Genomic DNA, 138265 nt, shown 5'->3' with positions numbered 1-138265 from the left:
TCCGTAATGTCCGTGACCCATTTGACTGTACTGAAATGAAAAATAAAACACACTGTTATAGTTTTACTTGAACTTTATGTGCATGCGCACTTAATTATTGCCAATACAACCATACAGTACAAAGTTTACGAACGTAATGCAATTCTGAAATTGAATGACGAACACACGGATATTCCATTTGAATTAAATTAGAAACAAGAGCTGTCACGGTATGTGACGAATGCCCCCGAATGTGACATTGAACTATGAACAAGGTCAGTACATAAAAAGTTTAAGATCAAACAAATACATATGGCAAGTTATTTTAAATTGTCTCTGAACATAAAAAAATACCACCCATACTTGACAACCTACATTCTTATGTCCTTATATTCAGCATTCCATTGTGAATAAACACTAAGTGTATCTTTCACCTTAGAAGTAGGGACATGGGTCTTGCACGTGACACGTCGTCTTGGTATGTCGAACACATATGGCAAGTTATTTTCAAATCTGTCCATACAAAAAAAAGTTACAGCCCGGACATAACAACCAATACTCTGTATCCTTATATGCAGCACCCCATTGTGAATAAACACCTAAGTGTGACCTTGACCTTAGATGTAGGGACACTGTTCTTGCACGCGACACCTCGTCTTGGTATGTCGAACACATGTGGCAAGCTATTTTAAATTCTGTCCATACAAGGGAAAGTTTCAGCCCGGACACGACAACCTATACTCTATGTCCTTATATGCAGCATTCCATTGTGAATAAACACTAAGTGTGACCTTGACCTAAGAGGTAGGGACACGGGTCTTGCACCCGACACGTCGTCTTGGTATGTCAAACACATGTGCCAAGTTATTTTATTATCTGTCCATACAAGGGAGAGTTACAGCCCAGACACGACAGCCTATACTCTATGTCCTTATATGCAGCATTCCATTGTGAATAAACACTAAGTGTGACCTTGACCTAAGAAATAGGGACACGGGTCTTGCATGCGACACGTCGTCTTGGTATGCCGAACACATGTGGCAAGTTATTTTCAAATCTGTCCATACAATGGAAAGTTACAGCCCGGACACGATAATCTATACTCTATGTCATTATATATGCAGCACTCCATTGTGAATAAACACCTAAGGGTGACCTTGACCTTAGAGGTAGGGACACGAGTCTTGAACGCGACACGTCGTCTTGGTATGCCGAACACATGTGGCAAGTTATTTTCAAATCTGTCCATACAAGGGAAAGTAACAGCCCGGACACGACAATCTATACTCTATGTCCTTATATGCAGTATTCCATTGTGAATAAACACTAAGTGTGACCTTGACCTAAGAGGTAGGGACACGGGTTTTGCAAGCGACACGTCGTCTTGGTATGCCGAACACATGTGGCAAGTTATTTTCAAATCTGTCCATACAAGCGAAAGCTAGTACAGCCCGGACACGACAACCTATACTCTATGTCATTACATGCAACACTCCATTGTGAATAAACACCTAAGTGTGACCTTGACCTTAGAGGTGGGGACAAGGTTCTTGCACGCGACACGTCGTCTTGGTATGCCGAACACATGTGGCAAGTTATTTTAAAATCTGTCCATACAAGGGAAAGTTACAGCCCGGACACGAGTTATTGAGCCGGACACACGGACGAACGGAAGGACGGACGGACGGACAGACGGACGGTGCGATTTTAATATGCCCACCTTCAGGGGCATAAAAAATAGAATAATAAAGTTGATGGAGTTAACATGGAATATTGCATAACTCAGACTGCTCAAAACGCTGTGTTTTATACCGACCCTAACAGAGATTTCAGTGTTTCGTTGTACCTGTATACTTTTTTTAAAAGAAGAAAGAAGAACCAGTCTAATCATTTGGACATTGTCCTTAATCTTCCACCGTTGTGATGCAAATGTTTTAAAACTTCCCGGTCGAAATCTGGGACTTTTTCTGTCGATGTATGATGACATATTATAGTTCCATAGAAGAGACGGTTTCCCCTTCAAACATGGACACAAAGAATCTGTTTAAAGAGCATTTTTCGGTAAGTTGGACTATGTGTAAAACTAGAAAAAACAAAAACAAGTTGGAGCTGTCAAAACAGATACAGTACAGTAGCATTTCAGTATCGATTCGTTCTGTCCTGAGGTTAAAAATATAAATATTTGAAAATACCTACATGATTAAAATGCCAATTTATGTAACATTTGTCAAAGAATAAATAACGATCTTCAAAGAATAACGATTCACCACAGTTGTATCCTGGTATCTTATGTTTACAGCAGTGTATCTTCATTTGCCATCAAATATAAGTTTATAATGATAGTATTTCAATACTATAAACAACTGCAGAGGTGTCCTGTTGCAAAATTATCTACAACACATACATGATACAAGTGTAACATGCGCCGGTAGTAGTCCAAATAATTGTACGTTGACAGATTTTTTTTAGATTTTTGATATGGCAAATCCTTCACCTACAAATTGTTTAGTATCAAAAGTGGGTAGTTGTTCCGATCAGGATTTCGGGTTAAAGCATATAGCGTCTATAAAATATCATAAAAACAAGAAATATTACCAGATAATGTTATTTTATATTAGTTCCGTATACAAAAAATAAATATCCAACTTCTAATCATGAGTTTGACGGCTTTTCTTCATTTCATTCTGTCAAAACATAACGATATATATACATGAAGGGCACCTGCAAGGCTTCAGGGCACAGTTTTAAATCGCTCGGAACATTTCGGCCATGGCCGAGTTGTTACAATTGTATAACGAGGTCTATCTCGAAGCTTTGTCGGAGGAGGCCGAGTTATTACGATTGTATCGAGTTGTTCCCCTTCGCATAATTGTTGTTTGTGTTAGTCAACTTTCGTTTTATTGGAAAGGTAAACAATTTGTTTTTATGCATTAAATGCTTGTTTAGTGCAAAATAACATTTCACTTACATGGTAAAATATAAATATTACTCTTTATGATCAATTTTAACAATAAAATACTTAACTTAAAACAATTTCAATATTTTTAAAACACCCCCGTTTTTCCCCGTTTAGACGTTAGGGATTGGAAGAATCCCGTATAACACGTCTATTATTTTAGACTAGCACTGCTAACAAACAAAAAAACACCAGATAGCCGAGCTATCTGGCATAATGAAACAAACACCAACAGATCCCTTCAGGGAAAAGCATGCTCGACCCTGAAGGGGTCCACTGGTCTTTATATACACTAACTTCTCTATTCTTACAGATCCCAGGCTTTGCTAATTTGCATATTACCAAGTTAACATAAATACTACGAACATGCTTCCGTTTTATACGGAATATTCACAAGAATCTTTATTTAATGTTAGGTATAATATTATGATTACAAGAAAAATGAGCTATTTTTCGATATGATTAAAAAACCGTACATTCCCTGTCACCTGTTGGGGGAATTCCAACCAATCCCCCGGTCCCCCAGATGGGGATCAATATCCCCTAGAGTTAAACAAAAAAACAAAGACCATGTTGACTAGTCCAAATATTTTTGTACAATAAGAGTGTAGCTGGAATTATTTCATGAATGCTAATTTGCATAATGAATGCCATCCGGAAATCTTTAAGTGAAGAGACAACACACACGCAAAGTACAGCGCTAAAAGAAAGACATGAATACATCGCCAGGATCATCGGTATTCAACATGTTTTTGTGTTTTTTATTGTATTTATGCAGTTTATGTAAAGAAGCAAGAATTTGCATTGTTTTTTCAAAAAATTACACAGTCTTATGTGGATATTCGGGGGAGTCAAAGTGAATCGCATTCGAACGTGTCCGAAAGAGTCACCAATTCATGTTCTCACTGTCTTGCGGATTGTCAGTAAAGCGATATGCTTAAATGCTGAACTTGAACTTCTTCTAACTTTTTTTACTACAAAAATATACCAGATGAGGCAACCAATCAGAATTCATACAATATTAATTACTACTGGAAGCGACTACCTGTAAACTTTGACATATTCAAGGTCAGTAATTAGATATTATTTAGTTAACATAAAACAATTTATATTTTTCATAAATGCATTATTTAGTAAGTAGTTAGAAGTTTATCACTTAAAATTTATGTTTGTTATTTTGACTATAAATAAGAGTATCGCTTAAAATATTAATAAACTATTTACAAAGATTGTTTCTTATTATATTTATGCAAACAATTACAAAAAGTAAGATGGATTAGAGCACTGTATACAATGTGGCTGTAAGGCAAGTCCACACACGCACAGTTCCTCTAGTAGTCAAATCACTGTAAAATTGTTCTTTCAAGAGTTTAAATTAAAGATAGCTATAGTATGCATTTAAAACCGCAGAGATTTTAAGTAGCATTATGTACATGAAAAATACAGCATGGTATAGTAGTGTACGTGGTAAAAAAATGCTTTAAATTACATTTTTGTTTTTTACCTTAATTTGCTAGAAAAAAATCTTAAGACAAAGATTATTTACTCATTGAGTATTTACAAGAGAGACCTATCCAGGTTATATAGCGGATCAGCCTTCTAAATTCTAGGTAGTTTTGAGAGCATCTTATTTCCTTGGGAGGCTGTTCCATGCCTGACTGGCCTCAAAGCGAGAAGAGTTCTTCCAATATTTAGTTGTTCTGACTGATGGCACATGTACACAGTTTTCATATCTGAGATTATAATTACATGTTTTAAATGCAGCAAGGTTTTGAAGGTTTCTTCAATAGAGATGCATCTAACTCTGCTCAGATGAATTGTTTAAAGCAATGAAGATTTCCTATGTTGAGGTGTAAACTTTTAAGACAATTTTTAAAGCTCTGTATTGAATATTTTCTATTCTCTGTGTTGGTCTTGCTACAAAAAATCTGATAAAAGATTTAAAAATAATAAGCTTAGTATTGATTGTCAAAAATTATTTAATCTTTTGAAGGTTTTACAGTTCTAGCTGCCTTTTTTGCATATTTTAGAAATCATGGGCATCAAACTGTAATAAACTATCGCCTTCAACTCCTAAAACTTGCTCTTCACAAACAATAATATGATTAAGTATTGCTTAAACAGACTCAGCTGGAATTGCTTGAACTGGATCAGGGTTAGTCTGCATTTGATTGGACTGGAAGTGAACCCGTTTATCAAAAAGTTAAGTACTTTCTTCTTCAAGACTGGTCTTAACTCTTAACAACATCAAGATTTTATCACACACAGAAAGTGTATTGTCATCTGCATAATTATGCAAGGCTGCCTTTAAGTAGAAGATGTCATTGAGAAAGATGTTGAAGACACAACAAATGCTGAAAGACCTTAGGACCAAGATTTACCGATCTGGGCAGTATGGTCCATTGGACTTGACGTATTGAATCCACTGTAGCATGTATAGCTGTATAGTCTTAAAAACAATATGCTATTTCAGTCATTGAAATTAGACTTTTAGATGAACAAGCCCGAATTCATATACTGGCACCAAATTTTTAAACAATCCCTGCTATATAAAATTCAGAATTTGAGCAAGCCCAGAAGATATTTTACTAGTGCAGGGCTTGCGGGCTCTTGTTAATTCCGACCACTGCTTTTTGCGTGGTTAAAGTTCAAAACCCAATCAAAGTTTGTTTAACAGTAAACTAGGCCAATCTGGCTCCTGAATCTTTTGAAACCCTAATTTCAACCCTCCTTAACCTAATGCCCGGATTTGGTAGCCAACGGCAATGGTTGAAGCAGGGGTTAACAAGTGGGCTGCAGTCATTTCATTGACTTTGTTAACTATGGTACATGTTACTGTTTTCTTATTGAATGAAATGTATGTTTAAGAGTTTGATTTTTACATTTATACACAGTGTGATTATTCTCTAGTTCTTGTGTAAGTTTTAAATCAAATCAAATTCAATCTCTTGTCAACAATTTGACCTGTTAACATAATTATATTGATGAATGAAGTGAATGTTGCTTTCATATCAATGTTTGATTATCATGCCCAAGGGTAATTAGTTTATCTTGAATAAGATACTCGCTATCACTTAATTTGTTAATTTAGAGAAATTAGTTGATATTTGTGAATATTTTAGGTCACATCTTATACAAATGATGACATTTTTGTAGTATTTGGTGATTACAGTGTTGTGCAGTGGATTATGTAATGAAAAATTGTCAGAGAAATAGTTGATTGATGTAGTAATGTTTGATTGCATTATTTAATGTGCTGTGACATTGTGAAAGTTGAAGCAGATTTCATAGGGAAAGTAAAGTTTTGTTGAAAATCAAAATACTGTCGTTGGATCAAAATAGCTTATGGTGTAATTGCTAAAAAGAATCTCACAGCTGCATTTTACCTTCCTTTTCGAAGAGAATTGTTTTTCCTCCCAACTATCAAAATGTTTTCACCTCAAGTTTCCTTATAGATACAGTATACCTAGGCATAACAATGATTTACTGTGTTAGGTATTTATAATAATTGTCAAACATATATCAGGGCTTCCGTTACAGGAATTTTGGAAGTAATTTACTTCCTAAATATGGGCTATAACTTAGAAATTAAAACATTCCTACTATTGATGAAAACTTCTTAAAGCTGCACTCTCACAGATTTATGGTTTTGACAACTTTTTTTTTTTTGTCTTGGAATAAGCCAATTTTTGCGTAAATATCTGCAAACCCTTGATAAAAAGACTGCTGACAAAAGATCAGATCGCAGGTTTTCATATTTCTGTAAACTTGAAAGTTAATGTTTAATGGCTCAAAGCGTTACTAACAGTTTAAGTAAAATGCATAAAACATCATTTTTGTGTCGCCTGAAAAGACGACATATAGGGGTTACTTTTGTCGGCGGCGGTGGTGGCGGCGGCGGTGGCAGCGTCCGCGTCCCATTTTCGCTTGTCTGGGGTATATCTCCTAAACTATTAGTGGTATCAACTTGAAACTTCATATGTAGATAGATCAAATTGAGGGCAAGTGCAGTGCACAAGAACTGTTACTCTTGCTTCCATATTTTTAAAGTTATTGCCCTTTGTTATTTTTCATGCTTAAAGTTTTGTCCGGGGCATATCTTGTAGAATATAAGAGTTGTCAACTTGAAACGTCATGTAGATAGATCTCATGGAGGGCAAGTGCAGTGCACAATAACAGTAACTCTTGCTTTCTTAGTTTTAAAATTATTGCCCTTTGTTAATTTTCATGCTTAAAGTTTTGTCCAGGGCATATCTTGAAGAATATAAGAGGTATCAACTTGAAACTTCATAGCTAGATAGATCTCATTGAGGGCAAGTGCAGTGCACAATAACAGTAACTCTTGCTTTCTTAGTTTTAAAGTTATTGCCCTTTGTTAATTTTCATGCTTAAAGTTTTGTCCGGGGCATATCTTGAAGAATATAAGAGGTATCAACTTGAAACTTCATAGCTAGATAGATCTCATTGAGGGCAAGTGCAGTGCACAATAACAGTAACTCTTGCTTTCTTAGTTTTAAAGTTATTGCCCTTTGTTAATTTTCATGCTTAAAGTTTTGTCCGGGGCATATCTTGAAGAATATAAGAGGTATCAACTTGAAACTTCATAGCTAGATAGATCTCATTGAGGGCAAGTGCAGTGCACAAGAACCGTTACTCTTGCTGCCATATTTTTAGAGTTATTGCCCTTTGTTAATTTTCTTGCTTAGGTTTTGTCCGTGGCATATCTCGTAAACTATAGGAGGTTTCAACCTGAAACTTATTCCGTAGGTATATCTGATTGAGGGTTCAAATGCCACCTACAATTGAAAGTTAAATGGCAACATCATTGTCTATAAATGAATAAAATGCCAATCTAACAGCTATATTGTCGACAGTAAATAATTCGTCAGGCGACACATCCGACTCGCGGAGTTCTAGTATGAACTTAAATATGAAAACATTTTTGGAACTTAAATATGAAAATCTGCAATCTGATTTTTTGTCAGCAGTCTTATATCACTGGTTTCCATGCACTTTCGTTCACTCTGTGAGAGTGCCGCTTAAGGTGGAAACTTGAAATATCAAAACCTGCTGTCATGTTACTTTTATGGTTACATTTTCAATAAGTCATGAAGTAAAATGCAATATTTTAATAACATTTGTGAAATTGGCAGGTTATAGTTGTATGGAGTTGTTATTTTTTTATACAAGAGTTGGACAATAGTGGACCAATTCTTAGTGTTTAGAAATATAAACTTATACATTACAGAGAAAAACAACTCAAAATTCATAGCAAGGAAATTCATACTTCCAGTTTCATACTTTTAAGGGAAACATGTGTACCTTATATTTTCAGTGTTTCATAAATATAGTTTACCCGTTAATCAGACCATCATTTATATTGTTAGAATTCAGAATGGCATACAGTATCACAATTATATTTAAGTGAAACCAAGATACCTCTCCAGATATCTGGCAATATCCTGTAATTATTAAGGAAGTACTTAAGGATTGGTCAATTTTATTTTACATTTATGAACACAGTAGGGCACACCAGCAAATTCCATAAAGCACTCTAGCATTTGCTGTTTGCCCAACTGCATTCTTAAAGCTTTAATGCAAGAAAAAAAATCAATTTTTATTTTTGCATTTTAATGAATTATAGATTATGATTCAAAATTAGCAGTATCTTCTGCAATTAAGTATTTGTTCTTAAAGAAGTGTAACTGACAAAATCAGTTTGTATAGATGAATAGCTGATATTTATAACATTTTTTATCATTGGTTAAACACTCTTATTCAAAATCAATACATACACAATGTATAACAAACATAAATTTTTACTGATAAACCTTTAATTAACTACTTTCTAAACAATGCATTGAAGGAAAATATTAATAATACTGATAACAAGATTGTAACCATGTATTTAATAGCAGAAAGCGCAAAATATTAAATGATTGGTGAATGCTTAAAGATTTACTGTGGTTTGCTTTAATCTCATAAGGTAGAAATACTGTGTTTTATGCTTATTTCTTTCAAATTAAACTTGGTACCCTTCATAAGAACCACTGATTTCGACATTTATTCATTCTTTCTGGAATATTAAAACAATATTATTAATTGTGGTAAATCTTATTTGGGAGTAAGAGTGCATCTTTAAATGACGTAGTGCTAATCCAATTGGAGCGCAATATTAAAGAAACAACATAGAAGTCTTAACTCCTTGCATGTTATGCAATGTGAATGTTAGGTTTTATCCATACAAACAAATAGGGGAATTTTAATATTCAAATTTATATTTCTAAAAACAGAACAGAAAATTATGTAATTAGAGTCAACAATATTGTTTTTATGTTCCTTGTTGAGGGTATTTTTAGTGGTCATGTCACAACCCTTTCTGTTTGAACCCATGATATAGGATAAACAACCTGCTCTATAACTTATCTATGGTATTCACTCCCCATTTACCTCATGCCATTAATTTTGTGACCTGAAGTGAAGGAAGTAAAGGCACCAAAGTGTACAAATAATCTCAATAATCTGTCATTTCATTGGTGATTATGATGACCTTTTATGTCTGGTGACCTAATATATAATTTTGGTAGCTTTTGAAATGGAATTGCTTGCTGATGACTAAATTGACCAATAAGCATTATAGATAAGCATTATAGATAAAAAATTTGCAGTTTGTAAATTTGTTCGTATTTCTTTGGAATCAGGCATGAAAGGATTTTTTTAATCTTTCAAGGCCTTAAAAGCTTGGATGTAAGAGATATTTGCGTTAAGTTAACAAGGCATCCAAAATTCACAAATTTGTACATGTATTCAATACAAATGCAATAATATTAATCTTAATCATTATGTTCACTAGATACCTTAAATATTGCAAATTCAGTATATGAATCATTATCATTTTACATCAGATAAATCAAATATGGTAAATCCAGTATAAGAATTGTTATTTATGTACACTAGATACCTTAAATACGGTAAATCCAGTATATATGAATCATAATCATTATCAGCATTTTGGTGACATTTTAATGTCTTCTTCAAGTTCCCATTTAATGGTACTTTTCTATGGTCGAAGAACAAAATATTGCTATCTACCAAAACAGTTAGAGTTCTGTTCATATGTGCATGTATTACACAAGATATATTCCTGTTTGAAGAAAACAAAGTAGCAGGAATATTTGATTAAATTGAAAAATAAAGAGTAATATATATACTCCAGATAAAAGAAAATCCTTCCTGTTCCTATTGCATTATGTCACTATGTTTAATTAGCTTGATGCTATGTATATCTACTAGAATTGTACATAAAAGAACTATGAAAGCAATGCTAGTATCAGTGATAGAATATTATTTTAAAGGGAATGAAATTAATGTTATATATCACATTGTACATAAGCACAAACAGAAAACCGCAATATGCCCAGAATGACCAGAACAGTTTTGTTTGGACTGAAATTTTGGAAACTTAAACATTTTTATGTCCGTTTTGAGTAATTATTCATGATAAATGATACCTTTCAACGTCATCTTGCTGCGTAAGTGCACAAACAATGCAAGAAGCATCTTTTCTGTTTACATTTCTGTTGGGATGGATAGTAGCAACGGAGACATGTAAATCTAACATCCCACTTGGGGCACGGCGCGATTAGAAAGTCCCTTCTTTTTTCAAATGATGTGGTTAATTAAAGGATGAAATTTGTATTGACTTTATTAGGATGGAGCTATAGACAGGGTTAATACCAAGCCTATTTTGTTCTACATTTCATAGTATATATGTATAACTTTGATAATAAAATCAGCTTTATTAATTGATGTAAAATGTTCTGTTTAGGTTCATATTTTGTAATTAAACTTTAATTAAATGATATTACTTACTTGTTTAAAAGAAGCATTGGAATGTAAGATTTAAATATTTATTGCTTGGCAAATTTTTTAGCATCAAAAATGAAAATTACTCTCTCTGTAGACATGTATACAAAACTTGAAGAGGATGAGATGTGGAAAGTCGGAAATTTCAATAGGGTAGGTGTTGTTTGTGATTTTCAGTTCATGCATTTTACAAAGGAAAAAGTGTAAGTCTTATCAAAACCTTGGCGTCATTGTTTATGTTGTCGGTAGGCTAAACATAAATATTGGCCATATATTTAAAAATAAAATAAATGAATCAAGATGTTCACTTGAAATGTGTATGAATCACATGTTGCCCGTGAGGCATAGAGCACATTTAGAGCAAAGAACATACAGGGCTTCCATTAAGAATTTGAAACTGGAAGTATGAACTTCCTGTCCATCTATTTTGGAAGTTTTTTCACTGAAATGTGAAAGTTTAGTGTCTCGAATACATTATCTTTTTCACTGTTTTTCAACTAGTATGTTAAAATCAAGTAGTTTGCAACTTTAACTTGCCAAATTTAAAGACTTATATTGTAATAATTCATTTTATTTAAAGACTGATTGTGACCATAAAAGTAATTTGACACAAGGTTTTGATATTTTGAACTTTCAAGCTTTCTGAAGTTTTCTTCAAAATTGTGGAAGTTTTTGTACTTCAAAGGAAACCATTTTGGAAGTTACAACCCATTTCTAGGGAGTAAAATAATTTCAGACTTGCTCTTATGGAAGTCTGACCATAACTCTGTCTTTAATAATTATTGAGTCATTTCCCTTTCTTGACTGAAAAAAAGCAATCACAGACGAGTGATCGTGTTCGCTCTGCGGGACTTTTTTCTCAAAGTTTAGTTTGTTGGGTATTCTTTTTATAATAACCAAACCTAGTTCATTTATTTGAAAGTAATTTATTGTAATTATTTCGTCTTTGTCAATGGCCATTATGTATTATATTCATGATGATCAAGAAATACAAATAATGCTTACCCATAATACAAAGTGGTGAACAAAATCATTTTAAAGATTTTAATATTGAACTGTATTTATATGGTAACTAAAATAGTATAAGGACATAGAAACAAAAAGAAAGGAAATTGTTTAACATTGCATACTGGTATTTTGTGTGAATCATTTTAGTAACACTGCCTGGATGTGAACCTGCATTCTAATGATTATGATGTTACCGTGTTGTTTGACTGCTAATGAATTAAAATTTATCATCATCAGCCTGCTGGAGATGTAAGAGTGAATATGTCATAGCTGGAAGGTTTATATCTGCATTTGACCACATGTTGTCACATACAGATGTGCTGATATCGCTACAAGCATACAATTGTGTATGTACCGGTACATGGTTCAAATTTGCTGTTAGGCTGTAAAGATAGGTCTGAAGCGTAGAGGTTCAGCAAATACAAACAAAACTCTTCAGCACATTTGCCCTGTAACTGAGGGTTTGAGAAAAACAGTTATGGAATGGGGCTGCACCCTGCCTGTTGTTGGTAGCACCCTTGATCTGTCTTTTAGACCAGCATGCTGGGCATCCTTCTGCTTTCCCTAGAATTAAATGCTTAAGATAATCAAATATTTATTCATTGTGAATAAAATTTATGATAGGAAAATAAATTCATCCAAACTCTGCAGTATTGGCAAGTGAAGCATATATTTAGTAATTGAAATACAATTCTTGACATTTTCTGTCAAATTCTTTTTAGCCTGATACAATATGCATATTTCTCCACAAGCAGCCTGCCCCTTTTTGGCAGCACCCAGTTCTTTTCAAAACCTGGCTTAAACCCTATAAACAAGATAATTATAATGGATAATAAAAAATGGCTATAAACTTTCTCCTAGAGATACAGTATCTTAATGTGATCTAAGTCATGATTGATTGCTGGGAATCAACAGGTGTATTCTGACATGGTTTGTTTACATTTTGAGATCTGTAGGCTGCAGATATTTCCAGGATTTCTCAGACTGGAAATTCCAGACACTCTGGATATATTGGAAATGTCCAAGATGAACTGTTTCCTTGCAATTTTGAGGAGGGCAAAGATTACATTTTGTTTGGTAAATCATTCTTAAGGTTTAATTTTTGGTCCCTGTTACCATCATGACATGATGTCATTCCCAGTTTGGAATGATCACAAAATTGTTATAGTGTGTTGACAAAATGCATGCACACGGATATCTGGCAGTGTTGTTATATGGTCATCCTTGTGTGTTTGACCTCTGCATTGAGCATTACTTGTACAAACTCTTCCAAACTTGGTACCAATGCTTATAGGCATTATCCGCATGATATCATGACCAAGTTCAATAACCTGTCAACAATTGCACATTCCATGATGCATTTATGTCCCTTGATTATGAGGTATTACGAGCAGGCATTCAACGATAAGTAGATGATACCAACAGCCTTCACAACAAACTATGAAAAAGAATTGTGTAAACACTTCCTGCTGGTTTAAAAAAAGAGGTTTTATTGTTATATATAATTTCCTGCCTATTTTACTTTACGTATTCTTTGGTGTAACATTTTACTTGGTGTTGCTCGAAAGATGAAAATGTCTGCATTATATGTTGTCTGATATTTGGCCGTTTGTCATTCACAAAGCTGGCACATTGTCTTCCTTGATGGTGTAATAAGGGTTCAGCATTCTGAGTTGTTGTTATTGTATTTTGTCTGGGATATAAGATTGGAAAATTCGATACTTATTGGTGTTACTTGGTTGAAAAGACAAGGAAAATAATAACTATAGAACTTATTTATGTTGTCGTGATTATTTGGAATTTTCTAGCTCGTTATAGTGTTTAAAATGTTAAATTTTGGATATAAACTTGTCACTAAACTGTTTTAACTGAGTGTGTTAGGCAACGTTAGCCAAAAAATGTCTGACAACCGTTGATGGATTCATGCTCTACGGAAACATCTTCATTGTTTTCAAACCTAAAAAATCTAATATAAAATTGGTTTATAGATGGTATAAAAAATTCACTGATTATAATTAGTTTTAGTGACTTTTCAGATATTTATGGTAGTACATTTAAACACTGTCTGTCGATACCCAGATAAAAAAATTCGGAATAACGATATTTTGATCAACAATTTTTAGAAAAAGAAAGCGTTTGCTCATAATTTTTGCTGTAAAGTATTAAGTCGTGAAGATTGCAATGTAGGCTATAAGTTACCAACATGTTGCATTTTGTTTGAGTGATCGTTCAGTATACATATTTATTGAATCGAATTATTGTTTAATAAATGACAAATGATTTGTTATTATATTTTTTTATAAAAAAAAACATTATGCATGTAAAACAAAATGACAGCACATGTATGCAATTGTAACAGTATAAACAAGTAACTGGTCCTTTCTCCGGATTGCTCGGTAACTGGTCGAGTGAGTAATGTGGTGATCAGATTTGATGATTTCAAGTGATATTCAGATTGGGTAAACCAGCCGTTATATACTCACTTCACCTCCGATGTTTGTTACATACGCGTGCTAAATGTCATTCATTAACAAGCTCTAACTATGCGTCATTAGTACCTCAAGCCGATGCCCGAGTGCTATCGCAGGATGGTGTGAATACTATAAATTCATAAATAGGTATGAAATGACAAATCAGGACTTTAATTTTTACTTCGAAATAGCAATTTCTAATTATTCAAAAGTTAATTAAACATTACAAAGATGGAATAAAATCGGAAACAGAAAAATAAATTTGAAATAGCGATAATTAAGGATAAATGGTGTTCAGAGTGGTATTTAAATGTATATAAAATCTTGTTCACAAAGTTTTGTATTGATTTGAAGTTTAAATCTCAATTCCAGAATATATTTCTTAGTTTGAAACAAGTTTCTTGGAAATAATTCTTGGCAACATGGTCTTAGGAATATCCATCTAATTGCGTTTTCCTTGAAGAAATTCTCAGGTTTGCACTTTTGTCTGAAAGGTTGAAGAAATGTTGCATCATTAACTTCATGCATTTGATGTCAGTGGTTTTGCTTGCAATGTTATTTAAAGCAGTTCTAACTGCTTGGCACTATCATAACATTGGGATTATAACTGTGTCAAGTGTATGAAACCACTGCTATTGTTCAAGAAAGCTAAATATTTCCTTGTGGGTTAAAGAAGTGTTTTAGAATTTAACATCCATAATCAAAAAGATTGAAAAGATTGATAAATAGTTAGTTTATCAGATATTAGAATTAGACCACATTGTATGAGTCATGGTTTAATTGAGATATATATATATGCATTTGTGTTACTGGATTTCAATATTATAAGGGAGAGATTTTATTCGTGGATGTTAAAATTGAAAATAACGATAGTGAAATGCATATCAGTATATGCATATCAGTATCAGTTTGTATATTTATTTTTAATCACACCATGAAGTTCATACTGATAAATTGATTGCCTGGAATTACTCAGATGCCAGATAGGCTAACCTGTGGCAGCATTATGTACAAGGCTATCCAGGAATATAGAAATACTAGATAGGAAAGGGAAACTAGTGCTGCAGTTGACAGGACAGTGAAGCATCTTTGTGTGATATTGTGGATGTATACAATTTATGAAAAGTGTTATTTAAGTTCAAAGACAATACATTTACATGTAAAAAAGGTGCCTTTAAAGACTCCTTAATTCAAAGATCAGATGATACACATGAAATGAAAGAAAAAGTAGTAATAACATTTCATTACAATACAAGATAATGTGAGAATAAATTGTATTGAATTCTGTGATGGTACATTAAAAAAATGTAAGAAAAAAACTCTATTTGAAGATTTATGAATAATGTAAGAAGTGGTGTTTAAGTTCAAACATTTTATATGAAACACCTGAAGGATGAATTCTCCAGCCCACCATCACAAGCATGAAGGACACTGTCAAACATGTCGAGAACAGCGCAAAAGTCACATGTTTGGCCCAATTGGAGTTGTTATTCCCAATAATTTGCAGACATGGATTAACTCACAGTTACTCCCCTTTGATAACATAGAGGCCATTGCTCAGGTGTGTAATTGAGTGGGGGCAGGATGTTTGTTTTTGTTGTTGGGGCTTGAACCATTATGACCTTGATGATCTCTTGGTGGAGGGCTGTACACCTTATCACCAGTCCAATCTCACCCTATGGTATTGGTTCGGGTGTATGTAGAATTTTGCAGCAGATAACCACCATAAATGGCACTTTACAGAAGTATTCATACTTAAATCTATATGTCTAGAACTGAATGCTGGCCAATTGACAGCATGCCAAACCTCTCTTTTATAAATAATCATTACTTTTAAACCAAGAGGGATTCACTTGGCACATGATTACCCTGGACAATCAAATGTAAGTGGAATTAGATTCAATTTTTTATCCAATTAAAGATTTTGCATGTAATTACTGAGGGCTGTGATAATCACATTGAAGTGTCGTATTATATTGTATACTGAAGTTGCATACTGGTACATTTATCTTGAAACTCCAATATTAATCTTAAATAATACTTTTTTTGTATTTTCAGGGAGTGACGGGCTTTGATGAGCTGAAAAAGTACATGAAACAGGGCAGCGAGTTCTGCAAGGAAGTGGCATTTATTATACAGGAAAGGTAAATGGGAAATCCCTCTCTCATTATGTCAAATGTTGAAGTATGGTCATAGCCTTGGTGTTGATGTCATTGGTGTCTTTGTGCAAAATTTCTAACCTGGGCGTAACTCATGAATCATTCTAGATAATCACATCAAACTTGGTACACTTCTTGCCAGAAACGGTACGCACATGTACAGCTTGGATAATGTATAGCTTGACTGTGGGTTTAATAATTGAGTTATGTCTCTTCTTACAGATTGGCTCTTGTTTTTATTTTGTGCTTAAATCAAATGTTTGGCCATATATGAAAATATGAAAGTCAAATTGTAGTTTGTCAGAACTAAACTTGTTTCATTTAAGGCCTACTAGAATTAAGACAGTACTAATTTGAAATCTTATGGTGGAAATACATACTCTGACCAAGGTAGCTTGTAGAAAAAAAATGGTTATTTATTCTAAAGGGTAAGGCTAAACAATTTGAGCTTTTTAACAAGGTCATTTAGAGCTCGAACTGGGAGTCCCTGACCTGCAAATTGTGTCACAGACTCTGATTTTCCGCATCAGGGAAATACAGATTTTCAATGTGTTTTTTTCATGTTGTGTACATTACAGGGCGGAGCTGGAGACCAAATATCACAAGGGACTCACTAATGTTGCGACCAAATTGTCGAGAGCAGCTAACAATTGTCTTGGGTAAGAGTGTTGTTATACTTCAGGATTGATTACACTTGTCAGTGCATTCATACTGTATGTATGAAGGAGGGTAGGTAGCCAAATCAATGAAGCACTCTAGCGCTTCTTCGGAAATTTGAAGGCATGCGCTTCCCTGTACATACAGCATGAATGCACCCAAAAAGTGATAAATCTTTGTTTACATTTGGAATCATTATTAATCATGATTGAAGATTAGTACAATCTTCTTCAGCCGAGGATTTATTGTAAAAAAAAAGGTTATCGCAAACATGTTCATATAAAAGAGGAGCAGATAATCGTAATGTCGTATACCATTGGTTAAATGCAATCAGGAGCAACAATGAGTAAAACAATAATGTCATATTATACAACTTTTTTTATATATAAAAGACTGGGCAGATGTATTTTAGCTTGGATAATCAAATGTTATTGAAACAAAATATGGAAAAGCTTGTTTTATAACATATAGATTGTTAAAACTAGCAGAGATAATAAAATAGTAGTAAAAATGATATACGTACATGTATAAATACAACAATGATTTCATTGACTGAGAAAGTGAACACAAGATGGTTGGGCATCACCCACACACCAAGCAATTTGTAAAAAAAAAACCTTGTGTTTTATATTTAGTAATATGTTACTCTTTTTGAAATATAATACTTCTGTATATTGTTAAGTGTATTTATATACATATACACATGTTGCATATTCCCAGGTCATTGGGTGAAGGCTGGAAGGCAGTTGCCTCAAGTGTAGAAACAGAGGCAGAACTACACAAGTAAGTTACAGGATTCCAGATTTATTAAGTGTTGCTTTTTGTGTGCATAAGTTTGTTAATATGGTTTGTTATAAAATAGGTTAAGTATCACTGTATGAATCACAATTGAAATTGTTTCCTGATACTTCTAAAACAATAGGCTTTGATGAAATCAAGACAGTCATACAATACCAGTTGATATTAATTATGTCTGCCATAAATGCATAATATGGAAGACAGAATTGTCTGGCATGATTATGGTCCCGACAAAATATTAAGATAGAAAAATATCCAATGTGTACTCTATTTTATTCATTTTTGCACTGTCAGCGTTAAATTTGGATTATTACAGAAATACTCCCAGATAAGATTTACCACAATTGATAAATATTCCAAAAAGGGGGAATAAATGTTGAAATGAAGGATACCGCGATTAATTTGAAAGAAAAGAGCATAAAACACAGTATTTCTACCTTATGAGACTATAGTAGAACACAGAAAATCTTTAAGCATTCACCAATCTAATATTAATATTTTTGCGCTTTCTGCTATTAAATACATTATTAGCTCGTCTGTTTTTCGAAGAAAAAAAGTCGAGTTATTGTGATAGCCTTGGCGTCGTCGGCGTCGTCTGCGTCTGCGTCTGCGTCGTCGTCGTCGTCCAAAAACTTTAACCTTACCTCATAACTCAAAAACCGTTCAACATTTTCACATTAAACTTGCTACACGTGTTCCTATTAACACTATGCATGTTTATAGCAGGTCATATAATTTTGCCTTTAATTAATATTGAGTTATCCCCCCTTTTCGACTTGGAATTTCATCAGACGAGCGTTGGCACCCACTCCGCGGTGCTCTTGTTACAATCTTGTTATCAGTAAATTATTTTTTTCCATAAATGCATTATTTAGTAAGTTGTTAAAAGTTTATCAGTCAAAATTGATATTTGTTATACATGTGAATGTATTAATTTTGATTAATAGCATGACTTTAACTTAATTGTATGCACAAGCTTATCACAACAGGTGATTGGTTACATTGTAAAAAATGGTTTGTGAATATTGTTAGAGCTGTAAATGTCCTGCAAATGTCTAGTAAAAAACAACCACTTAAGTCTGAAGTTGAAAGTCTTAATTCCTGATTTCAGGATTGGTCTTGGATTTAACACCCCTAGGGCTCTATTGCAAAAACATTTTAGGTTCAAATTGTACCTTTTTTGTTACATTCAACAATAATGTTTTATTCCACTGTTAGAAATTGTTCTGCTTAATAAGTATTCTGCAATCAATATAATGAAACCTTCATTTTTAACAATGAAAATCCACTTTAAAGCACTTGTTTCTTTATTAAGAAATATAACGATGCAAAATTGTACATGTAAGTATATATATATATATATTAAATAAAGTCCTTAAGACTATTTTGATATGGTCCCTGGTTGTTATTACATTCTAGAAGATTTGTAGCAGAAAAAGCATATTGAAAACTGGAAATCTATAGATTATAAGGGCTTAATAGTAAGACTTCTTGGATAGTATAATATCAAAAAATGAAATACTTAACAATTTGTTTATTTTCTTTTCAGAAATTTATCCACAGCTTTACTAGAAGATATTGCAAAGCCATTAAAACATTTGGTTGAAGGTCAGAACAAGGCTAGAAGACCAGTAAGTACTTCACGTCTGACACATTGTTTGCTCCCCATTTTTCTTTTGAAGAAACGGACATTGAAGTATTGTCATAGCCTTTGTGTCAACATTCTTGTAGCCATTCTGCATCTTGGATGAAATATATAGGTTTCAATAATTCAGAAGTCATTTATATAAAGACAAACGCATGAAATTTGGTATAAATGTAAGCAATGACTATGCAAGTTTGTGTAGCAAGTTACCTTACTGCAGCTAAAATATGTTTTGAGTTTACACCCTTGGTTAGAAAATAAAAATCTAATCTTCATTGGTATCAGTTTTTGGGTGTTCTTTGTTTATTTTAACCTCATGTGATGTAACTGGTAATAGTTGAGAACAGAGAGGTCTGTTTTCTTGATTGAAATACTGGTAAATAAAATAATGCAGTTTGACATCTAATTTTTTCTTCAACTGTTTTATTGATGTGTTATGTATGGACCCTCATTGTATTACTTTTTTAGTGATTTAAATATAGACAATGCTAACAATATGTCAAGTAAAAAGATACATTTGTAAGTTAGTGATGCTGAATAACTGGCAAGTTGAGTGTGGTCTAGTGGTTAAGGTGTCTGCCTCTCACCCAAGAAGTTAACTAAATGACTTCGTGGCTCATGTATCTTGCCCATTTTCAAAACTCCACCCCGCCCTTTTCAAATCCTGGCTCTGAGCACTGTAAAGTTATTTTGAAAAATAAAAAAATATAGTGAGAAATTTAGTCTGAAGATAATCAACAAAATATATAAGACCTCTTTCAAATGTTTGAATTTTGTTTGCAGATTGAAAGTACAGTGGAAAAGTCCCTCAAATCTTTAACAGAGAAGAGAAGTGAAGAAAACAAGGTAATATGATACAAGGATAGATCCGGGTAGAATTGTGTATCTATGTGCTAGGTTATGACAAGGAAGTGGGATGTTTATCTCTTTGTTTACATTATGTCAATAAACCAAACCAACCTGGGAATATAAGTCAAACTTGTGCTACTTTGTATAACCAAAGAAATGAGCTTCATATGAAAGTTTTGCTCTTTGGACATCATTCTTTCAATATGAACAACTTAAATATGCATACATCACAGTTTAACAATGATATGACTGGTATGCATACATCACAGTTTAACAATGATATGACTGGTATGCATACATCACAGTTTAACAATGATATGACTGGTATGCATACATCACAGTTTAACAATGATATGACTGGTATGCATACATCACAGTTTAACAATGATATGACTGGTATGCATACATCACAGTTTAACAATGATATGACTGGTATGCATACATCACAGTTTAACAATGATATGACTGGTATGCATACATCACAGTTTAACAATGATATGACTGGTATGCATACATCACAGTTTAACAATGATATGACTGGTATGCATACATCACAGTTTAACAATGATATGACTGGTATGCATACATCACAGTTTAACAATGCTATGACTGGTATGCATACATCACAGTTTAACAATGCTATGACTGGTATGCATACATCACAGTTTAACAATGCTATGACTGTTGAAAAACTTGTTACTTCTATGATGTTTTTAAGAAATAGCCAAACAAACGTGTACATGTAGTCTTATTTTCCTACCTTAATTTATCTCCTGTTTATATCACTTGTTTCAGGCCAAAAAGGCAGCATACGACTCAGCCAAATCCCATGAAAAAGCTGAAGAACCAAAGTCAGGGAAGGTGAAAACAGAAAAAGATTTCACCAAAGTATGTGAAGTGCTTAAAAATAATTTTACTATTCTTACTTTGTCTGTTCAAAGAAAAGTCAGTTTCGTTGTTGCTGTCGGCGTAGAGAAACTAACCATGGCTTTCATTTTTTTTTTCAAGATATTCACATGAAACTTGGGACACATGTTGCCAGGGCTTATAGACACATAACTTGTGTAGCAAGGTTTTAGTAATTGTTCAGTTATGTCCTTTGGAACCTTAAGAAAAACAACCAGATCCAGAGCTCTTGTCATAATAATAGTATAATTCAATGTAAGATATAATGACCCTTGACACAGGATGTTTGTCACCTTGAAACCTTGCGCTTCTTGAAAGATCAGTACATGTACTCTGTCTGAAAAAAATAAATATTTACTCACTAAAGATATGACATAGTTTCTCATTGCTAAAAATACAAATACAGCTCCCATGGTTGTATGTATGTCAAACGTCATGGGTATATTTTAGATTATTTGCAAACTTTTTTGTGAATAACATGTCTGATATGATGACAGAAACCCAATATACCCATATCTACTTGTGTTGGTTCACATATACACTGTTTCATGTCACTGAGTTTCCGTTACAGACTGAGAAAAAGCAGAAACAGGCAATGGAAGCTTTACGGAAGGCAGACAAACACTACTGTGAATGTTGTGAAAAGGCTGAAGTTGCGAGGCAGGAGTGGGACTTTTGTGTTAATAAGGTATGAAAAGGAGTGAGCTTGTTTGGTTGCGTGATGGAATATTTATCACTCCTGTGACAGCTCTAGTTTATCAATGATCCCAATGCCAAAAAGAATACTATTTTTCCCATTTTAATTTTTTTACATTTTGAAAATAAAATTTAACCAGTCAAAGCAATCGCACTACTACTAAATCATTGTTTGGGCACTCCAGACTGGACCATTATCTATAACCCTTTTTTCAATGAACAAATATGTGTAAGTTTCAAACCAGAAGATTTATGTGTGGTACACATAATAAATATCTGTACAATTTCTGGCAGCCAATGTATAGATGGTTGTGTTTAAATGCAAAAAAAAATCACTAACCCGTCATGGCTTCTGACTTGGTTGGTCATGTTTCCAGTTACTGCCATGTAAATGAATACGGAAGGCAGGCACATTTTATTTTTAATGTTTGTTTGAATTGTTATGAATTGAAGAGATAAATTATATCAACAGGTAAATTTAACGAAAGAAATCCTTTATTAGTATTTAACATATGTGAAAAAGAACAGCAGGTATTTGGAATTTTAAACACTGTTTCACTCGTCTAGAGAGCTTCTATGAAATAAAACAATGTCGTCATAATACTAAGTATTCATGCAAAATGAACGTCAGTAAATTCTCTATAGAAAAATCTGGAGCATTGTGTATATCTGGTCTTGTCCCTGTAATTGCTTAGAATGAAATTTATAATATGTTTAAGCAATTAGTTATCCTTATTTATGGGATTTTAATGAGTTGCCATTTAATAAAAACATAAATGAAACAAGTTTAGGAAAACAAAATTATTACAAAAGAGTATTGTGAGCCAACATGTCAACCATGAAAAAACAAGGTCTTCATTGTTTCACGTGTTTCAGGCAAATGTGCAATTACAAGATCTGGAGGAGGACCGAATTACCAAGATGAATGATTTCCTCAACCAGTACAGTAGTCACCTCTCCACACTGGGGCCAAGACTAACAGAGGTACACTGCTCTGGTCATTTAAGTAGCTTGTCAGTTTAATGAAGAAAAACTGTGATGTTGTTGGCGTCTGTTGTTGTGTCGTCTGCATACAAAAACTTCAACGTTGGCCATAACTCAAAAAATGTTTAAGATATTGAAATGAAACTTTTACCTATGTAACCAGTAATAAAGATTACAATCATTATATTGTGCAAGATCAATATCTTTGGCTTTAATAACTGATTGAGCCCTTTGTGATTGCATTTAATTGACTCAAACAGTCTGAATTTTGAATATTAATAGCACTTGTCTAATGCAATGCATTCACTTCAAAACCTGGGACAAATTTCCGTACATGATTAGTGCCGTCTCACAGGATGTTTGAAGTGTCATTTTGAGGGAAAAAATCAAAGCTAGACAAACTGTTGAATTCAGAATAAATTGTACTCTAATAATATTTAAATCCTTGCCTTCATGAAGTAACATCATGATATAATTTGATATATATAACTAATGTAATTACTGTACTTTTGACATCATAAATGAATGCTGTGCACATATTATAGCGACATTTTATGTTTGTAATGGTTTAAAACATCGAAGTAGTATTTACATTTTAAAGAAAATATCATGTTCGCGTTCATTCAATATGAATTTTAGTAAATAGAGGACAATTGTATGTATCACTGTAAGATTGCTGTTCTTGAGGTGAAATATGTTGCGCTCTTGTACTGAAACCAACAATTTCTCTTTTCATTATTTATATGCCTAAAAAGCATATAAAATGACTGTTTATGGTAGTTTTTCAGAAAAGCGCGCCATAATGTATACAATGTAATGTCATTCCACATCTGATGTCCTTTCCTTAAATATTGCGTCTCAGCCCCATGTGCTCTGACATTTGATTTGAAAGTAAGAGCGGGCTAAAACTTGAAATTGTTATTTCTCTGTTTGAAACAGTGAAATATCATTTTTATTTCACTGTAATAAATCAACCACCAGACAGCATATGATAAATTTATTTACTAAAATTGATAAAAACTCAAAAAGAATAAATTCCCTATTGAATAGCCACTCATGCAATATCAGCTTTGTTGATATGTTTTTTGGCAAAAATTCCAGTGATGTGACACTGATGCTTGGCTACAGATATTTCCATGCACAATGATGACATAACATTTGTGTTTGATTGCAGAGTTGTGATAAGTTACATAAGACTGTGAGAGCGGTAGACGTAGGATCCGATTTGAAAGAAGCTGCAAGTCAGCGGGGATCAACGCAGTTTACTCCTGAACAAATACTCATTGACTGCTATGTAAGACAGATTTTCTAGTATCAGTTTTAATAGTATAATATTTGATTTATTTAGCCTGAATCTACTCATGGTTGGAACACACACTATATTATTCTGATTACTCTAAAGAATATACCTTGAAAAAATAGGCAAGGGTAACTTCATATTGCGTCAGTAATATTATTTAACCATAACTTCTCAGCTATTTCTGTTGCCTGGTTATGTCTCATGTATTCAATCACATTCGCTCCTGTTAGCTTTTAATTCCATGTTTCATGTAGATATAACATGGCCTTCCTATCATTATGGTTACTCAAGACTTTTTAGAGAAATTCTTTTTTTTTTGTCAGACTCTGAGATTATTTTCTGATGCATTAATACTTAATTTTATATTTATATATATAATACACATTCAGCCATTTATCTATCACTAGGCAGAAGACAAACAGTTCAGTATAAAGGCGGACCGTCGAAAAACAGCGTTACAAACTTACCTGTTACACATACGACAGTCTATAGAACGGGAACAGAAGGGCAGAGAAGGTATTGTGTTGGATCTTCACATGATGTTGTTTCACATTGAGCTGATTGTTCAGAACTTTGTTAAAGTTAACACGGTAATGAAAGACATCCTTGTTAAATTCTACACATGAAATATTTGATGATGTGCCAAAATTATTAAATGAAACAAGTACAGCTGACACAGTTGTCAGGAACTCTGCCGATTAAAAGTGTGTCCATCAAACATCCAGAGCAGTACAGATTTGTAATTTAACAACGATGACATTAACAATGTTGTTAACTTTAACAAAGTTCTGAATATTCGGCCCAATGTTAGCTTGTCTGTTTTCAAGTGGAGATATTGTCTTATTCTTGGTATTCTCATCATCTTGCAAAATCTTTGATGGTAGCTTCAAAACAGTTGAAATATATGGACATTAAACTTGGTACACGTGTTCAGATAAACTTATGATATTCGTTAAGTTATTCCCCTTTATAGTCTTAGAGATACAGTCAATATGAAATGTATGATTTACTGTTAATTTTCAGGAGTTGAGAAGCTGGTTGGTGTGTACAAGGAGCGGCCAAACTTTGCAGATGCAGACGCCCAGGAAGAGACCAGACAACGACTCACTCAGGTACCTGCAGATCATGGAAGCCATTCAATTTTATGAGATTAAACCATATGGGATAAAAAGATACTTATTGATATGTTTGATGCAGAATTTGTTTAAAAGCTCATCAATTTACAAAGAACAAATATTTTTTAAACAACAAGCTAGTACTCTCAATTGGACGTGAAATGGCCTTATCCTTCATAGACAAAAACATATGTTTTAAAATCAGTTTAGGTTTTTTTTTAAAGTAGTTGTTCACTTAACAAAAAGCCTAGCAATTGATACCAAAATAATATGGCCTTACCTGGCATCAAAATTTCATATAATTGAGTATTGGGATGATATGTACCTTAATACAAAGGGGATATTATGATAGGATGTTTTTCTTACGTCGAAGTTTTGCGGGTAAACAAATGTCTATCATAATATTACTTTAATAATAACTCTCTTTGACCGTTATCCCTCTTTACGCGCGTTGCTTTTAGTTTAAACCAATGAAACTGCGCTTAGACTTTACCCTTATTTCCCAGAAGTTTCATTCCAGGAATGATGTCCTAAATCAATCGTATTAATGATTAAGTACAGCTACTTTAATATAAACACTGATCAGAAATTGAATACGTTTGAAATAATATATTTTTGAAATATAGTACAGTTCTGAAAAAATAAGGTATTAAAGTAGTAAGTTAATTATGTAAAAAACTAAAACAAAAATCAATGTGTTAATGGTAGCACTCAACACATGCTACTTTGCTGATACGTGTTTGGAAAAAAATAGTTGTTAAATTAAAAAAAAAAAGATACATATGATAAATAATTACACTGTTTAATAACAGTATGAAATGTATTTCTTCTTGCAGATGATATATATGACCAACTTCTTAGAGGCGAACCATTATAAGATTGCCTCCAACATAGCGGAGTTGGACGGGACCAATAAACCCTCACACAAGTTTGCCAAATATATCGAGGGCTCCAGAGATAAACAGGTATGTAATGTTGGATTACCACTATTCTGAGACTCAGTAAAACAAAACAGGACCTGATAAAACATGGATCATAATAGTAATTGTAATGTGACTGAAGTTGTAAATTTCACATAGGTTTGCATGCACAATATTGTTATTTAGCTTTAACCTGTACAAGACATTGGCATTTGTCTTTCAGGGAATGCTAGTGAGCACTTTAAAACTGCCCATGAACCTTGCTGTAGAGGGAAGAACGGGCTATGATGCCACCAGTGTGACACTAGGGGCCCTGGCTAGTGATGAGCCATTTAATGGTAAGTACACAGATTTTCTCTGTATATTAGAGAGGTGGCGAAACACTTCTTTTAGCGGTACAAGCATGTGAGTACTACTTTTTGTGCACTACATCATCAAGCTATATTTACACCTCAACTTCCATTCCTTAAATGAACTGCCTTTTGGCAATTGCGTTTATCAATCGATGGGTGCAACATCTTCGGATATGTTCGTATTGCAATTCATCGCATAACGATATACATGAAAACTATTGATCTTGTTATTGTTTGTATTGTGTCACCAGATCCCGTAAAATATAAATCAACATTTTAAAAAGTGTGTATTATATTTTAAATGTGTTTTTTCAATAAGTGTTTAAATTTTACATTTAAAAGTGATTTCAAGTGGTTGATCTTTTCCCACGTTATTGTGACGTCATTTGAAAAAAACATTTCCGGTTACAGTTGTGTCGTTCTATTTACAGAATGGGTAAAGAAAAGAATACTGAAAGGTTTTCTAAATGAAATGAAGTATTTTTTTAACAATTCTTGAATGAAAGTATGAACTATTGGTGTAAATATAAGGAATGAATTGCGGGGTTGTTGTCATTATCGGGGATATGAACGCTATTGGGCTGGTCAAAGTACGCATGGAGTCTTTCGGACTCCACACATTTTGACGAGCCCAATTGCGTTCATACCCTGATAATGACATAAGCCCCGCAATTTATTCCTTAAATGTGTACATTGTACAAGTTTATAACTACATGTAATTGTATAAATACATGTATGATAGCCTGGGGAAAGTATTCCATGCGAGTATGAATGAGTACTAGTTCAAGTTTAAATGAAATTCGTAAATGACCTTTAAATTTCACAGCAAATTTTACATGTACATGCTAAACATACAAGAAGCTGTACATGTTGTATTTTTGCAACTGCTCTCATGTTGAAATTAAGAGAAAATGAGCTACACTGTCTCATGTTAGGGAAATGAGCTAACATGTTTGATCAACAGCCAGATCACTGTCATTCTCTCTGGTTTTGATCAAATTCACTTTGACTCTTCAGTCATACTCAAGGATTTGTTATATCTCCATTGTTTTAATAAACTAGCAGATAGCATTATTTATTCCAAAGTTACTGCCCGTAAAATTTTCAAAACTTTTTTTAGCTTATGTTATAAAAAGGTTACAACAATGTATTGAAACTATTTAAAAATATCTTCATTCACTAGTACAAGTCAAGTAATCCTACTTTCTGTAGCAAAGCATGGTTATACTTCTGTAGTTGCAAGCTTTCTATTGTAAATGTTTTCTGCAGCAAAGCATGGCTATTCTTCAGTGGTCACAAGCTTTACACTATTAAAATGTTTCTCACAGCAAAGCATTGCTATTCTTTAGAAGTCACAATCTTTGCACTGGTAAAATGTTTCCTCTTTTCACAGATGACGATGAGTTTGACGATGATCCGGTCCCACAGGCCCAGAACAACCGTGTGATTGGTCGATGTAAGGCTCTCTTCGAATACCCTGCTCAGCAACCTGATGATCTGGGATTGCATCCGGGTGAGTCTGATATTTATTTTATTATAACTATCCAGAACTTGGCCCAGAACAATGGGGTGATTGAACAATGTCAGACCATGTTTGTCTTCTTTTACGTTTTGAAAGATGAAATCCTACCAGGCAAGTGACTCTGACCATGAGTCAGTTTGGCTTGTCCTAACCATAATGGCACACAAGTTAACAATGAGAATATATTATGATTAAAATGATATTGTATTTGTCTGTAAAATGAGTTACCATCAGATGAACATTGAGGCAGCAAGAAAGCAATATATAAGATATTTGTTACACATGTCTTATGTTTGTGTGTGAGCTTTAAACAGACTATCTAATAACCGATATAAGTTAGTGTATTCTGGACTTATTTATGCCTTAACATTTTCAGGTGATGTGGTGAATATCTATGAAAAATTACCGGACGGCTGGTGGCAGGGTGAATTAAATGGTCATGTTGGTTTGTTTCCTGCAAGCTATGTAGAAGAAATGTGATATTGTAAATACAGATTCTTATTTGACTGATTTTGATAAAGACTGTAATAGCTAGCTGAAGACACCGTTTGGTTAGCTTGGTTGATATAGCATCACTCTAACTCTAATGGAAATGTGTTCTTTCTTGCTAGCTTCCTGCAGAAACTGTGATTGTGTGTACAGGAAGTGTTCTGAGATGATTTTTATGTGATATTGAAAAAGCCAGGGCTAAATGTTCGAATTTCAGTTTGCTAAAATGCAATTGTATCTTGAACTAACTGAAGAATACTCTGTGACTAAAAGTAAACCAAACACGAGGTACAATTTGGATTAACAGATGTATCAGGATTTAGTTTGAATTGAATTTAATGCAGTTATATTCTGAACTACTTGCTAGTATAGAAAACTGTTAAAATTCATTGTGGTTTGGTGCGAAAGCATGGACAATTGGTGTGAATTGGACAAAATGTGCAGGGGGTTTTAAAATTCAGGATAAATCCTAAAGTCAGGGTTGAGGGCTTTCAATTTCAGACTATTGGACATTTGTTGGAAGTTTTTTCTTTGGTAGAATTTGCATAACAATAGTAAGGAGTAATTTGAAATGGTCATAAATGGCTTTAATAAACAATTCCAACATGGGTTGTTATACTGATATATATTTTTGTTTTTTTGTTTTTAAATGCGGGTTGCAAGATCATTGTTTCTTTTTCAAATTTAAAGTTAAAAGTGTATTTCTGAATATACACATGTTAATCATGTTTTCAGTGGAAATGTTCACCTGTTAAAAATGTAATAGAAAATAACACAGAAAACAAACGATAGTTGTAACTCTTTTAAGCTTTACTTTTTTTTCGTTAAAGTCGTGGTATTGTCCAGTTTTGGTGTCGCTGCCTCGTCATTGTGTAAAGACGGTAACCATGGCAATAATCTCAAAACCGTTCAAGCTATTTAAATGAAACTTGGCATACATGTTGGCAGAGACAATTCACACTTGTACAGCAAGGGACATAACCCTTATCTGTTGAATTATGTCCCTTCTTCAGCTGAAAAAAATCAGGCCACACTCTTGTTTATTTCCGACACAAACTTTACAAGCCATGTTCATGTAGCACCTTTTCTTAAACAACTGTTGTACAATATAATTGCTTCTTTCATAATTCTGGTTATTAGAAGACCTTAAATTAATTAGGTACATTTTTTTTTCTGTTTTGGAATAAAGGGTATTTTAAATGATTGTGTTCCTTAAAATAGATAACATTTAGTGCAGTAGAATAGATGAAATTGGATTTTAAGAAATTAAACCCTAGACATTTTTTGTTCATTTAACTATTTTTTAGCGTTATTTTTCGAAGTATTCTTTTAGTATTTGTTATTGTAAAGCATTTATAAGGTAGTAATAAATGTATGTTAGAACAGGTGGCATGTACACACTGACCACACAAGGACTACACACAGACTACACACAGACTACACACTGTCCACATACTGAACACACATACTGCCCACTGTTCACACACTGACTACACACCGTCTACACACAGACCTCACAAACTACACACATACTGCCCACTGTTCACACACTGACTACACACATACTACACACTGTTCGCACACTGACAACACACATACTACACACTGTCCACATACTGAACACACATACTGCCCACTGTTCACACACTGACTACACACCGTCTACACACAGACCTCACAAACTACACACATACTGCCCACTGTTCACACACTGACTACACACATACTACACACTGTTCGCACACTGACAACACACATACTACACACTGTCCACATACTGAACACACATACTGCCCACTGTTCACACACTGACTACACACCGTCTACACACAGACCTCACAAACTACATACATACTGCCCACTGTTCACACACTGACTACACACCGTCTACACACAGACCTCACAAACTACATACATACTGCCCACTGTTCACACACTGACTACACACATACTACACACTGTTCGCACACTGACAACACACATACTACACACTGTTCGCACACTGACAACACACATACTACACACTGTTCGCACACTGACAACACACATACTACACACTGTTCTCACACTGACAACACACATACTACACACTGTTCGCACACTGACAACACACATACTACACACTGTTCGCACACTGACAACACACATACTACACACTGTTCGCACACTGACAACACACATACTACACACTGTTCGCACACTGACAACACACATACTACACACTGTTCGCACACTGACAACACACATACTACACACTGTTCGCACACTGACAACACACATACTATACACTGTTCTCACACTATTCACACACTGGCTACACATTGATGACTCACAGACTACACACTCACTTCACAGTTATTAGCAGTACATTCTGCAGTAGGATGTATTTATCATGCTATGAAATAGCTGACACTATTGTTTGTAATGCAAAGACATATCAATAAGTATTGCCAGTTCACCTATGAAGTATAATATTGTATTCTCAAAATCATCCATTAAACATCAGTTTTACAATTTATGCACATCTTTCACAGGTATATTGGATATTGATTTTAAATCAGTTACATGCATTTCTTACATATATATATATATATATATATATATATATTCAAAACACTATACTAGTATGTATGTTTAAGTTTATTTGGGTTTTTATGCCATGTTATGTGCCATTATTTTGGCATTTCAAAAAAACAAACAAATAAGAAAGACAGCCTTGAAACAGTTGTCTTTGAATCGATTAAGATATTGTTGCAAGATTTGTTCATTTTGGCGTTATTTAGAGCATTATGGATTTATATTTGGGCAATAGTTGTTCTTTTCCTGAAGATATTTATAATATTTATGATGATTTATACAATGTATAATTTCGTGCAATACAATGTTTTTCACCACTTGTTAAAACAATTGCTTCCATGTACCGGGGTACTTGCTTGTGTAGGCCTAACCATATTATTCATATTTATGGCTTTTAACATAAATTATTTTAGATTGAAAGATGAAATCATCTGATTACATTGTAGTTCTAATTTTGTAGAATAGATATTGTAGTAACAAAATCATTGTTCAAACATATTTCCAGACTGTTACAAACTTTTAGCATAGCCTAGGCCTGTGGCACTTTTTTTAGTGTTCAGATTTAAAATTGTAGACTTAAATTTTAAAAAGCAATGTGTTCTTTTCTTGAGAGATTTTCTGTCAAATACTTTAATGTCATAGTTTAATTTCGCTTATACCTGCAATTAAACCATTTTTCAAATTAAAAATGTCACTGAATAATATATGAATAAAATATTGTATATAAAGAATCAATTTATATCATCATTGTTTTATGTATATCGAACATCACATTAATGGTCAGTACACAAAATAGCGTACAGAGAACCTCACAAATATTAATCATGTCTACTGGGACAGTTTTCCCATATGTATGACACTTACCTGCTGATTCATTATGAAATGCTCATTGGTGGCATTTATCTTTACTTATATATATATATATATGTGTGTGTGTTTATGTTTTTTTTTATTATAATACTACTTAGTTTCTTAAGATATTTTAGCTAAAACATTTGAATTATTTGTCGGGAATTATTTCTTAACTAAAACATGAATAACTGAATGTAGAACAGAAGAAGAGCCTATAGCAAAAAACACAAAACTGTTGCTTTAAAGTTTGATTCAGGGAATTTTCAGTGAGTCGGTCAGGCCATTGCCAGAAGTTTCAAGAGTGGCCTAAATAAAGTGTGACCGTTTTTATCTTTGTTTTAAAGAGAGAAAAAGATATTGGAAATTTTGACAGAAGTTTAGTTCTTATAGAACATTCATGTATATGTAAATATTTTTATATTCTAAGATCTGTAGGTTGTATAAATTGTATAAAATGGTCTTAAATTGTGCATAATATTCTATAAAATCCTAGTCTTGACTACTACTGTTTTTGAGTGTAGCCCTTAACTCCCTTGTTTAACACTGGTCATTTAACATGAACCAGTTGTCTGAATCACAAGGCCAATAAAAAATAATCTGGAGTTTCTCGGGCACAATTTTTAGAAAATATTTATAGGGATTGCAGAATATAAGTTATTTATTTCATTATTTCTACTTCCTGTTTCATTATGAATAAATCAACATGTTTATTAGATGCTAAGTTTCAACAAATTCAAATAGTCTTGTAGAAATACGTTTTGGGCTTACATTTAATTATTATCAGATTTTTTTTTTTAATTAAGTTGATGTAAAGAAACGAATCTTTGGTGCCTGAAAAACTAAACATTATTTTTTTTATTTGTTTTTGAAGAACTGCCAAGATATGCTCATTGTGTTAAACACCAGACATGGTGTCATCTTTCTACAAAACGTTTTGTCAGCCATAACTTGTAGACCTTTATTGATATTCATATCATATTTCCTCAGTATATTTAGATTTTCAATAAATGTAATAAAGGATAGGGCAATCAATGATGCATATCATCAACTTTGGGCAGAATAATGGCCCTTGCTTTATGGCATAGGCAGGAAGTTTGGGCACATGTGTCCTAGGGACTTCTGTTAAATGAAAATGAAAATTGTTTTAATGTAAATAAGATAACTCTAATTTGACTGAGTGAGCACAAAAGTTATTTTTCAGAAGAGGCAAACTAATTCACTTACTTAAATCACAGAGGTTTCAATCATTTCCGAGATATATGCATTGCTTGACTCAAGTTGAGCCTTCCCTATTCTCATTTTTCATCCAGTTTATTGTATAAACAGCACCAATAATCCATTATTGTGTAAAGTTATTTGTTAATGATTCACCAATATTTTGTATAATAATCTGTTGATGATATGTAAATGATAATTGTTGTTAAATCTTTAACAATAAAATTATAGACAATGTCGGATTCCAGTGTGTCTTGATATGTGATCCGTGCCCCAATATCGGATTCAAGTGTGTCTTGATATGTGATCCATGCCCCTAATGTCAGATTCCAGTGTGTCTTGATATGTGATCCGTGCCCCCAATGTAGGATTCCAGTGTGTCTTGATATGTGATCCGTGCCCCAATGTCAGATTCCAGTGTGTCTTCATATGTGATCCGTGCCCCAATGTCGGATTCCAGTGTGTCGTGATATGTGCCACAATGCCGGATTCCAGTGTGTCTTGATATGTGATCCGTGCCCCAATATCGGATTCCAGTGTGTCTTGATATGTGATCCGTGCCCCAATGTCCGATTCCAGTGTGTCTGAAAATGTGATCCGTGCCCAAATGTCGGATTCCAGTGTGTCTTGATATGTGATCCGTGCCCCCCAATGTCAGATTCAAGTGTGTCTTGATATGTGATCCGTGCCCCCAATGTCAGATTCCAGTGTGTCTTGATATGTGATCCGTGCCCCCAATGTCGGATTCCAGTGTGTCTTGATATGTGATCCGTGCCCCAATGTCAGATTCCAGTGTGTCTTGATATGTGATCCGTGCCCCAATGTCGGATTCCAGTGTGTCGTGATATGTGCCACAATGTCGGATTCCAGTGTGTCTTGATATGTGATCCGTGCCCCAATGTCGGATTCCAGTGTGTCTTGATATGTGATCCGTGCCCCAATGTCGGATTCCAGTGTGTCTTGATATGTGATCCGTGCCCCCCAATGTCAGATTCAAGTGTGTCTTGATATGTGATCCGTGCCCCCAATGTCAGATTCCAGTGTGTCTTGATATAACCCTTGCCTAACCCTAGAGTTCACATTCAAATAATTGCCTAACCCTAGAATTCACATTCAAAGAATTGCCTAACGCTAGAGTTCACATTCAAAGAATTGCCTAACGCTTGAGTTTACATTCAAAGAATTGCCTAACGCTATAGTTCACATTCAAAGAATTGCCTAACGCTAGAGTTCACATTCAAAGAATTGCCTAACCCTAGAGTTCACATTCAAAGAATTGCCTAACCCTAGAATTCACATTCCAAGAATTGCCTAACGCTAGAGTTCACATTCAAAGAATTGCCTAACGCTAGAGTTCACATTCAAATAATTGCCTAACCCTAGAGTTCACATTCAAAGAATTGCCTAACGCTAGAGTTCACATTCAAATAATTGCCTAACCCTAGAGTTCACATTCAAATAATTGCCTAACCCTAGAATTCACATTCCAAGAATTGCCTAACGCTAGAGTTCACATTCAAAGAATTGCCTAACGCTTGAGTTTACATTCAAAGAATTGCCTAACGCTATAGTTCACATTCAAAGAATTGCCTAACGCTAGAGTTCACATTCAAAGAATTGCCTAACCCTAGAGTTCACATTCAAAGAATTGCCTAACCCTAGAATTCACATTCCAAGAATTGCCTAACGCTAGAGTTCACATTCAAAGAATTGCCTAACGCTAGAGTTCACATTCAAATAATTGCCTAACCCTAGAGTTCACATTCAAAGAATTGCCTAACCCTAGAATTCACATTCCAAGAATTGCCTAACGCTAGAGTTCACATTCAAAGAATTGCCTAACGCTTGAGTTTACATTCAAAGAATTGCCTAACGGTATAGTTCACATTCAAAGAATTGCCTAACGCTAGATTTCACATTCAAATAATTGCCTAACCCTAGAGTTCACATTCAAAGAATTGCCTAACCCTAGAGTTCACATTCAAATAATTGCCTAACCCTAGAATTCACATTCCAAGAATTGCCTAACGCTAGAGTTCACATTCAAAGAATTGCCTAACGCTTGAGTTTACATTCAAAGAATTGCCTAACGCTAGAGTTTACATTCAAAGAATTGCCTAACGCTAGAGTTCACATTCAAAGAATTGCTTAACCCTAGAGTTCACATTCCAAGAATTGCTTAACGCTATAGTTCACATTCAAAGAATTGCCTAACGCTATAGTTCACATTCCAAGAATTGCCTAACGCTATAGTTCACATTCAAAGAATTGTCTAACGCTAGAGTTAAGATCCAAATAATTGCCTAACACTCGAATTCATATTCAAAGAATTGCCCAACGCTAGAGTTCACATTCAAATAATTGCCTAACCCTAGAATTCACATTCCAAGAATTGCCTAACGCTAGAGTTCACATTCAAAGAATTGCCTAACGCTTGAGTTCACATTCAAAGAATTGCCTAACGCTATAGTTCACATTCAAAGAATTGCCTAACGCTAGAGTTCACATTCAAAGAATTGCCTAACCCTAAAGTTCACATTCAAAGAATTGCCTAACCCTAGAATTCACATTCCAAGAATTGCCTAACGCTAGAGTTCACATTCAAAGAATTGCCTAACGCTAGAGTTCACATTCAAATAATTGCCTAACCCTAGAGTTCACATTCAAAGAATTGCCTAACCCTAGAATTCACATTCCAAGAATTGCCTAACGCTAGAGTTCACATTCAAAGAATTGCCTAACGCTTGAGTTTACATTCAAAGAATTGCCTAACGGTATAGTTCACATTCAAAGAATTGCCTAACGCTAGATTTCACATTCAAAGAATTGCCTAACCCTAGAGTTCACATTCAAAGAATTGGCTAACGCTTGAGTTTACATTCAAAGAATTGCCTAACGCTTGAGTTTACATTCAAAGAATTGCCTAACGCTAGAGTTCACATTCAAAGAATTGCTTAACCCTAGAGTTCACATTCCAAGAATTGCCTAACGCTATAGTTCACATTCAAAGAATTGCCTAACGCTAGAGTTCACATTCAAAGAATTGCCTAACCCTAGAGTTCACATTCAAATAATTGCCTAACCCTAGAGTTCACATTCAAAGAATTGCCTAACGCTAGAGTTCACATTCAAAGAATTGCCTAACCCTAGAGTTCACATTCAAATAATTGCCTAACCCTAGAATTCACATTCCAAGAATTGCCTAACGCTAGAGTTCACATTCAAAGAATTGCCTAACGCTTGAGTTTACATTCAAAGAATTGCCTAACGCTAGAGTTTACATTCAAAGAATTGCCTAACGCTAGAGTTCACATTCAAAGAATTGCTTAACCCTAGAGTTCACATTCCAAGAATTGCTTAACGCTATAGTTCACATTCAAAGAATTGCCTAACGCTATAGTTCACATTCCAAGAATTGCCTAACGCTATAGTACACATTCAAAGAATTGTCTAACGCTAGAGTTAAGATCCAAATAATTGCCTAACACTCGAATTCATATTCAAAGAATTGCCCAACGCTAGAGTTCACATTTCAAGAATTGCCTTACCCTAGAGCTCACATTCAAAGAATTGCCTAACGCTATAGTTCACATTCCAAGAATTGCCTAACGCTAGAGTTCACATTCAAGGAATTGCCTAACCCTAGAGTTCACATTCAAAGAATTGCCTAACCCTAGAGTTCACATTCAAAGAATTGCTTAACGCTATAGTTCACATTCAAAGAATTGTCTTACGCTATAGTTCACATTCAAAGAATTGCCTAACGCTAGAGTTTTTATTCAAAGAATTGCCTTACCGCTAGAGTTTACATTCAAAGAATTGCCTAACGCTAGAGTTCACATTCAAAGAATTGCTTAACCCTAGAGTTCACATTCCAAGAATTGCTTAACGCTATAGTTCACATTCAAAGAATTGCCTAACGCTATAGTTCACATTCCAAGAATTGCCTAACGCTATAGTTCACATTCAAAGAATTGTCTAACGCTAGAGTTAAGATCCAAATAATTGCCTAACACTCGAATTCATATTCAAAGAATTGCCCAACGCTAGAGTTCACATTCCAAGAATTGCCTTACCCTAGAGCTCACATTCAAAGAATTGCCTAACGCTATAGTTCACATTCCAAGAATTGCCTAACGCTAGAGTTCACATTCAAGGAATTGCCTAACCCTAGAGTTCACATTCAAAGAATTGCCTAACCCTAGAGTTCACATTCAAAGAATTGCTTAACGCTATAGTTCACATTCAAAGAATTGCTTAACGCTATAGTTCACATTCAAAGAATTGTCTAACGCTATAGTTCACATTCAAAGAATTGCCTAACGCTAGAGTTTTTATTCAAAGAATTGCCTTACCGCTAGAGTTCACATTCAAAGAATTGCCTAACGCTAGAGTTCACATTCAAAGAATTGCTTAACGCTAGAGTTCACATTCAAAGAATTGCCTAACGCTATAGTTCACATTCAAAGAATTGCCTAACGCTAGAGTTCACATTCAAAGAATTGCCTAACGCTAGAGTTTTTATTCAAAGAATTGCTTAACGCTAGGATTCACATTAAATGAATCACTCTTATGGAAGATATCACAAAGAGATTCACCCTTGTTCAATATTTTTAAAAAGTCTCCTGATTCTAGATATCACATTAAAACAAGTGCCCTTACGTCAGATTGCACAAGCACAGAAGTGCTTTTAAGCCAGTTTTCACACACAGAGGTGTGCCAGAGTTCATGTTCAAACAAGTGATGTTAAGCTAAAAGACTTACACAAAGAGTTGCCCTAATGCCAGATTTCAAATTTACAGAAGTGCCATCCCAGGATGCACAATAAAAAATAATGAACTAGTGCCAGAATTCACAAACACTAAAATGCTCTTATGCCAGCTTTTACCAACAAAAACATACACTTTTGAGTGTTTTTTTGCCAGTCTCATAGTCATTGATGTACTAAAATACCTGATTTCACACACAGATGTGCCTCAAGATTGTGCAATAAAAAGTATGTCTAAATGCTATAATTTATCGTCAAAGAAATGAAACTATGCTGAAATTGACATTCAAAGATATGCCATAATGCTTGATTTCACATTCAGAGAAGAACGTTTATATGATTGTACAAAAACATGCCTAAACTGTTAAAATCCACATGTACAATAATTTCCCTTAATACTCGACTTCATATTCAAACAAGTATCCTAAATCCAGATTTAAAACATAAAAGTGCACTAACGCTAGAATTCATACCAAAGGAGATGTCTTATGCTAGAATTCGCATGCAAATTAGTCGCTTATCCAATTCACGTTCAACGAGTGTCCAAATGCTATAATTCACATTCAAATATATGCCATTGTGCCATCTTTCATGTTTGGAGGTGGTCCCTAATATCATAGTGCAGACAGGAAAAAGTGCTCTTATGCTATAATAAACATGGAAACAAGTGCCCCGTGTTCAAAGCGGGTCCTAATACTTTCATTCACATGCAAAGTGTTCTAATTCCTTATGCTAGCCAATAGTTCACATAGAGAGATGTGCCCTAGTGCCAGATTTCACATTCAAAGAAGAAGTTCCCTATTAAATGGTAGAATTTACTTCAAATTAGATCTTATACTAAATTTCAAGAAAAGTACCGATTAGCCATAAACAACTAAAGGAAACAATGTTTGTTGTCATCAAATGTCGATGACACCGAATTAAAAGCCAGTATATGCATTTTGGTGCTAATTATTTTAACTTCCTTGAATTCAGTCGAACCCCGTTGGCTCGAACTCTCAGGGACCGGCGAAAATACCTCGAGCCTGGGAAATTTCGAGCGAAGTGGGGATGCTTACCTTTAGATTATAGAAATCGGTCCTTTACGTCGAACCAAAGAGAAGCTCAAGACAAACGAGTTCGAGGCAACGGGGTTCGACTGTATGCTTAATATCTTCCCGCTTCTTATGAGAAAACACCCATTATGATAGCCAATCAGAAAGCCAAAAATATCACCATGTGATAAAAGGCAACAAATGCATTGGGTGAATGCCTGTTTTTGCAGGCTTAGTGCAAGACATTTTCAATTCCGTTAAAAATTGATGGAGTTACATCAGTTTTGCACTAACCCTCAACTTTTTGCAAAAAAGTGCAGGTTTCGGGATTTTCACTTTTTAGTTCTTCGTCTCTACCGAAATATACTATTTTGGCATTTTCTGTTGTTTTTTTTATTCGGTGCCATCGATGTATTCTCTACATTTCTGAAAATCTCAAACAAAATGCTATGTCGATAATATCTTGGCACAATGCCCTGCACTTTGAATAAATTATAACGGAGCTAGATTAATGCAATACATGTAACCTTTACGGCTATTTAATACAGTATTAAAGGCTAATGCACCGGAGAAAAGGTTAAATAATCATTAGCATAAGGGTTTGACCTCGAATAAATAAGTATCAAAACATATTGTTTAAATATTTTACTAACATTTAAGGACATACCGTTTTTTTCATTTGCCCAATTACAGTAACACAAATCTGGCATTCGGGTGTTAAAATAAATTTGAAACCTTTTAAGAGGTATCAATAGCATAATTTAAATCTATTAAGTAGGCTCTCGAAAGTTGTGTTCATTGAATATTGTATGGCAATTTAAACAGCTGTCATGAAAAGGCAAGCCATACCAAAGGTCGCATTGAACCTTAAATGGTGTTCAAGGTCATATTTTTGAACTTACTTTGGATATACAGCATATAATATCATATCATAACATGTCAAACATCGCCAAGCATGGTGTAGCAAAACTAACATCGTATCATAACATAGCATAACACAGCGACTAATAACATTATGGAACAAGACGCCGTATATCTTAGCATAAACGTAGCATTAAATCACTGTCACATAACATAAAACATAACATTACAAAAGACAACCATTATATGACACTACATAACACGGATTAGATTAATTTAAAATAACAGTAAAACGTAACATAGAACAACATAGCGTTTAGCATAGTATAGAACCATAATACAACTCGTATCAAAACATGACATAAAATGACACAATATGATATAACAAAATGATATAACATAATATCATACAGCATTGCGAAACTTTTACTATTACATAAAATACAAAAAGGGTAGTGTCAGTAGTGACTTCTATGTCCATAAACTTGCTAGAAACCTTATAACAATTCCTCCAGTATACACTTATTTTAATTATACCCTTTATAACCGGTCGAAACGAATATACGCATTTTGGCAAAAGGTTTTGTCTAGTGATTGATCAAGCCTACAGAATGATGACAGGAAAAATACGTATTTGTCAATTTTGTTAAAATGAGAACCAACTCTCTTTGTTGATCATTGTTGGTAGTGCATCATATTTTAAGGACAACAGACGCTATTAGTAAGGGAGAACATCGATACTTCTGTTTTCAAATGAACTTAGCATTTCAAGCTTTTGAAGCATTGCATATATAGATTTGGCGTATGATTTGATCACATGGCGCTAACTAACAGATAACGCTGCCATGAACGGCGCTCTTTACAGTGCAGGCAGTACAAACTGACCGGGCGTCTGTGCAAAATGCCTTTGCGATCCCGTGCCATTGCGATCCCGCTTTGTCTTACTGCTTGGCGAGGACGTTTTTAATGTAAACAGTAGTAAATAAGAATAACTGTCAACAAGAGTGTCTAACTATTTGAAAACATTTTGTGAGTTTCTTCTTTAGTGACATTCTAAAATTACCATAAAATTTGAAACTTGACGCGTGCCTTGTACGACGTTAGGATGGTTTCCTTTAGAAATTGAAGAGAAAAGCGGAAATATTGGTTCTAATAATTGATAGAGTTGTTAGTTGAGACTTTAAATGTAATTGGCAATACGTGCGCTACAGTGATATGATTGTTTCAAAATAATACCACAATACAAAAGTGCAATTGTATTAAAGCAGATTTTATTCATTGTAAAAACCTAAGCCTCTAGGGAATACATTAATATCGTTCTTAATGGAATGACGGGTAGCGCGGGTTTATTGTTTGAAAATGGATTATTTCTAAAACTATGGAATTATTCTGAAACTCGTTTAAATCCTAAGAGAATGCGTGATCGATTTATACCAGCGCTATTAGATTATAAGATATTGATACAAAAATAGGAAGGTGTATTTCGGTGCGGTCACTGCTTTTACTTTTCAGTTTTAATGTCCGGAGTATTTGATGAACAACTCGGTAAGCTTGATTTTCTATCAAATTATTAAAGTAAAAACAATTTTGTAATTAAATGCTAGTGCAAGAACAAATAAGGCAAACACAGTTCAAAGTGGTCGTTAGTGAAAATAGTAGATATAACTATACTAGTTGGGGGGGAAAGACACTGCATTATATATACGAATTCAGTTAAAAATAGTGTCAAATGTAAGTGTGATACAGAGAGGAACTTCTTCAAAACATATGACAATTTCAGAAATAAGTTATTTAAAAAGGGCTATTTCTGGTGATATTTAAGAACCGGAATATGTTTGAATGCATAGTTTTTTTTTTTTTTTATTTCGCAAGACTTTTTTGATATGTTGTACGTCGGAAAATAAAGTAATAATACCAGTTAGGTAAAAGCATACAATCGGCAGTTTATATGTAGTTCAAGTTTTATTTATTTAATCATCGTGGCCAAAAATAATAATTTCATTATAGAAATGGCTATACATTATTTGATCAAACGGGTCGTGCTTAAAAAGGCAATTTCTTCGTTGTATAGAAAGCGAAAAACACCGTAAATGCAAAATAAACATGCTATTTGAACTATAAGAAAAGAGTGTTTATCAATCAATTGGCACCCCGCGAGTGCACATTCTTTGATTGTAACACATTTAATCAGCATTTTATTATCAAATCAACACATTTATTTATATAAATCATATATCATAAAGATTATTAAAGTTCGTTTTTATCAAAGATTGAACAAATGCGATCGAGCGTTCTAAAAGCAGGCAATAAATAAGGCGTTAATACTCATACACACTAATGTGATCATATAATGGACACCTGGATATGTTTTATACCAAATGGAACGTGAGTATTTTACTTAATTCACGAATAGTTTAAAGCTGCACTCTCACAGATTGAACGTTTTGACAACTTTTTTTGTCTTGGAAAGAGCTATTTTTTTTGCGACATTCCATGGAAACCAGTTATATAAGACTGCTGACAAAAACTTAGATCGCAGAGTTTTATATTTAAGTTCAAAATTGATGTTTTATGCATTTTTGTTAAACCGTTAGTAACGGTTTAAGACATAAAACATTAATTTCCGAACGGAAATATGAAAACATACGATCTGATTTTTGTCAAGTTTCAAGTTTTATTCATCGAGGCATATAATATGCATGTGACAGTCAGCAATCTTATATCATTGGTTTGCAGATATTTACGCAAAAAAAAATGCTCTTTCCAAGACAAAAAAAAATAAAAGTTGTAAAAATGGTATATCTGTGAGAGTGCAGCTTTAAGGGTACCCATGTACAATTATTTTGAATGAATGGCTGGGGCCATGATTACGAACAATTTCAGGTTCAAGTCTAGACTCAGAAAAGCACTTTCTTCTATTACAAAGTATCATCTATATTCCATTCTAATTGCAAAAATAATTGTGACTTATTTTACAATTTTGAATTGTCACGATATTCAGTTAATGTCATCATCAAAACTCAACAAGAAAGAACTAAAATGAAATCAAGATTTGCAGTATTGTCACCGTTGGGACTGACCTCAGACATGAGCCTGTTCGTAACCACGGCCCTTGCTGGCCGGCTCGTTTCCAATTGTTTAACGTTAAGAGGAAGAAAATGAAAAAATAGACCTACACAAATATCGAAATCAAGGTTTTTCGGCCCTCGAAACATTGCTAAATCAGTCATTTCACGTCTGATTTCAGTTGAAATAAAGAACAAACATGCAATGATTTTAAGTAATATATACAGTAAATACTCGCTGTGTCGAAATCGTTTGGACCTCGGGAAATACTGCGAGATAACGACACTTCGATACAACCGACATACAAAACATGTCTTACTAAACCCAAAATATTATTCGACATAACCAGATCATCGAGATAACAGAGTTCGCCGTAGCGAGTTTCGACTGTATCAGCAACTGAGTAAATAACCTTTCAAATGATATCAAAATGTTAAAACTTAAAACAACTGACTATGACTCGATGTTCTGACAATCTTACTAAAAATAACAACTTTTCACTTCTGCTGCAATGCCACACAGTGTACATAGGCTACCTAGACTCACGAAACGTTTAAGTTGATTGATATATGTATGTAACCCTTACGGATCTTTTTAGTAAGTGCAAATACCCGTAGAAATTCGTATCGCCCCAACGGTAAAATGCCAACCTCATGTAAGGATATAGCTTCAGTGTATTGCCAGTAATGTTTTAAACTGCATGGTCTTTTAAAATCGCTTTGTCATTTTAAAGCCGCCTTCAATCATCGTGGAAACTCAGACGGTTATTCAAACAGTTCTTAATAATGTGATCATATTCCATGCATAGTAATGGTAAAGATCAATCACAAGTTTCCGACGAAGAGTAAATACAATGTGTTTTACTAGTTTCCTGCAAAGACAAGATTTGACGTAAAGTCCATCGTATTTTTATATTGTATTTCATGTGTATAGATCAGTCAAGTCCGGGATGAGTAAACATTGTGTTTCTTAATCCCTTCAAGGAATGTCTGGATGGTGTTTTAACGTGACGTCCATGTTATTTCTATTTATTTATTTTTTCCCAGACAACAGCAAATACTTCCATGAAGTTTCCGGTTATACACATAAATGACTGGCAACGCTGATACGCATTACAAATAGATGTCCAGGGGATTTAATCTGCGTGACACTTCCTGCAAAGGAACATAAATCGGACCTGGAAATGGAAAACATTATCTAAGGCTTTACATGTCAAATACAGACAAGTAAACACAACGAATGGTCGACAATTGAAACGGTAATACTTATTCCGCTCAAGGAAAAACGTTTTAGTTTCGACAAACACATATTTCAACAGCAGAAAAAGAAAGACCATACACGGTTATCCTTAGAACGTTTGGTCGACCTCACACAGAGCATGTGTTTATGAAAACAAAATGTAATGAATGGACATATTCGGAGAAAATCTCTTTAATAAAGTGGAGTCGGGATTCTATCAAATAGAAATGTCAGGTCTTCCGCATTGATATAAAAAATGCAGTATATGTATGTGATTGAAATTGAACTTCGCCACCAATCGTCTTAGACAAGAGCCGTTATAATGCCGCCCGCCACCAGCCTCCAATTCTTCCGGAAGAAGCAGTCGGTGGATCAGTTTGGTCTGGAGCGACCACAGTCACTTCCGATCTTTCGGGACTGTGTCGCAAAGGAGCTTGTTTCGACAGAGAGACGGATAGAACTGTTGCGGCAGTCTTATTATGGACCAAGCAATGAAGTTGAACAAGATATCAAGAGATGGCTTGACCCACTTTCAAGAGTTCTTAGCGAAAACAGGATCAGTTATTTCCTGTGCAAATCTCAATTGGACGATGCTGTGTATAAATTCAGGCGCTCTGAGGGGGATCCAACTCTTGCAATAGATTTTGACAAAGAAGCTGTGAAAATTGTCATGGATATTGTGGATAGAGTGATGAATGATTTGAAAACAGGCTTTGCTGATATCATAAAAGAGCTTAAAACATTTACTGAATACATGTGGAAATATTGCCTCAGCTTTTCTAGTTCAGAAGGTGATATTTATTTAGACACTGCGCTGAATTATGAGAGACAAAGAAAAGAGTTTCTGCAAGCTATTAATTTTAATTTGAACGACATTGTCAATATGGCGGAACAATTTGAAACTAAAGGAATGCGCGTGCAGGATTTAGGATTTGTAGCACGTGATCTTGCAGAGCGTTGCAAGGCAACGCACGCTCCCTTTTTAGTTATTATTCCTCAGGCGTTTGAAAATTTGAAAAATGCGATTGCAGGAATACGTAAATGGCTAGAGGCGGACGAAGGTTATGCGGATTTTATTCATTATGATGTTAGAGAAATGGAACAAAAGAAAGATGCGCACGAGAAAGTTACAAGAGAACTGCAGACAAAATGTTCAAACAGCGAGCACAAGTTAAAAACTGCCCGAAGACATTTAGCAGACATTGCAGCAGAAGTGAAAAGTTTCGAAGCGCGGGAAGTGGTTTTGCTAAAAGAAAAGAATGAAGTGTTAAAACAGTTGAAAGACATTCAAGATAATATAGAGATCAAAACATATAGAAAAGAAGAAATGAAACAAAGGCTTGAGGAGTTGAAAGCTTATGAACTGGACAGCTTCAAGCAAGTTGAACGTGATATTACTGAGCTGAATGACAAGAAACCAGTGTTTAACAGAAGACTTGAAGATATCAATAAGAAATTGGAAACTATTAACGAAAGGAAGCAACAAATGACCCAACGGGAGCATCACGTCATAGATACCAAAGGTAAATATAATCCAAAAAGAAATTGAGACCTTTGCGATTCGGTTAATGTCGGGCTATCCTCGTAATTAAGTGACGGAGTTATTGAAATATTTCAAAATGAACTAGAACAACCAACCGATTAAAACCTTTTGGATAAATTCACTATGCTAGTCTATTTCCGAAAAGCTCGGCAAAAAAGACATGCTAGTTTTTTGTTTCTTTTTCGGAAAAGACTGTCAAAGTCGACAAACGCCAAAGCGAAAATTAGTAACTTTGTGAGAACATTTTATAAGTATATTTCCAATTAGATATCGTTCGTGTGTTTAACTTGAGTACGTAGTTCATTGCACCCTTTACGTCCACTCGATAAACAAGAAAAGCTTTGTTATTTAATTGAACCTCTTCTCACATTATTATCCAAATGTTTCTTTAAATGGATTGGGATATAAAACCAACCTATTTGTGAAGGGCTCTCCAGATCTTTCGATATCGAGTTTATCCTTTTCAAGTCCACTGTAAACATTCTTCCCAATGATTTTTGTAGTTCTTTAACAATTTAACTCTGTGGTGCACCAAAATTCAGCCCAAAGAATAAAGGTTATCAGCAGAAACTTAATCATATTAAGAAAACGCGCAAACAAGATTAAATGGGCATGACAAATCGTAAGTTATTGCTGTTTGCTGAATCGTTACCGGTCTTTTTTATTTTACTTGGCATGTTAATTAAGGAACTAAAATGTTTTCAAAGCTTTATCCTTTTATGTAAGCCACATTAGCTTTTAATATTACCCGGCTTTCAACTTACAAACATAAATTCTGACTTATATGATTTATATATAATTTTGACACCCGCTTTCCCATCATGAATAATCGGTGGTTGCGAAACAGTACTGTACGCGTAAATGCACGTGTAGGCTACTTTTTGCGCCCTGCGTCATCCAGGACTGAACTTTGTACAAGTTTAGAACCTCATGTAAAGTGATTTAAAAATCTATCCGAGCATCAGCGAGCCTATATATATACGCACACATGTTCACAGTGAACTTTTGTAAGCGACTGTTATTAGACACGTATGTATAGCTAAGCGTACAAGTAGTGTTTTGCAACCTCTTAAATAACTCATGTATGGAAGCCATGCAGAGCCATACGTGCAGCCATGACATGAGTAAAATGGCCATCCTACTCAAGGCTTTCCATAAGATCATAACACCAACATTTATATGTTTAACACCAGAAGCCTTTGCTGCAAACGAAACTTAAATAAAGCGCTAGGGGTATATCATATCAACTTTGTTGTCACAGCGGAAGTTAAGCGCTTAAAAAAGGAGTTCCGGAAGTGCGAAGTTGAACAGGAACGCATTGAAGGGAACCTGAGCCGCTTGAGGGAGATTCTACGCTACAAGACCGCACCGGAAGTGCTCAAGAAAATATTTCATGGGATGCCTCTTACCGCAAGACACGTGGTCAACAAAGGGAAACGCCCTCTTATGGGTAGGTGATCACTATTTACTTCGACAAAGAATTTTTTAGATATTATCTTAGAACGCTCGAAGGGACACTTACTCCATTAACAAAACATTACACCTTGACATCAAACAGTAGCGTTTCGACTTTTATTGTATTACGCACTGTTTACGATCAAGTTTTTAGTAGTGAAACATGAGTGACACAGACGGACAAGACAAGACTCGTCCGTTTTTGTCAGACAACCAAGGGCCGTAACTCCACACATGTTTTAGCCAGAGTTCACTGTGGTGATAGTACAAAGTTAATGATAATCCGTTTAACACCTTTCTGGGAGGGATAATGCAAAAACGTCGCCGCTACGGTTGACACTAAGATTACAATACCACGACTTTTCTACATAAACACACACAACAAAACAGACGAGTTTAAATGGAGTTTGCGAAAATCCAACGTGTCTGTAACCTTCATTTGCCGTTTATTGCAGACAAGCTGGAGCGTTCCTGTAAAATTACGGCGTCCAATATTGACCACGATTGGTGCAAGTTGTACCGAGCTTTACCGTTCCATCCACCCAGGGGAGAGGAGACGATTTCAAACGATATTGACGAGATCAATAAAGAATATATGAGGACACTGAGCGAGGAGATGTGCAGGTGAGAATATAAATTAATTGAAAATCAGTGAGGTAATGCATTGGAAGGACCTAGTGAGAAAATAAATTGATAGGACTCAGTGAGGTATTGTGTTGGTAGGGCTGAGTAAGGTAAAGTGTTAGCAGGGTTGAGTGAGGTAATGTGTTAGCTGGGCTGAGTGAGGTATTGTGGTGGCGGTGCTGAGTGGGTCAATGTAACGGTAGGACTCATTGAGGCAATACATAAGTATGACTACGTGAGATTATGTGTTAGTAAGACTCAGTGAAGTAATGTGTTACTACGACTCAATAAGGTATTGTGTTGGTAAGACACAGTGAGGTAATGTGTTGGTAAGACACTGTGAGGTAATGTGTTGGCAGGACAAAGTCAGGTTATGTGTTTGCAGGACAAAGAGAGGTAATGTGTTGGTAGAGCTCAGTGAGGTAATGTGTTGGTAAGACACAGTGAGGTAATGTGTTGGTAGGGCTCTGTGAGGTAATGTGTTGGTAAGACACAGTGAGGTTATGTGTTGGTAAGACACAGTGAGGTAATGTGTTGGTAGGGCTCAGAGAGGTACTGTGTTGGTAGGGCTCAGTGAGGTAATGTGTTGGTAAGACACAGTGAGGTACTGTGTTAGTAAGACACAGTGAGGTAATGTGTTGGTAAGACACCGTGGGGTAATGTGTTGGTAGGGCTCAGAGAGGCAATGTGTTTGTAGGGCTCAGACAGGTAATGTGTTGGTAGGACTAAGTGATGTAATGTGATGGTAAGACTCCGTGAGGTAATGTGTTGTTAGGGCTCAGTAAGGTAATGTGTTGTTAGGGCTCAGAGAGGTAATGTGTTGTTAGGGCTCAGTGAGGTAATGTGTTGGTAGGGCTCAGAGAGGTAATGTGTTGGTAGGGCTCAGTGAGGTAATGTATTGGTATGACACAGTGAGGTAATGTGTTGGTAGGGCTCAGTGAAGTAATGTGTTGGTAGGACTCAGTGAGGTAATGTGTTGGTAGGGCTCAGCGAGGTAATGTGTCGGTAGGGCTCAGTGAGGTAATGTGTTGGTATGGCTCAGTGAGGTAATGTGTCGGTAGGACTCTGTGAGGTAATGTGTTGGCAGGACTCTGTGAGGTAATGTGTCGGTAGGGCTCAGTGAGGTAATGTGTTGGCAGGACTCAGCGAGGTAATGTGTCGGTAGGGCTCAGTGAGGTAATGTGTTGGTATGGCTCAGTGAGGTAATGTGTCGGTAGGACTCTGTGAGGTAATGTGTTGGCAGGATCAGCGAGGTAATGTGTTGGCAGGACTCAGCGAGGTAATGTGTCGGTAGGGCTCAGTGAGGTAATGTGTCGGTAGGGCTCAGTGAGGTAATGTGTTGGCAGGATCAGCGAGGTAATGTGTCGGTAGGGCTCAGTGAGGTAATGTGTTGGTATGGCTCAGTGAGGTAATGTGTCGGCAGGACTCAGTGAGGTAATGTGTTGGCAGGACTCAGTGAGGTAATGTGTTGGCAGGACTCAGTGAGGTAATGTGTTGGCAGGACTCAGTGAGGTAATGTGTTGGCAGGACTCTGTGAGGTAATGTGTTGGTATGGCTCAGTGAGGTAATGTGTCGGTAGGACTCTGTGAGGTAATGTGTTGGCAGGACTTTGTGAGGTAATGTGTCGGTAGGACTCAGTGAGGTAATGTGTTGGTAGGGCTCAGTGAGGTTATGTGTCGGTAGGGCTCAGTGAGGTAATGTGTTGGTATGGCTCAGTGAGGTAATGTGTCGGTAGGACTCTGTGAGGTTATGTGTTGGCAGGACTCTGTGAGGTAATGTGTTGGTATGGCTCAGTGAGGTAATGTGTTGGTAAGGCTCAGTGAGGTAATGTGTTGGCAGGAATCAGAGAGGCAATGTGTTGGTAGGACTCAGTGAGGTAATGTGTTGTTAGGGCTCAGTGAGGTAATGTGTTGGTAGGGCTCAGAGAGGTAATGTTTGTTAGGGCTCAGTGAGGTAATGTGTTGGTAGGGCCCAGAGAGGTAATGTGTTGGTAGGGCTCAGTGAGGTAATGTATTGGTATGACACAGTGAGGTAATGTGTTGGTAGGACTCAGTGAGGTAATGTGTTGGTATGGCTCAGTGAGGTAATGCGTTGGTAGGGCATAGCGAGGTAATGTGTCGGTAGGGCTCAGTGAGGTAATGTGTTGGTATGGCTCAGTGAGGTAATGTGTCGGTAGGACTCTGTGAGGTAATGTGTTGGTAGGACTCTGTGAGGTAATGGGTTGGTAGGATTCAGTGAGATTAAGTGTTGGCAGGACTCAGTGAGGTTATGTGTTGGTATGGCTCAGTGAGGTAATGTGTTGGTAAGGCTCAGTGAGGTAATATGTTGGCAGGACTCAGTGAGGTAATGTGTTGGTATGGCTCAGTGAGGTAATGTGTTGGTAAGGCTCAGTGAGGTAATGTGTTGGTAAGGCTCTGTGAGGTAATGTGTTGGTAAGGCTCAGTGAGGTAATGTGTTGGTATGACTCTGTGAGGTAATGTGTTGGTAAGGCTCAGTGAGGTAATATGTTGGCAGGACTCGGTGAGGTAATGTGTTGGTAGGACTCAGTGACGTAATGTGTTGGCATGACTCAGTAGTGAGGTAATGTGTTGGTAAGGCTCAGTGAGGTAATATGTTGGTAAGGCTCAGTGAGGTAATGTGTTGGTATGGCTCAGTGAGGTAATGTGTTGGTAAGGCTCAGTGAGGTAATGTGTTTGTATGACTCTGTGAGGTAATGTGTTGGTAGGGCTCAGTGAGGTAATGTGTTGGGAGGGCTCAGTGAGGTAATGTGTTGGTATGACTCTGTGAGGTAATGTGTTGGTAGGGCTCAGTGAGGTAATGTGTTGGTAGGGCTCAGTGAGGTAATGTGTTGGTATGACTCTGTGAGGTAATGTGTTGGTAGGGCTCAGTGAGGTAATGTGTTGGTAGGGCTCAGTGAGGTGATGTGTTGGTATGACTCTGTGAGGTAATGTGTTGGTAGGGCTCAGTGAGGTAATGTGTTGGTAGGGCTCAGTGAGGTAATGTGTTGGTATGACTCTGTGAGGTAATGTGTTGGTATGGCTCAGTGAGGTAATGTGTTGGTAGGGCTCAGTGAGGTAATGTGTTGGTAAGGCTCAGTGAGGTAATATGTTGGCAGGACTCAGTGAGGTAATGTGTTGGTAGGACTCAGTGAGGTAATGTGTTGGCATGACTCAGTAGTGAGGTAATGTGTTGGTAGGATTCAGTGAGGTAATGTGTTGGCAGGACTCAGTGAGGTAATGAGTTGGTAGCACTCAGTGGGGTAATGTGTTGGTAAGGCTCAGTGAGGTAATGTGTTGGCAGGACTCAGTTAGGTAATGTGTTGGTAGGGCTCAGTGAGGTACTGTGTTGGCAGGGATCAGTGAGGTAATGTGTTGGTAGGGCTCAGACAGGTAATGTGTTTGTAGGGCACAGACAGTTAATGTGTTGGTAGGGATCAGTGAGGTACTGTTTTGGCAGGGCTTAGTAAGGTAATGTGTTGGTATGGCTCAGTGAGGTAATGTGTTGGCAGGACTCAGTGAGGTAATGTGTTGGTAGGGCTCAGTGAGGTAACATGTTGGTAGGACTCAGTGAGGTAATGTGTTGGTAGGGATCAGTGAGGTAATGTGTTGGTAGGGCTCAGTGAGGTAATGTGTTGGTAGGGCTCAGTGAGGTACTGTGTTGGTAGGGATCAGTGAGGTAATGTGTTGGTAGGGATCAGTGAGGTAATGTGTTGGTAGGGCTCAGTGAGGTAATGTGTTGGCAGGACTCTGTGAGGTTATGTGTTGGCAGGACTCAGTGAGGTAACATGTTGGTAGGGCTCAGTGAGGTACTGTGTTGGTAGGGCTCAGTGAGGTACTGTGTTGGTTAGGCTCAGTGAGGTAACATGTTGGTAGGACTCAGTGAGGTAACATGTTGGTATGACTCAGTGAGGTAACATGTTGGTAGGGCTCAGTGAGGTACTGTGTTGGTAGGACTCAGTGAGGTAACATGTTGGTATGACTCAGTGAGGTAACATGTTGGTAGGGCTCAGTGAGGTACTGTAATGGCAGGGATCAGTGAGGTACTGTGTTGGTAAGGCTCAGTGAGGTACTGTGTTGGTAGGGCTCAGTGAGGTACTGTGTTGGTAGGGCTCAGTGAGGTAACATGTTGGTAGGACTCAGTGAGGTAACATGTTGGTAGGGCTCAGTGAGGTAATGTGTTGGTATGGCTCAGTGAGGTACTGTGTTGGTAGGGATCAGTGAGGTAATGTGTTGGTAGGGCTCAGTGAGGTAATGTGTTGGTATGACTCAGTGAGGTACTGTGTTGGTATGGCACAGTGAGGTACTGTGTTGGTATGGCTCAGTGAGGTAATGTGTTGGTTAGGCTCAGTGAGGTACTGTGTTGGTATGACTGAGTGAGGTACTGTGTTGGTAGGGCTCAGTGAGGTACTGTGTTGGTAGGGCTCAGTGAGGTACTGTGTTGGTAGGGCTCAGTGAGGTAACATGTTGGTATGACTCAGTGAGGTAACAAGTTGGTAAGGCTCAGTGAGGTAGTGTGTTGGTAGGGATCAGTGAGGTAATGTGTTGGTAGGGCTCAGTGAGGTAACATGTTGGTAGGGCTCAGTGAGGTAACATGTTGGTATGACTCAGTGAGGTAACATGCTGGTAGGGCTCAGTGAGGTACTGTGTTGGTAGGGTCAGACAGGTAATGTGTTGGTAGGGCTCAGTGAGGTAACATGTTGGTAGGGCTCAGACAGGTAATGTATTGGTGAGGCTCAGTCAGGTAATGTATTGGTTACATGTATTGAAGCAGTAGGACTCATTAAGGCAATGCATAAGTATAGCTCATTTAGTTTAATGTTTTTGCAATATGAGGCCCCTTTTTAATAATGCATATTCAATTTCTTTCTGAATACTTTTATCAGAATTAAATGTTTGATTTCAGACAAAGTTTATGGCGCTGGCGGAGAATGCATACAAGAGCCAGTCTGGAAGACTTAAAGAAGGCACTACTTTCAATACGGCGGAAGGATATTATTGACCTCATTGAAGAAGATATAATGCGGCGAGCAAGTAAACCCAACATTCCATCACCTGCATTTAGGACTGTCAGATTTCCGAAACTTCATACATAGCTGTGACTGTTACAAGTGTATAGACTTCAGTGATGATTTATTACAAACTCTGGTTTAATAATTATAAAAACTTTAAATAGTTTGGAAATGTAGTAGCTACCATTAATGAGAATCAAATCTTTCTATAAGAAGTGTTTTGAGTAATGATAGAATTATTTTAATCATAAATTCATTCTTGTTCTTGCTTTTTATAAAAAAACTATTTTGCATTTATTTACACATCATTGCATTTGTTATTAGCTAATTATTCAGTCACTTTAAATCCGTTAGTTTGGGACCATAAGGCAGATACAAAAATTTGAGAGCATGCAAAATACACATAGATTGTAGAACTAAATAATCTTTTGACCAAATTTGTACATACAAGTGCTACCTCATAGTTTTACATTAAAAACTACATACATGTTATATTATAGAAGACATCAAATAGGTACCGTATATACATGCTGTATTTTCATTTCCATTTATATAAATATAGTTACATTCATGTCTTTCAAATAGAACTAATGAAACATACCAAGTCTGTTCCTTTTTCTTAACATCCATTGGTAGAAATGCTGTTTTGTAATGAAGGAACATGACCATGTTCCTTTTAAAAAATGAAAGTCGGCCGATTTTGATGAAACTTAGTACAACACTTCTCAATCAATGGACTCCTATGTGATACTTAAATTTTCATAATCATGACATCATTTTTTTTATTTACAGCTCCTCCTAGAAGTGCAAGTGCCTTTTGGCACTTACGTTGATAAAATACCGATTTTACAGCCGGTTTAAATACTAATTTTTCAAAATATTGCTTCTTATAAATTAAGTAAATGATTACAATGTTTCAAATTAGTGCAAGTTTTTATTATTTTATAGGTGTTTATTTTGACGCACAAAAACATCCATCGGTCGGTAAATATGATATAATAAATTGAAGATGAGCCAAGTGAGGCCTTTTTTTTTCTATTGCATGGAATAAAAAGGAATAGTAAACTGAATAAAAATATGTAAACATATCAGGTACCTTTTCCTGGCAATAATTTTGATTCCATGCAAACGTCATCTATGTTTTGCCAGAACGATCATATTATCTTTTGTATATTTTATTGCATAAAAAATCACAACATGAAGCATGAGTCAGTCTCTTCCAAATACATTTGTCAGGTGCAAACATGAGTCTGTCACAAAATGTACATCTAAGTGGGTCCCCTGCCATTTGTCAGGTACAAAACATGAGGCTGTCACAGAATATACATCTAAGTGGGTCCCCTGCCATTTGTCAGGTACAAACATGTGTCTGTCACAGAATGTACATTTAAGTGGGTCCCCTACCATTTGTCAGGTACAAACATGTGTCTGTCACAGAATGTACATCTAAGTGGGTCCCCTGTCATTTGTCAAATACAAAACACGAGGCTGTCACAGAATATACATCTAAGTGGGTTCCCTGCCATTTGTCAAGTACAAAACACGAGTCTGTCACAGAATATACATCTAAGTGGGTCCCCTGCAATTTGTCAGGTACAAAATATGAGGCTGTCACAGAATGTACATCTAAGTGGGTCCCCTGTCATTTGTCCAATACAAAACACGAGGCTGTCACAGAATATACATCTAAGTGGGTTCCCTGCCATTTGTCAGGTACAAAACATGAGGCTGTCACAGAATATACATCTAAGTGGGTCCCCTGCCATTTGTCAGGTACAAAACATGAGGCTGTCACAGAATGTACATCTGGGAGGGTCCCCAACCATTTGTCAGGTACAAAATATGAGGCTGTCACAGAATGTACATCTAAGAGGGTCCCCAACCATTTGTCAGGTACAAAACATGAGACTGTCACAGAATATACATCTAGGAGGGTCCCCAACCATTTGTCAGGTACAAAACATGAGACTGTCACAGAATGTACATCTAAGAGGGTCCCCAACCATTTGTCAGGTACAAAACATGAGGCTGTCAAAGAATGTACATCTAAGTGGGTCTCCAACCATTTGTCAAGTACAAAACATGAGGCTGTCAAAGAATGTACATCTAAGTGGGTCCCCAACCATTTGTCAGGTACAAAACATGAGACTGTCACAGAATATACATCTAAGTGGGTCCCCTGCCATTTGTCAGGTACAAAACATGAGGCTGTCACAGAATATACATCTAAGTGGGTCCCCAACCATTTGTCAAGTACAAAACATGAGACTGTCACAGAATATACATCTAAGTGGGTCCCCAACCATTTGTCAGGTACAAAACATGAGACTGTCACAGAATAACATCTAAGAGGGCCCCACGCCATTTGTCAGGTACAAAACATGAGACTGTCACAGAATATACATCTAAGAGGGTACCCAACCATTTGTCAAGTACAAAACACGAGGCTGTCACAGAATATACATCTAAGTGGGTCCCCAACCATTTGTCAGGTACAAAACATGAGACTGTCACAGAATAACATCTAAGAGGGCCCCACGCCATTTGTCAGGTACAAGACATGAGACTGTCACAGAATTACATCTAAGAGGGCCCCCTACCATTTGTCAAGTACAAAACATGAGACTGTCACAGAATATACATCTAAGATGGTCCCCAACCATTTGTCAGGTACAAAACATGAGACTGTCACAGAATGTACATCTAAGAGGGTCCCCAACCATTTGTCAGGTACAAAACATGAGACTGTCACAGAATATACATCTAAGAGGGTTCCCAACCATTTGTCAGGTACAAAACATGAGACTGTCACAGAATATACATCTAAGAGGGTCCCCAACCATTTGTCAGGTACAAACTAGAGACTGTCACAGAATGTACATCTAAGAGGGTCCCCAACCATTTGTCAGGTACAAAACATGAGGCTGTCACAGAATGTACATCTAAGAGGGTCCCCAACCATTTGTCAGGTACAAAACATGAGGCTTTCACAGAATGTACATCTAAGAGGGTCCCCGGCCAGCCATTGGACATCTGAAATAGAGTTTAGAAATATTTAATATAGAATTCTTTTTGGTCCAAACAGAATCTATACATCATTTCCATGGAATAATTTCTGATCCAAAATGATTGTATATGAGGTTTTAGCTTGGTGCCCCATGTCCTCGAGTGATCGCAGTTTTACTGTTGAATGAAATAGAAGGCCATACGTTATACAAGGTCATAGAAGGGACTAGAATTTCATATAAAGTCATAATAATATGATAAAGCTTCAAACAAGTATGCAGGCAGATGCGAACACTAGTATATGTTTTTCTTTGTCAAGGTACATGACTCAACAATAATTTTAGCTGGAGTACCCGGAGTAAAGCCACAACTAATATGTATACCAAGTTTTAGGAGAATACAAGGTATCTTTAAACAATTTTGAGTTATGGTCAAAGGTTTTAAAGACCTTGCCCAACTTAGATGAAAACCACAACAGATCCTCAAAAACAGACAATTTTTACCATACATGGCTTAAAAAAACATTTGGTGTTCAATTTTCTAAATCACATCAGATTATAACCTTCATTTCCAGTCAATGAAATCGCCTATCAGTCTCCAAAAAGTATGAAGCTTTAGTTTTACATCCAAACAGAGTGAGACAGGTTCCCAGTCTTCAGTAACATTATAAGTCAGTAAGAACATATTGTGTAAAATCTTAACAGACTAAGAAGGGCTTGCTCGTTCCACCCCTCTGAATCATTTTAAATATTTCACACAATATGTTCTAAGTATTACATTATAAGCCTAATTAACATTTTCATAATTATTACGACATTAATCCATCTGTATTTTTAAGCTTACTGAATCATAATCTTGTAGAGCACTTGACACTTGGTGAATCCGATTTAGGATTTCAAATGGATTAATCAAATAGAACTTTAATTAATAATCCTCATTAAATATTGGTAAATAACTAATTTTTATGAAATCTTTAACCCACTGATCCCAATTTGATCATCACCATACACCACAGTGACTTGAATGAATAAAAGTTTATTCATAAAACAACAGTTAACATCTTAAGGTGTTTACACACTGTTGATCAAAGTTAACTGTCCACTAGAGGGATAAATAACCCCTACCTGCACTTTCAGGTCGGCAATTGGACTTGCAGATGTTACACATCTTGTAGTCCAGGAATTCACAAGGCAGCAAAGTCTTGCTGCACATAACTGAAACAATCAATGAAACAGACCATTTTAAAGTTTACTGGAAAAAGACATAATGAAAGCCATTTGCCCTAAAAACTTGTTGCAAGAGACCACAACCTGGACAAAACAACCAACACACACATTCTCCAACCAACCAACCAACCCACACATTCTCCAACCAACCAACCCAAATTATGTTTGCATGGGTTTAAAAACCTCTATTTTTTGCAAATGAAAATACATAGACAATCATTCAAACCCAGATAATTGTTGACTTCAGAGAAATGGAAGTGCATAAGCACTATTATTTTAATCTTTGTACTTTGCTGTTTTCTGCCAAAGTTTGTCTTCACACCTACTTCATAACACAAATATCTTATTCAAAACTCCAAATGCAAACTTTCACTTCAGTGCTATTGCCAGCTTTTCTTTTGGAACGGTTTAACAATAGGAAAGACGATATACTATTTTAGCACAAGTATAAAATACTCACCATACACATGTCCATTGGGGCAGACCCAAGCCATATTCTCCAGTTTTAAATCTGAGTTGTGGTTAATGTATATACACAAAATATTTACTAATATAAGTTTTAAAACATAAGGACCGAACCACGTAAATTTGAAGGTCAGTTTGATTTGAAACTAGAATTTTTAAAGATTTGACCTAGAGACCTAGTTTTTCACCCAATGTGAACATTTAAAAGTAGTTGTGATTATATGAAGAAAGACATTCTGGTTCCAGACATAAAAAAATGTGACAGATGGATCCAAACAGAATGACGGATGAGGCCAAAACAATATCCACCACTCAAAACCTTCAATTCGGCAGGGGTGTATCAAAACAATAAATTAATACAGATTTAATTATATAAATTTGAACCCCTGACTAATACAAAGGATACTTGATGGACAAATACAACATTTGACGTCTTCTTGCGCAGCCGTATCTGTTTGTAACTGCTTGATTTTTTCTTCAATGTCTGGAAATGCCTGTTTTATTTGAGGATAATTCTGAATGTTGTCCTGTATGAATTCACACATAAGTTGCACAATATGGGAACCATCTGAAAAAAGATTAAAACAACATTATATACATATTTCTATGTAGTTATGTTCTGTGTGTTTTTTTTTTCAAGTATTATATTTACAAAATGGTGAGGTTGTTTCACAAACAGATCTCAATGAATAAGACAAACTTGAAAGTGAACATACACTTTAATAATGCTACCATATTTTGTGTAACTGGAAACTTAGTTTATTCCAATTTTAAATCAACTTAACACAGAACTATCAACATCTCAAACATTTGACACAAGTTTTGAAGAACTCCCCCTAAATTTCTTGAACAATCTTTAGTCTCACACCATATTTGTTTTTGAGACTGTTAAATGGATATATATATATTTAAGAGATAATCACTATGAACTATTTTTGATTGGTATCCGTATATAAGTTGTTATGGAGAATGAAACTAGAGCTATCACGGTAGTGCTGAAAACCATTAGATGGTGCCAGCACACAGAAATGGTTACCGTAAATGTCATGTTTTGGGATTAACCACATGAGCATGTGCATTATAAAACTCACAAACATCATGCCATTGTAATGTCAGCCTGAAGTAGTTCATCATTTACAAGTGAAGGGCCATCACTTTTGTCAGAACGAGTGAGATGTCACACAAATCACAGACAATCACATGCTGAGCTTATTCCTAACAAGTGTCATGAAAGTACATGTAGATGCAATAATTTTGGAGCTACATGCGACACAATACATTTCAGGGATGTAACGAGATGGGACTGGACGGATGCAACTTTATGAATAGCCAACAGATTATAAGTAATTTCCATGGCCGAGAGTGTGATATAGGTCATCTCCATCCGAGCGTAGGGTGTTTGTGGAAACGAGGTTTACCGAGTTTCTGCAGAGCACCTCGCACAAGGGTTGATATGAACCTATATTACACTCTCGGCCATGGTAGGTGCTTTTCCAGCCACCTCAGTTAAACAAAATTAAGTTAAAACTGTATTTTCGCTGGAACTCCTTAGTGCGTATTGAAAATAATTTGAGTATAGATATATGATAATTCGTAGTTGTCATGGATATGCGCCCAGTTATTCAGATTATGTTAATAGTCAAATCGTTCTTTAAATAGTTCTGAGGAGAGTGCAGCATTATTTCTTGAGTGCAGGCGTGAAAACATTTTTATGGTGTAATTTGAAGCAACAATTAATTAATTTTGATTTTAAATATTGCCACAAGACATGGTTTCCATGATGCAATAGACGACAGTCTTCAACAAGGGAGGTAATTGTGGCATGACAATAAAAAAGGAGTTCCATACGGGTACTTGTTTTATCTCTGCCTGTGGGCAAGAATTTCCAGCATGGCCAAATCTTTTGATCTACTTATCTGAGGTGGGAGAAATATCTATCTAGGGGTATAATAAGATGTTTAAAAAAGTTAGGCTTATCAAAACAGGATAGTCTGAGAATGGGGCAAAATATATAAATGGTTACCTGCTTGAGTTTGAGGCTGTGTTGTTTTCCATGTTAAGTAGTTATCCAGTGACAAACACAGGTTAATTATGACCACCTGGGTAGTGAACTGCTTGAAAACCTGGCCAAGTAATAGAAATACATATAAAGTAATATATAATTGATATTCAATCAATTGAGTTGAGTTTCAATCAGTAAAACAATGGGTCCTTACTTAGCACCTATATAAGGAAGGTTTTTATAGTTTCATTGTGATTGACAATTCTTTTATCTGAATTCTTCAACACATAAACATTATTATTTTCTATGGTTTGCTAAATATTTATTACCAAAAAATGGGTAAATGAATACAGTCAATCATTTCAAAATGTTTCTTTGAAAAAACTGATACATCAAATATTGAAATTTGAGAAATTCAGTAACAAAAATATATTTCATAATTTTAGGATGCTACAAAGACAGTTGTACTCTTTCTTTGACACCTTTTCAGGATTTCAGCATGAACGGTACCAAAAAAAACAACATTCAATAAGTCAATTCTATATTTTACCTTATTAAAGCATTATTGATATAACGCAACCTCTTGAAATGCGTTTTATTAAATTTATTCAAAGTAATAATTCTAGCCAGTTAGCTGTTCATTAAGGATGTATTAAATATCAGTGTCTTGCGAATGTTAAAACTATGTGATTCCAGGAATAAACTTGTTGGAGTCTCTAGGGTCCCTGATACAGTGTAATCAACAGCGATGGCAAAGTGACAATGACTTTTTGAGGTGTAACACTGACATACAATCATCATAAACAAGAGCTGTCATGCGCTCGACTATTCCGCCGCTTTTTGGGGTATGGTTTGAAAAGTTTTGGCGAAACATGCATGGATCACTGTTAGATTAGATTTCAATGCAATACATGATGTGCTGAGATATTTACATAAATTGAATTGGAAAATATTTGAGGTGGTACACAAACTTTAATGTAAATTCTAAGTCGAAAAAGGGGCATAACTCTGTCAAAATGCTCGATACAGTGACCTCCTCCTGTGTACAGGTTAGGGGCATGATGGTGAACAAGCGTGTGAAGTTTCAAAGCCAGATGTCAGTGGACTTTGAAAATGTTTGAGGTGGTACGCAAACTTTAACGTAAATTCTAGGTCGAATAGTCGAGCTAAAAAGTTGTAGTTCCACTAAAATTTTAAAGACCAAACAAAGATATAAAATAGTTAAACATCATTGTATAGGTAAACATCATCATAAAGATAAACATCGGTGTATTATGTAAGGTATATTCAAAATTTATTCCAGACTCAAATATCTGACAGAAATTTGAGCATTGGAAATAATATGATCTTAAAACGAGTTATAACAAATACAAATCTATTACTACCAGTGTGTACACGCCTTGGTAAATTTCATCACTACCAGTACTTACCTCGTCCTGCTTTTGTTCCTCATCTAGGCTCATTTGTGTTGGAAATATCTGAAATATACACAACAAAATACTTAAATAGACAGAAATGATAATAAAAAAATGTTATAAAGTTTAAAGAATACATATGAAAAAGGTTTGGGGTCCAATTTGTTTTTTTAAACAAACAAATAATAAAACAAGAGCCGTCGTAAGACAGCGCGCTCGACTAAGCCACTTTGACTTGGAAGTGAATACAATAACGATGTAATATTACCAAGTTTGGTCTCTTTATGTCAAACCTAACTAAAATTATTCGATACATAAGGTGACTTTGACGCTGCCCTCCCACCAGCCTGCCCGAACAATGACGCAAGTCATTCAAATAACTTGATTTCCCATTATGAAAATGTGGTTAAGAATATACAAAAATGCCTTTCAAAAGAAATAAAAAAAATAATAAAAAATTCAAGGGCCATAATTTGTATTTAGGGTAAAATGGAGTTATGTTTCTTGTTGTAAGATGGTCGTATAAAATTTTGAATTTTATTAAGTGCATTGAATGAATGGTATAGAAGTTTTTTTTATTAAAATTCAAACTTGCCCTTAACTTTTACTTGCCTAAAACTTTAACCTCAGTCAATCAGGGGCAATAACTTGTATTAAGGATATGGAGTTATGTAACCTCATTGGGTAACGGTCCTGATCAATTGTGTGAAGTATTAAGTCAACTGAATGAAGGGTATAGAAGTAATTAACAAGAGATGTTTGTCAAACATTATGCCCCCCCTGAGCGCCATGTTGTCAGGATTATATGGACAATTGAATGAAATATGCATAGACCAAAATGACAGCTGATTTGTCGCTAACATTGTATGCCGTTGAGGCAGTTTTAAGATTATGACCATTCAAAGTTTGAGGATAGAGTGTGTTATGACCATGACCTTTGACCTCAAAATCCATAGTAGTCATCAGCTGGTCACCAAAAATCTAAATGTTAAGTTTGAGGGCCATGGGTGCAGGCATTGACAAGTTATCACACAGACAAGCATTTTTCGTTCAAGGTCACTGTAACCTTGACTTTTGATCCAATGACCCCTTAAATCGTAAGGGGTCATCTACAGGTCAGACACAACTCCGAGTCAAGTTTGAGGGCCATGGGTGCAGGCATTGTCCAATTATCACTTGAAACATTTTCGCATTCAAGGTCACTGTGAACCTGACCTTTGACCCAATGACTCCTAAAATCAATAAGGGTCATCTCCTGGTCAGGCCCAACTTACATGTCAAGTTTGATGATTATAGATTCAGGCCTTGTTGAGATATCACTGGGAGAAGATTTGTTAACTTTTTTGCGTTAAAGGTTACTGTGACCTTGACCTTGGCCTGATGACCCCCAAAGTCAAGAGGGGTCATCTACTGGTCAGGCCCAACCTTCATGTCAAGTTTGATGACCATAGGTCCAGGAATTGTCAAATTTGCTTTCAAGGTCACTGTGACCTTGACCTCTGACCCGTTAAATCAATAGGGGTCATCTACTGGTCAGGCCCAACCTCCAAGTCAAGTTTGAGGGCCATGGGCGCAGGCATTGTTGAGTTATCACTCGGGCAACCTTTTATCGTTCAAAGTCACGGTTACCTTGACCTTTGGCCCAATGACCCCTAAAATCAATAGGGGCCATCTACTGGTCAGGCCCGACCTCCAATTCAAGTTTGATGGCCGTGGGTGCAGGTATTGTCGAGTTATCACTCAGACAACCTTTTACCATTCAAGGTCACTGTGAACTTGACCTTTGGCCCGATGACCCCCAAAAACAATTGGGGTCATCTACTGGTCAGGCCCAACCTCCAAGTCAAGTTTGAGGGCCATAGGTGCAGGCATTGTCGAGTAATGACACAGACAACCTTTTACCATTCAAGGTCACTGTGACCTTGACCTTTGGCCCGATGACCCCCAAAAACAATTGGGGTCATCTACTGGTCTGGCCCAACCTCCAAGTCAAGTTTGAGGGCCATGGGTGTAGGCATTGTCGAGTTATCACATGGACAACCTTTTACCATTCAAGGTCACTGTGACCGTCAATTGACCTTTGGCCCGATGACCCCCAAAAACAATAGGGTTCATCTACTGGTCAGGCCCAACCTCCAAGTCAAGTATGAGGGCCATGGGTGGAGGCATTGTTGAGTTATCACTCAGACAACCTTTTACCATTCAATGTCACTATGACCTTGATCTTTGACCCGATGAGCCCCAAAAACAATAGGGGTCAGCTACTGGTCAGGCCCAACCCCCAAGTCAAGAATGAGGGCCAAGGGTGCAGGCATTGTTGAGTTATCACTCAGACATCCTTTTACCATTCAAGGTCACTGTGACCTTGACTTTTGGCCCGATGACCCCCAAAAACAATAGGGGTCATCTAATGGTCAGGCCCAACTTCCATATCAAGTTTGATGACCATAGGTCTAGGCATTGTTGAGTTATCACTCGGACAAGCTTTAAAATTATTTTACCATTAAAGGTCACTGTGACCTTGACCTTTGACCTGATGAGCCCTAAAATCAATAGGGGTCATCTACTGGTCAGGCCCAACCTTCATGTCAAGTTTGATAACCATACGTCCAGGAATTGTTGAGTTATCACTCGGACATGCTTTGGTCTACCGACGGACCGACCGACCGACATGCCTGAGCAAAGCAATATACCCCTCTTCTTCGAAGGGGGGCATAATAAATATCCCAACCTGCCCTAAAACTTTAACCTTAGTTCCATAGTCAATCAGGGGCCATAATTTGTATAAAAGATAATATGGATTTATCTAACCTCATTATGTGATGGCTCTGAACAACTGTGTGAAGTATTAAGTCAATTGTTTGAATGGTATTGGAGTTTTAAGTGAAAATCCCAACTTGCCCTAAAACTTTAACCTGCCCTAAAACTTTAACCTAAGTCAATCAGGGGCCATAACTTGTATTAAGGATAATATGGGGTTATGTAACCTCATTGTGTGATGGTCCTGAACAACTGTGTGAAGTATTAAGTCAATTAAACAAAGGGTATAGAAGTTATTAATAAATATCCCAACCTGCCCTAAAACTTTAAAATTGGTTCCATAGTCAATCATGGGCCATAATCTGTGTAAAGAATAATATGGAGTTATCTAACCTCATCATGTGATGGCCCTGAACAACTGTGTGAAGTATTAAGTCAATTGAATGAAGGGTATTGGACTTATAAGTGAAAATCCCAACTTGCCCTAAAACTTTAACCGGACGCCGACGAATTTGAGTTTTACACACTCCAAACTTTGGAAAAAAAAGTAAGTATTGGGAATTAAAGCCTGAAATTCGGCCCCAAACTTGAAAGAAAAAGCACACTGGTATTATTTTGAACTAAACGCACTTGCTGTCTATAAACTAGGGTTCAGGAATCCCCGTCATTCGGTAAATTATATGTATTTGGTATTAGCTCATTTTTGTATCTTAATCTTGTGTTAAACCATATAATCACTTCTCGGCTGACACTTTTTCTCAAGGATTGAGATTCTGCTAAAGAAATGTAGCTCATTAACACAGGGCAGCTAAACCTTTTGGCTCATTTAAAAAGGGTTTTGAAACTTGATTGTCAAATCGAAATTGACAAACAAATTTAATGTTTTTGAATTTTTTTGACAATTTAATTTTTCAGGTGAATGAAAGCCCAGTTAACAATATCATCAACTTTATTATTTGGCGTATGTTCTTACCTGCCCTCTAAGTTTGTCAGACAGTTTATGTAGATGAACTGCAGCTGCATATCTGCAATAAAGCCACTTGTATTAATAATTTTTTATGACCTCAATCTCAAGGATTCTAACCTAATTGTCCAGTTAGTGCAGTGGTTAGGGCACTTGCTTCTCATCAAGCGACCCAGGTTCCATTCCCGTCCTGGGCGCATGTGAGTTTGGTTTGTGGTCACCAAGCTGTACAGGTAGGTTACTCCAGGTGGTGATTTGAAAGTACTGTATGTTTATGAAATAAGACCAAACCTTTTAAAGTTGAAAAACATGCTAGCAAATCACTAGAGTATAATTTGATGTAACCTTCTTAACTGTACACATCTTATAGTTTGTCAAAAGAACATTACTCACCGACCGCAACCACATTCTTGCTACAAACCTTTTTAGGTTAAGATACAAGCTAACAATTCACTAGGTGTATATGTTACCTTTTTAACTGTACACAGCTCAGTAATTTTTCAACTGACGAGCAATCCATACTGATGTCAACTGGATAGTTGGCTAAAACACTTCGTCGAAACAGCTCCAAAGAGTCAAGCAAGTTACCAAGTTTCTCTGAAAATATACAGGAACTATTTATTTTAAATGTTTGAATTTTACAACATCCTGAATTGAAACAATGAGCTGATTGCTCAGAACTTTGTTAAAGAAAACAAAGTCTTTTAATGTTAACTTTCAAATCTTCACTGCTCTGAAAGTTTAATGAATACACTTTAATGTGATCTGCAGTATTTCTAATAAGCTTTGAGACAGCTGTTTCAGCTATAATAGTTCTATTTGAATATATGTTACATTATCAACTATATGACGTTGAAAAGTTAACAACGATGTCGTTTATCACTTTATCTTTAACAAGGTTGTGAACAATCGGCTTAATATTTGGTTATATTGACAAAATCTTCAGGAGATTACATCTTTGTATAAGGCATGTTTGGATAAATGTAAGAAAATTTATAAACATTAAAAGTTCAGGGTACAGTCTCTTGAACAAGTATACCTAGTTTTATGTACATACTGATATCTTGTGTGAGATATGCATGAGTTCTGGCCAAGTTTTGCACAAATCCACCATCGAAAACATCAAGGCTATCACAGAACTTTAAGACAGCTTTACGTTGAAAAAAAAGATAAGCTTAGAAGTGCCAAGCATTTGAAAACTGGATCTGAAATTAAACACCCAAGAAGAGTGCTTAGCAAGCCTCATATCTTGCAGCCATTCATTCCCTGTGGATAAATTTTTCAATCATGACCGCATACACATGATGGATACATTTACTTGTAAGTTGTAATGATGTACCTGACGTGTCCTCCAGCTTACAATCAACAGACTGTTTTGGAGTAATTTCATGTGGAATATCTGCGAAACTCTGTACATGGAGGTTGGTCGCTTTCATTTTGAACTGTGCAGCGTGTATATCACTGCCAGCCTTGGGTCTGAAGCAAAAGAAAGTTATATCACAATGTGTCTTCTATATTTAGATAACACTTGACTGTAATTCTAATAAATGTTATCGGAATATTTGAGATTTTTACAAAAATGTTTAAACTGTGGGATGTGCTTGTCAGGGCATTAGTCTCCAAAGGATGATAAGATACTAACAATTCTAGTTCAACTCTTTCTTTAAAAAGAAAATAAGACAAGTTCAGATTAAACTTTTTTATTTCACCATAAACACAGATGCTCTCACATACATTGTTTTGTGAGCAACCTCTCCAACAAAAATATCCACAGAATTCTCTGCAATGTATCAGACTACTGCAAGTATCTTATTTACTCAATGCTTGGTTTACAATCACATACCCAGTGGTCAAAATTTACACAAGCCCGCAAGTCCTAGTAAAATGTCTTTCTGGCTTGCTCAAATTCTGAATTTTATATAGTAGGGCTTGTTCAAAAATCTGATGCCAAGCAATAGTAAAAGAATTCAGGCTTGTTAAGCCAAAAGTCTAATTTTGATGACTGCATACCTCAAGACATAAATTATCAATGCTTGGTTTACCATCAAATACCTTTTAAGACGTGAATTATCAATGCTTTGTTTACAATCACATACCTTAAGATGTGAATTATCAATGCTTGGTTTACAATCACATACCTTAAGACATGAATTATCAATGCTTGGTTTACAATCACATACCTTAAGACCTGAATTATCAATGCTTGGTTTACCATCACATACCTTAAGACATGAATTATCAAATGCTTGGTTTACAATCACATACCTTAAGACGTAAATTATCAATGCTTGGTTAACAATCACATACCTTAAGACATGAATTATCAATGCTTGGTTAACAATCACATACCTTAAGACATGAATTATCAATGCTTGGTTAACAATCACATACCTTAAGACATGAATTATCAATGCTTGGTTAACAATCACATACCTTAAGACATGAATTATCAATGCTTGGTTAACAATCACATACCTTAAGACGTGAATTATCAATGCTTGGCTTACAATCACATACCTTAAGACGTAAATTATCAATGCTTGGTTAACAATCACATACCTTAAGACATGAATTATCAATGCTTGGTTTACAATCACATACCTTAAGACATGAATTATCAATGCTTGGTTAACAATCACATACCTTAAGACATGAATTATCAATGCTTGGTTAACAATCACATACCTTAAGACATGAATTATCAATGCTTGGTTAACAATCACATACCTTAAGACATGAATTATCAATGCTTGGTTAACAATCACATACCTTAAGACATGAATTATCAATGCTTGGTTAACAATCACATACCTTAAGACATGAATTATCAATGCTTGGTTAACAATCACATACCTTAAGACGTGAATTATCAATGCTTGGTTTACAATCACATACCTTAAGACGTAAATTATCAATGCTTGGTTTACAATCACATACCTTATGACGTAAATCATCAATGCTTGGTTAACAATCACATACCTTAAGACATGAATTATCAATGCTTGGTTTACAATCACATACCTTAAGACATGAATTATCAATGCTTGGTTTACAATCACATACCTTAGAACCTACATTATCAATGCTTGGTTTAACATCACATACCTTAAGACATGAATTATCAATGCTTGGTTGACAGAATGGGCCACTCCTACACATATATATTCTCTTTTGCCTGCAACATTTGTGTCTACTGTTGAAATTGAGGCCTCTGAAAGTTAAAGAAAGGTTTTCAATCTTTTCTTTTTCAAAAATAATATGGTTTCTGTATAATTGTGGTTATGATATTGCAAAAAAATCTTTTGTAAAAACGCGATTCTTTTTATTTTCAAGAACATATACACTGAAAGAGAAAAGTGAATAATGTTCTATGATCTAGCACTGTATAACTTTGTTTTATAAATTACATGCACAATCATATCTGAATAAGAATTTCAACATTTATTAGAACTCCACACTTCAGTTACTTCCCTTTGCTATACTGTAGACACTGTTGTCATACATATCACATGTTGATGATCAATATCATGTGTCTGCCTTAAAAATCTTAAAATATATTTCTTATAAGAAAGATCTTTTAGATATAATTCACGCTATAATTTTAAAGATAACACAAAGTATGGCCATAAGATAAAAAAAAAAATCTTTTGTAACAAAAGGACCATAATGGCTCTAAATTGCTCACCTGAGTGAAACTATGAACGAGAAATGTCAAAAGTTGTTGTGATAAAGATCATCCAATCAACATTGATATTTGTTTTCAAAACTATACATATGGTCTTAATTTCATTTCTGCAGCTTCAAAAATTAGAAAGTAGGTTAAAGGTCAAAGTCAAGGTCATCCAAGCACAACATTGATATTTGTTTTCAAAATTGTACACATAGTCCAAATTTTATTGCTAATATTTCAAAAATAAGAAAGTAGGTCAAAATGTCATAGTCAAGGCCATCCAATCACAACATTGATATTTGTCTTCAAAATTTTACAGATGGTCCAAATTTCATTGCTGTAGCTTCAAAAATTAGAAAGTAGGTCAAAAGCAGTGGGAAAAGCTTGGACCCTAGGTGCATAATTTGAACAAACTTGATAGAGGGCCATTATATGATGCTACGTAAGAATATCTAAGGTCTTGGCCATGTGGTTTGAGAAAAAAAGATTGTCAAAGATTTCCCTACAGAACTCTAAAGGAAACTTGTGAAACTCAGAGCATTGCCAGTTTTGTCCCCAAGGGCATAATTTTAACAAACTTTGTGGAGAACAACTGTATGATGCTACATACAAAATATCAAGGGTACGGGCCAACAGTGTTCAGATAAGGTTTCTCTCATAAGTCTATAAGGATACTTATGACTTTCAAAACGGGGCCAGTTTTAAAATCAGGGTCACATTTTGAACAAACTAATAAAGGACTACTGTATAATGCTACTTACAAAATATCATTGGTCAGGCATTAAGGAGATTTGTTTGAAGCAATTGTTGATGGACATTGGATGCCAGAAGAAGGTGGGTGATGGGAAAAGCTCACCCTGAGCACTTCCTGCTCAGGCGAGCTAAAAATTGAATAGCTGATTTCTGGCATATTGTGCCAGAGATTTGCTATGCTCCTCAAGGAAGATCTCTGCATAGTTGATTGATTATTTACCTGATTTCTCCCAGTCCAGGGTGATTTTCTGTGACATTCTGTCCTGGGAAACTACTACAGCTGAACATTCATCCAGCACGTAGAACCCTGAAACATAAATATACTAAATTAACAATTTCACAATTTTTTGTTGGACTGATCAATATCATTGTCAGAGATCTTAATTCAGAAATGATATAACTATTACATAAGTTTTTAAGTATTTTTATTAAATTAATATTGTTAAACAGACACTGCTTTTTCTACAGGTAAAAGCTATACCAAGCATACATAATTTCGGAAAATGTCTGAAGACTACTACTATCTAACTAGAATTTAACAAGACCCCCAGGTTTCAACTCAGAAAATTTACCCAAGTTAATTAAATCATCAAATCAGCTTACGTAAAGCTGTCTCCACAATCAAGCAAAAAAATTTTTTTTAGCCAAAACTGTTTTTGTTACCTGTAGAAGGGAAGAGATTTTCCCCAAACACATGTGACTTGGACACCAGCTTCAACTGATGTGGGTCACAACCTGACTCCAAGATGAATACCAGCTGACAATGCTCCTTGGCTGCCAGCAGACACTGTCTGTTCATCTAGAAAACAAATCAAACATATTGTTGCAAAAGACCTTATTTCACACTTTGGTCAACTATAACACTCAACTGAAAATGGGGCAAAATTTGGCCCAAATTCACAATCCCAAAAAGTATATGTTTCAATGCGACAAAACAAGGTTTTCAATGAATGACATAAGAATTTCAGCCTTCATTGTGAGATTCAGTTTTAACTGTTTTTCTTTTTTTAGTGACATTGACCTTCAATGACCCCAGGGTCTTTTATCTTTAATTTCTAAACAACTAGCACAGATATTCAAGTGCAATCTTATTTTTTTAAAACCCGGGTGCTTAAAGGGGGCTTTGTTTTGTTTCTTCAGGGCGCTGAAGATTGTCTTTGACATCTTTATATCCTTCATTTTGCAGCACTGCCATCAGCATTAAAATATATACCAGTGACAATGATTTTAAATTATACTGTTGCATATTTTGTAAATGAGCATATCTGAGCCCACATGTATCACTCAGGTTTGAGACTTGACAGAATTGAAGCATTAGGGTAGGGCATATAATATAGTGGACGGGACATTTCCTGAGCCAGTTATCCTAAAAAACAAGTGATAACATGTCTAGCCTGTAGTACATTTTGATTTTATAGTAATGTTGCGTCAGCCACGGCTAAGTGGCCACTATCAGTATACAGTTTGAGAAAAGATGGGATATTTTGTGGCTGTGATTTATCTCCAAACTGTTTAAAAAGGTTAGCATACATGTATGTATTACACAATACCTGTTCATTGTAAATAAATGTCATGTCCGCCACAGCCAGTTGATCACTGTCAGTGTAGAGCTCTATCATGGTTGGGGCATTCTTGGGGTGTTTTACATCAAACTGAAGCAGATGGACTGGACCGTCGACATAGCCCACTGCCAGGTAGCCTGTTGGTAAACATCATGTTTAGCTAAAAATGTCACATTTCAGTTACCAAGTGATATGACCTTGCATATATGCCACATTCCTTTTATTTAAGTCATGGAAATAACTGTTTATTATCGGATGTCACATATACACCATACAGATAAACATATCAGAAAGCTATGTATGGCTTTGTACCAAAAATGTGAGTTTCAAATTGACAATTTCAAAGTACCGTAACTAGCTTTAGGCTGATAGATATTATGAACATTTAGTTTATGTTAGCATAGTGTCAAATGTCAGAGTATGTTTTGGAGAATTTTAGATTATTTTAAATTTAATGGAGCTTTTTCCTCTTTTGCTTTGCAAACTGAGAAACGTTTTATATTATAAAATTCCCTTTTTGCAATCTGAATCCATTAGCACACTGCAGTCATTGAAGATTTCTAACAAAAATAATTGCAAGAGATATTACTTCTTTAATCATCACCAATATAAAATTAAGATGATTTCATACAGATGCTTTATTCAAATTTGTCACAATACATACCTTGTTTTGACCACTTCAGAGATGACACTTTTCTCTCGCGGCCATCATGCATTCTGTATACAACACTGCAGTCGGACCTAAATGGTTTTGCAAAATCAAAATTTTAGAGTTTACCTAGGAAACTGTTGTTTTAAAACAACTGAAAACTTTGTAACAAGTGAATCATGAATATTGGGAAAATACTTTTTATTGCATTGGATAATTATTAACCCACAAATGAGTATTGCCCTTTGAATACCACAATGATTCAAATCAAGATGTTCAATATGTTAAATGTATGTGTCTTGCGATTAAAACACTGTAAATACAGTTTTGTTGAACAATGCCTTGATAATAGTTTCAAGAAGATATTTAAACAAATTTTACATTCAAAGACCATAACCATAAGTCTACACATACCATTAAAATATGTAGAGATGGAAGACTTTTACATGAGCCAGAATGTAACACCATGTACACAATACAAGGGCCTTTTTTGTACTTTATGAAGATTACCCATAACATTCAAACTGGAAGTGTGTGCGTGCAGATGTCAGAAATTGCAGAAAAGAGTAAAAAAATACAGCAAGCTTAAAAAATAAAAGTAAGGATATAGTGATCAATAAATCAACTTTTGCTATTTATAAGCTCTCTGCAAGAAGGAAGTCTCTAACTTTGTCGTTTTGGGGCCAAATTCATTTGAAACTTTCAAATTGAAAAAAACACCTTATGGCATTGTGAGTAAATCCATACCATTGCTATAAAATCAGCTGAACACTTCAAACACATAAAGCAACACACTCCTCTGCCAAATGTCAAATGCATTTTGATATTTCAAAATGACACCTCAATTTTGTTTTCCACAGTGAGCTATACATTTACTGTTCTATCACATGACTTCTGGATAAAATATGTTCATGTATTTAACAGTCATCAAAATTAAACTTGATTAACAAGTCAGAATTCACACACTAGTGCTTTTTAACAATTTTAACAAGCAAAGTTATACAAAATCCAGAATTTGATCTGGCCTTGAAAGTGTGTAGAACTATAGGGCTTGTGCTAATTTCATTTCATCAACCAATGAAGTAACATACTCATCTGTACATGGCATCCTGACCCTCCATACAATCACGCCCCCTATCCTGTTCCCCACTGCCAGCAGTGAGAAGGTTTGGCCGCTGTCTGGGTCTTGTACAGTCTCTCTATACCAGTTCATAGCTACAACAGTTAAGAATGCAATAATCAGCTGGAACAAGGCTTATCCTAAAGGGTAGTCCCTCAATACCAGTTCATAGCTACAACAGTTAACAATGCAATAATCTGCAGGAACAAGGCTTATCATAAAGGGTAGTCCCTCTATACCAGTTCATAGCTACAACAGTTAACAATGCAATAATCTGCAGGAACAAGGCTTATCATAAAGGGTAGTCCCTCAATACCAGTTCATAGCTACAACAGTTAACAATGCAATAATCTGCAGGAACAAGGCTTATCATAAAGGGTAGTCCCGCTATACCAGTTCATAGCTACAACAGTTAACAATGCAATAATCAGCTGGAACAAGGCTTATCATAAAGGGTAGTCCCTCTATACCAGTTCATAGTTACAACAGTTAACAATGCAATAATCACCTGGAACAAGGCTTATCATAAAGGGTAGTCCCTCTATACCAGTTCATAGCTACAACAGTTAACAATGCAATAATCACCTGGAACAAGGCTTATCATAAAGGGTAGTCCCTCTATACCAGTTCATAGCTACAACAGGTAACAATGCAATAATCCAAAGGAACAAGGCTTGTCGAAGCACAGAAGCCAAACATTACCTTGAGGATAATTGTTTAAGTGTGAAATTGATTATGTTTCATCCTGTGAGTACCGAAAATCATATTTTCATGTTTTGTGATGAGATGAGATTTAATCAATATTTCACTGATACTTTTTTTTTTACTTTCTTATCCGGGATAAAATTGTCCTGGAATTTGAAAGACTGGCTGAAAACATTTTGGCAAGAAGTTTGGGGACCGATCTAGGTTCCCAATAATGCATAAGGTAGTAAAACAGGATTGTTATAAGCCCATTTGAGGGGCTCCCCTGGCTTAAAATTTGAAGAAAACTTGAGCGTTAATACTTACATAAATGAAGTCACAACCAAATTAAATAAAAACATTGGATCCGCGACAAATCACACTCCTGTGAATACTCAATCCTCAAACATTATATAAACTTCAACAAATTAACAATGCACTAACCTGATAATGTAAATGAGTAGCACCATTTCTTGAATGCATGGTAGTTTTCAGGCTTCATCAAGTTGTCCGGAGGTCGGGTGTCTCTGTACTCAATACTGGACAGCTCTACTATCTGAATAAATAAAGCAAGCTCACATTTGATTCAACAGATAATTAATAAAGAAATGAAATCAAAACTTTTTTCTAACAAGAGCACTGCCAATGTTTGTCTATTGTTTTTTATTTCTGTCAAAAAGGGGATATACATGTAACTAAACATTAATGAAAGCCAGAGTTATGGGCCTTGTTATACAAGTGATTATTGTCTTTGGCGACATGACTGCGAACCAAGTTCAAATTACTATCTTTTATGTTTGAATAAGTCAAGGTCAAGTTTTTGAACACACAGAAGACAACAACACCAAGGCAATGCTAATTCTTTGACTTTTTTCTTGATAAAAAGGCGACCTAATAAATGTATAAAGAGCACTTCCATATCTTGTGTGTTGTCATTTATTGGGTCAAAAGGGCATAATTAATTAAAAAAATTAGTGAAGCAGCTTTGCTATGTGAGCACATATTATTACTGGCATCATGTGTACTATGTTTCATCTTAAAAAGTTTTAAGTCCTAGCTAAATTTAAGTTTAGAAATTGCACTGAGAATGGCTATGACAATACCTGGATTTTTTGTTCTTTAAAACCAACACTGAGGCATGTTAAGAGAGGTCAAACATTGTTTGGTCTTATATATAGATTTACCTTTGTCCAGTTGAAAAAGGAATTCTCTTGGGTGAAAAGACAAAGCCGAAAGTCATGACTCACTGTAGCAAGAATGCACCTGGAATCAAGAAAATCCTGACATTTAAAAGTATTAAATGTATGTCAAAAAAGTTAAATTAGTAATATAGCTTCGTGTCAGTGAAATACATTTTTGGTCAGATACGTCAGAAACTTGATTTTGGCATTGAAATAAATTGTACACAACAATTGGAAACAAAAAGATGAATTATTATACTCTATAGTAAATAAAAAGATATTAAAATAGTTGTCATCAGCGTTGAAAATTTAGTCCAAAATGCCACTCATTGTATTTTAAATTTAGTCAAAATTCAAATTGACAAATTGCCAGCTGTCAATCACACAATCAGCCAATTACTATGTATTGAAAAAAATGGTGACAATTTAAGACAATCTATGCAGAAGATGAAATAGTAGCGTACCCTATTTTAAACAGGGTTAAAATAAGTGGATACATGTACCTTCCAAGTTTATCCCCACCATTAGTTGACCACTCACAGAGGGCATATCCTGTCCTTGGTTGAGTGTCTTGGTTAGCCTTGAATGGGTTCATTATCTTGTCAGCAATTAGCGTTGTGTAAACATCTGCAATGAAACATGTCAACATGCTAATTTAAATTGCCGTTAAACACCTCACTAATTGCATCTTCATGGAGATGAACAAAATGTACAAATTATCATATAATCGTGAGAACTGTTTTATTAAATCATTTAGAAGCAGGCTTCTCACTTAAATGTGATGCAAGTAATGTCAGAAAAAGTGAAATTTTCTGTGTGAGTCCAGGGATTGCCAAACTGGGAGTAACTTTTAAAGAGTGAAGCATATAATTACCTCCTTTCAAATATCTATTTTGTCCTACTAAAACAAACCTTTTAAACATTAAATTTACATTTATAGTTATGTCATTGAGCAGATAGTTGCATAATCTGATATGTACAAAACATACAATGACATATCCTGAAGAGGCCAGATAATCTAATTTAAATGTAATGACGATCTTGAATTCATGTAACAAATTGCACAAATTGCTATGTGCATATGTTGGGGATCAAACACATGACCTCTCACTCTACTGCGCCCCTATAAAAGCTACCTCCACAGAGAGACAGTATAAGTGCGGCTATTTACGTATAGAATACCCCGTTAAACTTTTCCTCCATTTTGAAATTGGTTCTTCATTTCGGAGACCAAGGTCAATTTGCAATGACCTTGAGGCTTAATGTGCATTGTGATTTATTTACATTGGGTGCCATATAACAGATTGCACAAATTGGTAAGCGCTTAGATCTGTAAGGAGTAACACCGCGTTGCTCTAAAAGCTTGCTCTATAGCGAGACCTTATTAGAGCCACTATATACATATCAAATACCCTGATACATTCTAACATAGACATATGATGTTTACTTATAATGTAAAGCTTGGCTTTTGGCAGACTGGGAATCGTTCCAACATTCACTGACACAGGTGTTACGTTTTCATCATCTGGGTGGGGGGAATCACAAGGGCAGGGTGAGATGTTATACCACATACCCCTATGGCACTGATGATTTGATATTCCATAGGCTGATAATGCATTTTTAGTCTGGAAAACTGTGTACAAAGAGCAGATAGTTGGTTCATGAAATGGCATGTTTTTTGCATGTCTGGTTCAAAATGGCATTACTGTCGGTAAAGGTGTACATTTTCTTAAAAATGGGGGCTGGGGAAATAGGAACGTGGCATAATAACGCACGCTGCCCCAGCAGGGGCATTAAATGTATTTCCACTGGATCGAAAATCAAATGTCTTACAACTAGACCACTGATAAGCAACTGTGATCTACAAACATAGACATAATAACACACACACACCTCTAGAAAGGTTCAGCATCAGTTGCTTATGGTGTTTGTCAGTGTACTTTGGAATGTCCCAGACATCAGGATTCACTGGAATGTCCGTCTGTACAAAAAACGGCTTGTTTGCACTGTTGTTAACTTTGCATTGAAGAATCTGCAAATGAGCAGTGTAAATAACTTATGTCATGGATTAAAATGGCAGAAAAGCAGTTCTGATTTTTTCATAACGGTGTTGTCTGTTTACATTTGTAATTCACTATTTCACATATAAATTTGGTTTATAGTCATTTTGTACCCTGACCATTTCGTACACTCCAATTTTTTGTCATTTTGTACCCTTTAGATAGTCCTTTCATACCCTTTGGATAGTCATTTCGTACCCTAATGAAAAACAGTAATGGAGTTAATAAAGACTGAATCCGTTAACATATGAAAAGAAAGAATCTGATACGAGTCTGAAGACTTCTCTTTTCATTAGTAGATTCTTAAATGAGGTGCTGATTGAGATGCGAAACAACTTTAATTTGATCATTCGGATGAGTTTAAAATAATCAAGACATGTGAAGTTTTTTGTGGTGTTACTGTATCTTGTTTAATTTTCCTTGATACTTTTGACATGACAATTTTATTTTTTAAAGTGACAATTACAACAAACAGCTATATCAATTAGTCTAAAATAATAGACATGTTATACGGGATTCTTCCAATCCCTAACGTCTAAACGGGAATGTGCAAAAAACGGGGGTGTTTTAAAAATATTGAAATTGTTTTAAGTGAAGTATTTTATGGTTGAAATTGATCATAACGAGTTATATTCATATTTTACCATGTAAGTGAAATGTTATTTTGCACTAAACAAGCATTTAGTGCATTAAAACAAGTTGTTTACCTTTCCAATGAAACGAAAGTTGACTGACACAGACAACAATTATGCGAAGGGGAACAACTCGATACAATCGTAATAGCTCGGCCTCCTCCGACAAAGCTTCGAGATAGACCTCGTTATACAATCGTAACAACTCGGCCATGGCCGAAATGTTCCGAGCGATTTAAAACTGTGCCCTAAAGCCTTGCAGGTGCCCTTCATGTATATATCGTTATGTTTTGACAGAATGAAATGAAAAAAAGCCGTCAAACTCATTATTATAAGTTGGATATTTATTTTTTTGTGTACGAAACTAATATAAAATAACATTATCTGGTAATATTTCTTGTTTTTATGATATTTTATAGACGCTATATGCTTTAACCCGGAATCCTGATCGGAACAACTACCCACTTTTGATACTAAACAGTTTGTACGTGAAGGATTTGCCATATCAAAAATCTAAAAAAAATCCGTCAACGTACAATTATTTGGACTACTATATCAATGAGCCAATGAATAATCAAAAAAGCACACTTTATATACATAACTAGAGATTGCTTTTTTGAAAAAGCGCATGTCTCCCCCATTGTGTGGTCGTAGGTGAGAAATAATCAATGATGGACGGTCACCTTCACCTTTGACCTACTGACCTGAAAATCAATACGGGTCATCTACTAGTCATGATCAACTGGCATACCAGGTATTAAGTTCCTGGGTGGAAGCATTCTTTAGTTATTGAGCGGAAACCATTTTTTACCTCACAGTATTGTGACCTTCATCTTTGACCTTCTGATCCCAAAATCAATAGGGGCCATCAACTAGTCATGACTAACTGGCATACCAAGTATGAAGTTCCTGGGTGTAAACGTTCTTGAGTTATTGAGCAGAAACCGGTTCTTCACCTCAAGGTCAGTGACCTTGACCTTTGACCAACTGATCGCAAAATCAACTAGACATCATGACCAACCTCACTTCAAAGTTTGGTGAACCTAGATCAAAGCATTCTCCTGATATTGCACGGAAATATTTTTTTACATTAGAGGTCACAGCGACGTTGACCTTTGACCTTGTGACCCCCCAAAATATAGGAGTTTTCTAAACCTCATGATCAACCTCCCTACCAAGTTTGGTGAACCTAGGTCAAACCATTCTCAAGATATTGAGCGGAAATGTTTTTTACATTGGGGGTCGCCGCGACCATGACCTTTGACCTAGTGACCCCAAAAACAATAGGGATCTTCTACACCTCATGACCAACCTCCCTACCAAGTTTGGTGAACCTAGGTCAAACCGTTCTCAAGATTTTGAGCGGAAATGTTTTTTACATTGGGGGTCGCCGCGACCTTGACCTTTGACCTAGTGACCCCAAAAACAATAGGGATCTTCTACACCTCATGACCAACCTCCCTACCAAGTTTGGTGAACCTAGGTCAAACCGTTCTCAAGATTTTGAGCAGAAATGTTTTTTATATTTGGGGTCGCCGCGACCTTGACCTTTGACCTAGTGACCCCAAAAACAATAGGGATCCTCTACACCTCACGACCAACCTCCCTACCAAGTTTGGTGATCCTAGGTCATGCGGTTTTCCAGTTATCGATCGGAAACGAAGTGTGACGTACGGACAGACTGACGGACTACCGGACTGACGGACAGGGCAAAAACAATATGTCTCCCCCAGAGAGGGGGAGACATAATTTAACATAAGCACAATGAAAAACAATAAAATGAGGGAAAAAAGTTCCAACACCAAATCACATGCAAGTCGTACATAAAAAACAACAGCGCATTGAAAAAGGTTATACAATAAACATAATTTAACATAATAATTAAACATAATTAATGTCTTACACTCAACACAAAATCACACTATTTTCAGTACACTCCCGCCAGATCCTTCAACAACTTTTCCAATATCCCAAGTACAACTGGAAAGATCTCTTTAGTTACAAAGTTAATTCTACTTTCATTGGTATATGGCTATTTTTTTTTTTAACTAATTTTGGATCAAATTAAAACACAAAAGTCATAATTACTAGGTTTATATATGTGTTAATACAATACATCAATATTCATCTACTCATTGTATTTCAGGACTAAAACCGAAATAAAATAACGGGTACGAAATGACGATCCATCGGGTATGAAATGCCGCAAAATCGGAGGGTACGAAATAATCAGGGTGCGAAATAATCAGGGTACGAAATAAATAGTTCTCATAAATTGACAATAAATGGCAGAAAATTGCAAATACGATAAGATACATTGAGCAGTAGTTTAGATTACCAAACTTTTTATTCCTTCGTCAGTGCATATTGCTATTCTGTTATCACACGACCAGGATATTGTCCGAATTGCTGATGCTTTCTCTGAAAATGAAACAATATCGGCCATGTTGTTGCCTCAGCCGAAAGGGATGTTGTAACGACAGTATTGATTGGCAATGAAAGTCGACGGACAATACAAAGACCAATCAAAACTAAGATCACACAACAAAATAGAGAACCGGAAACACGTGCATTTGTTTACATGCTGATGTCTGTGAAAGAAGAAAATGTCATTTACATTTAATTTTCCTAACCCTGACGCAGCTGAAAATGAAAGTAAGTATCCGAGAAGGTTTAACAGCAAACATTTCGCATTATTCAGTCCGATTATACAACTGTCAAACGTTTCTGTCCAATGTTGTCTGACTTAGTGGGAGGGGAAAATCGAAAGAAAAGTTTGTATGTGAGTCATGTTCAGCCGACGTGGGTCCCGATGATAAAGCCTTACAGTGTAGTGTTTGTGAAAAATGGTCCCACATCAATTGTGAAAGAGTGTCGGTCACGGAGTACGAATTGTTGAGAAAAACGGACGACAGCATACAATGGTTCTGTAAGCTATGCAGAGGAGCGTCGCAAAAACTTTATAAAATGCTTACCCTAGTACACAAGAGACAGGATCAATTTGAAGAAGAAATCAAGGGACTTTCCACAAATGTGAAGGCGTGTAATACAAGATTAGAAGATCAGTTGAAGACTGTACAGAGCATTGAGGGCGAAGTGACTAAAATGAGGGAGGATTTTCCTAACATGATCGCAAGCAAGGTGGGTGAACTATTTGAAGACAGACGTGAGGAAGAGTTGCGAGAGAAAAATCTAGTGTTCTTCAATGTTAAAGAAAAATCTGAAGAAAATGATAAAACTGACAATGAAAGTGTTAAACAAATTTGCAGTGAGGCCCTGGGAGTGGAAATAGAGGTAGAGGAGACTACTAGGTTGGGACGATTCCAGGTCGGAAACAAAGACAGACACCTCAGGGTAACGATTCTTCAAAGAACGGAAAGGGGGAACGTCCTTAAAAATGCATACAAGTTGAAGAACAATCAGGCATTCCGCAAGATAGGGATTGGGAAAGATCTAACCCAGAAACAGAGACTGGCCGGGAAAAAGCTCAGGGAAGAACTTAATGAAAAGAAGAGGGAATTTCCAGGGAGAATTTGGGCCATCAGAAGAGACAAGATTGTTGAGGTACCAGGCCCACGGGTACCAGGCCCACGGGTGGTGATGGTCGCGTTCCTCCGGGAACGGGGGACCGGGCAATTCACTAGTTGAGAACCAGCCTCATGTAAATACGTTACAAGTTCCTACAGTTAAGTTAAATAAGTTAAATAATTCAGAAGTTAATGTTCAAGTTATTTATAACAGTTATACAGACAGTTTGAATAGTTCAGACGAAGAAGATAACGATTCGATACTAGTCGACAGCTTGTCAATTAGTAATAGTGTTGACCCAGACTATTATCTTGATAGTGTTCAGGAGGAGGTGATTGATAATTGTATGGATAAATTGAAAATATGTTTCACCAACACTGATACATTGAGTAACAAGGTTGCAGAACTAGAGTTATTTCTGGCTACAGAGAAGCCTCATGTGTTGGGATTGTGCGAAGTTTATCCCAAAGTATATCCTGATAAAATGAGTATAAATGACTTGAAATTTACTGACTATGATGTCCTGTGTCCAAAAATGACTGGAGAAAGAGGGGTGTTATTACTGGTTCATAAATCAATGAAGGTAACGCAAGTCTACAATTTTGACCATATAGAGTATAATGAAAATGTTTGGTGTGAGTTTGAATTAGTAAAAGGTTGCTGTGTACTATTGGGTATGATTTACAGAAGCCCATCATCAAGTGTTGAAAATGATCAAAAACTTATTAACTTGATAAACAGCTCTGTTTCATTTAAATATGACCAATATGTGTTATTGGGAGACTTTAATTACAAAGACATTGATTGGAAAAAATGTGAAAGTAAGTACACAGAGGGAGCATCGGGAACCAAATTTTTAGATTGTGTACAGAATAATTTTCTACACCAACATGTTTTGTCAGAGACACGATTTAGACATAACCAAGCACCCAGTTGCTTAGACTTGGTTTTTACAAAAGAAGATTCAGTTATCAACCAAGAGACAATAACTATTAATTCCCCTCTGGGATGTAGTGACCATTCTATGATAAGTTTTGAGCTGGACGCTTCATACGTGAATCATAATGTGGCGAATGAGAGATTTCAATACTATAAAGGTAATTATGAAAAAATCAGAGAAGATCTTTCTAGTGTAAACTGGGACAATTTGATGGAGGGGAAAAGTGTAAACGAAATGTGGATTGTGTTCAGAGACACTTTATGTGACAGTGTAGATAAACATGTACCAAAGAAAAAGTCCAGTATCAAGAAATGTAACAGTCCATTATGGTTAGACAGAAATACAAAACTTGCAACTATAAAGAAAAACAAAGCTTGGAAGAAATACAAATATTCTAGATCTACGACAAATTATAATAAGTATGCAGAGGCAAGAAATGAATGTTCTAGAGAAGTTAAAAGTGCCAAGAGAAATTACGAACAGAAAATTGCTTCTGAAGTGAAAACAAATGCAAAGTCATTTTGGAGATATGTAAATTCTAAAAGGAAGACAAAGGACAAAATAGGTGATCTTAACAAGAGTGACAATACCACAGCAGTGACAGATGAAGAGAAGTCTTAGGTACTAAATGATTTCTTCAGCAGTGTGTTCGTGAGAACAGACCCTATTAGTGACTCAATTGAAAGGGATATAAATGTTCAGAACCTGCTAATTGATTTACATATTACTCCTAAACATGTGGATAAAGTGCTTAAAACTCTGAAGCCAGATAAATCTCCTGGACCTGACAATATTCACCCAAAAGTTTTATGTGAAACAAGTGATTTAATCAGTTATCCATTGTACTTACTATTTAGTAAATCCTTGAGAGAAGGAGAAGTCCCAGAAGACTGGAAAAAGGCGATTGTCACACCCATTTTTAAAAAAGGAAGTAAAAAGGATCCTAGCAATTATAGGCCAGTGAGTTTAACGTGTATTATTTGCAAACTTTGTGAAAAGCTAGTTCGTGATGCATTAATGATCCACTTGAATCAAAACAAACTTTTATCCAATGACCAATACGGATTTAGAAGTGGCAGGTCCTGTGCAATTCAACTTCTTGAAATATTAGACGAATGGACTCAACTGATAGATGAAGGTAACCCAATTGATGTGATTTACTTGGATTTTAGTAAAGCTTTCGATAAGGTGGCACATGATTGTCTGTCTATGAAACTGAATAATCTTGGTATCTGTGGTACAGTACATAAATGGATAAAATCATTCTTACAACATCGTGTCCAAAGTGTTCGTATTGGATCATGCGTTTCATCTTGGTCAAACGTGGTCAGTGGGGTACCTCAGGGAAGCGTGCTGGGACCGGTGCTGTTCTTGTGCTTTATAAATGACTTGCCGCAAGTGGGGGAGGGTATAGTGAAGATTTTTGCAGACGACACTAAGATTTATTCGGCCGTAAGCGATCCTCAACAATGTGAAAAGTTGCAGCAGGATCTTGACAATTTATGTAACTGGAGCACTGAAAGTAAACTTAGCTTTAATGCAAGCAAATGCAAGGTCATGCACATTGGGTCTAGTAATGATTGTGCTAGATACACTATGCAGGACATTGATGGAAACTACGTTAAAGTCGAGCCAGTTGCTTCAGAAAAGGACTTAGGTGTGATTTTTGATTCGAGGCTAACTTTTGAAGAACACATCACAGAAATTGCTTCCAAAGCACACAGAGTTACTGGAATGATATGGAGATCCTTCGAGTTCATGAACAAAGATATGTTTCTCAACCTTTATAAGTCAATTATTAGACCAATTGTAGAATATGGCTCTTGTGTATGGTCTCCATACCTAAAGAAGGACATAAAAAGACTAGAGGATGTTCAGAGACGCGCCACCAAATTAGTTAAAGATGTATCGGACTTGTCATATGAGCAAAGACTAAAAGCCTTAGGAATTCCAACTCTGGAATATAGACGAGATAGGGCGGATATGAGCCAGATTTATAAGTCTGTGTATGGCCACGATGAGTTAAAATGGGATCATCTCTTCACTCTTTCATCTGGAGACCTAAGAGGACATCATCTCAAATTTGTCAAGAAGAAAAGCAATCACAATTCAAGACTTTATTCATTCAGTCAGAGATCGATTATGTACTGGAATTCCCTTAGTGAAGAGACTGTTTCTGCCAAGTCCATAAACCAGTTTAAATCAATGCTTAACATTGAACATTGGAATAGAAAAAAGTTTTTATGTTAACATAACCGCACTCAGTCGAGAAACCACTAAAGAAGACATTTACCAGAGGGGCCACGATAGCGAAAGCTAAATTTACGGCCTGAAGATTACAGGTATTACAGGTATTACAGGTGATTTTCAGTTCACAGATAGATGAATGACACAGATACTCATGTACTTGTTTTTTATCTTTGAGGTTTAAAATTTTGTTACATATTATACTTTCAGACTGATCTATATATATGTTGTTTTTCCTCACAGGAACAGAAGATCGCATGATCACAGAAAAATCGGATGATGATGATACTGTCGAGGATTTCAAAGAAATACATATAACATCTCGGAACCTTGTAAGCACATGATATGAAAAACAACTTCAACAATTTTACATGATAGTTACAGCTATGAGCGATTTGTTGTTGTGTGATAGGTTGATTGATGTTATCACATGATGTTACAGTTATCATTGTATTGTTAAAAGGTCAAAATACCCATCCTTTGTATAAATCCTGGTGGCTTATTAGTGGTTAAGGCATCTGCCTTCTAATTTTTTCTTGACTTGACATGGGTTTGCACCCCATTAAAACCAACTTAATATTTTTGTATTTTTTTTCTGCAATTTCAATATCATAGGGTAAAATTGTGATAATATAAGTGTTTTCAGATGCATCGGGAATAAGAGTTTTTAGTCCAAAAACATGAGTGAGTCCCTTTAAAACCGGTTTATATTCATTATTTTACTATAATTATATAATATGTGTACTAATTAATAGCATGTTTGTTCGGACATGCATACACATTTTTGACAGGCTAAAACTTAAAGCTTGTCTGTGGACAGGCAGAAATTGTACAATTTTAGGAAGACTGGTATGTGAACAGTACACTGTAACTACATGTATATTCTAAATTATATTTGAATAACTGAAATACTCTTTATAATTTTTGTATACTTTGTGTGATTTTAAACAGATCAGAAAATATATCGGTCCAACACCGGACCCGGTCCAACATTGGACCGATATATTTCTGAGTATCGGATAGATATTGAAATGATATATAGGACCCACATCTTTTATGGTTGTTGAAAATCTTTCTTCTTGAACAAATGTATTACTTCCCTTGATTTTAATTCACTTGATCTTACATTCATTTGTTGTCAAGCCCTCTTGCAATGAGTGAGACATAGTTGTCACAAGGGCGGTTTCATGTATTTGTGTGTGTGTATTTCTGTCCAAACTGAACTATCCTGGCTGTATCTTGACCATGCCTTTTAAGATTTTCAAAACACTTGTCATGAAGGTTCACCATGATGAACTGGTGTGTTGCGCACAAGACCCAGGGCTGTACCTCAAAAGTCAAGGTTAGAGGTCAAAGGTTGAAATGATCCTTATCTGTGCTATATCTTGACCATGCTTTATAGGATTTTCAAAAAACTTGCAATGAAGGTTCACCATGATGAGGTGGCATGTCACGCACAAGACCTAGGTCTGTACCTCGAACATCAAGGTCACACTTTCAAAATGAGTAGTATTGATAGGATTGGTCTGGACTGCGCCTTATCTGGGCTGTCCTTGCATCTTGTGCTTCTGGCACAGTGTGTCAAGCTCACTGTGGTTACAATGCAGAAAAAAGGTTTTAAGTAATTTGCATTGCTAAGTAGAGAAAAAGTAGATCTATGTAATACATTTAAGCCACAAGATATCTGAAAGAAGGTCGAACCGATGATGGACCAATGATGATGGACCAATGACGGAAAGATGACTTTTAAAAGTTAACCAGGCCCAATAAGTTGCGGACAGGATATCTGTCCGACATGGATCCGATGGGCAAAGCGATATTGGATAGACATCATTTACCATATCTGCCCAATCTATGAAATAAATCGAACCGATGCTGGCTTGGGTATTGCACACAACAAGAAAATATAAATATACTTTTTAAAACATTTTTTTTTTTTGTAGCCAGGTAGATATCTTTATTTCCTCCTTTAAAAAGAACAAATTTGAACAAAATATCTTCTTTTGTAGGATAATGCTGTTAGGCAGACTTACCAGATATCAGAAACTCTGCATGTTGATGTTCTCGACAGAGATGTTGTGGAAAAGCAGCTTTGTGAGAAGACAGGGTCGGTTTGTGGTGTAAAAGAGGCTGCAGGACAGCACTCAGACCTTATACCTAATGTTTATGAAGGTACAAGTATTTTGAGTGGACTTCACTGAAAAATCACAATTCCTGACAGTCATTTGAATTAAACTGAGATGGTCACATGTTGGATACTATTTGAAGACCAATGTTTATCTACCTTGGCCATATCATAATGTTCCAGTTTTATTTTTGATAATTCTAATTCAAATAGTTTGACAGTGACAGATATCAGATTTTAACAGAAATTTGAAAGGTTTTGGGATATTATTTTTAGATGTAATATCAATACTTATTAATATATTTAAAACCAAAACAAAATATTTCATTGTGTGTTTGTGCACTTCACATACCATCTACACCTACATGGGCTATACAAGTTCATTTATTTACAGGCGGATTGACAGTTTGGGAATGTTCGCTGGATCTGGCAAAATACCTTGACTCGTGCCCAGATAGTTTAGCTGGTAAAACTGTCCTTGAAGTAAGTCATTGTTATGCAGTATGATTACTTTATAAATGCTTTAAATTTGTGAGTTCTTTTATCCACAAATTTTAACATATGCTTTCTGCTTAATTTCATGAACGTAGATATTTGCTCTGCCACTATCACCTCAAAGATGCACATTGGTAAATTTATTAATTTCACTATGTTTTTACACCATCAACTGACACAACTGAGAAAATTACATGTGAACAATTACCACATAATTAACCCTTCTAAGGGCCTGTCTTATTAAAACTTCTTAAGGCTTGACCTGAAATCTATGAACACTTTGTACGAACTTGTGTACGAAGAAATCTGCGACTGTTTCATTAACGTGTTTGTATATTATTTTGTACAAAGACTTCGTACAAAGTTTACTTAATTTTACCCCAGGTGTAAGTCTAAGGATATACCCTGCAAAATATTCATTTTATTAACCTTTTTCAGCCTACCAGACAAATTTATACTTTAATATGCATCATGTTTTTTAAAATGCTTTATGTAAGAAAGAGTTATTTGGCATTTTTCAGTGAAAAGAAGTAGTAGTTGCTTATTTTTGTTTGCATTTCTTGAAAAGAGGTTACTGGTTTAATTGTAAATCCATCGAACAAAACATTAATTTGATGGGCCATAATATATAGTTCATAGTCAACTTCAAAACAGAGTATGTTCAATACGATTTTGAAATATACCTTTTGGTAGCTCAGTGGATTGAACTTGATTGATTAATTGAATTTGAAGTCTGTTTTAAAGAGTAGCATACAACGTCATTTATTAGTACTGGTTAAATTCAAGGGAAGAAATAAATGCTTCAGCAGCTAATGCATTTGCATAAGTCACCTTATTACATGACTGTTTTTGTGTTTCCAGCTTGGCTGTGGTGCCGGAATACCAGGGATCGTTGCAATAAAACATGGAGCCTCCTTGCTCCATTTTCAAGACTATGTGAGTTGACTTGAGGACATGTTTGACATTGCTCACTACATGTCTATACAGTTTTATGTAGGGGTATACTGTTACCCATGGGTCAGTAGGACACAGGTCAAGGCCACACCCAATATTGTTTGAAAAACGTTTTTAAAGCTAGTTGCTGGTTTCTTTTTCTCTGTTGTGTTTTGTGGTAGCAACATACATTTCTTATTAAAACACCCTTATTCAATCTTAATATGGTCTAACAAAGCATTGCTAAGGAATCTAATGTCTGGTTTAAAATGATAATACTTCAGAGGAGACATGTTCATATACTGCCTTATAGCATTGCTTTTCCTTTCTGTAGTTATGGTAGAACACAACACCAACATGTAAATGTATGGCTATTATAACATTGCCTTTGCTTTGCCATTTATACAGAACCCAGAGGTGATGGAACACTACACCATTCCCAGCGTACTCCTGAACAACAACGGACATTCCTGTAAATGTAGATACTTCAGTGGAGACTGGGCCAGATTTCGTTCACATATGCTAAGTGAAAATATGAAGTAAGTGACAAGATTTATAAAGGAAAAATGATCTTTTCAGTTTCTTTTTTTTCTTATTTGTCAGTTGTTTAAGAAGAGGTTTTGTTATAACCTTGGTGTTGTTGTTGGAGGTCTTGTTAGTTATGCAAAAACTTGAATCTTGACAAAAGATCTGAGATCTGATAGACAGCAGATAGCAATAAGGATTAAGATCAATACACAGAAGTTGTGTACTATACACAAATTACTGAGGGGGGGGGGGGTCCCTTATCGAAAGCTTAAACAGAGGTTTTGTTTTAGCCTTTGTGTTATTGTTGGCGTCTTGTTTGTTATGCAAAAAACTTCACCCTGAGTAGAAATCCTTGTACTCAGACGTTAGTAACATTAACTTTGTTATCAGCATTAACAGTGATAGTATGCATATTTGCAAATAATGCAAATGAAACTACTCCTGGTTAATAGTTTTCGAGTTATGCCCTTGACAAAATTATTAAAAAAACAATAGGCGAGCAAGAAAAACTCCTTGCCATGCTTTTGTTTGTGTTCAGTGTAGTTAAAGATTAGCAGTTGTTTCTTGGGAAGGAATAGTTTGAAAAATGTTTTTCTTTTTTATACATCCAATCAGATTTTTTATGGCGTTAGAGGTCTAGTGGTAAGGTGTGTAAGAAGGTTGGGGGTTCAAGTCCCACCAGGGTAATGTTTTCTTGACCTGGGGAAAGGACTTGTTTGTACCCAGGAAACATACTCGAGAGTTACTCGTATCAGCTTATTGCTGTTTGAAATCAAGCTAAAACAAATCAGTATAAACTAGATCATTTCTTTTTTTCTTTTCAGATATGACACCATACTGACGGCAGAAACTATTTATAAACCTATAAATTATTCCAAACTAACCAACATGTTTAAAGATTTTCTTAGTAAAAATGGAGTTGTGTATCCTTGTTGGTAATAATTATTATTTTAAGCTCTGAACAGTGTGCAACTACTGTGTGGGGCATGTAAACCTTCAATATACCGTTAATCATTGTGTATAGAACGCTATCATAATTATATATAAAACAATATTGTAATAATATAATGTGATGTATGGTAAGATTTATTTTTTCTTGTAAAGATGAGTAGGTAACATAAGCTGCTCTAAAGAGCTTTAAAAAGCTTTTGTAGCAACAAACATCAAACCGTTTTAAAAGGTGCTATGTTCACATTTTTATGAACCATTCTCCATTTTGGTTAGGCAGAAAAAAATTCACTACCTTTTAAAAAAATTGTCACTGTTTTCACTGCCGCAAAAATAGGATAGGTAGGGCGGAATCTTTTAGTTTTTAGCTCGACTATTCGAAGAATAGGTGGTCTATACTACTCGCCCCAGCGTCGGCGTCCGGTTAAAGTTTTAGGGCAAGTTGGGATTTTCACTTATAAGTCCAATACCCTTCATTCAATTGACTTAATACTTCACACAGTTGTTCAGGGCCATCACATGATGAGGTTAGATAACTCCATATTATTCTTTACACAGATTATGGCCCCTGATTGACTATGGAACTTAGGTTAAAGTTTTAGGGCAGGTTGGGATATTTATTAATAACTTCTATACACTTTATTCAAATGACTTAATACTTCACACAGTTGTTCAGGACCATCACATAATAAGGTTACATAACTCCATATTATCCTTAATACAAGTTATGGCCCCTGATGGACTTAGGTTAAAGTTTAAGGGCAGGTTAAAGTTTTAGGGCAAGTTGGGATTTTCACTTATAAGTCCATTACCCTTCATTCAATTGACTTAATACTTCACACAGATGTTCAGGGCCATCACATGATGAGGTTAGATAACTCCATATTGTTCGTTACACAGATTATGGGCCCTGATTGACTATGGAACTTAGGTTAAAGTTTAAGGGCAGGTTAGGTTCTATTAATAACTTCTATACCCTTTGTTCAATTGACTTAATACTTCACACAGTTGTTCAGGACCATCACACAATAAGGTTACATAACTCCATATTATTTTTAATACAAGTTATGGCCCCTGATTGACTTCGGTTAAAGTTGTAGGGCAGGTTAAAGTTTTAGGGCAAGTTGGGATTTTCATTTAAAACTCCAATACCATTCATTCAATTGATTTAATACTTCACACAATTGTTCAGAGCCATCACATAATGAGGTTAAATAACTCCATATTATCTTTTATACAAATTATGGCCCCTGATTGACTATGGAACTTAGGTTAAAGTTTTAGGGCAGGTTGGGATATTTATTTAATTACTTCTTTACCCTTCATTCAAATGACTTAATACTTCACACAGGTGTTCAGGACCATCACCCAATGAGGTTACATAACTCCATAGCCTTAATACAAGTTATGGCCCCTGATTGATTTAGGTTAAAGTTTTAGGCAAGTAAAAGTTAAGGGCAAGTTGGGATTTTAATAAAAAAAACTTCTATACCTTTCATTCAATGCACTTAATAAAATTCAAAATTATTTACGACCATCTTACAACAAGAAACATAACTCCATTTTAACCCTAAATACAAATTATGTCCCTTGAATATATATATATATATTTTTAATTTCTTCTGACATTTTTACATTCTTAACCATATTTTTTACCAAGGGTAAACTAGGAGGGCTATACTATATGGCCCTTGAATTTTTTTTTTTGAATTTATTTTATTTCTTTTGAAAGGCATATTTATATATTCTTTACCACATTTTCATAAAGGAAATCAAGTTATTTGAATGACTTGTGTCATTTTTCGGTAGGTGGGAGGGCAGCATCAAAGTCACCTTATGTATTGAATAATTTTAGTTAGGTTTGACATAAATAGACCAAACGTGGTAATATTACATTGTTATTGTATTCACTTCTAAGTCAAAGCGGTGAAGTCGAGCGCGCTGTCTTACGACAGCTCTTGTTTAGATCAAGCTGTGTCTGATTATCATTTTCACACTTAAAACCATCCCTATTTAGCCTGGGTCAGCATGAAGTATTACAAACACTACAATTACATGTCTTTCCATGCAAGAAATACCTAAAATTTATCCCCAAATTGAAAAAAAATATAACTGTCTCATTTGATGTTGTCAAAAGGCAATAAATTTTTTAGGGTAGGTCGGGAAGATAGAATCAAATTTTTGTTACGCTGAATGAGATTTATTTTATAAAGTTTTTTTCCTTATAATTTTTCTTAACCTCAAGTCAGCTATGTAGCAGCCAAGAGTAATTACTTTGGAGTTGGCGGGAGCTCAAGAGGATTTGAAGATTTTATAAACAAGGATGGAACATTTGAAATCAGGGTCTGCCTCACTCTGGAAGCAGGTTTGAAGTTTTGTACTGATTTATGTTTAAGGTAGCAAAATATAGAATTGAAACAGTAAATGAAATAAATTAATTTAACTGCAGCTAGTAAAGCCCAAGAAAATTGCATGGTACAGTTAAAATATGGATGATTAAAATTAAACATTTTCTTTGCTGACAAAGCTCTAGTTATAAGTCATTGGCTTCAAGTTTATGTGTAAACACTTCACACAGTTTCGATTTCCTGGAAAACTTGGCTTAAAAAAATTCAAATCAATATGGATGTGTGCACTGCCATTTATAAAAGTATTTTTTTTTAAGTATTTTTTTCAAATTGATCTAGGCTTGAGAGTAGAAAACAGACAAATGTTAAAAACTTCTGCCCTGTTGGTTGATTTTCCTGGGTTCATGACCACAATTCAATTAATGATTATGCATTTCAGGAGTACCGAGAGAAATTCTACAGCTGAAATGGAAGAATGTGTAAAGACTCTTGTGATATGAAAATATGGTGCAGTTTTATTACATAGTTATATTACTTATATATGATAAAATGTTTCAAACAGTTGTGGTGTTTAATTGCTTATTGGTAAAATGTTAAATAGCCCAATGACTGGCAGCCAATTGTATAAAACTAAAATCTTTGGTTTGGTCAAAGTAAGTCAAAATGCTTTGATTGGTCAGTACTATCCAACAATTACTGGTCCTATCAACCTATCAATTCATATAATAGTGAAAACTAGTCTGAAGATAACTTGTGGACAATTAATGAAAATTTTGAAGAACTGTTTGCGGACAGCAAAGTTTTCATGGTGACCATCTTTTGTAAGCTTCAATTTTATTATGCCCCCACAAATTGGGTGGGATATGGATTTGCCACTGAACGTCAGTACGTGCGTGTGATTCCATAAGTATTTTGTAAACTTTTGTCACTCAAAACTCCAAAACTATTTCATCTAATGTCAAGAAACCTTTGTGGAATGTTGTTGAGGAAGTTTTGCACCTGAGGTTTCGTTTCCCCTGACTTCACTTAAAGACAAACCAGAGTAAGGGCCTTTGAATAAGTGAAAATTGGCATTTCTGGACTTGTGATGCTCAAAACTCCAAAACTATTGTATCTTAAGTCAAGAAACCATGGTGGAAGGTTATTTAGGGTAGGTGATGAGGTTTTACACTTGGGGTTTCATTCCTGCCGCACTGAGTTAAACCAGAGTTATGGCCCATTAATTAGCAAAAATTGTCATTTCTGAACTGTGTCGCTCAAAACTCCAAAACCATATGACCAACAATCATGAAGGCTTAGGAGAATATTGTTTGGTCAAAGTTGTGCACCCTGGGTTTTATCTACTGCTGCAATTAGTAAAACCAGAGTTATGGCCGTTGAATTAGCAGAAAATTGGCATTTCTGGACTTGTGTGGATCCAAACTCCAAAACCAGTTTACCTGAAGTCGTGAAACTTGGGAGAATGCTGTTTGGGTGATGAAGTTGTACACCTGGGGTTTTGTTTGCTGCACATAGTATATCCAGAGTTATGGCCCCTCAATTAGCAAATATGGCATTTTTGGAATTGTGTCACTTAATGTCTGAATTAGTACAGCCAGAGTAATGCTCTTAATTTTGATGCACATTTATGGAGAATGGACAAAATAATGGCCCTTGCCTTTGTGAAAAACAATGCAGGCATCCGTGTCCTATGGAGACATTTTTGTTAAACAATTGTCCTCTGGTACCAGTTGGCTAATATCTTCAAAACTTGGCCTGAAGCTTTCTTGTATTAACTCTATCAATTGCTTTTGTTTACGAGAACATATTCACCAGAGCGAAAATAGATTCATCAAATCTTTGAAAATCTTGTCTGAAACTGGTTAAGACAATCATGGATAAAGTTTTTTGGAAAACTTTGTCTGCACTATAACTAAAGAATAGTCAATGATACATATGAACAAGTGTGTCAGAAGCCTGTCAATGGTACACATCACCAAGTGTGTCAATTGTTCATATTTTCAAGTGTATCAATCGTACATATGACCAAGTGGTAAATGATACATATGAACTAGCAAGTCATAGGTACACATCACCAATTGTGCCAGAAGTACATAGGAACAAGCGTGTCAGAAGTACATACAAACAAGCATGTCATTGGTACACATCACCAAGTGTGTCAGAAGTACATAGGAACAAGCGTGTCATTGGTACACATCACAAAGTGTGTCAAAAGTACATACGAACAAGCATGTCATTGGTACACATCACCAATTGTGCCAGAAGTACATAGGAACAAGCATGTCAGAAGTACATATGAACAAGCATGTCATAGGTACACATCACCAAGTGTGTCAGAAGTACATATCACCAAATGTGTCAATGGTACACATCACCATGTGTGTCAGTACATAGGAACAAGTGGGTCAATGGTACTGATCTCCAAGTGTGTCAGAAGTACATAGGAACAAGCGTGTCATTGGTAAACATCACCAAGTGTGTCAGAAGTACATATCACCACGTGTGTCAGTGGTACACATCACCATGTGTGTCAGAAGTACATATCACCACATGTGTCAATGGTACACATCACCATGTGAGTCAGAAGTACATATCACCACATGTGTCAATGGTACACATCACCAAGTGTGTCAGAAGTACATATCACTCGGTGTGTCAATGGTACACATCACCATGTGAGTCAGAAGTACATATTTCCAAGTGTGTCAGAAGTACATATGAACAAGCATGTCAATGCTATGGGAAAGGCCCTGCACTTGCAACTTGGACCAAGATCCCAAAGGTCAAACAAATAACCAACAAAAAAGGATGGGTAAACATTTAATTGGAATGAATTTACCCATGTTATAATCACTGTAATGTTTAATTTAATGTGAATTTACAAGCATGTCACAACAACATTTAACAAAGAATGTTATGATGGAGTCATATTTATTTATGCTGTGCTAAGTAGAATTGGTAATATTACGAAGCTTTTTAACATTTATAAGTTAAAAAGTATACATCACAACACAGCCATTTCCAAATCAATCAAATTTCTGTTCTTTCATAAAGTAAGCTTGTCAAAACACAAACTACAAACATTATCTAAGAAGTTATTATATACAAACAAAAGGTGAATACAAAACGATATGAAAACTAAAACGCTCACACACCAAGGGTAATCATTTAGAACCAAATAAACCCACTTATACAACCTTGTTTTAGTATTCCGGCACAATTCTTGGAATGAAACAAATGCATATCAATAAATTAGACGATATTTAAACATAATGCTATGGTAAAGGTGCACAATTAAGATAAGAAAAAGTCAACAAAAATAAATCTCTACAGTAACTCTGATAACATACTTATTTCCAGTAAGCATGTTAATTTAATGGACGAAATCTTGTATTGGGCCATCCTTAAAAATTTAACTTTCTGTAAATGCTTCTACTTTAGTTTATATTACAAAAACAAGACTTTGTTGTATGATGCTTTCTCTTGTTTAATATCAAATAATGACTGTATCTCAAAAAAATAGTTTCCGATAATACCGACCCATAGTCAAGTCTGGCAGGGTCAAGGCACTGAAAAAAAAGAAGTTTTAAGGATGGCCTTGGAGTGGTCATATTTTAGCTACAAATATATAAGGAATTAGACATAAATGTATATATTTAATGACAACCATTTAATTATAGGAATAATGGAATTATATTTTGTCAACAAGTAGTACTAAATAGTTGTATAAACCAATGGATAAATATTACAACCTCTGACAAGCAACCTCTGACTAGTTACAAGGTGGAGCGATGTAGTAATAACAATTATCTAGTATGTTTGATACATATTACTTAACAATTTTTTTCAAAACTGTTCATACACTCTTACAACTATAGGATAATATATCATCCATGATTAGGTGCTCCAGAAAAATGCTGTTCAGTTCAGAACAAAAATTCTGCTATTCGACAGTTTCAGAACAAAAATTCTGCTATTTAACAGTTTCAAAACAGAAATTCTGCTATTTAATAGTTTAAGAACAAAAGTTCTGCTATTTAACAGTTTCAAAACAAAAATTCTGCTATTTAACAGTTTCAAAACAAAAGTTCTACTATTTAACAGTTTCAAAACAAAAATTCCGCTATTTAACAGTTTCAAAACAAAAATGCTGCTATTTAACAGTTTCAAAACAAAAATTCTGCTATTTAACAGTTTCAAAACAAAAGTTCTGCTATTTAACAGTTTCAAAACAAAAGTTCTGCTTTTTAACAGTTTCAAAACAAAAATTCTGCTATTTAACAGTTTCAAAACAAAAATTCTGCTTTTTAACAGTTTCAAAACAAAAGTTCTGCTTTTTAACAGTTTCAAAACAAAAGTTCTGCTATTTAACAGTTTCAAAACAAAAGTACTGCTATTTAACAGTATCTTTAACTATAATTGGCATCTACAACAACAGTGGATCTACTAAACTATGAGCAATGTCTGTATAATGGCACCATGATTATCATATCATCAAGAATCTGTCACATACACAATGTATAATACAGGAGTACAAACATGTAGCATTTTTATTGCTTACGATTGGCTTGTTAAACAATAAACATGATAAAAGTAAGTTAATAATGCCTTTCATTACAATAAACATTTGAACCTGAAAATGATGTGATATTTACTGAGAGAATGTTTGATTACAAAAAAATAATTAAAATAACGTCCAAAACCTGCAATGCGAAATCGTTTTTATGAGGTTTTAAATATATAATTCACATATTTCAAAAATGATATGTCAGCAGTAAAAAGTTGAATGAACTATTGCCACTGTAATAACAGGATTAAAAAATTATGAAAAACAGTTTCAAATGTTGCATTCAAAACAATTTAATAAAAAAAAGTTTGTGATATATTTATAATTCTTTATGGCATAATATAGCTGTACATCAACTTTGACAATATATAATGTCAGTCTAATCATATTAGACAGTTTATCTACCGATTTTACAGAATTATAATTGTATTCAGATGATATCCTCAAATTTAGTCACACCAATGGAATCTAGATCTGATAGTGAATTTGACATATTCACTTTTTGCTTTTCATGTAATAATCTTATATTTTCTATTTAAATGAACATTACCTTCAAAATATCCATGAAATTATATTTTTTATTATAAATGTACACACAGGAAACACAATTTTCTCACTATGTAATATCTAGTGTTAATTTCTTATCTTCTAAACGATCAAGTTGGAAGGCCAGACACAGCCCTGACTAATCGTTTAGAAGACTAAATTTGAAAGATAACTTTTTTAGTGTTCAGTGTGAAATGCCGCCCTAACGCATTTGTATTACCCAGTGTGCATCCGAAAGCCTCTAAATAAATGACTTAATAAAATTACTGACTAAATGGAAATTTGGCTAATGTTTTCGCTACTAAATGGCAGTTTTGTTTTCTGCTTAATGGACTTTTGATTGTTAGAGCTCTTCTATATAATCAAACGTGAATCTGTCGGGCGATCTCATTGGTAGAGGCATGAGTCTAAAGGCTTATAATATTTTAATGTTTTCATACACCTTCAATATTTGAGTTAATAGCACAAACAGTGGTTAATCACAGATAGTACAAATAATGTCGAAATGTCATTTTTGGTAAAAGTCATACAACAGAGCTTGAGTGTCACTCCATTATTGGCCTTGATCAGCCAATCAGCAATCTGTCTGGAGGCGGAAATATGGCTGAAAAAAATAATTGGAACCATTGGAATAATGTATACAAATGGAAACATTCATGAACAAGCAAATTCGTTGAATTGATATCCCCCGCCTGATTGGGCTAAGTCAAGGAATGGAAATCAATTGTTGGTGAAATAATTATATGAGTTTGAGTTTGATTGCAACTGTTTGAAATAAGAAAAATATTGTATATAATGTAGCATTTAGAATTGACCAAGAAACCTAGTTTATGACTCCATACTACCCAGTTCCAAACTATTCTATGATTTCATCAAGGCAAACATTCTGATCAAGTCTCATGGAGATTGGTTCAGATATATTGCCAAAAATATAGCCTCTAGAGTGTCCACAAGGTTTTTTTAAGATTTGACCCAGTGACCTAATTTTTGACCCCACATGACCTACTAGTTTCAAACTGTTCCAAGATTTCATCGAGGTAAACATTCTGATTAAGTTTCATTGAAATTAGAGCAGATGTATTGCCTCTAGAGTGTTCCCAAGATTTCTGTAAGATATGACCAAGTGACCTAGTTTTTGACCCCATGTGACCAATTTTAAAACTCTTTTAAGATTTCATTAAGGCAAACCTTCTGACCAAATTTGAACATAACTGACTATTCAATACCAATGTTTGGTTTGGGACACAATTTTTCAAAGATTTCACCTACTGACCTGGTTTCTGACCCCATGTGACCCAGTTTCGAACTATTCAACAACAATCAAGGAAAACAGTCTGATTAAGTTTCATGAATATTAAATTGCCTCTAGTGCGTTCCCAATATTTTTTTTAAGATTTGACCTATTGACCTTGCTTTTGACCCATGTGACCCACTTTTAAAATGCAGTCGAAATTAAACCCAAAAGAACATTCTGACCATGTTTGAACATATCTGACCAATCACCACCATAAAATATTTTCTGACAAGATTTTTGAACGATTTGACCTAGTGACCTAATTTCTTATAACATGTGACCCAGTTTAAAATATGTCGAAGAGTTCATCAAGGAAAACATTCTGATCAAGTTTAATGAATACAAGACCATATTTATTGCCTCTAATGTGTTTCAAAGATTTTGACCTAGTGATCTAATTTTTGACCCCATGTGACCCACTTTTTTAAGTGGTCCATATTTTTTCAATGGGTACATCATGACTAATTTTGAACATAACTTGACCAATCCTTACCATGATATGGTTCTGGACAAGATTTTTCTAAGATTTGACCTAGTGACCTAATTTTTGATCATATGTGACCCAGTTTTATTTAGGATCAAGAGTTCAACAAGGAAAACATTCTGATAAAGTTTCATGAATATTTGACCATGTAAAATGCCTCTAGTATGTTCAAAAGATTTTTCTAAGATTTGACCTAGTGACCTAGTTTTTGATCCCATGTGACCCACTTTTAAAATAGGTCGAGATATGATCAAGGGGAACATTCTGACCAAGTTTGAACATTTTCTGATCAATGCCTACCAAGATATGGTACCGGACAGACGGACGGACGGAATGACGGACGGACAACGCCAAAACAATCTTTGATTCGGCGGGAGATAATAAAGGGCAATAATACAAACTGCAATAACTTAACTCAATAACTATAACCTATGTTCGGTCATTTATTTTACACTGTTGTAATCTACATGCAATTTCCTTTCAGATTATACCATAAAAAATGATATCTCCCCCTGTATGAAAGCATGTTTAAAAAAATGTTATCCAAAAGTTGAAGCATTAGAAACAAGGGCAACAACTCTGCTGGCCATAGAAATATATTCCACTAATGCCCTACTAACCCTATCTAACCCTTACCAATAAATGCTACCTAACACATTTATCCTCTATAAGGAATAAAGGAATAAGTACCCAATATATACACATTCGTGTGTGCTGATGGACCTACCAACATTTCTAGTTTATGTGGTTTTTCCTTCTTTAGAAATACATGTAGCCCTTAAAACATGTATTTTGTTGTGGCTTTTTTTCAAAATATAATATAACCATTAAAATATGTTAGTGAAATATTTATATATAAATATGTTAAAATGGTTTATAAACTTGAAATTTGTTAAACCCCTGTTTAACATTTATCAATTATTTTCCATAAAATACATTTTTTAAAGGTACTCCATTTTAGTTTTGCCCATATTTTCTCTTGTAAGTTTACAAAATGAAATCAATCAATAAACTATAAAGATGCTACCTTTAATCGCCTGTTAACTATGAGGTATCCCCTTCAATGAGCCCAATCTTCCCAGGAACCCAGACACCCCCTTTGTTGAGCCTGGAACACGGCAGGTGCCCGGTTGCTCTGCACACACATAGCCATGGGGACAACAGTGAACATTGTCAGCACAACACACACCCTGTAAAGGTTGAATGCCAATCAATGATATAGTGAAAAGTAGATAGTTTTAATATACAACAGTGCCGTGTAGCAGTCTTATTTCTTTATGACAAATAGGAAGCATAACTCAACAATTATTTAAGTAGGAGTTATGTCCCTTGAAATAAATGTGCACATTGTCTCTGGCCACATGTGAACCTAGTCACATTTGAATATTTTGCGACATTATTATGTGAAGTTATGGACATGGTTAAAGGTTTTGCACAACCATAACACCAATAACAACACCAAGGCCATCCCAATACCCGATTGTTTTGGTTTTTAAAAAAAAACTGACAAGCCAAATATAAGTTGCAATACTCACATATAAACAATTGTATAACATTCTCTCCAATCTATACACTAGGTGTTTATATGCATAAGTTGGCTAATATCATAGAACCTAAGAATTGATCGAGAAATAGTAAAACCAAGGAACAGAGTAATTATCAAATCTAATGAAAAATGAATATGCTATATCATCATAGTGTATGCCATTTTGTTAATGTGATGATCAAAACTAAACTTCCGTAAAAGATACATAGCTAGATTTCATGATTGTGTTTTAACAATGTTGGTCATTTCCAGTGAGAACAAGACAAAACTTAACATTCTGAGAAGACCTTTTATAAAAAGCATGATTGGTCATTATTTAAATCAAGTTTAGTTTTTAATATATAAAAGAATATTAAAAAGGAAATGAAATTACTTGATCATACTACAAACTATTTCTCATTAAAAATGCCTGAAAACTGGTCTTGTCAGTCGAATAATAAAGTTGATTCTGAAAGCTAAGTGAATATCGATGACAGCTCTTGAAGCTCCAAACTATTGCAGAAATAGATAAATATATCATTTGACAAATTTATTAGTAAATCTGCTGACTTGTGGACAAGAAAACAACATATTTTTTATATATGTTTTTGATTTCATTCTATAGAAAAAGTTTGCTTGATTCATGTCTGATCTTCAAAATTTTCAACACAGACTTGAATCAATTTTTCAAATAATCGTTGGAGTACTTTGCAATAATAAAATGATTGATTATTCATTTTCACAGATAACAACTTACTTCAGGCATTGGGCAGCAGTTAAATCCACCCTTTCCATTGCTGCAGCATGTGTACTGGTCTGGGCAAGTTGATCCATCCCCACATTTCACATCCATAGCTTTAGTGTCAATCAACTCATTGTCAATTGCAGATTGAACATTGTTGTGATGTAATAAACTATTCTTTTTTTCCTCTCCAGCCTTCTCCTTGCTCTTTAGTTTTCTTGTCCTGAGCCAAGGGAATTGAAAGATTCCTCGAGTACACCTTTGAGCTGATAGGTCACACTTGTACCCAATGGGACAGCAATGTTGACCATCAGAACAGCAAACAGCCTTAACATAAACATTATAATAAAAATATTATACCTTACATAATTATGTTACTTTACTTAAATAAGTGACAGTGGACCTTTAAACAGTATAATTTTCAACTGCTTTATAAAGCCTGCAGAAGACTAATGTGTTACCTTTGAATAGACATACAGTTCATGAGTATCATTCTAAACAAGACTATTGTCTAAATCAAAATTTACTTGTTTTTCAGAATAAGATGTCTTTCCATGTAGAAAAAGCTTCCTGTTTTAAGTTCTAAGCTATAATTTATAGTTTTATAATAAAGTTCTGTATAATATAAGAAGTCGCAAAAATCATGACTTTATAGTGACCTCCCAGTAAGCCCATAAACATTGAATGTACCGCGTCCTTCAGCTTCGGTCCATTCAATGTTTGTGGACTGACTAGTCTTTAACTATAATACAAGAAGGCCCTCAGTGGTCTGTGAAATTTCTAGATTAATACCAGGAATAAAAACTAGAGCTATCACTGACGGTGATTAATACCCCCGAACGCCGCCTCTCATTATGATTTATCATTGTATGAAGTTTTATGCTATTCCATCTAGTAGTTTTCAAGTTACTGTCCAAAAAAAACCAACAGAAAAAGGCAATAACTCTGTAATTTGCCAAATAAGTGTAGTGAAACATATACACTGAACTCCTTCTCATTGTGCTGTACAAATGTATAACGTTTTATTACATTCCATCCAGTAGTTTTCAAGTTATGCTACGGACAAGAAAAAAAGTAACAAAGGGCAATAAATCTGTAATTGGCTGAAATAGAATTGCGGTTCCTGTACACTACACTTCCTTTCATTATGATCTATCACTGTATGAAGATTTATTAAATTCCATCCAATAGTTTTCAAGTTATGCTCCGGACAAGAAAAAGTAACAAAGGGCAGTAACTCTGTAATTAGCTGAAATAGAATTGCGGTTCCTGTACACTGCACTCCCTCTCATTATTATCTATCACTGTATGAAGTTTAATTAAATTCCACCCAAAACTTTTCAAGTTATGCTCCGGACAAGAAAAAAGTAACAAAGGGCAGCAACTCTGCAATTAGCTGAAATAGAATTGCTGTTCCTGTACACTGCATTCCCTCTCATTATGATCTATCACTGTATGAAGTTTTATTAAATTCCATCCAATACTTTTCAAGTTATGCTCTGGACAAGAAAAAGTAACAAAGGGCAGTAACTCTGTAATTAGCTGAAATAGAATTGCGGTTCTTGTACACTGCACTCCCTCTCATTATGATCTATCACTGTATGAAGTTTTATTAAATTCCATCCAATACTTTTCAAGTTATGCTCTGGACAAGAAAAAGTAACAAAGGGCAGTAACTCTGTAATTAGCTGAATAGAAATGCGGTTCCTGTACACTGCACTCCCTCTCATTATGATCTATCACTGTATGAAGTTCTAATAGTTTTCAAGTTATGCTCCGGACAAGAAAAAGTAATGAAGGGCAGTAACTCTGTAATTAGCTGAAATAGAATTGCGGTTCCTGTACACTGCACTCCCTCTCATTATGATCTAGCACTGTATGAAGTTTTATTAAATTCCATCCAATAGTTTTCAAGTTATGCTCCGGACAAGAAAATGTAACAAAGGGCACTAACTCTGTAATTGGCTGAAATTGAATTGTGGTTCCTGTACACTGTACTCCCTCTCATTATGATCTATCACTCCGGGCAAGAAAAAAGTAACAAAGAGCAGTAACTCTGTAATAAGCTGAAATAGAGTTATGGTTCTTGTGCACTGCCCTTGCTCTCATTGTGCTTTACCATTGTATGAAGTTTAAATAAATTCCATCTAGTAGTTTGCAAGTTAATGTCTGGGAAAAAAAATGACAGCAAAAAAAAACAAATAAAGGGCAATAACTCAGTAATAAGCTGAAGTAGAGTGATGGTTCTTTAACACTGCACTTCCTCTCATTGTTCTTTACTATTGTATGAAGTTTCAATGAAATCCATCCAGTACTTTTCTAGTTATACTCCTGACAAAAAAAGTAAATAAGAGCAATAACTCAGTAATAAGCAAGAATAGAGTTATGGTTATTGTACACTGCACTTCCTCTCATTATGCTCTATCATTGTATGAAGTTTAATCCAATTCCATCTAGTAGTTTTTAAGTTATGACCTGGACAAGGATATTGCAACGGACCGACCGACCGACCACAGGGTGACTCCAATATACACACTTCAAACCTCGTTTGTCGGGGGTAAAACTAATCATATCTCTACTAGAAATGAAGTCCATTTATTTTTAAACATTTCTGGATTAGTATTGGGAGTAATCAGAGAAATAGTATATGAATGGATTCCTGTGTAGGCCCATATCTGCCCACAATCAATTTATCACAAATTAATTGACTGTAACAAAAAGGTCGGATGTTTGTATACTTATGGTAAGGAAGAACCTTTTTATAAGACATAAAAATGGGAAATTTGACATTTTCAAATATATCATAGTAAATATATTATAACCTAAAATTTAGGTGATTTTTTTATAATTCTTTAAACACTTTCACTTGGAATTCGGCATCTTATCCGAAGCAAAACTGAGGAGATATGGACATTTTCAAATTTCAAAGTTATCAAACATAAAGTATATCCTCCAAATCTAAGGGAGAAAGAAATTTACAATTCTTGAACACTTACATCTGGAAGCGGGCAGCATCCATAAGAGTCAGAATTAGACATTTCACAGCATGTCTGTCCATCCTGGCACTCGGAACCGTCTGGGCAAATAACATCCTTCACATACTGTTTTGCAGGAGATTTTTCAAACCAGTCAAGGATGGTATTACCACGTAGACATTTTCCCTCTTTTACATCACAAGTTGTGCCTGAAGGACAACAATGGACTTGATCACTGCAGCAGACAGCATTTGGTATTGGACAGCAGCCCCATTGTCCATCGCTTGTTTTACAGCACGTATTGCCAGTAGGACACTCATGTGTGGAATCACACCTCACGCCTTCCAGCTCTGTTGCAGGTGTTTTCACAAACCAGTCAAGGACGGTATTACCACGTAGACATTTTCCCTCTTTTACATCACAAGTTGTGCCTGAAGGACAACAATGGACTTGATCACTGCAGCAAACAGCATTTGGTATTGGACAGCAGCCCCATTGTCCATCGCTTGTTTTACAGCATGTATTGCCAGTAGGACACTCATGTGTGGAATCACACTTCACACCTTCCAGCTCTGTTGCAGGTGTTTTCACAAACCAGTCAAAGATGGTATTACCACGTAGACATTTTCCCTCTTTTACATCACAAGTTGTGCCTGAAGGACAACAATGGACTTGATCACTGCAACAAACAGCATTTGGTATTGGACAGCAGCCCCATTGTCCATCGCTTGTTTTACAGCATGTATTGCCAGTAGGACACTCATGTGTGGAATCACACTTCACACCTTCCAGCTCTGTTGCAGGTGTTTTCACAAACCAGTCATGGACAGTGTTACCACGTAGACATTTTCCCTCTTTTACATCACAAGTTGTGCCTGAAGGACAACAATGGACTTGATCACTGCAGCAGACAGCATTTGGTATTGGACAGCAGCCCCATTGTCCACCGCTTGTTTTACAGCACGTATTGCCAGTAGGACACTCATGTGTGGAATCACACTTCACACCTTCCAGCTCTGTTGCAGGTAATTTCACAAACCAGTCAAGGACGGTGTTACCACGTAGACATTTTCCCTCTTTTACATCACAAGTTGTGCCTGAAGGACAACAATGGACTTGATCACTGCAGCAGACAGCATTTGGTATTGGACAGCAGCCCCATTGTCCATCGCTTGTTTTACAGCATGTATTGCCAGTAGGACACTCATGTGTGGAATCACACTTCACACCTTCCAGCTCTGTTGCAGGTGTTTTCACAAACCAGTCAAGGATGGTATTACCACGTAGACATTTTCCCTCTTTCACATCACAAGTTGTGCCTGAAGGACAACAATGGACTCCATCACTGCAGCAATCAGCATTTGGTATTGGGCAGCAGCCCCATTGTCCATCGCTTGTTTTACAGCACGTATTGCCAGTAGGACACTCATGTGTGGAATCACACTTCACGCCTTCCAGCTCTGTTGCAGGTGTTTTCACAAACCAGTCAAGGACAGTGTTACCACGTAGACATTTTCCCTCTTTTACATCACAAGTTGTGCCTGAAGGACAACAATGGACTTGATCACTGCAGCAAACAGCATTTGGTATTGGGCAGCAGCCATACTGTCCACTGCTTAGTTTACAGCAGGTATTGCCAGTAGGACACTCATGTGTGGAGTCACACTTCACACCTTTCAGCTCTGTTGCAGATGTTTTCACAAACCAGTCAAGGACGGTGTTACCACGTAGACATTTTCCCTCTTTCACATCACAAGTTGTGCCTGAAGGACAACAATGGACTTGATCACTGCAGCAGACAGCATTTGGTATTGGACAGCAGCCCCATTGTCCACCGCTTGTTTTACAGCACGTATTGCCAGTAGGACACTCATGTGTGGAATCACACTTCACACCTTTCAGCTCTGTTGCAGGTGTTTTCACAATCCAGCCAAGGACGGTGTTACCACGTAGACATTTTCCCTCTTTCACATCACAAGTTGTGCCTGAAGGACAACAATGGACTCCATCACTGCAGCAAACAGCATTTGGTATTGGACAGCAGCCCCATTGTCCATCGCTTGTTTTACAGCACGTATTGCCAGTAGGACACTCATGTGTGGAATCACACTTCACGCCTTCCAGCTCTGTTGCAGGTGTTTTCACAAACCAGTCAAGGACGGTGTTACCACGTAGACATTTTCCCTCTTTCACATCACAAGTTGTGCCTGAAGGACAACAATGGACTTGATCACTGCAGCAGACAGCATTTGGTATTGGACAGCAGCCCCATTGTCCATCGCTTGTTTTACAGCACGTATTGCCAGTAGGACACTCATGTGTGGAATCACACTTCACACCTTCCAGCTCTGTTGCAGGTGTTTTCACAAACCAGTCAAGGATGGTATTACCACGTAGACATTTTCCCTCTTTCACATCACAAGTTGTGCCTGAAGGACAACAATGGACTCCATCACTGCAGCAAACAGCATTTGGTATTGGGCAGCAGCCCCATTGTCCATCGCTTGTTTTACAGCATGTATTGCCAGTAGGACACTCATGTGTGGAATCACACTTCACACCTTCCAGCTCTGTTGCAGGTGTTTTCACAAACCAGTCAAGGACAGTGTTACCACGTAGACATTTTCCCTCTTTTACATCACAAGTTGTGCCTGAAGGACAACAATGGACTTGATCACTGCAGCAAACAGCATTTGGTATTGGGCAGCAGCCATACTGTCCACTGCTTAGTTTACAGCAGGTATTGCCAGTAGGACACTCATGTGTGGAGTCACACTTCACACCTTTCAGCTCTGTTGCAGATGTTTTCACAAACCAGTCAAGGACGGTGTTACCACGTAGACATTTTCCCTCTTTCACATCACAAGTTGTGCCTGAAGGACAACAATGGACTTGATCACTGCAGCAGACAGCATTTGGTATTGGACAGCAGCCCCATTGTCCACCGCTTGTTTTACAGCACGTATTGCCAGTAGGACACTCATGTGTGGAATCACACTTCACACCTTTCAGCTCTGTTGCAGGTGTTTTCACAATCCAGTCAAGGACGGTGTTACCACGTAGACATTTTCCCTCTTTCACATCACAAGTTGTGCCTGAAGGACAACAATGGACTCCATCACTGCAGCAAACAGCATTTGGTATTGGACAGCAGCCCCATTGTCCATCGCTTGTTTTACAGCACGTATTGCCAGTAGGACACTCATGTGTGGAATCACACTTCACGCCTTCCAGCTCTGTTGCAGGTGTTTTCACAAACCAGTCAAGGACGGTGTTACCACGTAGACATTTTCCCTCTTTCACATCACAAGTTGTGCCTGAAGGACAACAATGGACTTGATCACTGCAGCAGACAGCATTTGGTATTGGACAGCAGCCCCATTGTCCACCGCTTGTTTTACAGCACGTATTGCCAGTAGGACACTCATGTGTGGAATCACACTTCACACCTTCCAGCTCTGTTGCAGGTAATTTCACAAACCAGTCAAGGACGGTGTTACCACGTAGACATTTTCCCTCTTTTACATCACAAGTTGTGCCTGAAGGACAACAATGCACTTGATCACTGCAGCAAACAGCATTTGGTATTGGACAGCAGCCCCATTGCCCATTGCTTGTTTTACAGCAGGTATTGCCAGTAGGACACTCATGTGTGGAGTCACACTTCACACCTTCCAGCTCTGTTGCAGGTGTTTTCACAAACCAGTCAAGGATGGTATTACCACGTAGACATTTTCCCTCTTTCACATCACAAGTTGTGCCTGAAGGACAACAATGGACTCCATCACTGCAGCAGACAGCATTTGGTATTGGGCAGCAGCCCCATTGTCCATCACTTGTTTTACAGCACGTATTGCCAGTAGGACACTCATGTGTGGAATCACACTTCACACCTTCCAGCTCTGTTGCAGGTGTTTTCACAAACCAGTCAAGGACAGTGTTACCACGTAGACATTTTCCCTCTTTTACATCACAAGTTGTGCCTGAAGGACAACAATGGACTTGATCACTGCAGCAAACAGCATTTGGTATTGGGCAGCAGCCATACTGTCCACTGCTTAGTTTACAGCATGTATTGCCAGTAGGACACTCATGTGTGGAGTCACACTTCACACCTTTCAGCTCTGTTGCAGATGTTTTCACAAACCAGTCAAGGACGGTGTTACCACGTAGACATTTTCCCTCTTTCACATCACAAGTTGTGCCTGAAGGACAACAATGGACTTGATCACTGCAGCAGACAGCATTTGGTATTGGACAGCAGCCCCATTGTCCACCGCTTGTTTTACAGCACGTATTGCCAGTAGGACACTCATGTGTGGAATCACACTTCACACCTTTCAGCTCTGTTGCAGGTGTTTTCACAATCAAGTCAAGGACGGTGTTACCACGTAGACATTTTCCCTCTTTCACATCACAAGTTGTGCCTGAAGGACAACAATGGACTCCATCACTGCAGCAAACAGCATTTGGTATTGGACAGCAGCCCCATTGTCCATCGCTTGTTTTACAGCACGTATTGCCAGTAGGACACTCATGTGTGGAATCACACTTCACACCTTCCAGCTCTGTTGCAGGTGTTTTCACAAACCAGTCAAGGACGACGGTATTACCACGTAGACATTTTCCCTCTTTCACATCACAAGTTGTGCCTGAAGGACAACAATGGACTCCATCACTGCAGCAAACAGCATTTGGTTTTGGACAGCAGCCCCATTGTCCATCGCTTGTTTTACAGCACGTATTGCCAGTAGGACACTCATGTGTGGAATCACACTTTACACCTTTCAGCGCTGTTGCAGGTGTTTTCACAAACCAGTCAAGGACGGTGTTACCACGTAGACATTTTCCCTCTTTCACATCACAAGTTGTGCCTGAAGGACAACAATGGACTTGATCACTGCAGCAGACAGCATTTGGTATTGGACAGCAGCCCCATTGTCCATCGCTTGTTTTACAGCACGTATTGCCAGTAGGACACTCATGTGTGGAATCACACTTCACACCTTCCAGCTCTGTTGCAGGTGTTTTCACAAACCAGTCAAGGATGGTATTACCACGTAGACATTTTCCCTCTTTCACATCACAAGTTGTGCCTGAAGGACAACAATGGACTCCATCACTGCAGCAAACAGCATTTGGTATTGGGCAGCAGCCCCATTGTCCATCGCTTGTTTTACAGCATGTATTGCCAGTAGGACACTCATGTGTGGAATCACACTTCACACCTTCCAGCTCTGTTGCAGATGTTTTCACAAACCAGTCAAGGACGGTGTTACCACGTAGACATTTTCCCTCTTTCACATCACAAGTTGTGCCTGAAGGACAACAATGGACTTGATCACTGCAGCAAACAGCATTTGGTATTGGACAGCAGCCCCATTGCCCACTGCCTGTTTTACAGCAGGTATTGCCAGTAGGACACTCATGTGTGGAATCACACTTCACGCCTTCCAGCTCTGTTCCAGGTGTTTTCACAAACCAGTCATGGACGACGGTATTACCACGTAGACATTTTCCCTCTTTCACATCACAAGTTGTGCCTGAAGGACAACAATGGACTCCATCACTGCAGCAAACAGCATTTGGTATTGGACAGCAGCCCCATTGTCCATCGCTTGTTTTACAGCACGTATTGCCAGTAGGACACTCATGTGTGGAATCACACTTCACGCCTTCCAGCTTTGTTGCAGGTGTTTTCACAAACCAGTCAAGGACGGTGTTACCACGTAGACATTTTCCCTCTTTCACATCACAAGTTGTGCCTGAAGGACAACAATGGACTTGATCACTGCAGCAAACAGCATTTGGTATTGGACAGCAGCCCCATTGTCCATCGCTTGTTTTACAGCATGTATTGCCAGTAGGACACTCATGTGTGGAATCACACTTCACACCTTCCAGCTCTGTTGCAGGTGTTTTCACAAACCAGTCAAGGACAGTGTTACCACGTAGACATTTTCCCTCTTTCACATCACAAGTTGTGCCTGAAGGACAACAATGGACTCCATCACTGCAGCAGACAGCATTTGGTATTGGACAGCAGCCCCATTGTCCATCGCTTGTTTTACAGCACGTATTGCCAGTAGGACACTCATGTGTGGAATCACACTTCACGCCTTCCAGCTCTGTTGCAGGTGTTTTCACAAACCAGTCAAGGACGGTGTTACCCCGTAGACATTTTCCCTCTTTCACATCACAAGTTGTGCCTGAAGGACAACAATGGACTTGATCACTGCAGCAAACAGCATTTGGTATTGGACAGCAGCCCCATTGCCCACTGCCTGTTTTACAGCAGGTATTGCCAGTAGGACACTCATGTGTGGAATCACACTTTACACCTTTCAGCTCTGTTGCAGATGTTTTCACAAACCAGTCAAGGACGGTGTTACCACGTAGACATTTTCCCTCTTTCACATCACAAGTTGTGCCTGAAGGACAACAATGGACTTGATCACTGCAGCAAACAGCATTTGGTATTGGACAGCAGCCCCATTGTCCATCGCTTGTTTTACAGCAGGTATTGCCAGTATGACACTCATGTGTGGAATCACACTTCACACCTTTCAGCTCTGTTGCAGATGTTTTTACAAACCAGTCAAGGACGGTGTTACCACGTAGACATTTTCCCTCTTTCACATCACAAGTTGTGCCTGAAGGACAACAATGGACTTGATCACTGCAGCAAACAGCATTTGGTATTGGACAGCAGCCCAATCGTACTATGCCATCTTTACTACAGCACGTTTGTTCAGGAGCACACGTATTCATGTCACACTTCACACTTGTATTGAGTTGTAGAGTTTGAATTGTTGAAGTTATTTTATGCCATTCATAAGTTGATGTTTTATCGATGCATTTCTGACCTTGCGAATCACACTTTGTTCCATGTGGACAACAGTGTTTTTTGTCATCACAACATACAGCCTGAAAATTTAATAATAAATCTTGGTTAAATAGAACGTTTATGAAGACAATACATGTGTGAATTAACTATTCATAGCAGGACAAAAATTCATTTTAAATCAAAGACATATGCACAAGATTATGTGACGAATAAATGGTATAGTTACATATGTGCATGGTTTATTGCAGCAGATACAGAGATAATTTCTGGAGTTATTTGAAAATTAATTGAAATAAAAGTTATAAACTTTCAATTTTGTTTCCTAGATTATGCCATTTTCCCACTGCAAGTTGATAACATTTATAAAATTTGTATGCACAATGAAAATAAGCAGCCTACATTATTTGATACACAGGAAATCATAACTTAAATTGAAAGGTTATAATTATGGGAATTCCACTTACATCTGGTTTAGGACAGCACCCCCATTTTCCTTCCTCCATCTTGCAGCAAGTATTCCCAGTTGGACATGCATGCTTGTTATCACACTGAATAGAAGATAGTGACATCACTTCCTGTGTTGATGTCACTTCTTGTAGTGGTGATGTCATATCCTGTTTGTGGCCTCTAGTTTTTTGAAACCAGTCTAAAGTTTCACCAGTTGATTGGTGCACACATTTGGAATGGTGTAAGTCACATTTAGTGTTCTCAGGACAACAGTGAATTTCATCTGAGCAGCACACAGCCTAAACATGAGAAATAAATTCCAAACTGCACAATACTTAAAACAAGCTTATAATGTAATAGGTTAAATAACTTCCATGTGTAGCTGCATGGAGTATGTCTTGTGACAGGTTAAGAAAAGTATGTGGCCAGTCTAGGGATTGAACCAAATACACCCTGCTTACAACTCACCATCAACTGAGTCTACCATCAATGATAACTTGCATATTCTCTGTCAGTATAAGTTATTACTAGGCATTTAAGCAAAGAGGATGCTCAAAATTAAATAACAAACCTTTGGCAGAGGACAACAGGAGTAGCCTTCAGCAGATTTGCAGCATGTCTGGCCGTCCTGGCATTGATGTTCACCGTCTGGGCACATGACTGATTTAATCTCTAGAAATAGAAGACATCAATGTACCATGTTTGTCCTGACAGGTTCATGCCCTAATTAACATGCACAGCCAATGCTTTGAATGATTCTGGAACTTGCGCAATTCTTAACCTGACAGAAACTAGTAGAAATGCGGCTAATTTCATTTTAAACATCATATTAATCACATATTTTTTGCATAATCACTATTCCTTTTGAAATGTTATTTTATAGTTTTAAGGGACAAATTAACTTCAATTCCTCCCTTTTCAAGATATATTGTGTGAATGAGTGTGATCCATTGGTTAGCGCACTCGCTTCTCACCAAGGTGACCAGGGTTCGATTTCTGGCCTGGACGCATTTGAGTTTGGTTTGTGGTCACCATGCCAGACAAGTGGGTTTCCTCAGGGTACACCGGTTTCCCCCACAACACAAGACGATAGTCTCGCGTAACATCATGCAAATGAGAGTGATTAATATAATGTTGTAATAACTTGTTTCATAATCGTTGTAAAATAAATAAGTTTAAACTATTGGTATTGATGTCCGCCTATCACCCAACAGGTTGTGGGTTTGATCCCCACCAGGGGTACTAATTTTATTTTAGAATAAGAATTTTATGTGTATTCGAAATTCCCTTTTTCTTGCAAATTTCCCCTTTGGAAGAGCCCCATCCCCATGAACTAAGAGACAGCCCTGGGGCCTGTTTCAATAAAGGATTTTAGTTACTTCAATAATCATCAATCTGTTTAAATGTCACAATGGTGGTTTAATTCCTCAACCATGTTTTCGTATTTAATGCTGGCTAAATTTCGTTTCACTCATATAAGGAGCAAAATAATGAAACTATGACACTGAGATGAATTCAATTAAGGCAAGTATGTGAACCCCTGGAAATGTCAGAAAGGTAGATATGGGTCTCCGAGCCCAAAAAATAGGTTCAAAAGCAATAGAATTTCCATTGCATTTTCAGCAAGGTTGTTACTATTTTTTAGACTTTCGAAAAATAAGCCTATAATGAATTAGGTCACTAGTTCACACTGCAGGCAATTGTGCCTCATTTCTTTATGGAAAATTACCAGAAACCCCACACATTTTCTTTAACTACAAATAATATTGCAATGTGCTATGCTCTACTGTGGGTGACGTCACAGGTCATGGTTAGGGGTCTTGTCCAAAATTTTGGTGTTTTTATTGAGAAAACCGAAAGAATATTACGTGTGGCTTGTGAAAACTAAAGCTTAATTTTAGAAGAGTCGCTTATACATCAATCAGACTGCCTAAACAGGTCCAGTGCAGAGTGTAAGAGCAGACGACAGTAGAATTGTGTATGTTAATTTTTGCGCCAAAATGCCGTAAAGTTTTATACATTGAAGATAATTAATAACACTCATCTTTGTAAATAGGGATTATTTTTTTTATAATGTTTTGAAAAGCATATAAATATGTCTTTAATATTAACAAACAATGCTGAAAGGTAGGAGGCAAGTCTTTTGTGAACACGACTGTAATTTAGCAACAATCTCAGCCGAGATGTCAAGTGCTTTGAAAGTTGTTTATTGCATCTTTTTCCTTAAAGTGACTGAGTATGGGGAATTATTGAACGATTGAAAGAATTTTGAGGGTTTTATAATGAAATTTTAAGGCCCAAATTGTTTTTTTTTCAAAAGCAGTAGATTTTGTTGGGAGATTGGTAGGGGGTATTAAAAGCGTTAGCTTTTACCTACCGCCGGTAGAATTCACATATTTATGCGAAAAGCTACAGAAACAAGCACAGTAGCAAAAAATTTAAACATAAACCTGGTTTAATGGCACTGGGTAAATGCCAAAGACATAGAACACAAAATCACAAACAAGAAACATGGAAGAACAGCACAAAACTCCACAAACAGCACAGTGGACACATACTATATATAAAAATTTATGTCTGATTTAGGACTAAAATCTTTATTGAAACAGTTCCAGGATAGAAATTTACCTTAATACAATGGGGATAGAGGGCCTAATTTATTAAGCATGTTGCTTATTACTCTGACAGACAATATTTTGATCTGTCCATTGCTTCATTTTTTCTTTGCATTTACAAGCTTGCCTGAGAATGATTCAAACTTAAGACCATAAGGACAAATGTAAAACTTATGTAAAGAGGCAAGCTTAAAATGGCATATCTTTCTCAACACCCTTGTGGGGAATGTTTAGTTCTGCCCATGGTTTTATGTTGTCCTCGCAAATACAAGCACGTCTGAGGGGGGTCACACTTGGGGCTACTGGGAATAGCCTTGAAAAATATCCTACCTTGTTTTACACCTTTGTTGACAAGGTTCTGATCTGCCCATGGCTGTATGGTGTCCTCGCTAATACACGCTTGTCTGAGGGGGTCACATTTAAGACCTTTGGGACAGCAATGTTTCATGTCAGAGCAGCACGAAGCCTGTAACAAAAGATTAAGATTTATGTTACTCATTAGCTGAACATGAAACATATTTAGTTAAATTATTTTGACTCCAGTATTCTCTAAATAACTTCAAATATCACTATTATACAACTATTATACAACTATTATACAACTATTATACAAATAATGATTTAGACGATGTAGACATCTTATTATCAACTGTACATTTTTTCCCTCTGAAAGAATCAGGAAATTCACTTCCATACTCAAAAAGGGTTTGAAATCAATTTGAGGTTAAAACATAACAAGAGCTGTCACAGAGACAGCGCGCTCGACTATTCCGCCGCCTTTCAATGTAAGGATTGAAAAGCTTTGGCGAAACAGGCATGGATCACTGTTAGATTAGATTTCAATGCAATACATGATGTGCTGAGATATTAACATAAATGTGGTTACATGGAAAATTTTAACCACAATTTTTAAGTCTAATAATAAAGGGCCATTATTTGCAAAATACAGTTATCTAACTTGGTTATTCAATTACGTTGGGTGGTTGAATACCATTGTATGAAGTCTAAATGCAGTACATCAGGTAGTTGCTGAGCTATTATCCTATTATGTGTGCTAACATGCAAGACCTCAACCAGAATTTTTAAGTCTCATAATAACGGGGCAAAAATTATATAATATGAAAGATAGAGTTATATTACTTGATTAAAGAAGAAGGTTAAATGGTTGGGAGCCTGTGTGTAACATTTCATTGCTATACATGATGTAATCGCTGAGGTATTGACTTAAAAGTGGTTACATGCAAAACCTTAACCAGAATTTCTATGTCCAAAAAAGGGGCCATTATTTGAATTTAATGCAAACTAGAGTTATCTAACTGGGTTAATTAATTAGGTTAGATGGTTGAGTACCATTGTATAAAGTCTCAATGTAATACCTCAAGTAGTTGCTGAGATATGAACCTATGTGTGCTTGCACACACCTTAACCAGAATTTCTAGGTCATATAATAAAGGGCAATTATTTGCATTAAATGCAAACTAGAGTTATCCTACTTGGTTAATTAAGTAGGTTGGATGGTTGAGTACCATTGTTTCAAGTCTCAATGCAATACCTCAAGTAGTTGATGAGATATTAACCTATATGTGCTTGCACGTAAAACCTTAACAAGAATTTCTAAGTCGAATAATAAAGGCCTATTATTAGAGTTGTTTAACCTGGTTAATTAAGTAGGTTGGATTGTTGAGTTCCATTGTATAAAGTCTCAATGCAATAACTCAAGTAGTTGCTGAGATATTAACCTATGTGTGCTTGCATGCAAAACCTTAACCAAGGTGTGACGCCAACGCCGACGCTTGGGTGAGTAGTATAGCTCTCCATATTCTTCGAATAGTTGAACTATAAATGAAATAGACCTAGTGTAACCTTTCCATACAACTTATTTGTTTCATAATATAATAATATCTCATGACGTCAAAGTATAACAATTTTAAACAAGAGGCCAAAAAGGGCCTATGCTCTACTGGCTGGGTTTGTGTGGTCAACATCACTGTTTTCGAAAAGAACCAACCTCTTATGGATATCTGAATACTCTACAAGTTTCATTGAGATACAATCAAAACTGAAGACTGTATCATGTTCACAAGCATTTTTTACACAATAGCATTTTTTTTTATACTATAAAGGCCCATAATCTAATCATTTCAAGGCTCATAATCTAGGCATGCATGGGCAGATCTAGCTGGTTTTCAAAAGGAACCAAGCTCTAATGGATATCCAAATACTGTACAAGTTTCATCGAGATACAATAAAAACTGAAGACTGTATCGTGTTCACATGCAATTGTTTATACAACAGTTTTTTTTATACTATCAAGGCCCATTATCTCGGCATGCATAGGCAGACATGGCTTGTTTTCGAAAGGAACAAAGCTCTAATGGATATCTAGATACTGTACAAGTTTCATCGAGATACAATCAAAACTGAAGGATGTATCATGTTCACAAGGAATTGTTTACAGACACACTGATTTTTTATACTATCAAGGCCCATAATCTAGGCATGATCTGGCTGGTTTTCGAAAGGAACCGAGCTCTAATGGATATGTAGATACTGTACAAGTTTCATCAAGAAACAATCAAAACTAAAGGCTGTATCGTGTTGACAAGGAATTGTTTACAGACGCACGGACGCACATACTACATACACATGGTGACACACACCCTTACATACATCAATCTGACATTGTGACACACACCCTTACATAACCAAACTGACATTGTGACACACACCCTTACATACATCAAACTGACATTGTGACACACACCCTTACATACATCAATCTGACATTGTGATACACACCCTTACATAACCAAACTGACATTGTGACACACACCCTTACATACACCAAACTGACATTGTGAAACACACCCTTATATAACCAAACTGACATTGTGACACACACCCTTACATACATCAAACTGACATTGTGACACACACCCTTACATACATCAAACTGACATTGTGACACACACCCTTACATACATCAAACTGACATTGTGACACACATCTTTACATACATCAATCTGACATTGTGACACACACCCTTACATAACCAAACTGACATTGTGACACACATCCTTACATAACCAAACTGACATTGTGACACACACCCTTACATAACCAAACTGACATTGGGACACACACCCTTACATACACCAAACTGACATTGTGACACACACCCTTACATACACCAAACTGACATTGCAACACACACCCTTACATAACCAAACTGACATTGGGAAACACACCCTTACATAACCAAACTGACATTGTGACACACACCCTTACATACACCAAACTGACATTGCAACATACACCCTTACATAACCAAACTGACATTGTGACACACACCCATACATAACCAAACTGACATTGTGACACACACCCTTAGATAACCAAACTGACATTGTGACACACACCCTTACATAACCAAACTGATATTGTGACACACACCCTTACATACATCAATCTGACATTGTGACACACACCCTTACATACATCAAACTGACATTGTGACACACACCCTTACATACATCAAACTGACATTGTGACACACACACTTACATAACCAAACTGACATTGTGACACACACCCTTATATAACCAAACTGACATTGCAACACACACCCTTACATAACCAAACTGACATTGTGACACACACCTTTACATAACCAAACTGACATTGCGACACACACCCATACATACACCAAACTGACATTGCGACACACACCCTTACATAACCAAACTGACATTGTGACACACACCCTTACATAACCAAACTAACATTGTGACACACACCCTTACATAACCAAACTGACATTGTGACACACACCCTTACATAACCAAACTGACATTGCGACACACACCCATACATACACCAAACTGACATTGTGACACACATCCTTACATACACCAAACTGACATTGTGACACACATCCTTACATACACCAAACTGACATTGCGACACACACCCATACATACACCAAACTGACATTGTGACACACATCCTTACATACACCAAACTGACATTGTGACACACATCCTTACATACACCAAACTGACATTGTGACACACACCCTTACATAACCAAACTGACATTGCGACACACACCCATACATACACCAAACTATAATTGTGACACACATCCTTACATACACCAAACTATAATTGTGACACACATCCTTACATAAACCAAACTATAATTGTGACACACATCCTTACATACACCAAACTTACATTGTGACACACACCCTTACATTAACCAAACTGACATTGCGACACACACCCATACATACACCAAACTGACATTGTGACACACATCCTTACAAACACCAATCAGACATTGTGACACACACCCTTACATACATCAAACTGACATTGTGACACACACCCTTACATACATCAAACTGACATTGTGACACACACCCTTACATACACCAAACTGACATTGTGACACACACCCTTACATAACCAAACTGATATTGTGACACACACCCTTACATAACCAAACTGACATTGTGACACACACCCTTACATAACCAAACTGACACTGTGACACACACCCTTACATACACCAAACTGACATTGCAACACACACCCTTATATATACCAAACTGACATTGTGATAACTATGTCAAGCTGACTGCAAGTGGGCTTGACAATAATTCAACTATATTTGATTGGCATTTTTTAGTAGTAAAACATCGAATAGCTTAAAGGGTATAAACATCTGTATAAATAAGAAATGATTAAAAGAACATTCTGTCTGATTGTTGGCCATCTTGATTTCCATGAACGTATTACAGTACAAACATGAAGAAGGTTCAAATGACATGTTTTCTATGCATGGTCCATAATAATTTATGGTGGGGAATTGGTAGTATGGTAACAGGAAGCTATGTGCTCCCTGCTACTTCAAAATTTCAACTCTCACTGTTAATGAGTCTATGAAAATTTTCTACTTCAAGATTCCAACTCTTACTGTTAACGTCAGAGTCTGTGACTGTTTTCTACTTCAAGATTTCAACTATTACTGCTTATGTCAGAGTCTGTGACAGTTTTCTACTTCAAGATTCCAACTCTTACTGTTAATGTCAGAGTCTGTGACTGTTTTCTACTTCAAGATTCCAACTATTACTGCTTATGTCAGAGTCTGTGACTGTTTTCTACTTCAAGATTCCAACTATTACTGTTAATGTCAGAGTCTGTGACTGTTTTCTACTTCAAGATTCCAACTATTACTGCTTATGTCAGAGTCTGTGACTGTTTTCTACTTCAAGATTCCAACTATTACTGCTTATGTCAGAGTCTGTGACAGTTTTCTACTTCAAGATTCCAACTATTACTGCTTATGTCAGAGTCTGTGACAGTTTTCTACTTCAAGATTTCAACTATTACTGCTTATGTCAGAGTCTGTGACTGTTTTTTACTTCAAGATTCCAACTATTACTGCTTATGTCAGAGTCTGTGACAAATTTCTACTTCAAGATTCCAACTATTACTGCTTATGTCAGAGTCTGTGACTGTTTTCTACTTCAAGATTCCAACTATTACTGTTAATGTCAGAGTCTGTGACTGTTTTCTACTTCAAGATTCCAACTATTACTGCTTATGTCAGAGTCTGTGACAGTTTTCTACTTCAAGATTCCAACTATTACTGCTTATGTCAGAGTCTGTGACTGTTTTCTACTTCAAGATTCCAACTATTACTGCTTATGTCAGAGTCTGTGACAGTTTTCTACTTCAAGATTCAAACTCTTACTGTTAATGTCAGAGTCTGTGACAGTTTTCTACTTCAAGATTTCAACTATTACTGCTTATGTCAGAGTCTGTGACAGTTTTCTACTTCAAGATTTCAACTCTCACTGTTAATGAGTCTATGAAAATTTTCTACTTCAAGATTCCAACTCTTACTGTTAATGTCAGAGTCTGTGACTGTTTTCTACTTCAAGATTTCAACTATTACTGCTTATGTCAGAGTCTGTGACAGTTTTCTACTTCAAGATTCCAACTATTACTGCTTATGTCAGAGTCTGTGACAGTTTTCTACTTCAAGATTCCAACTATTACTGCTTATGTCAGAGTCTGTGACAGTTTTCTACTTCAAGATTCCAACTATTACTGCTTATGTCAGAGTCTGTGACTGTTTTCTACTTCAAGATTCCAACTATTACTGCTTATGTCAGAGTCTGTGACTGTTTTCTACTGTGTCTGTTTTCTACTTCAAGTTTCCAACTCTCACTGTTAATGAGTCTTTGACAGTTTTCTACTTCAAGATTTCAACTCTCACTGTTAATGAGTATGTGACAGTTTTAAATTTAAATAAAAGCAATTGATTTAAAACTATTTTTCAGCATTGGAAGCTTGAGTTTTTTGATTCAACTGCTCACAATTTGCCAGGAAGTACAGTACTTACAGTACTTAACGCAATAGCAGCATGTTTCATTACAAGATATTTGCACTTAAAACTAAATGCCAAACACGTCTGTTTTTTTAATTGTGAATCAACTGAGTACAACAATATAACTTAATTATTTTGTAAGCTCATGAAAATGCTCCTGACACACTAAAACCAGTTTGATTACATTAAAAAAAATACATTCTCTTTATTTTATAATATCCCTGAAAAATTGCAGAATAGCATTATCACAGACTGGTTAATACCCCAACAATTTCCCTTGGCAAAATGAAAAAATGAAAGCCAAAAATGAGGAAATGGAACATTAATGTTTGTCACAACATAGCAATTATCTTGAATATGATTCAGCATTGAGGGATTTAAATTTCTTACAAAAAGGGATGGTTGTTTTGAATTTTTTTTATAACCAAAAGTCATGTATGCATGACAAAGTTAAACAAGATGGTTGTTTTTGTAATCAAAATCAAATGTCTCCCCCTATGGTTGTCTTATTTAGTTCCATATTTAACATTGGGAAATAGAAGGAAATATGTATGGAAAAGCATAGAAAGCTTGAAAAAGAACCAGCGGGATATAATACCTACTGCTGCTGACTTTGTCATCTGAATAAAATGCTTGAGACTTGGTAGACTGTATCTTCATGTCATTGTAGTCTTGTTATAATGATGCACTCTATGTTAAATGAATATTGAAAGCTGAGTTTAAAATCCTTCAAGCGGTTATATGGAGCAGACATGACATGTAATGTCTTCACATCATCTCAATATGGTGAACATTTGTGGGTAGTTATTTCAAAATCCAGTGGATCATGAGATATGGTAAGGACCCAAAATGTAGTCATATGACATTTGACCTTAAGTAAATGTGACCTTGACCTTGAACCGAGCTGGTTGTAACACGTGCTCCGCACAACTCTGCACATAGTCTCAATATGCTGAACATGTGGGAAGTTATTTCAAAATCCATCCAGCTTATTATGAGATATGGAGTGGACACACAATTATGGAGTGGACACACAATTATGGAGTGGACACACAATGCTTTGGACAGTGTGTTGTGTGTGACACAGGATCTTTATTTCAAATAAATATTAATACTTTTGGTAATTTATTGGCATTGCATATTAATGGATCAAAAATTACATTTTCAAAATAATATACATGACAAAATAAATACAATATATTGGGAGATATTTGAGTGATGGCTATCATGTGAGATTAAGTCTCCTGATACAATTATAAGGCCATACTTAACTAACTTTATATTATCAGTCTAAAGTAATACCTTTAAAAAATATGCCTGAAAAAAATACTTTCATTTCTTTGAATAGGTACATATATGCTTAACAACAGGCGCTAAACTGATTCTGATATGATATCATATACATATACATGTATGTATGTATTCAAAGATATGAAACTTAATGATAAGGTAATATACCTTTGCAAGTCCGTATCAGACACAACAAATTCATACCTAGTATATTCTATTTTCCTTGGGTCTTTTTCATCTTTTTCAGCTCTTGCTGAATTTTGAGTTTTTATCCCAGGGCTTTGGTGATGATAATAAGTTTTTATATAATAGAAATTGGCATGGCCTAACATGAATTGTATCCATATACACAGGTTTATCATGTATATTATTCAGCCAAATTGGCAACACGAGGATTCACAAATATAAGTGAAAAAAACCCGAACAAATTAGGCAGCTATAATAGAGGATAAAACAACAAAAATCTGGCTGTCTTGGTATTGATGTGCGCCATCTTGGCACATAGATGTCTTTTAAACCACTTCGGCATAAAGACGTTTGTGTAAACTTACCATAGGTAGGTTGCAGCATCCATAGCTGGATATCGATATCCGACAGCAGGTGCTTCCAAACGCACACGACGACCTGTTGTCCGGACATGTTTCCCCAACTGTTACCTAGGAAATGAGAGTAGTAATATAAGATAATGATGAAAGGTTGTAAGTCTTCAAATATATTTGAATTATAGCTGATTAATTTCTTGTCCGAGTTTGAAAAAAGTAGCAGCCTCTCTCTTTACTTTTATGTAAAAGAGACATAACTGAAGTTAACTATCTTATGTATTTAGTTTTGCTGCAATAAATATGTAAATGTGAATATCTTTAAACAATTTTGCCTATAACAATTGTTAAACTTTTTGCAAGCCGACAGCACTGAATATTAATTAAACAGTTTTCTTTACAAAGCAGAACAATTAATCTGATTATGAAAGCTTTTGTATAATGCATTCATTGCATCACTTATGCACACTATCAGCAGATATATCAGCCCATAATCCCGCATGTCTTCAGTCAGAGTTTGAAACTCACCACTCAAATAAGGGAATTTAAGTTCACCATTTCTTACTAAACTTATTGGATGGAAACCGTTATTCTATTTTTAGTAACACTGACCTTGAACCAATCCAAAGCCTGCTCTTAACATAAGCTACCTACATACTTAGTTTCATCATTATCAATTGTTTATCTAACTACACACAGAGTTTCATCAATATCCATCTTTATTAACAAATTATTGGACAGAAAATATTTTTCTACTTTAAGTAACCTTGACCTTGACCCCACACCCCTTAAAGCAATCCCAAGCTAGTTCTTCACGTAAGCTACCTACACACCAATTTATATCACCATCCATCACTTCTGACTAAAGTTATTTGGCTGAAACAATTTCTATTGTTTTTCTAGTAAACTTGACCTTGACTCCACATCATAAAAAGCAATCCCAAGCTAGCTCTTCACATAAGCTACATACACACCAAGTTTCATCACTATCCATTATTGCTGACTTATGTTATACTAAAACCAATGTTGCCGCCTGCCCATCCAACCAATGACATCCTCATTCCACTAACCCTGTTTTCATTGAAAACCTGGTTAATCAAATAGAACTATATCGTTCATTCTCCATATACAGGTCCAAAACGACATGGGTTTTTGGTCCAGTATGTCATGTCTTTAAATAACATTTTTTCATGTTTCATGTTAAAGACTAATATTTGAAGGGCACCTTTGAGAAATATTTTAGTTAATCTACTGTAAATTACTGTGTTTCAGCAATGGTAGCAAGACCAGCTGAAAGGACTGACAGATACGTTACATGACATATGAAGTTTTATGAACATTTTCATATAAGGAAATAAGGCATGTCAAACTCTTGAAAATGTTAGTTTAATTTCATTGTTAGCAAATAAAAACTTTGTCAATGTAAATAAATAGTGAAAATAAAAAAAATGTTGTCTTTTGTACATGTATGGCTCGATTTTTATTAACACATTTATAATTGCCTCAAATTTTTATTGGTTATATCAACATAAAGCATGTTAAAAGCGTTGTTATACGCAGAACTGTAAGACTAAGTCTATAGTTTTGAACTGTAGTTGGTAGTCATTGCGATTTACCTAACAATCTGAAGCTAACAAAACGCTTTACAAGATGTGTAAAATGTAACGTATCTGTTGTTGTATGCCAATTTGTTATTTCAGTTTATTTTTATAATTAAACAAACAAATATATTATGAAAAACAAGGAAAGCATTTGTTTTGATCAAATCTGTATTAGATACATAAAACTATGTTCTTTTAAACATTAACATGAAGTATAATGCAGACATAACGTATCTGTTGCAATCAAATTAAAAGTCTAAAACAATGTAACATTTTATAACTATTTTGTCAAAACAACAGTAACATTAACAGATAAAAAATGGTTTGAACGGTTTTAAGTCAATAAAAATAATAATTCTGAAGTGTTTATAGTCTATATATGTTTTTCGTTATGCTTATAACGTATCTGTTGGAATAAAATGTAAATCTAGAACACATTCTTATATTATTTGTCTGGTCCATACACAGGAAAAGTTACCATACAAACATGAACTGAAAGCTCAAAAATCCATTGACAGTATCGTAAAAAGTACAATGGTGGAATCAACATGATTTCTATTAAGCATTATGTCATGAGTATAATAAGTAATACTCAACACATTTATGTTGAAGACTGTCTGATTCTTGAAATAGTTACAGCTGACATTTTACCCTTATTTCATCAAGCTCGGCACAAGACAGCGTGAAGAAACGACGGATTTGATCAGCTGGCGCAGGCTCTTTGACTTCCATTACAATTTTGTTCAATTCAACCCACAAAACATCCTTTCGTGATGGCCAACTGAACTGAACTTTGCCCCTGTGCACTTTTTTCGTCATGAAATTTATTTCTGCGGTTTCGCCCGACCCATCAGTATCAATCACCTGTCCGATAAACCAGTCATCGTCTTAAATGGCGACAACGTAATTTCCCTTTGTGATTTAAGAGGCAGTATCTTTGTTAAGTGCGGCATCTGTATTGCTATTGAGCTCATGAATAGTCCAGGTGTTACAGGGTTCTTCCATACATACATCACAGTAACAAGAAGTTTTCCGTGACATAAGTTGACCTTTTGCAAACCATACTGCATGTAGCTTCATAGTTCCATATATGACTTTGGCATTCATGTTTCCAATGGTTTCCACAGCAGTGTCATAGTCAGCCTGTGTGTAGAAGATGTAAGAGATAGATTTTTCGTTTTCATGAGCATATTTGTAAAAGTCTGTGCCATTTTGAATTGAAACTTTGCCTTGTCGACATGCTTCAGATGCCATTCTCTTACGAGCAACACCAATTCCATCGTACACGCTCTTACCTTGGCCAGCCTCAAAATAATCCCATGAGGCATCCACCCCGAACATTTCTTGGTGTTGTGTTACTAAGTGAAACACATTCCTGCTGCGATATTGAGATAATGGCGAATCGGTCCAATAATGGACCATCTTAACATTTGGAAGCAATTCTTTTACAACTGGCATAAGCCGGTTGATGATAGCAAATACAGCAGCTGTGTTGTGGTTGTTGACATCTGAAATAAAAGACAGGTTTTTGTGTTCAAGAGTCCCATTCTGCTTAAAGTATATAACGACTGGATGGATCGTGACTGATGTTGCGTTCCAATATGCTGATTGTATCTCGTCTGTATTCTGGCACGTGTAATTTTCGGCAAAATCCATTTGGATCAATGCTCTGTTTTCGGGAAGATTGTTTTAAGTTTGTGTACTGATTGTGTACCCTGGAAAAGTGTTCAAGAAATTTCTGGAATTCAGCCAACATTGTATCTTTAAACTCTTCAAGTGTTTTGCTTTTCTTTACTACTCTCATTCTTTTTTTTACCATACCTCTACCCTTTGCCATTCTTCGTATTCTATTTCCTCTGATGATAGATCCCCTATCTTCGTCTTCATATCATAGATGAACGGACAGAGGCATATATATCTGAAATTCCCATAAAAAAAGACAATATCATAATATAAACCCCTAAAACTGTAACAAAAATATATGAGACAGATACGCTACACTTTTAAACAGATACGTTACAACGACCAGAACACCGGAATTTATCATCTTTCAATCTATGTCGCACAATACCTTATGTCTCAAAATGTTATTCAATTAGGCTTTAAACAGAAACAAAACAAATCGATGATACAAAAAATTGAATTAAAAACGTGACATACTTACTTGTGAAGTCGGTATATTGTCTAAATCAGCATCCTCGATTTTAACTCTATATGGTTTCCATTATTTAAACTCTGAATGACGCAAGTGTGACATCATAAGAAAAACTACATCTGGTGACGTCACACAAAATGTTTCATTATACGGATTGTTCTTAAAATGCAGGTACTGGTACCTCTTGAACCTATGATGTAACGTATTTGTCGTTTGTAACGTATCTTTTAAAACAATTGTTTTAAAGGAGTGGGAACTTTGTATTTAGTGCAAGAATAATTTTGTGTCAATATAACACGACCTCTGGGTACACTTTATGGATATAAATGTTAATTAGTGCCTGGATATATGCATTGGTTAAAATATATTCAAAAATTGTCGTAACATATCTGTCGTTTATTTTTGAAATCTTCCAGCATAGCATGAAAAGGCTTACATTTTGTTATCCTGTGTTGACAACGTTAAATTTTGTTAACTATTTTTCTATTATATTAAATTATATGATATAAATAGGCAATTTAAATAGCTATATTTTATGTTAAAAGTTCCCTTACCTGTATGTTAAAACGCCATTACGTATCTGTTGCAAAAATCGCCGACATCATATAACTCGACACTACACGGATAATTTAGAATTATATACTCATTTATGTGTATTTTTGCTCAGTTTGTGTCTAACTCGCATGAAAGATATATAAATTGGTGTATTTATTTAAATAAAACCAAAGATCAAATAGGTACCTTTTTATGCACCCCCGATCGCCGAAAGCCAAAATGAGACATTTTTAGATATTAAAGGTTGTTTTTTTAAATATAAGAGTAGTTAGAACTACTATTATGAATGCTCCCATAGGATGACGACCTGGTTTATCGAAATATACATAAAAATGTATAATATTCACAAAAATACAATATTAAACCCATTGCCGACATGATTATTCACTATTTGGACCTGAAAATGGAGAATGAACGATATGTTTTTAAGTATTCAATATTTATCTCATCTTTTCCAATCCTTACCAATATCACCAATTGTTTGTTACAGAAATTTCAATACCAAAATGCTGCAGTATCTCTTTGGTTTTAAAAGCTAATGCAAACAAATAGCTTGTTTGATGTATTTTGAGAATGATATGCATGTGCTCACTAAAAGGTAGGAAACCAAGAACAAAGGGAAAAACATGAGCACCAGTCACCTCCCTTGGTAATCTACTGGCAAGCACTGCTTTCCTATTTTTACAAATTAATTTATTCAGAATGTTGAGTAACATATTTTACCTTAGGATGAATATAATACTGCGGGGGTGTTTTGAAACCAAATCCTTCCTGCTTTAATGCTTCCTGATTTTTCTGAAATATAAATGATGATATGTGAAGATTCATGGCATATGTATGTATAAAGCAGTGAAAAAGATAAACAGATCAGACCATTATGATTCAAACTGACATTGAAGACTTACAATATACTGTACCTTGCTGTTTCAAAAATTCTAATACTGTACCTTGCTGTTTCAAAAATTCTAATACTGTACCTCGCTGTTTCAAAAATTCTAATACTGTACCTTGCTGTTTCAAAAATTCTTATACTGTACCTTGCTGTTTCAAAAATTCTTATAATTGATTTAAGTCTGTATTAGTATGATATATACAGACGTGTGCTTATAAAGAGACATGTAAGAAAGATTAAAGCTTTAGTCTTAAAAAAATATAAAAAAATATACAAGATCTTAGGATTGTGCTTAGGGTTAAAAGGTTTCGATTTCACTTCTCCCCAACATAAGGTAAGAAGGTCAGGATTTAAACACAAATTAAGTTGCACGTCTGAATGTGAATTTCAAACTTAATACTGTCACCAATTTGTCTGGATCAATCGAAACAAGACACTTGATAAAAAACAGTACATTCATATGTCCTACTAACACAAGCAACTACCAAAATGAAATTCCCCCAAGGATCATATTAAATTGAAATTCCAAAAAAAGTTTTATGGAGGGATAAAAAGATAGGGTTGGTGCACAAACATATAGGATCAGACAGTTAACTGCAATAATAATACTTGATGCAATCTACCCTAACTGACTGGGTATAAGACGATAGGGGGTATAAGACGCAGGCAAAAAAAATCTGCGAAATATCCAAGAATTTTTTTTTTTATTCTATGTTTTGGGTTAAAGAACGCATAGAAAAAATATCAAAATCGTCTGCCGCAATCGGCCACCATGTTTGTTGACGGTGACGAAAAAGGTTTTTTTCGTGAAAATGGCGATGGTTATTTTTAAAACCATACAATACTGATACAAAGCAAAATATGTTTCATTGTTTATTCGTTTCATGTTATATAAAAATACAAAAAATTATTTAAAATTTGTATCTGGATGGCACTGAAAAGTACCTTTTATGACAATTTGTAAGATTTCTTTCTGACAGTACATGTATATCGTAAACGATAACCTGTTGAGAATGAAAAGTTTAGTAAAGCAAAAACCTTATATTGTAAGGGTTTGATCTCAAAATGTCAACACCTACAGAAAAGAATAAAGAACATGGCAAAGTGCGAAAAAACAAGACCATTATCACAACAGTTTGTAGCATTGGTATGTTAAACAGCTTTAAAGGCAGTGCGAGATTTTCACACCTTATCATACAACTGACAAAAAATATTTTGACAGTGAACAGCTTTGCTTCTTTTTATGCATGTTTAATTATTGTTATATTCAAAATAATATTTTTTTTAATTATAAACGTCTTACGATATACCATATCCCGACCTTCAACTGCCGTTTTAACCTGTATCTACTCGGTCAATATGACACGAGTAACATCCCTTTCTACATAAGTTTAAACAAATGCTCGGCCTGAAATCGACCTCAGAAAAAAAAGGTCAAAAGCTTGTTACTGGTTATTAGACGCAGGCATTTTTTAACAATCTGAGGGAAAAAAGTGCATCTAATACCCAGTCATTTATGGTAGGTCGGGCATGGCTGTGTTTGACTCATTTTGTCATAGTTGGACTTGTCACCAACAATCCCTAAATTTCCTTTTAAATTTAAGTGTTTTTGTTGACTCTTCTTGGAATGGACAAAAGTTTAATTTTGAAATTAGTTTATCAACAAAGAAATTCTCACGAATGGTCTCAGGAAGTATGCCGCAATCATGGAACTTGTGCATCTAACAGTGAAAACTATGATACGCTGCTTTCATTAAATATAGAAGAATATGAGAAGTTTCTTGTATCAAAATAAGTAAATTACCTGTGAAGATTGGCTCGGATCTCGGAAAGATTTGAAAAAAAGTTTCTGAGCTGCAGCTTGATGAGCAGCTATGCCAAGAAAGAGTAACAGTGGTCCCCACTTCATCTGAAAGTGGAATTTGTTATAATAATTGCAAATCAATAAACTTTCAACAAAAGTTGGCAATTTTAAATGAAAGCATCATGATGCAAGGTGAAGCATTAGGGTCACCATCAAAAGAGCCTTAAGTTGTCCGGTTAGCGCAGTGGTTAGCACACTCGCTTCTCACCTAGGCGATCCGGGTTTGATTATCGGCCTGGGCGCATGTGAGTTTAGTTTGTGGTCACCAAGCCGGACATGTGGGTTTTCACCGGATACTCCGTTTTCCCCCAAAACACAAGACCACACTCTCGCGTAACATGCCAATGAGAGTGATTAATATAATGTTGTAATAACTTGTTTCATAATTGTTGTAAAATAAATAAGTTTAAAAGGGAGCCTTTAGTTAATGGTAAACAATTACAAACAATTCAAGGGCCGTAACTCCAGAATAATCAAGACCATCTGAGTAATTATCAAACTTATCCAAAATATATATAATTATGATACCGACTGCCCTTTGTTTCATTTAAAATGGTGTTGTAAAAGAAAAGTTATCTTTAATTTAAGATTTCATTTTAAGCAAAATGTTGCCTTCCGACGTAGCATTTATGACGCAATTTATCACGTGGTATACACACACTGTTATAAAGGCCCATACTAACAAAAAGGATAAAGGTGAAATTTTCAAAGGGACACCTCACTTCAGGAAGGGACACTTGATTTCATGTTCTGTATGCTTGTTATTTATGTGGGAAAATAGCCCATTGTGCTAATGTTTTTTGTTATCATAAAACAACTTTAAATATAGGTTTCCAGTATCTTGTTTCATCTCGTAGGCTGACCCTTAGGGATTCCTAGGAAATCTAGTGAGTGTCGACCCCTTGGTTAATATATTACAAAACTGTTAATACCATTTATTCAAATTTATTGTCGTTTTGGGTTTGTTTGTTTTTTATTTTTTGCTCATTTATTTTTCACATAAAGTTCTAATCAACACTTCGCACATTTTCATTTCAAAGTAAGGTATGTTAACAATCCTATGCTATGATAAAAGGTTATTTAAACACCACTTGCACCACACACACACACTTGAATTCCTCTTACCAGATATGGAATACAAAAAAATCTACATATAAGATATTAAATATTGCCTAAGGGCCTAAGCCTTATTGTCAGTAGTTCAACTTTGCAATATATACCAAATCTGGGTTGTAGTCTAATAGCATTTTACAATGGTACATATATATTTATAGGGCTTTTTCAGCCCATTTTGGGAAAAAGACCCTTGACATTTGGGGAAAACTTGCGTTAGGGAATATGCAGAAATTGGGAAATTTTACAATTAAAAGAACAATCTTTCCAGTCTCCTGTGATTGGGGACATTATTAAATATTAGTTTCCTTTCCCTTTCAAAAGACCTGAAAAGACTGAAATATCAATTGCAACAAATCAAGACAGATAATATTTCATACTGATTTCTGAGTGTGATGTAAATCAATGATTTCTGAATTCAAGTACCCCCAAAACTTTACATCACATAATTTAGTTTGATGTTGAATGAACCAGTACAGGTAAAAAATGATACATAAAAAACAATTACAAAAAACATCAAAAAAACTGTTTTACTTATGATTGGGATTTTTTCAGAACATAGGGAAAATATCTTATATTTTGCTTTGGACCCTACTAAATGCAAGCTCCACCAATTATGAGCTGCACGTGTTGACACTTCATGGTACAGCTGTGCCTTTTGATTATTTGTGAGACTTATATTTTCTAAATCTGATATTTCTATTAAATGAACACATTTTCGAAACAGTTGGACAATGTGTAACTTGTACTATAAGTTTGCAATTATTTTGTTTCAATATTGTGCAAACTGAACAGCAAGGAGCTTTTCGCTCATTTCAGATTCTTGATTTTTCAACTACACTTCAGTGCAAATAAACACATTTAATTTGATCATTCTGGGGCATGCAATTAGAAATGTTGTGTACAGTACTTACGTCAGCACACTTTAAAGTTTACAAGTACTTACTAAAGAGGAAATATGCACATATATATTAATACATTAAAACTGTTTGCATCCCCAGAATGTCTTAACAGTGGTTCTATGCACCAAAGTGTATTTGAAATGCAAGCACACATCACAATAAAGTGTTCTTACACACTACCACATTGTCCGAGTTTCAAAATATATCCATTTAATACAGCTGCTGCACCATGGAAGTGTCGACAACTCATTTTCTTTGCACCACCAATAAGTGGTGGAACAGGTGTTTAGTAGGCATGTACTACTGCAAGTTGATAATACATGTTTTTGAAATTATAGAAAGAAAGAAACTTTACATACAATGTTAGGACAATAATGGCAATTTTTGCCCATCATACATATTTATGCTCTTCATTTTATAGAGGAAATGCCCTACTCTGCCCTGCTACTCTGCCTTAGCCTACCCCACCCTGCCCTACATGTTCCTTCTTTCAGTCATTAGTTGAATTCTGCAATTGTGATCTTAGAAAAAATTATTTCGTTTTTATAGGGTTAATACACCTTTTTTTCGGTCGTTCCCATCTGCAAAGGCCCACAAAATTGTTTACAGCACGTGTGCATAGCACGATTTATTCATATTTTGATAAAAATTATATTCAAGGTGTGAATACAGAAAGTACACTTGGTGGCTTAAAGCTGCACTCTCACAGATATACCATTTTTACAACTTTTTTATTTTTTGTCTGGGAAAGAGCAATTTTTTGCGTAAATATCTGAAAACCAATGATATAAGATTGCTGACAAAAAATCAGATCGTAGATTTTCATATTTCCATTCGAAAATTAATGTTTTATGGCTTTAACCGTTACTAACGGTTTGAGAAAAATGCATAAAACATCAATTTTGGAACTTGAATATAAAAATCTGTGATCTAATTTTTGTCAGCAGTCTAATATAACTGGTTTCCATGGATTTTCAAAAAATTGGCTCGTTCCAAGACAAAAATAAAACGTTGTCAAAATTTTCAATCTGTGAGAGTGCAGCTTTAAGGCTTTATCTTAAATTATTCATACTTCTATATGCAGATGATACAGATTCCATCATAGATCTTCAAAATGCTAAATCGAAAATTATTGTAATATTTGGAAGTTTATTAGTAAGTACAGGAAAAACAAGGGAACTAAAATTGGTAGAGGGAGGGTTAGGAATCCCCCAGAATTTAAGTTAAGTGAGAGATCCCCCGGAATTTAAGTTAGGTGACAATGTTTTAGAACATGTCAATGAATATAAATATCTTAGATCATACTTTACACAGAGTGGATCAAAAGTTAAGAAAAAAATCCTTGCTGATCAGGCTACAAAGGCAACGTTTGCGCTGTTAAATAAAGAAGGGACTTTCATTACCGTATGATACTGAAATTGATTTATTTGAAAATAAAATTTTACTTTACAAAATTTGGGGATTTAGTAATATTGACATTTTGGGAGGAGTTGGATTAAAATTTTAAAAATATATATTTGGAATGAAAAAATCAACATCATCCTACATGATATTTGGTGAACTTAATGATTTTCCGTTGAATGTTTATATACTAAAACCAGAATCATTTCATACTGAACAAGGATTATTAAAACTATTAATGACAATTAAAATACTAAGTTAAATTGGTTTATGGCAGAATTATCCAAGTCATGATAGAAAATATCTAATTTGTTCAGGATATAGGTGATGAATTTCACTTTCTTTTTGTATGTCCTTTATTTGATATTAAAGAAGTTGATACTTAAATTGTTACTACGAAATATGCCCAAATATGATATAAGTGAGCAACGTGGGAAACAACAAACAGCCCAATTTCAGACATATACAAAATCTTTAAACGCACAAAAAATCACCCCCAAGATATTAGTCATAGGTTTTAACATTAATTTCATGGCTTAATGATAGACAGTTGATAATATCGTGTAAATGAAAATATGTCAAATTTGTTGCATTAAAATGATAAAAAAAGATCAACGCAATAATAATATACATTTTAAAAATACCCTCAATCTGGCTAATCTCTACTGGTATCAATCTTATAGTGTGTTGTTTATTAGATATGCAATAACCTGAATTTAAACTGTTTCTTGGCCACCCAATAAAACCCCTTATCTGATCAGGATCCCACATGTCTGTGTCACAGAAACTCAGATTAAGTAACTATGGAAGAATTCGTGTGCGTGATGCAAAGCCAATTGTCATGTTCAACCACTATTGGGCCACGATATCAGAGAGCAGGCTATAAGACCTGATGAGCTGGTGGTCACCATTGGACCATAAAATAAATGTTGTCAAGTGCTTGAACCTGAAGAGTTGCTCTTAATGAGTATATACTTATTTATGCTTTTTTATAATCAACATTTTCTTAAATTTATAGCTGTTTTGTCCATTTATAGCAACATAAATAAAATATAGTAAAAGAGAATTGGTCTCATGGTATTATTTATACATTCTATGAGCCACGACTCTTTATTCCACATCCTAATTATACAACCTTAAATCAAAGAGCTGTCTTATCATCTTTTTAATGCTTTGGGGTATTAATTTCAAAAGGGGAAATTAAGCGAGCTCTTGAGCTCTTAATTGATTGTTTGATAAGGATATAGAATAAGAAGCGTGTTTCATACATACAATCTTTAACTTGGCTCTTTTCATACATTTCCTATCTTAAAGGGACTGTACACCAGATTGGCACCAAAAAGTTTTTTTCTGTAACGAATCTCGGGACAATTATTTGATAAAATGTATAACTCTTTGATATCATAATTGTAAAAAAAAAAAAAAATTGAGTCGGAGACTGGGTTCGAACCGGGGTCGCCAAAATAGCAGTCCAGTGTTGTAACCACTGTGCTACGAAGGCTTACTCTTGACAGGTGGAATATTTCAGCTATATACCGAACTTGGTAATATCACGTGATAACATCGACTAGCCAATCACGCATAAGGAATGAATTCTACTAGGTAGACATACCTAGTAATCTTTTTTAATGGAAAAATACCAAAAAAACTGCAAAAAATAAATTAATTGTAAACTATATGGTACATCAGTTAGTAAGTTTCAATGCATTGATACCAAGTTTATGTCAGTTTTCGACAATTTTCTTCTTTCTTTTTTTTGCTATTTCAGCATACAGAGTACAGCTCCTTTAAATTCATTTGTACACATCGAAAACAACTGGAAAAAAATACTATTGTTTTCTGGTAGTTAGAAGTCCTTAGGTATTAATTTTAAATCTGAGTGTTTTAAGTACCTCTTACTAGATTTTAATAGTTCTTGGAAGCACTTTATTTTTTTTTAAAGTTTTGTTGACACTTCAATGTTTCTTTCTGTTTATGCAACAGTTTTAAAAAATATGAGTATATTTCAAACATACAGTAGCAAAATTTATCATTTTACCACACTGCCTTAAATCAATATTTAAAAACAAACCTAGATCTTCTGAAATGTTTAAATCCTGAACACTATACAGTGCACAAGTGGAGTCAGGGTGGGATGTGAAGTTTACTTTTTAATATCGGAAATATAGGATCTGACACGAGTTGTCATTTAGTACAAGATTTTATTAAACGAGTTCAGGAAATTTGTTAGTAAGCGAGCCTCTGGCGAGCTTACTAACAACTTTCATGGACGAGTTTAATAAAAATCTTGTATAAAATGACAACGAGTGTCAGATCTTTTTTATCACATGCTTAAAACGGTGTTTTTATTACCAATTTAGTTCCACCTTCCACTTTCTAAACCCATTGTTTGACAGCCAAAGTACACTGAGTGGAATGTCAACGATTCGCCATATAAATAGTTCCAAATGAAAATGACAAAAACAGCTAGCAGTTATCAAGTTTTAATTCTGATAAAGCGCTGAACAAGTCACAAGTATAAAAATGTGTAGTAAAATATCCAACAACATGAATAATGAACAATTTTAACCATTAAAACACAATAAGTACACAATTTGATGACGTCACACTGAGAGTACATGCTTTACGCGGTTTATGTGACCTACATCGGTCTGTCAAGTTTTACTGTGTGCACGGATTTAAAAGTTATTCGCTGTCGCTTTCTACGATGACTTTGAAGCGTTTTCTCAGTGTACATGGATTTTCACAACATGCAGATGATTACGACGAAGCCTTACTCTGCACTGCATGGATGTTGATGTTGAAAAAGTTCCATCAAGAATGTTTCCAGAGAACAAGCTGTTCTTACCGTCTTGGGACGTACGTGTGAAAACCTGTGCTGCGGAATTCGTATTTGTGTTTTGGTAACCGACAGCTGATTAAACTGGCAAGCAAATTTTATGGCATTGGTCGCATATTGCCTGTTAAGATGGAGATGTTTGAAATGTTCTCGTGTTGTTTGTCACTAATGTGGCTGCACAGTATTTGTTGACTGACTGGATATTTCTGTGACTAGTAATCTGCATTATCTGGTTGGCGGAACATTGTTATCAGAAAGTTTTCGAACAAGATGCTTTCTGGCACTATGATTCGTTAGCCATTTGTCTCCCGGAAGTCCTACCGCTTCATTATTGAGGTAAGTATTTGTTGGCGTTTAAACCATTTTGTTTACAAACAATGCGGAGGGATATCTAGGTCGTGTGTGATTAGTCTAGCCAATAGAAATGTCTGATATGTTATCTTACACATGTGTAAGATAAAAATATTCGTAATGGGTATATTACACGGAAAACAAGGGTAAGCATGTGATAAAGTAATATTATGTGCTTGAAATGCTTGAATTTTTTTTTAAAGAAATCATGGGGGAGTACTTGTCATTCTAAAATACCATCCAGCGTTTTTTTAAATCTAAACTAATAGATGTGTTATACAGGATTCTTCCAATACCTAACCTCTAAACGGGTTTGTGCAAAAACAGGGAGTTTCGAAAAATATTGGAATTGTATTTAGAGAAGTATTTTATGTTTGAAATGAATAATAATGGTTTATATTCATATTTAATCATGTAAGTGCAAAGATATTTTGAACAAAACAAGCATTAAATGCATTAACACACAGGATTTACCTGATAAACAAAACTTGACTGACATAGACAACAATTATGCTAATCGCAACAAGTCAACCATCTCCGGCAAGCTTCGAGATAGACCTCGTAAATACAATCGTAACAACTCGGCCATGGCCGAAGTGTTCCGATTGTTGTAAAACTGTGAACCGCGGTCTTGCAGCTGCCCTTCAGGTGTATATATTGTTATGTTTTGAACGTTCGAAATGAAGAAAAAACACATCAAACTTATAATTATTTGTTCAACATTTATTTTTTGTGTACGGAACTAATATAAAATATCATTATCTAGTAATATTTTTATGTTTTTATGATATTTTATAGACGCAATATGCTTTAAACCGGAATCCTAATCGGAGTAACTACCCACTTTTGGTACAAAACAATTTGTACTTGAAGGATTTGCCATATCTAAATTCGTTAAAAAAATCTGTCAATGTACAATTATTTGGACTAGCCTTTTTTAATGATAGTTAGCCATTTTAGAATGACTAAATGGAGTACCCTCAAAACACCCTGTCAATATATTAAACCATACTGGATACATTCTGGTTATGGGGGTAGTGTGCATGTCATAAGATAGCTCCCCTAATTTATTGGGCCTAGTCATATGGTACCCTATTATTATCAGTCATACTCATAGCTAGTTTAGTTCAACCATATTTTTTACGACGATTGTAAAACAAGTTATAACAACATTACATTAATCACTCTCGTGGGCATTTAGCCTGTACAGTACGACATAAATGATCCCTGTACATGTCTTGTTTTTCATAGGAACATATATAAAATACGCATACATGTTTAACAGTCGCACATAAGCAGACCGGTGTTTTCTCCACCCACAAAACTTTACAATTGAAAACGAAAATAAATAACTTCAAAACGTACACACATACAGTAAATCATACTTTATGGCATTTGTTAATATTAAAAAAGATCATTCAAGACTACTGTAAATATCAAATATGGCTATAGTTGTCCACTCACCTTTAATCTCAATGCAAAAACTGGTTGAAGATGAAGTTATGTTTATACTCACATGACTCGCAATGCTGATCATGTGATTCACGTGAGGATCCGAATGTGAATTTTCATTGGTCGTTACACAAATATTGTTTCTACTTTCACTTTCATTTGAGGGGTTAAACACCACTAAACTATTTCAGTCAACGAACTCGCATGGATGGTGCTGAAAAACGCTCGGTTACCAGTACCTCAGTTTCATTTTATTCGTGTCATATACATCTTTTTTATTTATTTACGGTCCATGGAATTAGCGAAAAACGAATAACTAAATAACACGGAAATACATGAGCATATCGCCATGCGCCTGTCCCCTCAATGAGACAAACACTATTGTGGTTCATTGTTGATTGATGAATTGATCGATTGATTAATTGATTTATTTATTGATTGATTTAAAGAGAACTAAATAATCATATAGACCATGCAACTACGACCAAGGGTTTTAATATATTCTTTAAAGTCTCTGACAGCATCTTGGTTATCAATCTAACACATGTGGTAATTCTAGGAAATGTATTTTAAATATTGAGGGTGGAGATTAACTCAAGCAGCAATCCATTTCAATGATTTTGTTTACAGGTGCTGAACAAATTGTTGAAAAGTTGTGTTTGATCACCCATAAATAAATATATATATATATATATATATATATATATATATATATATATATATATATATATATATATATATATATATATATATATATATATATATTAATCATCGCTTGAGTTCCAGACTGTTCTAAATGTGTTTTGGGGTCAAATACAGTAATTTATATCACTGCATGGTTTCGTCTTTTAAAGCTCTACCAGTCAAATTAAGAGAGTAATTCATCATTTTATTATGTTCTTACTCAAAATCTACCCCTCTCATAACTTCCAGACTGTTCTATGTCTTAAATAATGGTATCACCGACACCGTGATTCATCTTTCTACAAATCTTAAATGCTTAAAAGTTGGAACATTTTGAAACACTTGACAAACACATTTTTTTTTTAAATTGAAATGGTGTACGTGTCCTCATAAGTGGAGATACCTGTTTCCATTTTTCGACGTGACTCGACTGCAACGTGTTTCTGACGCTGTCGCATACCAGTAAAATAATGCTGGGTCCGATCCGATCCGAGCGATTTTGGCGAAAGCGGACTTATTAGCGTACATTGATAAGATTTACCGGGACAGAGAAAATAGAAAATTGTAAAAAACTTACATATAAAGTTATATCGTTGTGTACACTGCATTGGGTCTTAATATGTATCTCATCGCTTACGATCTTTGGCAGTTTTTGCGTATTTTCAATTTCGAAATTTAATGGGGTTGTCTCCTACGAAAATCTCATTAAAAAAAAAAATAGCGTCCGTATATGTATCTGTTCTAATCACGTGACTTCCACATGCTAAACTATACCCAATATAAACTCGGAAACCATTATGAGCTATTTTTAAACGAGTAAACTCAGCTTAGACAGCGACAAAATATAATTTTAATCATGTACTTTGATGCATTATCGGCCTCATACTATATTTCATATTGACAATTCTATGCTTGTTTTGTGGTCATAATGTATTTGCCGATTTTCGGACCATCTGGTGTCTAGCCCATTTAAAAATATACAGGAACTGTAGCAACAGTCTATTTTTAAACACTTTATAAACAAACTTAA

At 35.7% G+C, this 138265-nt stretch overlaps 5 protein-coding genes across 10 annotated transcripts; 3 read left to right on the top strand and 2 right to left on the bottom strand.

Annotated features, from left to right (window-relative positions):
• The first annotated feature begins 1870 nt into the window (after positions 1–1870).
• LOC128231155 (nostrin-like) lies at positions 1871–33559 on the top strand. Of its 3 annotated transcripts, none has more exons than XM_052943634.1 (17): positions 13464–13800; positions 15257–15841; positions 16339–16424; positions 17018–17098; positions 17817–17879; positions 19444–19525; positions 20323–20385; positions 21184–21276; positions 21866–21982; positions 22867–22974; positions 24149–24268; positions 24682–24790; positions 25298–25386; positions 26226–26354; positions 26533–26647; positions 28056–28175; positions 28561–33559. In XM_052943634.1, exons 2-17 carry the CDS (start codon positions 15674–15676, stop codon positions 28662–28664), a joined length of 1647 nt encoding a protein of 548 aa, XP_052799594.1. In that variant the 5' UTR covers positions 13464–13800; positions 15257–15673; the 3' UTR covers positions 28665–33559. The 3 variants fall into 3 exon arrangements, with proteins under 3 accessions (XP_052799603.1, XP_052799594.1, XP_052799584.1); XM_052943624.1 differs by having other exon boundaries at positions 13786–13800; positions 15221–15841; XM_052943643.1 differs by lacking the exons at positions 13464–13800; positions 15257–15841 and adding an exon at positions 1871–2040.
• A 7522-nt stretch (positions 33560–41081) lies between these two features.
• On the top strand, positions 41082–53729 carry LOC128237125 (uncharacterized). Of its 3 annotated transcripts, none has more exons than XM_052952377.1 (5): positions 41082–41456; positions 44093–45808; positions 47090–47278; positions 47739–47907; positions 52810–53729. In XM_052952377.1, exons 2-5 carry the CDS (start codon positions 44608–44610, stop codon positions 52997–52999), a joined length of 1749 nt encoding a protein of 582 aa, XP_052808337.1. In that variant the 5' UTR covers positions 41082–41456; positions 44093–44607; the 3' UTR covers positions 53000–53729. The 3 variants fall into 3 exon arrangements, with proteins under 3 accessions (XP_052808337.1, XP_052808326.1, XP_052808342.1); XM_052952366.1 differs by having other exon boundaries at positions 41082–41525; XM_052952382.1 differs by lacking the exon at positions 41082–41456 and adding an exon at positions 42286–42365.
• A 345-nt stretch (positions 53730–54074) lies between these two features.
• LOC128239920 (uncharacterized) lies at positions 54075–79541 on the bottom strand. 2 transcript variants are annotated; one of them, XM_052956376.1, is made up of 20 exons: positions 79403–79541; positions 76266–76404; positions 74876–74999; positions 74376–74454; positions 73636–73747; positions 72479–72602; positions 71403–71479; positions 70727–70875; positions 69840–69975; positions 69397–69483; positions 67859–67964; positions 66093–66229; positions 65224–65350; positions 64763–64814; positions 61045–61092; positions 59636–59735; positions 58019–58180; positions 57608–57658; positions 57046–57135; positions 54075–55948 (listed from the first exon to the last, which is right to left on the bottom strand). In XM_052956376.1, the coding sequence occupies exons 1-20, from the start codon at positions 79508–79510 to the stop codon at positions 55881–55883; spliced, it is 2076 nt and encodes a 691-aa protein (XP_052812336.1). In that variant the 5' UTR covers positions 79511–79541; the 3' UTR covers positions 54075–55880. The 2 variants fall into 2 exon arrangements, with proteins under 2 accessions (XP_052812336.1, XP_052812341.1); XM_052956381.1 differs by lacking the exons at positions 76266–76404; positions 79403–79541 and having other exon boundaries at positions 74913–74999.
• Positions 79542–79590: 49 nt separating this feature from the next.
• On the top strand, positions 79591–91716 carry LOC128233637 (histidine protein methyltransferase 1 homolog). Its single transcript, XM_052947410.1, has 9 exons — positions 79591–79719; positions 84023–84111; positions 85789–85951; positions 86299–86387; positions 87261–87335; positions 87741–87871; positions 88685–88783; positions 91058–91173; positions 91596–91716. The coding sequence occupies exons 1-9, from the start codon at positions 79671–79673 to the stop codon at positions 91637–91639; spliced, it is 855 nt and encodes a 284-aa protein (XP_052803370.1). The 5' UTR covers positions 79591–79670; the 3' UTR covers positions 91640–91716.
• A 2247-nt stretch (positions 91717–93963) lies between these two features.
• On the bottom strand, positions 93964–136677 carry LOC128228594 (multiple epidermal growth factor-like domains protein 6). The gene is made up of 11 exons (XM_052940002.1): positions 136564–136677; positions 128434–128538; positions 126461–126532; positions 121439–121543; positions 113529–113664; positions 111155–111255; positions 110601–110882; positions 103311–110216; positions 100330–100641; positions 99075–99237; positions 93964–96873 (listed from the first exon to the last, which is right to left on the bottom strand). Exons 2-10 carry the CDS (start codon positions 128536–128538, stop codon positions 99088–99090), a joined length of 8169 nt encoding a protein of 2722 aa, XP_052795962.1. The 5' UTR covers positions 136564–136677; the 3' UTR covers positions 93964–96873; positions 99075–99087.
• Positions 136678–138265: the final 1588 nt, after the last annotated feature.

The sequence above is a fragment of the Mya arenaria genome, chromosome 1 (genome assembly GCF_026914265.1).
Source record: "Mya arenaria isolate MELC-2E11 chromosome 1, ASM2691426v1".
NCBI classification, from domain to species: domain Eukaryota; kingdom Metazoa; phylum Mollusca; class Bivalvia; order Myida; family Myidae; genus Mya; species Mya arenaria.
This window is presented reverse-complemented; position numbering and strand designations above follow the sequence as displayed.

Excerpts from the sequence above, each read along its gene's own strand:
- LOC128231155 (XM_052943634.1), top strand. The coding sequence starts at position 15,674 with ATGAATTCTCCAGCCCACCATCACAAGCATGAAGGACACTGTCAAACA. Across the intron at positions 21,277-21,865 it reads CAGAAAAAGATTTCACCAAA|ACTGAGAAAAAGCAGAAACA; the intron begins GTATGTGAAGTG and ends TTTCCGTTACAG. Across the intron at positions 24,791-25,297 it reads GGAACAGAAGGGCAGAGAAG|GAGTTGAGAAGCTGGTTGGT; the intron begins GTATTGTGTTGG and ends GTTAATTTTCAG.
- LOC128237125 (XM_052952377.1), top strand. The coding sequence starts at position 44,608 with ATGCCGCCCGCCACCAGCCTCCAATTCTTCCGGAAGAAGCAGTCGGTG. Across the intron at positions 45,809-47,089 it reads TCACGTCATAGATACCAAAG|CGGAAGTTAAGCGCTTAAAA; the intron begins GTAAATATAATC and ends TTGTTGTCACAG. Across the intron at positions 47,908-52,809 it reads CTGAGCGAGGAGATGTGCAG|ACAAAGTTTATGGCGCTGGC; the intron begins GTGAGAATATAA and ends GTTTGATTTCAG.
- LOC128239920 (XM_052956376.1), bottom strand. The coding sequence starts at position 79,510 with ATGGCCGATATTGTTTCATTTTCAGAGAAAGCATCAGCAATTCGGACA. Across the intron at positions 73,748-74,375 it reads CCTTTTTCAACTGGACAAAG|ATAGTAGAGCTGTCCAGTAT; the intron begins GTAAATCTATAT and ends TTATTTATTCAG. Across the intron at positions 69,976-70,726 it reads CATTTATTTACAATGAACAG|ATGAACAGACAGTGTCTGCT; the intron begins GTATTGTGTAAT and ends TTTGTTTTCTAG.
- LOC128233637 (XM_052947410.1), top strand. The coding sequence starts at position 79,671 with ATGTCATTTACATTTAATTTTCCTAACCCTGACGCAGCTGAAAATGAA. Across the intron at positions 86,388-87,260 it reads CTGGTAAAACTGTCCTTGAA|CTTGGCTGTGGTGCCGGAAT; the intron begins GTAAGTCATTGT and ends TTGTGTTTCCAG. Across the intron at positions 88,784-91,057 it reads CTTAGTAAAAATGGAGTTGT|CTATGTAGCAGCCAAGAGTA; the intron begins GTATCCTTGTTG and ends ACCTCAAGTCAG.
- LOC128228594 (XM_052940002.1), bottom strand. The coding sequence starts at position 128,538 with ATGAAGTGGGGACCACTGTTACTCTTTCTTGGCATAGCTGCTCATCAA. Across the intron at positions 113,665-121,438 it reads GATGCTGCAACCTACCTATG|GCTTCGTGCTGCTCTGACAT; the intron begins GTAAGTTTACAC and ends CTTTTGTTACAG. Across the intron at positions 100,642-103,310 it reads GATGCTGCCCGCTTCCAGAT|GCTGTTTGCTGTTCTGATGG; the intron begins GTAAGTGTTCAA and ends GTTTATGTTAAG.